This window comes from Phyllobates terribilis, unplaced genomic scaffold (genome assembly GCF_046119375.1).
Source record: "Phyllobates terribilis strain yellow unplaced genomic scaffold, ASM4611937v1 Scaffold_259__1_contigs__length_2703414, whole genome shotgun sequence".
NCBI lineage: Eukaryota > Metazoa > Chordata > Amphibia > Anura > Dendrobatidae > Phyllobates > Phyllobates terribilis.
Window position 1 is genome coordinate 1,320,765 of NW_027363019.1, and position 114,421 is coordinate 1,435,185.

General features: G+C 47.9%; 1 long non-coding RNA gene and 1 pseudogene across 1 annotated transcript; one reads left to right on the top strand and one right to left on the bottom strand.

Moving 5' to 3' along the window:
- The first annotated feature begins 27,284 nt into the window (after nt 1-27,284).
- On the top strand, nt 27,285-101,670 carry LOC141219276 (uncharacterized; annotated as a pseudogene).
- On the bottom strand, nt 66,004-78,665 carry LOC141219277 (uncharacterized). The gene is made up of 3 exons (XR_012287856.1): nt 78,364-78,665; nt 74,081-74,156; nt 66,004-66,356 (listed from the first exon to the last, which is right to left on the bottom strand). It is a non-coding gene; the product is annotated as an uncharacterized lncRNA (long non-coding RNA).
- Nucleotides 101,671-114,421: the final 12,751 nt, after the last annotated feature.

Sequence of the window (114,421 nt, forward strand, 5' to 3'; positions counted from 1 at the left end):
TCTATCCCTTTTATGTGTAGAGCGGATAGGGATTGTAAGTTCCCCTCGGCTAAGTGAAAGATGACCTCTGTCGTCTGCATTAGGGAATGGGACCGTGCACCCCCCTGGTGGTTCAGGTATGCCACTACTACTTGGTTGTCTGAAAAGACCCTCACGTGATGACCCTGTAGCGTATGCATGAATTCCCGGAGTGCCTGCTCTACTGCTAGGAGCTCCTTCATGTTTGAGGACATTAGTTTTAGGCATTCTGTCCAGACCCCCTGAGCTACCAGATTGTTGAGGTGAGCCCCCCAGCCTTGCATCTGTGGTCAAGATTTGCGGTGTTGGGATTGTCCAAGGAATCCCCCGGGCTAGATTGTCTATGTTCCCCCACCACTCTAGGGGAAGTATGGTTTTTGCAGATAGCGTTAAAAGCCCTTCTAAACGCCCTTTTAGGGCTTTTTCTGCCTCTAGGATTTCCCACTGAAGGGTTCTGGTATGTATTTATGCCCATTGGACGGCCGGAAAGCATGCTGTCAGGGAACCTAGTAGGGACATGGCTTTCCAAAGGGACATAGACGGGTGGGACTTTGCCCGAGATATCTGGCTTAGGATTTATTGAATTTTCCCTGAGGGGAGACGACACTCCTGACCTTTTGAATCCAGCACGATGCCTAGATATTCCTGTATTTGGCATGGTTCTGTTTTGGAACTTTCCAGATTCAAAAGCCATCCTAAGCGAGTCAAGAAATCCATGACCTTTTTCAGATGGGATTTGCAGTCTAGGAAGGAGCTGCCTATTATCAGGAAGTCGTCTAGGTATGGGACGAGCAGGGTGTTCTGTTCCCTTAGATGAGCCATCACCTCTGTAACAACTTTGGTGAAGATCCTTGGGGCTATGGCGATGCCGAATGGGAGGGCTGTATATTGGTAGTGTTCGACCACTCCACCTATAGGAACTGCTACCCTGAGGAACTTCCGGTAGTCTTAGTGTATCGGGACGTAATAATAAGCGTCCTTTAAGTCCAGGACGGCCATGAAACAACCGGGAAACAGCATTCTTACTGAAGATTTTATTGTTTCCATTTTGAAGGCTTCCACCTTCAACAGTTTGTTCAGTTTTTTTAGATTCACAATCGTCCTATATGTCCCATCTGTTTTTTTTTCTCAGGAATAATGGAGAATAGAAGCCCATGCCATCCCCCCCCCCCCCCCCTGAAGGACTGCCTTCCTTACCAGTCCCTGGATTTCCTGCTCCAAGGCCAGTTGCTCCTCATTTGAAGACCTTTCGGGGGTTATAACAAAGTTTTGCTGAGGGAATTTGAGGAACTGCAGTTTCAGGCCCGATTGTATTATGCTCAGAATCCATGAGCTGTTGGATATTAGCTCCCAGGCCGGGAGAAAACTTGATAGCCTTCCCCCCACCCGGGGCAAATCTTCATTGGGGGGCCTTTCTGTTATCCCTGGAGGGCTTGTTAAATAGGAATCCCTTGGTCTTCCTTCTCCTGTCTTCCCATCTATCCTGTTCTTTAGGGGGCTTCCTACATATAAACCTTCTACTCCGAAAAGGTTTCCTGTAAGTAGTGTTAGACAGGATAGGAAACCGCTTCTTATTGTCCCCTGCCTTATATCTAAGATATCATGAAGGGCGGACCCAAATAGAAACTCGCCCTCACAGGGGATGGAGCACAACCTAGACTTAGTCTACAGATCCCCGGGCCAACATTTGAGCCAGAGGGCTCGTCTAGCCGCGTTAGCAAGCCCTGCTGCTCTAGCACCTAACCTGACGGAGTCCGCCGAGGCGTCAGCCAGGAAGGCCGCTGCCCATTTCATTATCGGGATAGATTCAAGGATTGTGTCTCTCGATGTTTTTTGCCTCAGTTGTGATTCAAGCTGATCCAGCCAGACCATTAGTGACCTGGCCATACACGTGGCAGCTACCGCAGGTTTTAACCCCCCTCCAGCGGCTTCCCAGGAACCCTTTAGGAAGGTGTCTGCCTTTTTATCCATGGGGTCTTTTAAGACGCCCATGTCCTCAAATGGAAGGGAGTATTTCTTTGAGGCCTTGGATATGGCGACATCTAGTTTTGGTGCTTTCTCCCAAAAGGAACATACTGGGTCCTCAAACGGGTACTTTCATTTGGGGGAAAGGAAGCCCTTCCTCTCCGGTCTTTTCCACTCTTTCTTAATCAGCGAGTGAACATGTTCGTTGAGTGGAAAAGATCTCTTTTTTTGTTCTAGACTACCGAACATCACGTCTTGTATGGATTTTTTAGGCCGGGTATCTGTTAATCCCATGGTAGATCTGACAGCCTTGAGGAGGCTGTTTCCTCGATAGGGAAACAGCTTCGTCCTCCTCTATCTGAAGATGAGGAAGAGGAGGAAGAGATGGAAGTGTCTGAATCTCCGCCATCCTCAGAACTGCTAGACCTGGACTTGGGGGATATGTTTTTAGTTTTCCTTAACCTTTTGCCCCCCTGAAAAGATTTAATGGTGTTTTCGACATGCGATTTAATCAGGTCTCTAAGTTCAGAGGCAAATCTCGGGGTTCCCTCGCATATAGTCTGCTCAATGCAGGAGCTGCAGAGTCTCTTATCCCAAGTAGTGGGCAAGGTTTCAGTGCATAGTGCACAAGTCCTATTTTTTGTTTTCCCTGTACTCTTTTTTCCCTATAGGAGACAAAAAGAGAGAGAGAGCAAGGGCCCCTAGTTACAAAGTGGACTTTCACGAAGCTCACTTACCAACCAGACGGAAGAGCGGGTACCGATTCAGGAGGAGGAGCCATCTTTGCATACGGAGTCCTCCTGGAAGAAGCTGAGGTGGAGTCCTAGCTGCGCTGCGACGATCTGCCAGAGCGCCCGCTTCCACTGTTCCGGTCCTGGTGTCCCGTCTCTTCTTTCATTGGGTTGGCGGTGGTGGTGGCGACTGAGGAGGTAGCTCCTGCTTCATTCAGGGGCGCCCGGGGCACGTGCAGGAGGGAGGGAGGGACACCCGCACCTGTGCAGACTGGCTATCCAGTCATGCATTGCGGCGCCGCGTCATCCAAGGGTGCCCCGCGCGCACACCCAGAAGTTGAAATGCATGCCGCCGCGCCGCACTCTCACCTCCGCAACCAGGGGGGTCCAGCACAGTCCTCGACGGCCCCGACAGGCCCTGCCTCTTCGTCCGGACCCCCCTCCGCACATCCCAAGGGCCCACTGACCGCAGCGGTGGCGCATCAGGACACCGCACCAGCCGAGGCAGGGGATCCCGCTGCCTGGATCTGGCATCCCACGACGTTCATCTTCTGGCACCCCACAGGTATGCCTCCTCCGGACTATAGGGTCCCGTCAAGGACAGGAAACCAACTGATGTGGGAGAGAGGTACCGCCCTTTTATCTGTAGGTTTCCTGTCCTTGAAGGGCAGATCACCTCTCTCCGTAGTGCCATCATGGGGGAAGGAGAAACATTAGTTTGTCAGGGGAAATAATTAAGCTTAAATATCACTGTTCTGGGCAGCAGGTCATCCTGTGTAAACGTGCTGCCGAGAACAGTGCTGTTCTCTGCTCACAGAACGATCATATTAAGGTTCACAGGTGATTAAACGACTGCCGATTGGCTTCATATAACCAGTCGGTGGGCATTTTGGCTGCGTTAGTCCAGTGTAAATGCAGCCTTAGGTCCCGGCACCTTATAGGAGACGTCTTCTCCGGTTGCTCACATCCTTTTTCCCCTTCACGCATGACGGCACACCCGCTTCAGTTGGTTTCCTGTCCTTGATGGGAGACCTCATGAAGTATCAGGCGGCTCACCAGGATAAAGATCCACTTACCCAGGCCTGTCCCGGCGGTGGAAGAGAAGGCTGGTGTTCCGTGGCGCCGGCCTTTAGGGCCTGGTAGCGCCGTCCACAGGTTCCCTGGGGACCTGCTGCATGTGGGGGCAGAGGTCCTGGGCTTCTGTGCACCGCGGCGCCACCCTCCCCCTGCAGCGCACATGACCAGGAGTGAGCGGTCACGTGCCTCTGACGTCGCCGGGCATGGCGTGCCCCGGTGTTGTTGGCGGCGGCGCCGGAAGTAAGATGGCGGCGCCCTGTGAATTGCCGGCCGTATAGCCGTATAGCCCAGTGGCTGACGTTGGCAGGAGGAGACCGCAGGGATTTGGTGGCTGACCCCGCCCTCCTCCCTATATAAAGGTGCACCTACGGTCAGAACACTGCTCAAGGAGTCCGCCATAATGTTAGACATGGAGCAGCAGCAGCTGTCGCCACAGCCACAGTCGTTACCAACCTCATCACCACCTCCATCTGCTCACCGTTCCAGAGGGTCCAGCGGTAAAAGCAGCAGCTGTCCCAGTCAGAGAAGTAAAGCTTCTCAGGACTCCACGGTCTCCAGGAAGGATGCGTCGCGTATCCTGAAACAGTCTTCAATTCCGGTATCCGCAATGGCGGGGTGAGTGATCTTCGTGAATGTCACTATATATATTTGCTACTGGGCCTCCTGTTGTGTGTTTAATCACCAGGAGGAGCCCAGGAAAGTTACCGACGAGAAGCGGAACAAGGAATGTGCAATATGCAAAGGTCAGTCATCAGATCAGAGGTAGAGGGTTCCCTTAAAACAATTTTAAGGAAAAGAAGGAAGGTCATATCTGATTCTTCTTCTGGTTCTGATTCTTCGGTGTTGTCAGGGGGACAGTGTTGCAGTGAAGCTTCATCCTCATCCTCCTCGGACAGTGATGGGGGGGGCATGCTTCCCCATAGAAGACACCGATAAATTGATAAAAGTCATCAGAACCACTATGGGGTTAAAGGAGGATAAATCCGTAAAATCCCTAGAAGACATTATGTTTTGAGGGTTAGAAGAGAAGAAAAAACGCACCTTTCCGGTAAATGCAAAGGTCCAGGCACTTATTAATAGAGAATGGAGGAAGCCGGAGAAAGTAGGGGCCTTGCCTTCATCCTCAAAAAGGAAATATCCCTTTGAGCTTAAGGACTCTGAAAATTGGGACAAGGTGCCAAAAATTGACGGTGCTGGATCTAGGTCATCTAAGAGATCAGCACTCCCCTTTGAGGACTCAGGGGTGCTTAGAGACCCCTTGGATAAGAAGGCAGATACTTTCCTAAAACATACTTGGGAATCAGCAGCAAGTGGCCTAAAACCAGCTATTGCAGGAACATGTACTGCCTGTTCCCTGATGGTCTGGTTGCAGCAGTTGGAAAATCAACTAAAAGACAAAATACCTTAAGAGACAAAATGCCTTCCTGGCAGATACTTCTGCCAATTCTGTTAAGCTCGCCGCTAGGTCAGCCAGTCTGTCAAACGAGGCAAGACGAGCTCTGCTGCTCAAGGGATGTCCTGAGATTTACAATCAAAGTCTAGGCTGTCTTCCATACCTTGTGGCGGTCAATTTCTCTTTGGGAAGAAGTTGGAAGACGTCCTTGAAAAGGCGAGCGACAAAAAATGAAGATTCCCTGGGTTTTCAGCAGACACCAGTAGAACCTATTTTCGGAGGGGGAAATTTAATAGAGGTCGCCCCTCGGGGGAGAAAAGGAAATTGGATTTCAAGAACAGAAGAGGATATAAGTTCGGTGGTCCCTCCTCCACCTCCAAAAAGCCTCCACAATGACGCCAGGCCACATTTTGTCCAGGCCTGGAAAAACATCTCGAGTTCCTGGGTCCTCAACATATTAAAGGGATGGACTGAAGATTCAATTCCTTCAGCAACCACGGCAAATATTTGCGATGACCCCGGTAAGGAAGTTCCCGGACGAACAGCTGGCTCTGGAATCAGAGATCCTTACCCTTTTGGAGAAGCGAATGCTATGCGAAGCTCTGGTCAGTCAGAAAGGAAGGGGATTTTATTCCCCTCTCTTTCTAATAAAAAAACGGACGGTTCTTTCAGGACTATTATAAATTTAAAAGGCCTCAACCGTTTCATAAACAACCATACAATCAAGATGGAATTCAGCAATAAAGCTTCTGTTTCAAAATTGTTTAATGGCAGTGACAGATCTGAAAGACGCGTATAATCACGTCCCCATTCACCCAGATGACCAACAGTATCTAAGGTTGCGCTTTACATCCAAGGAAGGTGCAGGCACTTCCAGTTCTGAGCTCTCCCCTTCAGGTTGTCGATTGCCCCAAGGGTGTTCACCAAACTAATAGCTGAAGTAACGGCCTTTCTTCGCATTCAAAACACGGTCATAATACCGTATCTGGACGACTTCCTTATAGTAGGGAATTCAGAGAGCCATTGTGTTTCGCGGCTGAAAGAAGTCATGATGACCTTGCAGAACCCTGGGCTGGATAGTGAACACACAAAAATCAAGACTAGAACCCACTGGACCCCTAAAGTTAAATTTGACCTGTCCATCCACCACAAGAGGGAGTTTCTGGTATGTAAGGAGAGATGTAACTTTCCTTCTAAATACCCTTTTAAAATTTTTGTGCTGACAAGATTTCCCACTAAAGGACTCTTGTGTAAAATTGAGCCCACTTGACTGCCGGAATGCACAATGTTAGAGTACCTAGCAGGGACAGTGCTTTCCTCAAGGACATATCTGAGGTCCGTATAGCTGCAGAGACCAACTTTGTGACTTTGTCTATCTTGCTGTCAGATAGAATACAAGTCTGACACTCGGAGTTTAGAGAAAACCCTAGAAAGGTCTGGACCCTTGTGGGACACAACAGTGCACAACATCATCATGACCGATGTGAGCAACTCAGGGAGGGGGGTACACCTGGGAAACCACATAACTCAGGGCTCTTGGTCAGTCCTAGAGGAAAAAGGGTAGTCAAACTTAAAATAGCTATAGGCAGTGTGGAACGCTTTAGAGGGCTTCCTCCCTTTACTCCGGGACAGTCATGTTCGGGTTATGTCGGACAACAGAAACACCGTGGCTTACATAAACCACCAGGGGAGAACAAGATCTCATTCCCTTCTGGAAGCAGTAAGCAGACTTTTTCAAGTAGCGGAGCAAAATCTCCTATCTCTTTCAGCACTACACATACGTGGCATAGAAAATACAAGGGCAGACTTCCTAAGCCGCAACAAGTTAAGGCAGGGGGAATGGGCCCTGAACCCCAGAGTATTCCAGCAGATAGTACAGCTAAGGGTCTGCCAGAAACAGATTTGTTCGCCGACAAAAACAACAGAAAGGTAGAGAAGTTCTGCTCACTAGATCCAAGGGGAAACCCATTGGTGATAAGACGCCCTCCAGATTCCCTGGGGTTTCAAGTTGGCCTACGCCTTCCCTCCAATAGCTATGATACCTCTTGTAGTGAGGAAGATCAGAAAGGATCGAGCAAGAGTGATCCTCATTGCCCCCTTTTGGCCGAAGAGACCATGGTTCTCCCTCCTGAGAATGATGTCCCCATCAGACCCATGGATCCTTCTGGAAATCCCAGACCTTCTGGCACAGGGACCAATATTCCACTCTCAAGTAAAGGGTTTCCACCTTGCAGCTTGGAATTTGAGAGGGCAATATTGAGGGGTAGAGGTTTTTCGTCAGGATTAGTTTCTACTCTGTTGAGGAGTAGGAAGCCCATAACCACCAAAATCTATGGTAGAACATGGAGGAAGTTTTTAGATTTCCTAGGGGAGCCGTTAAGCCAAAAACCTCCAATTAATTCCATCCTGGAGTTTTTAAAAAAGGGGTTTGAGTTGGGTCTAGCTACCAGTACGCTCAAAGTCCAGGTTTCAGCCCTAGGAGCGTTGTATAACTGCAAACTCGCAGCCAATAAATGGGTTGCAAGGTTCATTAAATCTTGTGATAGATCTAGGCCGGTCTCAATACCCAAAGTTCCCCCATTGGACCTGAATTTGGTGCTTGAGGCTCTAACTGAGGAACCTTTTGAACCAATCCAGGAGATGTCTGCAAAATACATTACTCTCAAAACAATTCTTTTGGTGGCTTTGACATCTGCCCGTAGAGTAAGCGATTTACAAGCCCGATCCATAAATCCTCCATATACAAAAGTATTTGACGATAGAGTAGTATTGAGGCCTGACCCAGCTTACCTCTGTGAGAGAAAAGAATCCATCTTGTTTGTCTGTGGTATCCATTTTGTCTTCACTCTTATGTAATGGTCATCAGGTAACACTGAGGGGCAGTGAGGTTTCACATTACTGTTCACTCCCCTATGGTTACTATTGGTTCATAGGTCAGAGGGCACTATTCCTTTGTCTCTGACCCTATTTAAAGTGTCACATGTGTTAATAAAGCAGAAGTCTTTTTCTAGTGCACCATTCCTGGCTGTGCTGTACTGATTTCCCGAGCGCTCATAAAACAAATCTTATTAATTTGGAGTTCGGAAGGCATAGAAGAGAGCGTATTTCGCTCACACCTCCCTAAGGTAGTGCTCAAATTTCATAGATCTCAGTAAATTGTTCTGCCCTCCTTTTGTGATAACCCAAAGACCCTAGGGGAACAAAAGTTTCATAACCTTGATGTTAGAAGGGCCCTATTACAATATATACATGTAACTAGCCAGTGGAGGAGAGGCCAATCACTGTTTGTAGCTTTCCAGGGGAGTAGGAAGGGTTATGGGGTGACCAAATGGACTATAGCCAGATGGATTAGGGAGGTCATTTCCTTAGCCTATTCGGCAAGTGACACCCCGATCCTTGACAGCATCATAGCTCACTCCACCAGAGCCATCGCTACCTCTTGGGCGGAAAAGGCAGAGGTATCGATAGATCAAATCTATAAGGCCGCTACCTGATCGTCACCATCTACCTTCTTCAAACACTATCGGTTGGATCTATCCTACCTTACTGACTTAACCTTTGCTAGAAGGGTGCTGCAAGAGGTGGTCCCTCCCTTCATAATAATAATTTTTATAGAGCCAGCATATTCCGCAGCACTTTACAATTTTAGGGGGGGCTTGAATAGACAAAAAGACATTACCAAATAAGCATAACTCAGATATTAAAAGGAGTGAGGGACCTGCTCGCAAGCTTACAGTCTATGAGGAATTAGGGGGGAGGAGGGGGTGGGACACAATGTAAAACATACAAATATTGTATAATACAGCCATAATATGCTAAATAGGGTAAGTACAAAGCACTACATGAACTGGTCGCCTGCCAGTGTGTGTACAGTACAGACAGAGGCTATTCAGTGCATGGATGGGATGAACATGATTTTGAAGATAATTTTGATATGGGCCAAACTGAGACAGTTAGACAAGTGTGTTAAGGCGATAGGCCAGCCTAAAGAAATGGGTTTTTAGGGCATGCTTAAAGCTGTGGGTATTGGGAATTAATCGAATTGTCCTGGGTAGTGCATTCCAAAGAATTGGTGCAGCACGTGAGAAATCTTGGAGACGGGAGTGGGAGGTTCGGATTAAGGAGGATTTTAGTTTGAAGTCATTAGCAGAACGGTGGGCACGTGTAGGGTGGTAGACTGAGATGAGGGAGGAAATGTAGAGTGATGCTGAATCGTGGAGAGCTTTGTGGGTAAGAGTGACAAGTTTATATTGAACTCTGTATTGGATAGGCAACCAGTGCAATGACTGGCACAGGGAAGAGGCATCGGTGTAGCGGCTGGCGAGGAATATGATCCTGGCTGCTGCATTCAGGACAGATTGGAGAGGGGAAAGTTTAGAAAGTGGGAGACCGATTAGTAAAGAGTTGCAATAGTCCAGACGAGAGTGAATAAGAGCTACAGTAAGAGTTTTTGCTGAGTCAAAGGGAAGAAAAGTTCTGATTATAGAGATGTGTTTGAGGTGTAGATGACACGAGAGAGCAAGTGATTTTATGTGAGGAGTGAAGGAAAGATCTGAATAGAGTATGACCCCAAGACAGTGGGCTTGTTGCTGGGGAGTAATTGTGGAGCCACAAATGGGAATGGCATTTTTTTCACCAAAAGTCTCTCAGGTGTGCCATCATGGGTGAAGGGAAAACACCAAGGTTACTTACCGGTAGCCGGCTTTTCCAGAACCCATGACGGCACCCGTATATTCCCCCCCTTCCTTCTTTCTCACCATATGGGTGTGCACGTTTGTTGGGCGTTATATAATGTGGTGTTGGATTTTGTGTATAACTCTTGCTATGAAGGCCCTTCAATGCTCTGTAACCAACTGAAGCGGGGGAGAGGAGCCGTCCCTTTTATTTCAGATGGTTTCCTTTCCTTGGTGGGCGGATCTTCTCTCTCAGGTGTGCTGTCATGGGTTCTGGAAAAACTAACTACCGGTAAGTAACCTTGGTGTTTCTTCTTCAGCTGCCCCTGATTCCAGGGTAAGTTTTCACATCCGCAGCTCGTCTCCACACACGTCCCTTTTCTTCGGTCTTCTGCAGCACATGCCGACACTGCCCGTAAAAATAAGGGTCATTATAATGCCGCCTGAATAAAAATAGCTGCCCCTGCTGTGCCCCTGAATAAATAATGAATCCATACACAAAAGATAATATCCACGCTGTCCCTCTTATGATACATGACCTCCTCTTCTATAAAATATTGCCTCCACACCGTCCCTCCCCCTGAACAATAATTGTCAAACCATCACCCCTTAACAACTATGACCTATACACTGTCCATCCTACACACTACACCTACATTATGTCCTATAGCCTCCACAGTCCCCATCTGCAGTGCCCCTCCCCACAATGCCCCCTCTCCATACTGTACTCCCTCCATACTGTACCTACACAATGTCCCTCCGTATACACTACCTCCCATACTGTGTCCCATCTCCACATTGTACTCCCTCCATACTGTGCCTACACAATGTCCCTCCGTATACACTGCCTCCCATACTGTGCCCCCTGTCCACACTGTACTCCCTCCATACTGTGCCTACACAATGTCCCTCCGTATACACTGCCTCCCATACTGTGCCCCATCTCCACACTGTACTCCCTCCATACTGTGCCTACACAATGTCCCTCCGTATACACTGCCTCCCATACTGTGCCCCATCTCCACACTGTACTCCCTCCATACTGTGCCTACACAATGTCATTTCGTATACACTGCCTCCCATACTGTGCCCCATCTCCACACTGTACTCCCTCCATACTGTGCCTACACAATGTCATTTCGTATACACTGCCTCCCATACTGTGCCCCATCTCCACACTGTACTCCCTCCATACTGTGCCTACACAATGTCCCTCCATATACACTGCCTCAAATACTGTGCCCCATCTCCACACTGTACTCCCTCCATACTGTGCCTATACAATGTCCCTCCACATACACTGCCTCCCATACTGTGCCCCATCTCCACACTGTACCCCCTCCATACTGTACCTACACAATGTCCCTCCGTATACACTGCCTCCCATACTGTGCCCCCTCTCCACACTGTACTCCCTCCATACTGTGCCTACACAATGTCCCTCCGTATACAGTGCTTCCCATACTGTGCCCCCTCTCCACACTGTACTCCCTCCATATTGAGCCTACACAATGTCCCTCCGTATACACTGCCTCCCATACTGTGCCCCCTGTCCACACTGTACTCCCTCCATACTGTGCCTACACAATGTCCCTCCGTATACACTACCTCCCATACTGTGCCCCCTCTCCACACTGTACTCCCTCCATACTGTGCCTACACAATGTCCCTCCGTATACACTGCCTCCCATACTGTGCCCCCTCTCCACACTGTACTCCCTCCATACTGTGCCTACACAATATCCCTCCGTATACACTGCCTCCCATACTGTGCCCCCTCTCCACACTGTACTCCTTCCATACTGTGCCAACACAATGTCCCTCCGTATACATTGCCTCCCATACTGTGCCCCATCTCCACACTGTACTCCTTTCATACTGTGCCTACACAATGTCCCTCCGTATACACTGCCTCCCACACTGTGCCCCATCTCCACACTGTACTCCCTCCATACTGTGCCTACACAATGTCCCTCCGTATACACTGCCTCCCATACTGTGCCCCATCTCCACACTGTACTCCCTCCATACTGTGCCTACACAATGTCACTCTGTATACACTGCCTCCCATACTGTGCCCCATATCCACACTGTACTCCCTCCATACTGTGCCTACACAATGTCCCTCCGTATACACTGCCTCCCATACTGTGCCCCCTCTCCACACTGTACTCCCTCCATACTGTGCCTACACAATGTCCCACCGTATACACTGCCCCATCTCCACACTGTACTCCCTCCATATTGTACCTACACAATGTCCCTCCGTATACACTGCCTCCCATACTGTGCCCCATCTCCACACTGTACCCCCTCCATACTGTGCCTACACAATGTCCCTCCGTATACACTGCCTCCCATACTGTGCCCCATCTCCACACTGTACTCCCTCCATACTGTGCCTACACAATGTCCCTCCGTATACACTGCCTCAAGTACTGTGCCCATCTCCACACTGTACTCCCTCCATACTGTGCCTACACAATGTCCCTCCGTATACACTGCCTCCCATACTGTGCCCCATCTCCACACTGTGCCTACACAATGTCCCTCCGTATACACTGCCTCCCATACTGTGCCCCATCTCCACACTGTACTCCCTCCATACTGTGCCTACACAATGTCCCTCCGTATACACTGCCTCCCATACTGTGCCCCCTCTCCACACTGTACTCCCTCCATACTGTGCCTACACAATGTCCCTCCGTATACACTGCCTCCCATACTGTGCCCCATCTCCACACTGTACTCCTTCCATACTGTGCCTACACAATGTCCCTCCGTATACACTGCCTCCCATACTGTGCCCCATCTCCATAGTGTACTCCCTCCATACTGTGCCTACACAATGTCCCTCCGTATACACTACCTCCCATACTGTGCCCCATCTCCACACTGTACTCCCTCCATACTGTGCCTACACAATGTCCCACCGTATACACTGCCTCCCATACTGTGCCCCATCTCCACACTGTACTCCCTCCATATTGTACCTACACAATGTCCCTCCGCATACACTGCCTCCCATACTGTGCCCCATCTCCACACTGTACCCCCTCCATACTGTGCCTACACAATGTCCCTCCGTATACACTGCCTCCCATACTGTGCCCCATCTCCACACTGTACTCCCTCCATACTGTGCCTACACAATGTCCCTCCGTATACACTGCCTCAAGTACTGTGCCCATCTCCACACTGTACTACCTCCATACTGTGCCTACACAATGTCCCTCCGTATACACTGCCTCCCATACTGTGCCCCATCTCCACACTGTACTCCCTCCATACTGTGCCTACACAATGTCCCTCCGTATACACTGCCTCCCATACTGTGCCCCATCTCCACACTGTACTCCCTCCATACTGTGCCTACACAATGTCCCTCCGTATACACTGCCTCCCATACTGTGCCCCATCTCCACACTGTACTCCCTCCATACTGTGCCTACACAATGTCCCTCCGTATACACTGCCTCCCATACTGTGCCCCCTCTCCACACTGTACTCCCTCCATACTGTGCCTACACAATGTCCCTCCGTATACACTGCCTCCCATACTGTGCCCCCTCTCCACACTGTACTCCCTCCATACTGTGCCTACACAATGTCCCTCCATATACACTGCCTCCCATACTGTGCCCCCTCTCCACACTGTGCTCCCTCCATACTATGCCTACACAATGTCCCTCCATATACACTGCCTCCCATACTGTGCCCCATCTCCACACTGTACTCCCTCCATACTGTGTCTACACAATGTCCCTCAGAATACACTGCCTTCCATACTGTGCCACATCTCCACACTGTACTCCCTCCATACTGTGCCTACACAATGTCCCTCCGTATACACTGCCTCCCATACTGTGCCCCCTCTCCACACTGTACTCCCTCCATACTGTGCCTACACAATGTCCCACCGTATACACTGCCCCATCTCCACACTGTACTCCCTCCATATTGTACCTACACAATGTCCCTCCGTATACACTGCCTCCCATACTGTGCCCCATCTCCACACTGTACCCCCTCCATACTGTGCCTACACAATGTCCCTCCGTATACACTGCCTCCCATACTGTGCCCCATCTCCACACTGTACTCCCTCCATACTGTGCCTACACAATGTCCCTCCGTATACACTGCCTCAAGTACTGTGCCCATCTCCACACTGTACTCCCTCCATACTGTGCCTACACAATGTCCCTCCGTATACACTGCCTCCCATACTGTGCCCCATCTCCACACTGTGCCTACACAATGTCCCTCCGTATACACTGCCTCCCATACTGTGCCCCATCTCCACACTGTACTCCCTCCATACTGTGCCTACACAATGTCCCTCCGTATACACTGCCTCCCATACTGTGCCCCCTCTCCACACTGTACTCCCTCCATACTGTGCCTACACAATGTCCCTCCGTATACACTGCCTCCCATACTGTGCCCCATCTCCACACTGTACTCCTTCCATACTGTGCCTACACAATGTCCCTCCGTATACACTGCCTCCCATACTGTGCCCCATCTCCATAGTGTACTCCCTCCATACTGTGCCTACACAATGTCCCTCCGTATACACTACCTCCCATACTGTGCCCCATCTCCACACTGTACTCCCTCCATACTGTGCCTACACAATGTCCCACCGTATACACTGCCTCCCATACTGTGCCCCATCTCCACACTGTACTCCCTCCATATTGTACCTACACAATGTCCCTCCGCATACACTGCCTCCCATACTGTGCCCCATCTCCACACTGTACCCCCTCCATACTGTGCCTACACAATGTCCCTCCGTATACACTGCCTCCCATACTGTGCCCCATCTCCACACTGTACTCCCTCCATACTGTGCCTACACAATGTCCCTCCGTATACACTGCCTCAAGTACTGTGCCCATCTCCACACTGTACTACCTCCATACTGTGCCTACACAATGTCCCTCCGTATACACTGCCTCCCATACTGTGCCCCATCTCCACACTGTACTCCCTCCATACTGTGCCTACACAATGTCCCTCCGTATACACTGCCTCCCATACTGTGCCCCATCTCCACACTGTACTCCCTCCATACTGTGCCTACACAATGTCCCTCCGTATACACTGCCTCCCATACTGTGCCCCATCTCCACACTGTACTCCCTCCATACTGTGCCTACACAATGTCCCTCCGTATACACTGCCTCCCATACTGTGCCCCCTCTCCACACTGTACTCCCTCCATACTGTGCCTACACAATGTCCCTCCGTATACACTGCCTCCCATACTGTGCCCCCTCTCCACACTGTACTCCCTCCATACTGTGCCTACACAATGTCCCTCCATATACACTGCCTCCCATACTGTGCCCCCTCTCCACACTGTGCTCCCTCCATACTATGCCTACACAATGTCCCTCCATATACACTGCCTCCCATACTGTGCCCCATCTCCACACTGTACTCCCTCCATACTGTGTCTACACAATGTCCCTCAGAATACACTGCCTTCCATACTGTGCCACATCTCCACACTGTACTCCCTCCATACTGTGCCTACACAATGTCCCTCCATATACACTGCCTCCCATACTGTGCCCCATCTCCACACTGTACCTCCATACTGTGTCTACACAATGTCCCTCCATATACACTGCCTCCCATACTGTGCCCCATCTCCACACTGTACTCCCTCCATACTGTGCCTACACAATGTCCCTCCGTATACACTGCCTATCATACTGTGCCCCCTCTCCACACTGTACTCCCTCCATACTGTGCCTACACAATGTCCCTCCGTATACACTGCCTCCCATACTGTGCCCCATCTCCACACTGTACTCCCTCCATACTGTGCCTACACAATGTCCCTCCGTATACACTGCCTCCCATACTGTGCCCCATCTCCACACTGTACCTCCATACTGTGCCTACACAATGTTCCTCCGTATACACTGCCTCCCATACTGTGCCCCATCTCCACACTGTACTCCCTCCATACTGTGCCTACACAATGTCCCTCCGTATACACTGCCTCCCATACTGTGCCCCCTCTCCACACTGTACTCCCTCCATACTGTGCCTACACAATGTCCCTCCGTATACACTGCCTCCCATACTGTGCCCCATCTCCACACTGTACTCCTTCCATACTGTGCCTACACAATGTCCCTCCGTATACACTGCCTCCCATACTGTGCCCCATCTCCACAGTGTACTCCCTCCATACTGTGCCTACACAATGTCCCTCCGTATACACTACCTCCCATACTGTGCCCCATCTCCACACTGTACTCCCTCCATACTGTGCCTACACAATGTCCCACCGTATACACTGCCTCCCATACTGTGCCCCATCTCCACACTGTACTCCCTCCATATTGTACCTACACAATGTCCCTCCGCATACACTGCCTCCCATACTGTGCCCCATCTCCACACTGTACCCCCTCCATACTGTGCCTACACAATGTCCCTCCGTATACACTGCCTCCCATACTGTGCCCCATCTCCACACTGTACTCCCTCCATACTGTGCCTACACAATGTCCCTCCGTATACACTGCCTCCCATACTGTGCCCCATCTCCACACTGTACTCCCTCCATACTGTGCCTACACAATGTCCCTCCGTATACACTGCCTCCCATACTGTGCCCCCTCTCCACACTGTACTCCCTCCATACTGTGCCTACACAATGTCCCTCCGTATACACTGCCTCCCATACTGTGCCCCCTCTCCACACTGTACTCCCTCCATACTGTGCCTACACAATGTCCCTCCATATACACTGCCTCCCATACTGTGCCCCCTCTCCACACTGTGCTCCCTCCATACTATGCCTACACAATGTCCCTCCATATACACTGCCTCCCATACTGTGCCCCATCTCCACACTGTACTCCCTCCATACTGTGTCTACACAATGTCCCTCAGAATACACTGCCTTCCATACTGTGCCACATCTCCACACTGTACTCCCTCCATACTGTGCCTACACAATGTCCCTCCATATACACTGCCTCCCATACTGTGCCCCATCTCCACACTGTACCTCCATACTGTGTCTACACAATGTCCCTCCATATACACTGCCTCCCATACTGTGCCCCATCTCCACACTGTACTCCCTCCATACTGTGCCTACACAATGTCCCTCCGTATACACTGCCTCCCATACTGTGCCCCCTCTCCACACTGTACTCCCTCCATACTGTGCCTACACAATGTCCCTCCGTATACACTGCCTCCCATACTGTGCCCCATCTCCACACTGTACTCCCTCCATACTGTGCCTACACAATGTCCCTCCGTATACACTGCCTCCCATACTGTGCCCCATCTCCACACTGTACCTCCATACTGTGCCTACACAATGTTCCTCCGTATACACTGCCTCCCATACTGTGCCCCATCTCCACACTGTACTCCCTCCATACTGTGCCTACACAATGTCCCTCCGTATACACTGCCTCCCATACTGTGCCCCCTCTCCACACTGTACTCCCTCCATACTGTGCCTACACAATGTCCCTCCGTATACACTGCCTCCCATACTGTGCCCCATCTCCACACTGTACTCCTTCCATACTGTGCCTACACAATGTCCCTCCGTATACACTGCCTCCCATACTGTGCCCCATCTCCACAGTGTACTCCCTCCATACTGTGCCTACACAATGTCCCTCCGTATACACTACCTCCCATACTGTGCCCCATCTCCACACTGTACTCCCTCCATACTGTGCCTACACAATGTCCCACCGTATACACTGCCTCCCATACTGTGCCCCATCTCCACACTGTACTCCCTCCATATTCTACCTACACAATGTCCCTCCGCATACACTGCCTCCCATACTGTGCCCCATCTCCACACTGTACCCCCTCCATACTGTGCCTACACAATGTCCCTCCGTATACACTGCCTCCCATACTGTGCCCCATCTCCACACTGTACTCCCTCCATACTGTGCCTACACAATGTCCCTCCGTATACACTGCCTCAAGTACTGTGCCCATCTCCACACTGTACTACCTCCATACTGTGCCTACACAATGTCCCTCCGTATACACTGCCTCCCATACTGTGCCCCATCTCCACACTGTACTCCCTCCATACTGTGCCTACACAATGTCCCTCCGTATACACTGCCTCCCATACTGTGCCCCATCTCCACACTGTACTCCCTCCATACTGTGCCTACACAATGTCCCTCCGTATACACTGCCTCCCATACTGTGCCCCATCTCCACACTGTACTCCCTCCATACTGTGCCTACACAATGTCCCTCCGTATACACTGCCTCCCATACTGTGCCCCCTCTCCACACTGTACTCCCTCCATACTGTGCCTACACAATGTCCCTCCGTATACACTGCCTCCCATACTGTGCCCCCTCTCCACACTGTACTCCCTCCATACTGTGCCTACACAATGTCCCTCCATATACACTGCCTCCCATACTGTGCCCCCTCTCCACACTGTGCTCCCTCCATACTATGCCTACACAATGTCCCTCCATATACACTGCCTCCCATACTGTGCCCCCTCTCCACACTGTGCTCCCTCCATACTATGCCTACACAATGTCCCTCCATATACACTGCCTCCCATACTGTGCCCCATCTCCACACTGTACTCCCTCCATACTGTGTCTACACAATGTCCCTCAGAATACACTGCCTTCCATACTGTGCCACATCTCCACACTGTACTCCCTCCATACTGTGCCTACACAATGTCCCTCCATATACACTGCCTCCCATACTGTGCCCCATCTCCACACTGTACCTCCATACTGTGTCTACACAATGTCCCTCCATATACACTGCCTCCCATACTGTGCCCCATCACCACACTGTACTCCCTCCATACTGTGCCTACACAATGTCCCTCCGTATACACTGCCTCCCATACTGTGCCCCCTCTCCACACTGTACTCCCTCCATACTGTGCCTACACAATGTCCCTCCGTATACACTGCCTCCCATACTGTGCCCCATCTCCACACTGTACTCCCTCCATACTGTGCCTACACAATGTCCCTCCGTATACACTGCCTCCCATACTGTGCCCCATCTCCACACTGTACCTCCATACTGTGCCTACACAATGTTCCTCCGTATACACTGCCTCCCATACTGTGCCCCATCTCCACACTGTACTCCCTCCATATTGTGCCTACACAATGTCCCTCCGTATACACTGCCTCCCATACTGTGCCCCATCTCCACACTGTACTCCCTCCATACTGTGCCTACACAATGTTCCTCCGTATACACTGCCTCCCATACTGTGCCCCATCTCCACACTGTACTCCCTCCATACTGTGCCTACACAATGTCCCTCCGTATACACTGCCTCCCATACTGTGCCCCCTCTCCACACTGTACTCCCTCCATACTGTGCCTACACAACGTCCCTCCATATACACTGCCTCCCATACTGTGCCCCATCTCCACACTGTACTCCCTCCATACTGTGCCTACACAATGTGCCTCCATATACACTGCCTCCCATACTGTGCCCCCTCTCCATACTGTACTCCCTCCATACTGTGCCTACACAATGTTCCTCCGTATACACTGCCTCCCATACTGTGCCCCCTCTCCACACTGTACTCCCTCCATACTGTGCCTACACAATGTCCCTCCATATACACTGCCTCCCGTACTGTGCCCCATCTCCACACTGTACTCCCTCCATACTGTGCCTACACAATGTCCCTCCGTATACACTGCCTAACATACTGTGCCCCCTCTCCACACTGTACTCCCTCCATACTGTGCCTACACAATGTCCCTCCGTATACACTGCCTCCCATACTGTGCCCCATCTCCACACTGTACTCCCTCCATACTGTGCCTACACAATGTCCCTCCGTATACACTGCCTCCCATACTGTGCCCTTACTAAACCTTCAGCTCCACTAAGGAGCACTTACTTTCCCCTACTTTGTGGCGCTCTATCACACAGCAAGCACCCCATGTACCTCCCAAATACAGCCAGCACCCCATGTACCTCCCAAATACAGCCAGCACCCCGTGTACCTCCCAAATACAGCCAGCACCTCGTGTACCTCCCAAATACAGCCAGCACCCCGTGTACCTCCCAAATACAGCCAGCACCCCGTGCACCTCCCAAATACAGCCAGCACCCCATGTACCTCCCAAATACAGCCAGCACACCGTGTACCTCCCAAATACAGCCAGCACCCAATGTACCTCCCAAATACAGCCAGCACCCAATGTACCTCCCAAATACAGCCAACACCCCGTGTACCTCCCAAATACAGCCAGCACCTCGTGTACCTCCCAAATACAGCCAACACCCCGTGTACCTCCCAAATACAGCCAGCACCCCGTGTACCTCCCAAATACAGCCAGCACCCCGTGTACCTCCCAAATACAGCCAGCACCCCGTGTACCTCCCAAATACAGCCAGCACCCCATGTACCTCCCAAATACAGCCAGCACCCCGTGTACCTCCCAAATACAGCCAGCACCCCGTGTACCTCCCAAATACAGCCAGCACCCCATGTACCCCGCATACAGCCAGCACCCCATGTACCTCCCAAATACAGCCAGCACCCCGTGTACCCCCCAAATACAGCCAGCACCCCATGTACCCCCAAATACAGCCAACACCCCATGTACCTCCCAAATACAGCCAACATCCCATGTACCTCCCAAATACAGCCAACACCCCATGTACCTCCCATATACAGCCAGCACCTCATGTACCTCCCAAATACAGCTAGCACCCCATGTACCTCCCAAATACAGCCAGCACCCCATGTACCTCCCAAATACAGCCAGCACCCCATGTACCACCCAAATACAGCCAGCACCCCATGTACCTCCCAAATACAGCCAGCACCCCATGTACCTCCCAAATACAGCCAGCACCCCATGTACCTCCCAAATACAGCCAACACCCCATATACCCCCCGCATACAGCCAGCACCCCATGTACCTCCCAAATACAGCCAGCACCCCATGTACCTCCCAAATAAAGCCAGCACACCATGTACCTTCCAAATACAGCCAGCGCCCCATGTACCTCCCGCATACAGCCTGCACCCCATATACCCCCCGCATACAGCCAGCACCCCATGTACCCCCCAAATACAGCCAGCACCCCATGTACCCCCAAATACAGCCAGCATCCCATGTACCTCCCAAATACAGCCAACACCCCATGAACTTCCCAAATACAGCCAACACCCCATGTAGATCGCATATACAGCCAGCACCTCATGTACCTCCCAAATACAGCCAGCACCCCATGTACCTCCCAAATACAGCCAGCACCCCATGTACCTCCCAAATACAGCCAGCACCCCATGTACCTCCCAAATACAGCCAGCACCCCATGTACCTCCCAAATACAGCCAGCACCCCATGTACCTCCCAAATACAGTCAGCACCCCATGTATCTCCCAAATACAGCCAGCACCCCATGTACCTCCCAAATACAGTCAGCATCCCTGTACCCCCCGCATACAGCCAGCACCCCATGTACCTCCCAAATACAGCCAGCACCCCATGTACCTCCCATATACAGCCAGCACCCCATGTACCTCCCAAATACAGCCAGCACCCCATGTACCTCCCAAATACAGCCAGCACCCCATGTACCTCCCAAATACAGCCAGCACCCCGTGTACCCCCCAAATACAGCCAGCACCCCATGTACCCCCAAATACAGCCTGCACCCCATGTACCTCCCATATACAGCCAGCACCCCCTGTACCTCCCAAATACAGCCAGCATCCCATGTACCTCCCAAATACAGCCAACACCCCATGTACCTCCCAAATACAGCCAACACCCCATGTACCCCCCATATACAGCCAGCACCCCATGTACCATCCTAATGCATACAGCCAGCACCCCATGTACCTCCCAAATACAGCCAACACCCCATGTACCCATCCTAATGCATACAGCCAGCACCCCATGTACCCCCCATATACATCCAGCACCCCATGTACCCCCAAATACAGCCAGCACCCAATGTACCTCCCAAATACACCCAGCACCCCATGTACCTCCCAAATACAGCCAGCACCCCATGTACCCCCCAAATACAGCCAGCACCCCATGTACCCATCCTAATGCATACAGCCAGCACCCCATGTACCTCCCAAATACAGCCAGCACCCCATGTACCTCCCAAATACAGCCAGCACCCCATGTACCTCCCAAATACAGCCAGCACCCCATGTACCTCCCAAATACAGCCAGCACCCCGTGTACCTCCCAAATACAGCCAGCACCCCGTGTACCTCCCAAATACAGCCAGCACCCCATGTACCTCCCAAATACAGCCAGCACCCCATGTACCTCCCAAATACAGCCAGCACCCCGTGTACCTCCCAAATACAGCCAGCACCCCGTGTACCTCCCAAATACAGCCAGCACCCCGTGTACCTCCCAAATACAGCCAGCACCCCGTGTACCTCCCAAATACAGCCAGCACCCCGTGTACCGCCCACATACAGCCAGCACCCCATGTACCTCCCAAATACAGCCAGCATCCCATGTACCTCCCAAATACAGCCAACACCCCATGTACCTCCCAAATACAGCCAACACCCCATGTACCTCCCAAATACAGCCAGCACCCCATGTACCTCCCAAATACAGCCAGCACCCCATGTACCTCCCAAATACAGCCAGCACCCCATGTACCTCCCAAATACAGCCAGCACCCCATGTACCTCCCAAATACAGCCAGCACCCCATGTACCTCCCAAATACAGCCAGCACCCCATGTACCTCCCAAATACAGCCAGCACCCCATGTACCGCCCAAATACAGCCAGCACCCCATGTACCTCCCAAATACAGCCAGCATCCCATGTACCTCCCAAATACAGCCAGCACCCCATGTACCTCCCAAATACAGCCAGCACCCCATGTACCTCCCAAATACAGCCAGCACCCCATGTACCTCCCAAATACAGCCAGCACCCCATGTACCGCCCAAATACAGCCAGCACCCCATGCACCTCCCAAATACAGCCAGCACCCCATGCACCTCCCAAATACAGCCAGCACCCCATGTACCTCCCAAATACAGCCAGCACCCCATGTACCTCCCAAATACAGCCAGCACCCCATGTACCTCCCAAATACAGCCAGCACCCCATGTACCTCCCAAATACAGCCAGCACCCCATGTACCTCCCAAATACAGCCAACACCCCATGTACCTCCCAAATACAGCCAGCATCCCATGTACCTCCCAAATACAGCCAGCACCCCATGTACCTCCCAAATACAGCCAACACCCCATGTACCTCCCAAATACAGCCAGCATCCCATGTACCTCCCATATACAGCCAGCACCCCATGTACCTCCCATATACAGCCAACACCCCATGTACCTCCCAAATACAGCCAACACCCCATGTACCTCCCAAATACAGCCAGCATCCCATGTACCTCCCAAATACAGCCAACACCCCATGTACCTCCCAAATACAGCCAGCATCCCATGTACCTCCCAAATACAGCCAGCATCCCATGTACCTCCCAAATACAGCCAGCACCCCATGTACCTCCCAAATACAGCCAGCACCCCATGTACCTCCCAAATACAGCCAGCATCCCATGTACCTCCCAAATACAGCCAGCACCCCATGTACCTCCCAAATACAGCCAGCACCCCATGTACCTCCCAAATACAGCCAGCATCCCATGTACCTCCCAAATACAGCCAGCACCCCATGTACCTCCCAAATACAGCCAACACCCCATGTACCTCCCAAATACAGCCAACACCCCATGTACCTCCCAAATACAGCCAGCACCCCATGTACCCCCCAAATACAGCCAGCATCCCATGTACCTCCCAAATACAGCCAGCATCCCATGTACCTCCCAAATACAGCCAGCACCCCATGTACCCCCCAAATACAGCCAGCATCCCATGTACCTCCCAAATACAGCCAGCACCCCATGTACCATGTACGTCCCAATTACAGCCAGCACCCCATGTACCTCCCAAATACAGCCAACACCCCATGTACCTCCCAAATACAGCCTGCACCCCATGTACCTCCCAAATACAGCCAGCACCCCATGTACCTCCCAAATACAGCCTGCACCCCATGTACCTCCCAAATACAGCCAGCACCCCATGTACCTCCCAAATACAGCCAGCACCCCATGTACCTCCCAAATACAGCCAACACCCCATGTACCTCCCAAATACAGCCAGCACCCCATGTACCTCCCAAATACAGCCAACACCCCATGTACCTCCCAAATACAGCCAGCACCCCATGTACCTCCCAAATACAGCCAGCACCCCATGTACCCCCCATATACAGCCAGCACTCCATGTACCTCCCAAATACAGCCAGCACCCCATGTACCTCCCAAATACAGCCAGCACCCCATGTACCTCAAAATACAGCCAGCACCCCATGTACCGCCCAAATACAGCCAGCACCCCATGTACCTCCCAAATACAGCCAGCATCCCATGTACCTCCCAAATACAGCCAGCACCCCATGTACCTCCCAAATACAGCCAGCACCCCATGTACCTCCCAAATACAGCCAGCACCCCATGTACCTCCCAAATACAGCCAGCACCCCATGTACCGCCCAAATACAGCCAGCACCCCATGTACCTCCCAAATACAGCCAGCACCCCATGTACCTCCCAAATACAGCCAGCACCCCATGTACCTCCCAAATACAGCCAGCACCCCATGTACCTCCCAAATACAGCCAGCACCCCATGTACCTCCCAAATACAGCCAGCACCCCATGTACCTCCCAAATACAGCCAACACCCCATGTACCTCCCAAATACAGCCAGCATCCCATGTACCTCCCAAATACAGCCAGCACCCCATGTACCTCCCAAATACAGCCAACACCCCATGTACCTCCCAAATACAGCCAGCATCCCATGTACCTCCCATATACAGCCAGCACCCCATGTACCTCCCATATACAGCCAATACCCCATGTACCTCCCAAATACAGCCAACACCCCATGTACCTCCCAAATACAGCCAGCATCCCATGTACCTCCCAAATACAGCCAGCACCCCATGTACCTCCCAAATACAGCCAGCACCCCATGTACCTCCCAAATACAGCCAACACCCCATGTACCTCCCAAATACAGCCAGCATCCCATGTACCTCCCAAATACAGCCAGCACCCCATGTACCTCCCAAATACAGCCAGCACCCCATGTACCTCCCAAATACAGCCAGCATCCCATGTACCTCCCAAATACAGCCAGCACCCCATGTACCTCCCAAATACAGCCAACACCCCATGTACCTCCCAAATACAGCCAACACCCCATGTACCTCCCAAATACAGCCAACACCCCATGTACCTCCCAAATACAGCCAGCACCCCATGTACCTCCCAAATACAGCCTGCACCCCATGTACCTCCCAAATACAGCCAGCATCCCATGTACCTCCCAAATACAGCCAGCACCCCATGTACCCCCCAAATACAGCCAGCATCCCATGTACCTCCCAAATACAGCCAGCACCCCATGTACCATGTACGTCCCAATTACAGCCAGCACCCCATGTACCTCCCAAATACAGCCAACACCCCATGTACCTCCCAAATACAGCCTGCACCCCATGTACCTCCCAAATACAGCCAGCACCCCATGTACCTCCCAAATACAGCCTGCACCCCATGTACCTCCCAAATACAGCCAGCACCCCATGTACCTCCCAAATACAGCCAGCACCCCATGTACCTCCCAAATACAGCCAACACCCCATGTACCTCCCAAATACAGCCAGCACCCCATGTACCTCCCAAATACAGCCAACACCCCATGTACCTCCCAAATACAGCCAGCACCCCATGTACCTCCCAAATACAGCCAGCACCCCATGTACCCCCCATATACAGCCAGCACTCCATGTACCTCCCAAATACAGCCAGCACCCCATGTACCTCCCAAATACAGCCAGCACCCCATGTACCTCAAAATACAGCCAGCACCCCATGTACCTCCCAAATACAGCCAACACCCCATGTACCTCCCAAATACAGCCTGCACTCCATGTACCTCAAAATACAGCCAGCACCCCATGTACCTCCCAAATACAACCAGCACTCCATGTACCTCCCATATACAGCCAGCACCCCATGTACCTCCAAATACAGCCAGCACCCCATGTACCTCCCAAATACAGCCTGCACCCCATGTACCTCCCAAATACAGCCAGCACCCCATGTACCTCCAAATACAGCCAGCACCCCATGTACCTCCCAATACAGCCAGCACCCCATGTACCTCCCAAATACAGCCAGCACCCCATGTACCTCCCAAATACAGCCAGCACCCCATGTACCTCCCAAATACAGCCAGCACCCCATGTACCTCCCAAATACAGCCTGCACCCCATGTACCTCCCAAATACAGCCAGCACCCCATGTACCCCCCAAATACAGCCTGCACCCCATGTACCTCCAAATACAGCCTGCACCCCATGTACCTCCCAAATACAGCCAGCACCCCATGTACCCCCCAAATACAGCCTGCACCCCATGTACCTCCAAATACAGCCTGCACCCCATGTACCTCCAAATACAGCCTGCACCCCATGTACCTCCAAATACAGCCAGCACCCCATGTACCCCCCAAATACAGCCAGCACCCCATGTACCTCCCAAATACAGCCTGCACCCCATGTACCTCCCAAATACAGCCAGCACCCCATGTACCCCCCAAATACAGCCAGCACCCCATGTACCCCCCAAATACAGCCAGCACCCCATGTACCCCCCAAATACAGCCAGCACCCCATGTACCTCTCACATGCCGCCATTACTGCCCGTGTGCACAGCCCCTTATACAGCCGCACAGTATGTCCTCCAGAGAGATAGATATAGTGAGCAATCGCCTTAGAAGCCCCCTGATTAGTGCCGGCCCCCCTGTGTGACGCCCCCTCAGTATAACCAGTATGGAGCGGCTGTAGGACTCGTCCTTATAGACCGCGCTGTGTGTACAGGAGCCTCAGAGCAGGAACTCCATCTCCTCACCTCTGCAGTGACACCGAGGAGGGGGCGGAGCTCTGAGGAGGTGCGTCTTGTTCGTGGCCCGGGGCCCCACATGCTGAGGGCTCAGTGCTGGAGTCCCCGCCCTGTACACAGACAGCAGCCTCCGCTGTGACTCCATCCATCACCACTGGGGCTGACACCAGAGAGCAACAGAGCGCAACACAGAGCTATACCGAGCGGGAGGAGCTGCGGTGACGTCATCACATCACATGGCCTTCACATCTCTCCTGAGCTCCGCCCCCTGAGCACATGGCGGTGACGTCACCGCAGGTCCTTCACCACCTCTCTCCTGAGCTCCGCTCCCTGATCACATGGCGGTGACGTCACCACAGGTCCTTCAACACTTCTCTCCTGAGCTCCGCCCCCTGATCACAAGGCGGTGACGTCACCACAGGTCCTCGAGCTCTCAGTGCAGCAGCTCCGTCCTGGCTGTGCGCAGCTCTTGCTCTCTGGTATCAGCCAGCAGCAGGTTTCCGCTTCCCGCCATTCCGGTGAGATTACAGGGAGGGTTTGTGGTGAATCTGTGAGAGGAGAGTGTGGGGTGAGATCAGAGCTGTTCCTGTGGAGGCTCCTGCTCCATGTGACTGCGGCTCCTCAGTGTTGTATGGGGGATGTGCAGCGGCTCCTCCTCACCTCACCGCCCCCGCTGGAGGTGGAGTTACCACGGTGACCGTCCCCCGCTGGAGGTGGAGTTACCACGGTGACCGCCCCCGCTGGAGGTGTGGTTACCACGGTGACCGTTCCCCGCTGGAGGTGGAGTTACCACGGTGACCGCCCCCGCTGGAGGTGGAGTTACCACGGTGACCGCCCCCGCTGGAGGTGGAGTTACCACGGTGACCGCCCCCGCTGGAGGTGGAGTTACCACGGTGACCGCCCCCGCTGGAGGTGGAGTTACCACGGTGACCGCCCCCGCTGGAGGTGGAGTTACCACGGTGACCGTCCCCCGCTGGAGGTGGAGTTACCACGGTGACCGTCCCCCGCTGGAGGTGGAGTTACCACGGTGACCGCCCCCGCTGGAGGTGGAGTTACCACGGTGACCGTCCTCCGCTGGAGGTGGAGTTACCACGGTGACCGTCCTCCGCTGGAGGTGGAGTTACCACGGTGACCGTCCCCCGCTGGAGGTGTAGTTACCACGGTGACCGTCCCCCGCTGGAGGTGTAGTTACCACGGTGACCGTCCGCTGGAGGTGTAGTTACCATGGTGACAGTCCTCTGCTGGTGGTGTAGTTTCCACGGTGACCGTCCTCTGCTGGAGGTTTAGTTACAACGGTGACCGTCCTCCCATGGAGGTTTAGATACCACGGTGACCGTCCTCCCCTGGAGGTTTACTTACCACGGTGACCGTCCCCCGCTGGAGGTGTAGTTACCACGGTGACCGTCCCCCGCTGGAGGTGTTACCACGGTGACCGTCCCCCGCTGGAGGTGTAGTTACCACGGTGACCGTCCGCTGGAGGTGTAGTTACCATGGTGACAGTCCTCTGCTGGTGGTGTAGTTTCCACGGTGACCGTCCTCTGCTGGAGGTTTAGTTACAACGGTGACCGTCCTCCCCTGGAGGTTTAGATACCACGGTGACCGTCCTCCCCTGGAGGTTTAGATACCACGGTGACAGTCCTCCCCTGGAGGTTTACTTACCACGGTCACCGTCCCCCGCTGGAGGTGTAGTTACCACGGTGACCATTCTCCGTTGGCGCTGTAGTTACTACGGTGACCGACCTCCTACGAGGCTGATAATGAGCGGTCAGATCGGTGGAGGAGGTCGCGGTGGAGTTTGTGGCTTTTCCTCCTGATTCTTCCTGATAAATGTCGGATATTTGGGGCAGAATTCAGTGATTGTCGTTATATCGTCCCCTGTGATCTCCATCTTCTCCTTTATCATGAAGACGCCGGCAGGACGAGATCCCTCCAGCTGATCCAGTGTTCATCCCTCCTTCTGAATGACCCCGAGGATGGACGAGGACGAGACCACCAGAAGATTATTACACTTCACCCTGGAGATCATCTCCCTGCTGAGCGGAGAGGTAACTCCTCTACATTTCTATCAGCTTTATTGTGTTATGTAACAAGTCCGACATCGGGAAGAGGAAATCCAGAAGAGGAAGAGAAGGATTCTTTACTGTAAGAGCAGTGATTGTGTGCAGCTCTCTGCCAGGAGGAGTTGTCATGGGGATTCCCTATAAGAGCTGTAGAGGGGCCTGGATGTCTGTCCTGAGTGTAATAATATTCCACGTTATGGCCCCAGATTACTGGAGACGGTTATTGATCCCGGGATTTCTACTGATTGTCAGATCTGGAGTCGGGAAGGAATTCTTCTCCCTAAGTGTCTCTCTCCATACACAGGATTACACAATAGTGAGGAAGACACCAGGGGAGGGTGTGACTCCCATCATCTATCTCCAGGAGTCAGGAGGGCGGAGCCCGGACCCCATCACAGAGCCTCCCCCGCACCCCCCGATACATGAGAGGAAGAAGAAGAAGATCCTAGAGCTCAGCAACAAGATGATTGAGCTGCTGAGCGGAGAGGTGACTGCTGGGATATTATACAGGACAGCACTGGAGGATTCTGGGTGATGACCAGAGAGGTGACTGCTGGGATATTATACAGGACAGCACTGGAGGATTCTGGGTGATGACCGGAGAGGTGACTGCTGGGACATTATACATGACGGCACTGGAGGATTCTGGGTGATGACCGAAGAGGTGACTGCTAGGACATTATACAGGACAGCACTGGAGGATTCTGGGTGATGACCGAAGAGGTGACAGCTAGGACATTACACAGGACAGCACTGGAGGATTCTGGGTGATGACCGGAGAGGTGACTGCTGGGATATTATACAGGACAGCACTGGAGGATTCTGGGTGATGACCGGAGAGGTGACTACTGGGACATTATACAGGACAGCACTGGAGGATTCTGGGTGATGTCCGGAGAGGTGACTGCTGGGACATTATACAGGATAGCACTGGAGGATTCTGGGTGATGAGTGGAGAGGTGACTGCTGGGATATTATACAGGACAGCACTGGAGGATTCTGGGTGATGACCGAAGAGGTGACTGCTGGGACATTATTCAGGACAGCACTGGAGGATTCTGGGTGTTGACCGGAGAGGTGACTGCTGGGACATTATTCAGGACAGCACTGGAGGATTCTGGGTGATGACCGGAGAGGTGACTGCTGTGACATTATTCAGGACTGCACTGGAGGATTCTGGGTGATGACCGGAGAGGTGACTGCTGGGACATTATACAGGACAGCACTGGAGGATTCTGGGTGATGACCGAAGAGGTGACAGCTAGGACATTACACAGGGCAGCACTGGAGGATTCTGGGTGATGACCGGAGAGGTGACTGCTGGGATATTATACAGGACAGCACTGGAGGATTCTGGGTGATGACCGGAGAGGTGACTACTGGGACATTATACAGGACAGCACTGGAGGATTCTGGGTGATGTCCGGAGAGGTGACTGCTGGGACATTATACAGGATAGCACTGGAGGATTCTGGGTGATGAGTGGAGAGGTGACTGCTGGGATATTATACAGGACAGCACTGGAGGATTCTGGGTGATGACCGAAGAGGTGACTGCTGGGACATTATTCAGGACAGCACTGGAGGATTCTGGGTGTTGACCGGAGAGGTGACTGCTGGGACATTATTCAGGACAGCACTGGAGGATTCTGGGTGATGACCGGAGAGGTGACTGCTGTGACATTATTCAGGACTGCACTGGAGGATTCTGGGTGATGACCGGAGAGGTGACTGCTGGGACATTATACAGGACGGCACTGGAGGATTCTAGTTGATGAGCGGAGGTGTGACTGCTGGGACATTATACAGGACGGCACTGGAGGATTCTGGGTGATGACTGGAGAGGTGACTGCTGGGACATTATACAGGACAGCACTGGAGGATTCTGGGTGATGACTGGAGAGGTGACTGCTGGGACATTATACAGGTCGGCACTGGAGGATTCTGGGTGATGACTGGAGAGGTGACTGCTGGGACATTATACAGGACAGCACTGAAGGATTCTGGGTGATGAGCGGAGAGGTGACTGCTGGGACATTATACAGGACAGCACTGGAGGATTCTGGGTGATGACCAGAGAGGTGGCTGCTGGGACATTATACAGGACAGCACTGGAGGATTCTGGGTGATGACTGGAGAGGTGACTGCTGGGACATTATACAGGACAGCACTGGAGGATTCTGGGTGATGAGCGGAGAGGTGACTGCTGGGACATTATACAGGACAGCACTGGAGGATTCTGGGTGGTGACAGGAGAGCTGACTGCTGGGACATTATACAGGACGGCACTGGAGGATTCTGGGTGATGACGGTGTCGTTGTTGTCAGGTTCCTATAAGGTGTCAGGACATCGCTGTCTATCTCTCCATGGAGGAGTGGGAGTATCTAGAAGGACACCAGGATCGGTACCAGGAGGTGATGATGGAGGAGCTCCGGCCTCTGACATCACCAGGTGAAAGGAGACTCTTGTTGGCTCCGGTGGATGTGATGACGTCTCTCGGCCTCGTCCTATAATAGATGATTTTTCTCCAGACTTGCTCTGGTTTTCTCTACATTTTCTCACAGCTTTCATTCCCTGATTATTCTCTTCTGATCTGTGAGTCGCGGTTTCTCCGCTGTCGTCTTCATCAGTCTTGAGTCTTCGTCCTCGGCGGCTTCTTTCAGAATCTTTCACCTTCCTTAGAGCATCGGTCACATTTTGTCTGCAGATGTCCCAGCGCTTCTGTCCGTTCTCTCCTGTGAGATCTTTCGGTTCCTGAGTCTGTCGTGGATTGTTACTCAGCAGAGTCGGGGTTAATTTACTGATGATTTTCCCCCTAATCCGCTGTCGCTCGTCCGTCCCTCAGAATTGGTTCAGGCTCAATGTCGTCATCAGTCGTGGTCGGGCGTCCGGCTCCTCCCTCTTGGCTGACACTTGTGTGACCTTCCTTGGTCTCCTCCGTTCATTCTTCTTCTTTGTGACAAATCACTTTCTTCTTACTGAGCACAAAGTCCTGGATAAATATCGGCACCGGACCGTCCCTCAGACCCCGAAACACGAGTCCTGAGATAAAGATGGAGCGTGGTGGAGCCGATCACCCACCAGAGCCGGACATGGAGGCTCCAGCAGTTCTCCGGCCCCCGCGTCTATTCACCACTCGCTCTGCAGGCGGAGACGCACAGAACTTTCCGCACTGGAGGAGAAGGTCTCATCACCGCGCACTCCTCTCTATAGTGGGAATGTGTCTCCTGGAGGAGAGCGGCGATTCTGAGTATGGAGAGTTATAGGCCGTGCAATGCCCCATGGGAAATAAGATATGCAGAGAACGGGGTCTCTAGTGCCACCTACAGGAGGCAGCAATCATAGGAGTCAATAGCAATGTTTCAACCCCATCCTGTTGGGGAAAATTTCCATTTTTTTCATTTTTTTTTCCTCTTCTTCCATAAGCCAGAACATTTCTATTTTCTATCCACAGATGTTTGGGGTTTTGTGGTTTTTTTGCAGCACAAATTGTGCATTTTACCATATAATGTGCTGAAATCAGGAAAAAAATCCAGCTGCGGTGAGACAGTTAGTGAAAAAAAACCAAAACCCAATTCCACATTTATATTTTGTTTTTTGTTTCTCTGCATTTATTGGGCGGTAAGAACGACCTTGTGGCGATTTTCCAGGTCAGAACAGGTACAGCGATTCCAAACTTGTTTTTTTCTTTTTTGAATATATTTTTTGGGTTAAACAGATTCTGTGGCATCGGACCAGACAATCTCTCCTTGGCTCCCCGTGTGCATCAGTAAGCGCCCATGACCCCGGTGCCTGCTCTCTAGTTGTCCTTTCTACACATTGATAGACGCTAACCGCTGCGTACCGGGTGCTCCCCACAACACCGTCCTTCCGGGTTCTGTGACTTCATCCGTCAGCCGTACATGTGCCCTTTTTTCCTCCTTCAGAGACAAATGCAGAACTTTCCGAGCACTTGCTGCCTATTTTAGTGTTTATATCGAGGCGGATGTGGAGATTTATGTCTATTTAAAAAGGACTAAAAACGCATTAACTCGTGTCTTTTTCGCTCTCAAAATACAATCCCTGGTAAATGGTCACCGTCCTTCCCTCAATCTCTATACAGTAAATTAGGAGAGAAGAAACCGATAGATGGAAATGTGGAGCTTTCTCCAGCTCCTCTGTGGTTCCGTCCCTGGTGGAGACGAGACTTGGAGAAGTTGTGTTTCTTAGTACGGCTTCTCCATCTGACTGACGAGGGTCTTCTCTGTCCCTCTCCTCAGGGTCCTCATCCTCCGAGTGCAGAGCAGAGAGCATTAGGCTTTGGCCTCGCTGATTATCACTTCATAGTTGAGGCCACAATGTGCTGGGACCTCTGTACCGGGGGTGAGGAACACAACAATGTAATTTATTCCCTGATACACAAACCTAGAATTACCGGTTCTGAGAGACGGATCTCAAATATAGATAGATACACGGCAGGTCATGTATTCAGTCTCTGTGTCTCCACAGATGGATCCAGGAGGAGAAATCCACCAGAGAGATGTCCCCGTCCTCTGTATCCCCAGGACTGTCCAGGAGAGAATCACAACATCCCGGAGGATCATCAGGTAGATGACACTGAAGTCCCCACAACATCTGACCATGAAGTGATGGGACCTGAGCCCATCTTACATTTTTATTTTTAGGGTGAAGATCTGATTGATAATAAGATTGAGGTTATCGATGAAGAAGAAGAGATGATGGATTCATGGACCAATCAGCAGGGTGAGAAGGGGAGACTGTCATATCTGTTCTCTGGTCACCTACTATTACTCCCGTCATCTCATCACATGACACAATCTATTCCATCACTGAATTCATCATCTTTCCGCCATCCCATTCACCCCCCCCCCCAACTGACCTATCTATCAATGTCAATGGCTGTCCACTCTCCCCAGTCCCTCAAGCTCGCTGCCTTGGAGTAACCCTGGACTCTGATCTCTCCTTCAAACCACATATCCAAGCCCTTTCCACTTCCTGCCGACTCCAACTCAAGAATATCTCCTGGATCCGCACATTCCTCAACCATGAATCTGCAAAAACACTAGTGCTTGCTCTCATCATCTCCCGCCTCGACTACTGCAACCTCTTGCTCTGTGGCCTTCCCTCTAACACTCTCGCACCCCTCCAATCTATCCTAAACTCTGCTGCCCGACTAATTCACCTGTCCCCCCGCTATTCCCCGGCCTCTCCTCTCTGTCAATCTCTTCACTGGCTCCCCATTGCTCAGAGACTCCAGTTCAAAACCCTAACCATGACATACAAAGCCATCCACAACCTGTCTCCTCCATATATCTCTGACCTAGTCTCCCGTTACATACCCGCACGCAACCTCTGATCCTCACAAGATCTCCTTCTCTACTCCCCTCTTATCTCCTCCTCCCACAATCGCATACAAGATTTCTCCCGTGCATCCCCCCCTACTCTGGAACTCTCTACCCCAACACATCAGACTCTCGTCGACCATGGAAACCTTCAAAAGGAGCCTGAAGACCCACCTCTTCCAACAAGCCTACAACCTGCAGTAACCACCACTCCACAAATAGCGCTGCATGACCAGCTCTACCCTCACCTACTGTATCCTCACCCATCCCTTGTAGATTGTGAGCCCTCGCGGGCAGGGTCCTCGCTCCTCCTGTACCAGTCGCTGTCACATTGTGTTCTAGATTATTGTACTTGTTTTTGCTATGTATACCCCATTTCACATGTAAAGCGCCATGGAATAAATGGCGCTATAATAATAATAATAATAATCACTGTGTGTTTCCTACAGATGGATTCAGGAGGAGAAATCCACCAGAGAGATGTCCCCGTCCTCTGTATTCCCAGGACTGTCCAGAGGAGAATCACAACATCCCGGAGAGTCATCAGGTAGACGGTGCTGAGCCCTGTACCGGATCTGTATATGGGGGACATTTCTGGTACTGAGGTCATAGATGTCGTATATTTTGGTAGTTTCTTGTATTGCGCTGATTGTTACATCTGATATATCAGGAGGAAGATCCAACTAAGAATAAAGAGGAGGACGAGACAGAAGAAGAAGCGATGACGAGGAGGGATCAGCTGTGTGTGAGTGACGGGAAGGAGGAGATTCCGGTAGATGTTTCCACAGGTATGTAATAATGACCGGCGTGTGATGATGATGACTGGCGTATGACGATGATGATTGGCATATGACTATGATTAGCGACGCGTGATGATGATGATGTCCGGCGTGTGATGATGATGATGACCGGTGTGTGATATCGTGTGGAGTCTCCGGTGCAGTGAAGCTTTATCCTTTGTGCACATCACAGCAGAAGAGTCCGGTGATGACGCGGCTGCTCCTGTAGAGTCCGGATGCGCACAGATGACTAACGGGGCCGCCTCCACACCTGTTTTTGATGATTTAGGAATCAAATTCTTAATTTTCCTAATTATATGACTTCTAATATTACTTCCATATTTTTATTACACAAGTCCCGTGCTGCCATATAAATGACTGAGCTTGTGATCCAGACAGAACCTTTGGCAGAAGATTCCCTGTAATGAGGCAGATGGAGGCATTGTGGACCCCGTCTGACCTGGATTTGGCATTCTCCCTCTTTTTCAGCGTGCGTAAAAGAGCCGTTAGCACAGTTTTGTGCATCTCTGAAAAGAAGGACACAGCTGAACAGAGGCCTGACGGTGTCCAGAGTAACTCTGCTGCCACATTATAGTGAATGGATCCCTTGGGGGTGTCATCTGAATCACGTATTTTGTAGATTTAGATGGAAACCCTGATGTAAGTGCTCAGCGTAGAGCGCAGGATAAATGTGATCTAAAATGTTTTGTACCCCAGAATGCCACCAATAAAAGCTTCTACTCAACCCACGAAAAACAAGTCCCCGCTCTGGTTCATCATATTAACAAAAACATAGGGTGTCCACATTATGTGACGTGGCTCCCACCTAATGAAATCCAGCAAAATCTGCTCATCTAAATATCCTCTCCTCCTGTTCCCCACAGTATGCTTAAACCACAAGTTAGCGTCCACATGTTTTGCATTATTGTAGCAAGGAGAGCCCACTTAATTTACAGGGTGCGTGTCTCCAGAAGCACAAGCTGAGCATAATGTACTAGGCACTGCAGTATACCGGGCACTACTGTGTACTGGGCACTACATCGTATGGGCACTGTGACGATACAGCTTAAAATTTTAATTACCAGATGATTAGATTTGTTAAGTCACAGTGGCTCAGTGGTTAGCACTGCTGCCTTGCAGCGCTGGGGCCCTGGGGTCAAATTCCACCAAGGACAACATCTGCAAATAGTTTGTATGTTCTCCCCGTGTTTGCTTGGGTTTCCTCCAGGTTCTCTGGTTTCCTCCCACATTCCAAAGACATCCTGATAGGGAATTTATATTATGAGCCCCAATGGGGACAGTGCCCATAATGTCTGTAAAGCGCTGTGGAATTAATGGAACTATATAAGTGAGTAAAATAAATAAATGAATACACTATTATCTTGGTGTTGACTTGTAAATGTTTGTGTATTTATGTGCCTGGTCAATAAGAACAGACCAGTATTTGTATAACCCTGAATATTAACTTCTATTCGTTTGGAAACAAGGATGTTTACTATGCTAAAGACATGTTGCACTAAAAGGCAACTAGATGTTTATTTACAAGACCCCCCTGTGATACCAACTATGTAAATTGATAAAGCTCAAACAATGCCCTCCCTAACACCTTACCTGTGAATGTGTACTTGCACAGACAACTGTAGCTATTGTTAAGGGACATGTACTTCTGTAGTAGTTAGTCTTGAAGCAGAGAATCAGAAATGAGAATGAGAGACATAGAATCATAGAATGGTAGAGTTGGAAGGGACCTCCTGGGTCATCTGGTCCAACCCCCTGCTCAAAGCAGGATTCACTAGATCATCTCAGACAGATGTCTGTCCAGCCTTTGTTTTAAGACGTCCATTGAAGGGGAACTCACCACCTCTCGTGGCAGCCTGTTCCACTCATTAATCACCCTAACTGTCAAAAAGTTTTTTCTAATATCTAATCTGTGTCTCCTCCCATTTAGTTTCATCCCATTGCTTCTAGTCTTTCCTTGTGCAAATGAGAATAAAGATGATCCTTCTACAATGTGACAGCCCTTGACATATTTGTAGACAGCTATTAAGTCTCATCTCAGTCTTCTTTTTTGCAAGCTAAACATTCCCAAATCCTGCAACCGTTCCTCATAGGACATAGTTTGCAGACCAGTCACCATTCTGGTCGCTCTTCTCTGAACTTGCTCCAGTTTGTCGATGTCTTTTTTAAAATGTGGTGCCCAAAACTGTACACAGTATTCCAGATGAGGTCTGACCAAAGAGGAGTAAAGACCGATAATGACTTCACGTGATCTAGACTGTATGCTTCTGTTAATACATCCCAGAATTGTATTTGCCTTTTTTGCTGCTGCATCACACTGTTGACTCATGTTCAGTCTATGATCTATTAATATACCTAAGTCTTTTTCACATGTACTGTTGCTTAGCTCTATTCCTCCCATTCTGTATATGCTTTTTTCATTTTTATTGCCCAGATGTAGTACTTTGCATTTTTCCCTGTTAAAAATCATTCTGTTGTTTGCTGCCAACTGCTCCAGTTTATTTAGGTCTTTTTGAATCCTCTCTCTCTCTTCTCTAGTATTAGCTATCCCTCCTAGCTTTGTGTCATCAGCAAATTTAATCAGTTTACCCTCAATTCCTTCATCTAAATCATTGATAAAGATGTTGAACAATACAGGTCCCAGGACGGAGCCCTGTGGTACCCCACTTGAGACATTCATCCAGCTGGATGTGAAGCCATTTACAACCACCCTTTGAGTCCGATCACTAAGCCAGTTATGAATCCACCTAACAGTTGCCTGGTCCATTGCATACTTGGTCATTTTTTCAATAAGGATGGTGTGAGATACTTTGTCAAATGCTTTGCTGAAGTCAAGATATACTATATCTACAGCATTTCCCTGATCCACCCAGTCAGTGATTCTGTCATAGAAGGAAATTAAGTTAGTCTGACATGACTTATTAGTTACAAACCCATGCTGACTCTGGTTAATCACTTCATTCTTATCCATGTACTTACATACATGTTGTTTAATAATTTGTTCAAAGATCTTTCCTGGTATAGAAGTCAGACTCACCGGCCTATAGTTCCCTGGGTCCACCTTCTTCCCCTTTTTGAAGATAGGAACAACATTTGCTCTTCTCCAGTCTTCTGGGACTTCTCCTGTTCTCCAAGAATTTTCAAAGATTATGGAGAGTGGTTATAAAATTTCTTCTACGATCTCCTTCAGTACTCTGGGGTGTAATTCATCTGGACCTGGAGACTTGAACTCATTTATGTTAGCTAAATATTCCCTCACAATCTTTCTGTTTACAGATAACTTGGATTCTTCTATTCCTTTGAAAGGACAGTGAAGATCAGTTGATGTTACATTTTCTTTCTGAGAGAAAACAGATGCAAAATAGGAATTAAAAAGTTCGGCCTTCTCAACATCCTCTCTTACCATTTCTCCATTTTCATCCTGTAAAAATCCTATAGCATCTTTGACTTTTCTTTTACTTTTGACATACCCCCAAAATTCTTTTTTATTGCTTTTGACATCTCTTGCAAGCCTTAATTCATTGTCAGCTTTAGCTAACCTGATACGTGCCCTGCAGGATCTGCAGACTGCATTATAATCTTCTTTAGATATGCCTCCCTCTTTCCATTTAATAAACATTTCTTTCTTTCTTTTTAGCATGTGTTTAAGTTCTGTGTTCATCCATCCTGGTTTCCTTAAATGCTTCCCATTCTTCCTACTTTTCGGGATTGTTAACGATTGTGCTTTGAGAATCTCATTTTTAAAAATTTCCCATCCTTCCTGGACATTTTTGTCCTTAAGGACATCCAGCCATTGGATCCCTCCTATTCTCTTTCTGAGTCTCTTAAAATCTGCCTTTCTAAAATATAACCTTGAAGTTTGAGTCTTCACATGTCTTCCTCCTCTAGTTATCCAAAATTCTATAATAGCATGATCGCTGCCTCCTAGGGTCCCAGCCACCTTTACCTCCTCAACCATTTCCTCCCTGTTTATAAGGATTAGATCCAAAGTAGCAGATCCCCTTGTTTTCTCCCTTACCTTTTGGAAGATAAAGTTGTCAGCAAGAGAGGATAAGAATTTGCTTGACCTGTTAGTTTTACTTGAGAGAGATTCCCAACAAATGTCTGGATAGTTGAAATCTCCCATGACCACTACGTCATATTTTTTGGAGAACTTGGTCATTTGATACATAAAGAGTTCATCCATATCTTCAGCTTGCCCAGGTGGCCTGTAGTAAATGCCTACAATGGTGTCCTTTCCGTTGTTCTCTCCTTGTATTCTTACCCAAACAGTTTCCACAGAACTCCCAGTCTCTGAAGCTTCAATCTCTGTGCAGATATACGCTTTTCTAACATACAATGCGACACCTCCTCCTCGTTTATCAAGTCTGTTTCTTGCAAATAAGTTGTATCCTTTTAGCCTTTTATTCCAATCATGTGTATCGTCCCACCAAGTTTCAGTGATTCCAATGACATCATATTTCTTTTCCTGCATTAGTAGTTCCAATTCTCCTTGTTTGTTGCCCATGCTTTGTGCATTTGTATAAAAACATTTTAGTTTGTGATTGGTTTCTCTTCCTCCCATATTTTTATTATTTAAATTGTTTTGTCTTTGTTCTTCCTTTCCACTTCCAGTAGCAGAGATCTCAATAGTATTTGTCAGCTGTATGGCTTTTTCGGGCCTTTTGCTTCCCTTCCCACATTGTTCTAGTTTAAAGCTCTTCTGATGAGTGTAGCAAGGCGACTTCCAAATACATGTTTTCCAGTCTTTGTAAGGTGCACCCCATCTCTAGCAAGTAGTCCATCATATAGGTAATTCATTCCGTGATCCAGAAATCCAAATCCTTGTTGACGGCACCATCGACGTAGCCAGTTGTTCACCTGTAGAATCTTATTCCACCTCCTTGTTCCATGGCCATCCACTGGGAGGATGGATGAGAAGACCACCTGTGCTCCCAATTCTTTCACTTTCTTGCCTAAGTCTTCAAAGTCACTGCAGATGGTTTCCAGGTCCTTTCTTGCGGTGTCATTTGTCCCCACATGTATTAGCAGGAATGGGTAGTGATCTGTAGGTCTGAAGAGTCTTGATATCCTGTCAGACACATCTTTAATTTTTGCTCCTGGAAGACAGCACATTTCTCTTGAGGTTATGTCTGGTCTGCAGATAGCGGCCTCTGTTCCTCTTAACAGGGAATCCCCCATGACCACCACTCTCCGTTTTTTCTTCACAACATTCTTCTTTCTCCATCCAGGAGGATTCTGAGGGCTTACAAGGTTATTCATTGCTGGCAAAGTCTTATCTTGCTGTATTTCTTCATGGTTCTCCTGCGTGAGAGCCTGGTACTGGTTCCTGAGCAGTATGGGTGCTGACTGCCTCTCGATCCTCCTGCTTCTGTGGGTCACATGCTTCCATTCCTCTGTTTCCTCAGGTGCAGTTCGAATTTCTTCTCTTTCTGAATCATGAAGAGATAATTCTGCTCTGTCTAAAACTCTTCACCTTCCTTAATGATTTTCAAGGTAGTTAACCTCTCTTCTAGATTTCGCAACTTTTCCTCCAACAGGGACACAAGCTTGCATTTCTGGCATGTGAAGTTTGGCTTTTCCACTGGCAAGTCTGTGAACATGTAGCAGGATATGCAGCTCACCAAATGGCTCCTGGACTCTTCCATGTTCTTACTGTTAATGTTCTGAAAACAGTGAAAAAAGCTTAAAAAAAAAGCTTAAAAATGCTTACCGATGTCCTCTTTTCAGCTCCAACAGCCAAAATCCAGTGTTCTTTGAGCTCGCGGAGACTCTTCGTCTTACCCCAAAATGCAGTGGGAATATGCAAATTATCTCCTCGGGACTCCTCCCCTGGTTTAGCGATGTCCTCTTTTCAGCTCCAACAGCCAAAATCCAGTGTTCTTTGAGCTCGCGGAGACTCTTCGTCTTACCCCAAAATGCAGTGGGAATATGCAAATTATCTCCTCGGGACTCCTCCCCTGGTTTAGCGATGTCCTCTTTTCAGCTCCAACAGCCAAAATCCAGTGTTCTTTGAGCTCGCGGAGACTCTTCGTCTTACCCCAAAATGCAGTGGGAATATGCAAATTATCTCCTCGGAACTCCTCCCCTGGTTTAGCGATGTCCTCTTTTCAGCTCCAGCAGCCAAAATCCAGTGTTCTTTGAGCTCGCGGAGACTCTTCGTCTTACCCCAAAATGCAGTGGGAATATGCAAATTATCTCCTCGGGACTCCTCCCCTGGTTTACCGATGTCCTCTTTTCAGCTCCAACAGCCAAAATACAGTGTTCTTTGAGCTCGCGGAGACTCTTCGTCTTACCCCAAAATGCAGTGGGAATATGCAAATTATCTCCTCGGGACTCCTCCCCTGGTTTAGCGATGTCCTCTTTTCAGCTCCAACAGCCAAAATCCAGTGTTCTTTGAGCTCGCGGAGACTCTTCGTCTTACCCCAAAATGCAGTGGGAATATGCAAATTATCTCCTCGGGACTCCTCCCCTGGTTTAGCGATGTCCTCTTTTCAGCTCCAACAGCCAAAATCCAGTGTTCTTTGAGCTCGCGGAGACTCTTCACTTACCCCAAAATGCAGTGGGAATATGCAAATTATCTCCTCGGGACTCCTCCCCTGGTTTACCGATGTCCTCTTTTCAGCTCCAACAGCCAAAATCCAGTGTTCTTTGAGCTCGCGGAGACTCTTCACTTACCCCAAAATGCAGTGGGAATATGCAAATTATCTCCTCGGGACTCCTCCCCTCGGGACTCCTCCCCTCCTCCTCATCCTTCAGGACAGTAGATGGGTAGCATGGCAGCTCCATTTAAAGCGACACAGATTTGGATTCTACATGACTCCGGCATAAGGGTATCATCCCTGACTGGAAAGATAAGGATCTCTGCTCCATTGACCATCAGAGAACAAGGATACATTTGGGGAGACCAGGTTGGGAAGATGAAGTCACTTGGCCCCATGGATATGTTGTTTGGGGTTACCAGGAGGGACCCACCAGTCGCCTGGAACCCATGGAGCCATTCAAAGAAGCCAGATTGGGACCCACCGCTCATCTGGCCTAATGGAAACTCTCAGAAAAGTCAGGGTGGGACCCTCGGGTCACCTGGCCTTGTACCTTGATGGACTACTAGCTTCCTAAGCTTACCGCTACCTTCTCTCTGTGGAGACCCGCCAGAAACGGGAAGCCACTGGTTGAGGTAGTCGGCCCTGGAAGTTTCCAAAGTCGCAGCTGTTCTATCCCAGGAGGGTGAGTGAAGGGTGAGACTGTGTAATGTTGTCTCAAACAAGGATAGAAGGAAAGGCAGCACTCACCCAGTCTTCTTTAAAACGTTCCTTTATTTTTGTGTGCGGAGCATTTCAGCATGCAGCATTGGACTGAGACCCCGGAGGGTGTGCGGGGGAGAGGAAAAAAGGGGGGACGACGGCCGTTTCGCTGCCTTCCGGCGCTTCACCCGGTCCAAAGTAAGTGACACACCTGTTCACTTCCTTTTAAACCAATACAAACACATATGTGAATAAATTAAAACATAATGATATGCATAAAAACATTTTCCATCATTAAGCTGAAAACACATTATAAGATGAAACAAACAAAAAAATAGCGGTATCATAAGAAAACTGACAGATCTACCTTCTCATTCAATCCTAATGGGCCCTGGGCTTCAGAATTTAGTAGCCATCTAGCCTCATGTTGCAATAGAATTTTTTTGCGGTCTCCCCCTTCCCTTGGCGGTCTAACATGTTCTAACCCTGCAAAACGTAGCACAGTCGGGTCGGCATTATGGCATTCAGAGATATGCTGGATTAATCTAGGGGAACCTTTCTTTGATACTGTAGAATTATAGTGTTCCCTGAACCAAACAAATAAAGGTCTAATGGTTTTGCCAATATAATAAAACTGGCAGGGACATGTGATTATGTAAACTACATAATTCGTTCTACAAGAAATAAAGTCCTTGACTGTGTGTGTAAAGGTCCTATTCTAAAAGATTTATCGATTCTATGAAATTTACAGAAGGAGTAATGCCCACACTTACAGTTCCCCTTTGGAGAAACCACTTTCCAACCATTTAGCAGAATCCTCCTGGAATCTGTTGTGCACCAGGAGGTCTCAGATTGCAGCTCCGTCTATAGGAAACTATTGTTTTTTTTGCTGGCTCTTTCCGTCAGATCTTTATCACTCTCCAGAAGATGCCAATTATTATTAATAGCTTTTTTAATTATATCTGACATTGGACTAAATTTGAAGGTTAGAATGAATTTTTGATCTTTTTTGTCTTTTTAATAATTCTTTTTGAGTTTTTTTATCGGCTTTCGCGCGAGCTGAATTTACTTCTTGCATGGGATAACCTCTATCAAGAAATCTTTTTGATAGGTCATCTGATTGTTCTTCAAATTTTTTATTAGAGTTATTAATTTTTCGAAGTCTTAAAAATTGACTGTTAGGCAGTCCGCGTTTTGCATAGCTGCCTAAAGTCCATAAAAATTGTGGTGTTAATCCTTACCTGAGATATATTAAGGCATGCCATAGATATGTCGATGACATTTTCTTGGTATGGGCTGGGACAAGAGTGCAATTTGAAGAATTCGTGACGCTCCTTAACTCAGAGAATTTAGAAAATATGAGGTTCACCTCTACTTTTGGAGGTCATGAGTTACATTTTTTAGACGTGCATGTATCCATTCAGGAAGGTACTATTGTGACAGAATCGTTTCGGAAAGACACTGCCACTAATATGTTATTACATTTTAATAGTTATCATCCGTATCATGCAAAACGCGGACTGCCTTACAGTCAATTTTTAAGACTTCGAAAAATTAATAACTCTAATAAAAAATTTGAAGAACAATCAGATGACCTATCTAACCTTACAACCTCCCCCCTTCCCCTATCTGACCACCATCTCACTTTCTCATCCCTGTCCTCGTCACCTGTCACCCTTGTCCAGCAACTAGCACACCCCCTCAGAAACCTTGTACATCTAGACACTCACACACTCTCTGACTCTATTCTACCACTGACATCCATATCTTCACTCCATAACACAAACAGCGCCACCGCTTTCTACAATGCCACTCTCGCATCAGCTATTGACTCGGTTGCCCCTCTTATGCATGGCAGAGCATGACAAGTCAATAGGCAACCCTGGCATAAAAACCTCACTAAACAGCTCCAATCAAGCGTGCAGGGTAGCAGAGCAGTGTTGAAAAAAAAAACACATTCTCAAGATGACTTCACTGCATTCAAACAAGCAACACTCGCATTCAAATCAGCACTCACCTCTGCTAAACAGGCCTACTTCACAACCCTCATATTTTCCCTGTTCTACAACCCCAAACAGTTATTCAACACTTTTAACTCTCTCCTCTGCCCTCCACTTCCCCCTCCGACCTCCGTCATCTCTGCTGAGGAGTTTGCCACACACTTCAAAAACAAGATTGACCAAACACGGCAAGTCTTTACTGCCCAACCACCACAATCCATTTGTTTTCCACACCATTGTTCTTCCCCCATAACCTCCCTTTCCAACATCACGGAAAGAGACCTTACTCGTCTCCTCTCCAAATCACACCTCACCACATGTGCACTCAACCCCATCCCTTCCCACCTCCTCCCTAACCCATCTCTTCAACCTATCACTAACTTCTGGTACCTTCCCCGCTGCCTCCAAACATGCCACAATCATGCCCATCCTCAAAAAGCCATCCCTCGACCCAACCGCCTTGTCCAGCTATCGCCCCACATCGCTCCTCTCATTTGCCTCCAAACTTCTTCAGCAACTTGTTCACGCTAAACTTTCCTCCCACTTCTCATCTAACTCTCTCTTCGACAATCCGGCTTCCACCCCACCATTCCACAGAAACTGCTTTTACCAAAATCACCAATGGCTTACAGCCAAAGCTAACAGACAATTCTCTGTACTCCTTCTTCTTAACCTGTCCTCTGCTTTCGATACAGTTGACCACTGCCTCCTACTACAGATCCTCTCTTCCTTTGGCGTCAAAGACCTTGCCCTATCTTGGATCTCCTAATACCTTTCTAACTGCATATTTAGCGTCTCCCACTCACAAACTACCTCCTCATCCCGCCCCCTCTCTTCTCAATCTTTACTCTTGGCCTGGGACAGCTCATAAAATCCCATGGCTTCCAGTACCATCTGTACGCTGATGACACCCAGACGTCACCTCTCTGGCCCAGACGTCACCTCTCTGCTGTCCAGAATCCCAGCGTGTCTATCAGCCATATCCTCCTTCTTCTCCTCTCGCTTCCTCAAGCTCAGTGTGGACAAAACTGAACTCATCATCTTTCCCCCAACTCGCATATCTTTCCCACTTGATCTTTCTATCACAATAAAGGACATCACGCTTCCCCTGTACCGACAATCCGCTGCCTCGGAGTAACCTTTGACTCTGCCCTGTCCTTCAAACCCCACATCCAAGCTCTCGCCACCTCCTGTCGCCTCCAGCTCAAAAATATTTCCAGAATCCGTCCTTTCCTCAACCCTCAATCTACTAAACTGCTTGTGCATGCCCTCATCATCTCCCGCCTCGACTACTGCAACATCCTCTGTGGCCTACCTGCCAACACTCTCGCACCCCTCCAGTCCATCCTTAACTCTGCTGCGCGACTGGTCCATCTCTCGCCTCATCACCCCTCTGCTACCCCCCTTTGCAAATCCCTTCATTGGCTCCCAATTGCCCAACGTATCCAGTTCAAGCTATTAACACTGACCTACAAAGCCATCCATAACCTCTCTCCTCCGTACATCTCTGAACTAATCTCCCGATACATTCCCTTACCCCTAATCTCCCGATACATTCCCTTACGTAATCTCCGGTCCTCGCAAGACCTCCTTCTCTTCTCCACACTTATTCTTTCCTCGCCAAATCGCCTCCAAGATTTCTCCCGAATATCCCCCATCCTATGGAAGTCTGTGCCTCAACACGTCTGATTATCCGCCACATTTGGACCCTTCAGACGGAACCTGAAAACCCATCTCTTCAAACAAGCTTACAGCCTGCCATGACCCGCTGCCTCCTCAACAACACCGAAGCTACTGCAACCCCCCAACCTACTGTCTCCTTCCCCGCTCCTGTAGAATGTAAGCCCACAAGGGCAGGGTCCTCTTCCCTCTGTACCAGTCTATCATTGTTAGTTTGTTTACTGTAAGTGATATCTGTATTTGGTATGTAACCCCTTCTTATGTACAGCACCATGGAATCAATGGCGCTATATAAATAAATAATAATAGCGCTCCTCCCCTCCCGAGTCTCGCCATGTGGCTAAGCAGTACTGTACAGCCACATATAGTTCAGCAGAAATTGTGTAACAAATTATGTGGTCATTTTTACCCATTTCACCTTGTGAAAATGTAAAATGTGGGCCTAAAACAACATTATAGTGGTAAAAATAATTTTTTTGTGTCTTCTCCGTTCAATGGTATAACATTTTGTGAAACACATATGGCGTCAAAACGCTCACTACACCCCTAGATAATGTATTTGTGAAAATGATTAATTTGTGGCCAAAATAAAAATTTTTGGAGAAAAAAATTTTTTTTTAACTTTCACGGTCCAATTTTTTAAAATTCTGTGAAACTCCTGTGGTTTCAAAATGCTCACCATACATTTTAGATAAATTCCTTGAGGGGTCTAGTTTCCAAAATGGGGTCAGTTGTGTGAGGTTCCTTCTGTTTAGGCACATCAAGGACTCTCTAAATGCGATATGGCGTCCGCTATCTACATCAGCCACTCCAAACTTCAAATGGCGCTCCCTCCCTTCTGAGTCCTGCTGTGCACCCAAACAGTAGTTTTCCTCCACATATGGGGCATTGACATACTCAGGGGAAAGTGTACAACAAATGTTATGGTCCATTTTCTCCTGCTACCTTTCTGAAAATTAAAAATTTGGAGCTAAAATAACATTTTTGTGGAAAAAAATTTCCCTTCCACATTGCTTTAATTCCTGTTAAGCCCCTAAAGGGTTAATAAACTTCTTGAATGTGGTTTTGAGGACTGTGAGGGGTGCAGTTTTTAAAATGGTGTCACTTTTGGGTATTTTCTATCACAGGACCCTCAGTCACTTTAAATGTGATGTTTTCCCTAAAAAATATGGTTTTGTAAATTTTGTTGGAAAAAAATGAGAAATGATAAACTTTTAACTCTTCTAACTTCCTAACAAGTTTCATCAATGATGCTGATGTAAAGTAGACATGTGGAAAATGTTATTTATTAACTATTTTGTGTGATATAACTCTCTGGTTTAAGGGCATAAAAATTCACAGGTTGAAAATTACAAAATACTAAAAAAAATTTGCCAGTTTTTTTTTTATATTTTCATAATTAAAGGCAAATAATAACGACCAAAATTTACCACTAACATAAAGTGCAATCTATCACGAAAAAAACAGTCTCAGAATCAGTGGGATACAGTGAATTACCACATAAAGTGATGCTGGTCAGAATTGTAAAATGAGGCCGGGTCTTTAACCCACATAACGAGCAAAGTATCTTGGTCCTTTAGGGGTTAATGTACCTTCAGCACTATTGCAGTCTTCTGAGGTTTCCTATTATGCTCTTATGCATGCTGTGGACATGATTACGGTGGCCGGAGCTCGACTGCTCCTGGATGTACGGCCACCTTTGTGACTAATCAATCTCATTTGCATTCGGTACTGAAATATTAAAACTCCATTGAGTGGACACTTTTCTACACTGAGGGCATGATAGGAAGCTTGCTACGAGAGTGAAATGGCACTGGTGCTACATTAAGGGGTTAATTCCTGATGACAGGTTCTCTTTATGACCTGTCTATTTGCTGTCTAATCTATGGCACCCCTGACTTGTGCCAATGTCACCAGATTATAAGTGTCATTTACTTTACCCGTCATTGTGTTAATGTTATGGCATGTAGTTGTCCTCCTTATTACCGGTACTTTCACTGACGAGGGTCTTCACTGTGAGCTCCAGAAAATACATTTAGAAATCTCTTTGGATATGATTTTTTTCTTTAACACAAATCTATGTTTCATCCTTATAGGAAATCTTTGTGAGAATAACGGTTTATCACTAAATTGTAAAAAAGAAGATATCAGGAAGCACTCTAATGGAGGAAACCTCATCACCCTTCCTGTACCTCCTGGACTTCACAGCACTTCACTTTCTTATAATCCTCCTAATCATGAGGAACCCTCTCCTGAGCAATCTCACATTATTACCACAATTCCTGGTGAGAAAGTGGATATAAGACTTCAGTGTGACAAGCAACTTACTAAAAGCTCAGCTCAGACACAAAGAAAACACAAAGGAGAAAAGCCATACTCCTGTCCAGAATGTGGGAAATGCTTTACATATAAATCACAATTTGTTATACATGAGAGAATTCACACAGGAGGAAAGCCATATTCATGTTCAGAATGTGGGAAGTCCTTCATCGATAAAGGGAGCCTTATTAGACATCATAAAATTCACACAGGAGAGAAGCCATATTCATGTTCAGAATGTGGGAAATGCTTTAGACATAAAGGGAATCTTATTAAACATCAGAAAATTCACACAGGAGAGAAGTCATATTCATGTTCAGAATGTGGGAAATGTTTTATAGACAATTCAGTGTTTGTTCAACATCAAAGAATTCACACAGGAGAAAAGCCTTTTTCATGTTTAGTATGTGGAAGGTGCTTTACAAATAAATCACATCTTGTTAGACATCAGAAAATCCACACAGGAGAGAAGCCATATTCATGTTCAGAATGTGGGAAATGCTTTTCAGATAAAGGGAGTTTTATTATACATCAGAAAATCCACACAGGACAGAAGCCGTATTCATGTTCAGAATGTGGGAAATCTTTTATGCGTAAATCAAATCTTTCTGCTCATAAGAGAATTCATACAGGAGAAAAGCCGTATTCATGTCCAGAATGTGGGAAATGCTTTACAGAGAAATCAAAACTTGTGAGACACGAGAAAATTCACACAGGAGAGAAGACGTATTCATGTTCAGAATGTGGGAAATGCTTTACAGATAAAAAGAGTCTTATTAGACATCAAAAAATTCACACAGGAGAGAAGCCGTATTCATGTTCAGAATGTGGAAAATGCTTTACAGACAAAGGGAATCTTATTAGACATCAAAGAATTCACACAGGAGAGAAGCCATATTCATGTTCAGAATGTGGGAAATGTTCTAGAAATATATCAGATCTTGTTAAACATCAAAGAATTCACACAGAAGAGAAGCCATATTCGTGTTCAGAATGTGGGAAATGTTTTAGAAGTAAATCAGATCTTGTTAGACATCAAAGAATTCACACCGGGGAGAAACCGTTTTCTTGTTTACAATGTGGAAGAAGCTTTAGAGATGAATCAATACTTCTTGTACATCAGAGAATTCACACAGGAGAGAAGCCGTATTCATGTTGACTTTGAGAAATGCTTTACAAAAAAAAATCAAGTCTTTTGAGCCACGAGAGAAGTCACACAGGAGAGAAGCCGTATTCATGTTCAGAATGTGGGAAATCTTTTACACATAAATCATATCTTGTAAAACATGAGTAGTCAAACAGGAAAGAAACTGTAATTATGTTCTCTGTGTTTCATCAATTTTAATAAACATTGCTCAGCATAAATGAGTACACCCCTTTTGATAAATTTTATTTAATATCTCACTGAACACAAGAACAATTTCTAAAATTTTGCCAACACTGAATTTCATAGAAAATTTTGTAGAATCAAAACCTGAAAGTAAGGTTAATTAGTGATGAGTGAGCATGCTCGCCACTATTCGCTACTAGCCAGAGAATCTCAGTACTCGAGATGTTTGGTACTCGGCGAGCATATTTTGAATGCTCAGGCTGGAGCCTGAGTCCTCTCCCTGCATGTTTGGTGTTAGACAGCCAATTAACATGCAGAGATTGCCTGCCAGCCACGGTAATGCCTCAGCCATGTTGGTTGTGGCATTACAGTGATTGGCTGGCCGCATAGTGTCATTGGGTCTATATAAGACCTGGCGCCTCTATGCTCGACACAGTTACTGTGGAATCAGACAGTGTAGGGAGAGGTGCTGCTGAGCGAGGGAGAGAATTGGCGGTTGTTTTAGTGAGGTATTCCACAGCATTACAAATCCACACTAACAGTCCTTCTAAAGACTAATGCTACTGAATATTAATCCTGGTAATAGCAGGAGTTAGGCAGGCAGAGTTTGTGGAGAGCGTGTACAACACAATAGGATCCTTTGCATGTTCTTTCTGCTGCTGTTACTCATATCCATAGTCCTAGATATCAGGGCTAATATTCTTATTGCTCTTAATCCTGATAATTTTGGTGAAAGCAATATAATACACCATTTTTACTGCTCCATTTGCTTGTTAGCAGCATACAGCCAGATTTGGTTGATTTGAATAGCATTGCTGTATTGTGGAAGAACAGAAACTTGTCCATCATCTCAGGTGGTCAGATATTACTGCTGTAATAATCCAGACATTTTTGGGAACGTGACAGATATTATACTCCATTTAAAGTCTGCCAGTTGTGTGTTCAAACCTATTCACACTTGGTCGCTGACCAATAGCTTATCTATTAGGGCAGTGTTCCCCAACTCCAGGCCTCAAGGCCCACCAACAGGCCATGTTTTCAGGATTTCCTTAGTATTGCACAGGTGAGTGAACATGCATGATTATATATAAAAGACCCACCAATATAATTCAAGATTGACATCACATGATTAAACTACCAATACAAAAGACAATCAAGATAACGTCACATAATAAAGTCATCAATAGAAAAACCCCAATATAAAACTACACAAGTAAGTACAATAATATATATATATTTTTGTACTTTCTTATTTGTGTAGTTTTATATTGGGGTTTATCTATTGATGACTTTATTATGTGACGTTATCTTGATTGAAATCACACGATTAAACTACCAATACAAAAGACAATCTTGAATTGTATTGGAGGGCCTTTTATATGTAATCACGCATGTTAATTCCAGGTATAGCTTTGACTAAGAACGCAGGCTTGCGTTTGAAACGCGTTTCTTTGCCTTTTTTCATGATGGAATTTCCATTTTACCATTAAAATCTTTTTGCGCATGACAGAAGCTGGAATATTTTGTATTTTTCCTTCTAACGCAAGTGGTCCCTTGAGGTCCATGCTTCAGGACGCCAGGAAGTGTGGGTAAACTGGTTTCTTTTTTCTCCTGTTTGACAGATATTATACTCCATTTAAAGCCTGCCAGTTGTGTGTTCAAACCTATTCACACTTGGTCGCTGACCATTAGCATATCTATTAGGCCACTACCTAAAACTGTGGTCATTAGACATGATCCTATATTACTGCAGTAATAATACAGACATTTTTTGGAATGTGACAAATATTATACTCCATTTAAAGTTGGCAAGGCGTGTGGCAAGGGACGGGGAAGTGGATTTTCCAGTCCAACTGCTAGGTCTTCCTGAGTCTTGCTCTTTTTTTAAAGACTGTCCAGTTAACCCAAAAAAGGCCATTTGCAACATCTGCAATGCCAGCATCAGCAGGGGCAGCAAAACTACCAGCCTGACTACCACCAGCATGCTCAGGCACATGACAGCAAAGCACCCGACTAGTTGGGCAGAGCGCCAGGGTCCAGCAACAGTGTCTGCGGGTGACACCACTACCTGTTCCACTGTTGTGCGTGCATGACAATCCCCTGTCTATGGACCAGGCGAAGATGTCTCCCGCCCTGCACCTGTCGTTGCACACTTGCAACCACCACCATCAGCAACCACGTTCTTGTCCCAGTGCAGCGTTCAGTTGTCCCTACCCCAGCCCTTGGAACGCAAGCACAAATACGCAGCCAACCACCCTCAGGCCACAATGCTAAACTGCCACATTTCTCGACTGCTTGCACTGGAAATGTTGCCTTTTAGGCTCGTGGAGACGGAAGCTTTCCGCAACCTCATGGCTGTGGCCATCCCTCGGTACTTGGTCCCCACCCGCCACTATTTCTCCCAGTTTGTGGTCCCGGCCTTACACAAGCACGTGTCCCAGAATATTACCCGTGCCCTCACCAACGCAGTTACTGGGAAGGTCCACCTAACCACAGACACATAGACAAGTGCTTGTGGCCAGGGACGGTACATCTCACTGACTGCACTCTAGGTTAATACTGTGGAAGCCAGGACCCAGTCGGACCCTGGGATGGAATGCGTCCTCCCGACGCTGAGGATTGCGAGCCCTGGGGCAATCAGGGTTGCCCACACATTCTACAGCTCCTCCACCTATTCCTTCTCTTCAGCCTGCATATCCGAAATGACCACATCAGTCGTAAGCTGGAAGCACTGCCACGGCCAAGCGGCAACATGCTCTGCTGAAGCTAATATGCTTAGGTGACAAACGGCACACTGCTGCAGAGTTGTTGAAAGCTGTAACAGAGCAGGCAGATCTGTGGGTCTCACCACTGAACCTACAGCCAGGCATGGTCATGTGTTACAATGGCCAGAACCTGATGGCGGATCTGAGGCTTGGCAATCTCACACACGTACCATGCCTGGCCCATGTGCTCAAATTAGTGGTTCAGCGGTTTCTCAAAACCTACCAAGATCTGCCAGAGCTCCTTGTGAAAGTACACTGCGTGTGCCCATTTTAGAAAGTCAGCTACAGCTTGCACTGCCCACGCATTGGAACTCAACGTTGCAGATGTTGGGAAAGATTTGTGAGCAACAGAGGGCAGTTGTTGAGTACCAGCTTCAACACGCCCGTCGGTATTCAGGTCAGCCTCCGCACATAAGAGCTGATGAGTGGGCATGGATGTCTGACATCTGTGGCGTCCTCCAAAACTGAGGACTCAACCAAGATGGTGAGCAGTGATGACTCCATAATTAGCATCACCATCCCGCTTCTCTGCTTACTGAAACACTCGCTCACAATTAAAGAGGAGGCTTTGCAGGCAGAGCACAATGAGATGGAGCAAGGAACTATACAGGGTGATGCTACACAGCCCAGCCTTATCTCATCTCAATGTGGATTGGGTGATAATAAGGAGAAAGAAGAAGATCAGGAGCTGGGTTTCAGTGCTCAGACGGTACTACCCACACCACATTCGTACCGTCTATTCAACTTGGATGGCCCGAGAAGAGGGAGAGTGATGAGGAGAACATGGACAGTCGTCCTCTTGGTGAGGACAGGGAAGTCTTGACTGTTGGCAGTCTGGCACACATGGCTGACTTTATGTTCTGCTGCCTTTCCCGTGACCCTCTCGTTATATGCATTTTGAGCAACAGTAATCACTGGTTGGTCACACTTCTACACTGTGTTCCAAATTATTATGCAAATAATATTTTCTCAGATTTTCCCAAATTACCTATATGAATTGCAGTCATTGTAATTTTCCAGTCAAATAACTATTAGAGTACAATTGAAAGGTTTTTGTACAAACTTCCTATGATAACAGGATATTTTTAAAAAAATAAAACACTCAAACTGCACTCAAAATGCATGTTCCAAATTATTAGGCACAGCAGAGTTTTCAACCTTTTCATTTTAATAAAGAACAAAAAAATGGTCATTTTTGAAATTATAAGCATTAGCAGGTTATTACACACTGAAATCAAACAGTTTTCACCTCCAAACTTTATTCTAGGTGATGTTACATTTGCACATAGGACCGCTTGTTCGAAAGGAGCTTCTGAACTCTCTCGTCCATTGAATTTGTCAGGTTTTGGATGAAATGCTCTCGATGGTCCAGATGGATGGAGTGGAGGATGGCTGGTTGATGGACACCCCATGCAAACACGGCTACGGCGCTAACAAGGAGGAGGTGGAGTAATGTTTTGGGCTGAAATCATGGGGAGAGAGATTGTCGGCCCTTTTAGGATCCCTGAAGGGGTAAAGATGAACTCCATAATGTATGTTGAGTTGCTCAAACAGCACTTCCTGTCATGGTTCAAGAAGAAGAACCGTGCATTCTGCAGCAAGATCATTTTCATGCATGATAATGCCCCGTCTCATGCTGCACATAACACATCTGCATCTCTGGCTGCTATGGGCATAAAAGGGGACAAACTTATGGTGTGGCACCCATGCTCCCCTGACCTCAACCCCATTGAAAACCTCTGGAGCTTCATCAAAAGGAGTGTCTATGATGGCGGGAGGCAGTTCACATCTAAGCAACAGCTCTGGGAGGGTATTCTGTCCTCATGCAAAACAATTGAAGCAGAAACCATCCAAAACCTGACAAATTCAATGGATGAGAGAGTTCAGAAGCTCCTTTCGAACAAGGGGTCCTATGTGCAAATGTAACATCACCTAGAATAAAGTTTTGAGTTGAAAACTGTTTGATTTCAGTGTGTAATAACCTGCTAATGCTTATAATTTCAAAAATGACCATTTTTTTGTTCTTTATTAAAATGAAGGTTGAAAACTCTGCTGTGCATAATAATTTGGAACATGCATTTTGAGTGCAGTTTGAGCGTTTTATTTTTTAAAAAATATCCTGTTATCATAGGCAGTTTGTACAAAAACCTTTCAATTGTACTCTAATAGTTATTTGACTGGAAAATTACAATTACTGCAATTCATATAGGAAATTTGGGAAAATCTGAGAAAATATTATTTGCATAATAATTTGGAACACAGTGTAGACCCGCGCTACAAGGAGAACGTTCTAGTCTGGCAGAGAAGTCTAATAAAATGTTGCAGTACCAGAAGGCCCTTGATGAAGAATTATCTGACAACGCTGGTAGCAGAGGTCACATTTTGTTGGATAACCAAGGAGTACAGGTGAGGGAGACACAAACCAGAGACAGGGAAACACTGTCAAAGGTCTGGAACAGTTTTCTCAGACCCTCCGAGCGCCTAGGCCCTGATTCGTGAGGTACTCTGACAAGAAGGGAAAAGTTTTGGAAGATGCTGAAGGAGTACCTTGCCGACCGTACCAACGTCCTCTGTGATTCCTCTGTGCCTTACAGCTATTGGGTATTGAAGCTACACAAGTGGCATGAACTGGCTCTCTACGCCTTGGAGGTCCAGGCCGCTGGCGTTTTGTCAGAGATGGTTTTTAGTGCCACCGGGGGTATTATAACATATACACAATAAATGTGGAGGAGACCCACTCCTTAATAATGGGAATGATATATGCAGGGAGGAGGAGAATGGAAGATGAGCTCAGCAGTAAGTAGTATCCAGGACACAGCTGCAGGGATCCGCTCAGAAGTCCCGGGACCGGCCTGAACAGCAAATGTAACAATACAAGTTCCAGCAGAGATCCAAAAGTAACAGAAGATGAAGTTTATTCACAAAGTAGTTACAATACACGGCAGCAACACGACCAGCTAGTGTGAACACCAAAGTGTTTCCACCCCCTGAGGGGTCTTACTCAGGGCTCTCTGCTGAAAACACAATGGTGCTATTTACAAGGAACAAATACACAAGTCCCATGTTAATGGCGACCAATGAATGTAACAGGTTAATTATGATAATTACATCACACCTGTACTTAGCTGAGGAGCCAGGAAACTGTTACCATCAGGGTCTGCATACAAATCTCATGAGTCCTATAGGGAAAAAAGAGTCCTGCATGGAAAGAGTTAAATGGAGCCGGAGTATAGTATCTGCGGGAAGGAAGCATACAACATATAATATCCCATATTCATACATAATATAATGCACGACAGCCGCTGCCAATAATGTCATTACATTATCCACGGAGTATAGTCCCAGTTATTATAATGGGGTTAGAATAATGAAGAAATATTTACCGGTACGAGAACAAGATGAAACATTGTCACGTGTCCTAAAAGAGAATCACATGAGATAGACCCCCGGAGACCCCACTACTGACTCTGTATTGGCTCCTAGCACGGATCCATCAATTCAGCTGCAGATCTCAGACACATGGCTGTGCTTAAAAGGATATTTCCAGTGCGGCCGGACTAGATGTATTAAAAGGTAACGAATCCACTTCCTTTTCCACTAATAAAACGAACCATATTCAGCAGTTTATGAATTACACCGGGTGTGGTTCACTTAGGCTGTGTGCTCACGATGCGGTTTTTAAGCGTTTCCGCAGGGGCAAAAACGCTGCAGAAACGCTTAAAAAAACGCTTGGTAGAAGGTCCGCCATGTTCCCCAATGATAATCCGCGTGTGCTGTGCACATGATGCGGAAATTTCCACTGCGGATTATCATTGTGGAAAAATACGCAGCACTAACAATTATTTTGCGGAAGTGTTGCGTTTTCGCCGCCATTGACTTGTATTAGACCGCATGGAATCCGCTTCACTAGATAAGCACATGCGGAATCCATGCGTTCAATGTGCGGATGGTACCCGGGTGTGGAGGACAGGAGACTCTCCTCCGGACCCGGGTATCATAGAACCTGTAAAAAAAGAATAAAATAAAAAATAAATGTTATATTTACCTTCTGACGGCCCCCGCTGCGCTCCTCCTCTCATGCCGGCACATCGCGGTGGACTGGAGGACCTGCGCTGACGTCATAGTCATGTGACGGGTCACGCGACGCTGACGTCGGCAGGTCCTTCAGTGTACCGCGACTTGCCGGCAAGGGAGAACGGAGAGAAGCAAGACTGCGGGGGCCATCAGAGGGAAGTATAGATTTATTTTTCATTTTTAAACATTCTTTTACGGTCACACTATATAAATGGATTTCTATAGTGTGACCAAGTTAACAAGCACTTTCCAAGTGATGCTACAATCGCTTGTCAACCCGCAAGCAGAAATGCATGTGAAGAACGCTTCACATCCGCATGTCCCTGGCAGGAAAAACGCATGTACAATCCGCATGTACAATCCGCACGTACAATCCGCATGTACAATCCGCATGTACAATCCACATGTACAATCCACATGTACAATCCGCATGTATAATCCTCATGTACAATCCGCATGTACAATCCGCATGTACAATCCTCATGTATAATCCGCATGTACAATCCGCATGTACAATCCTCATGTACAATCCGCATGTACAATCCTCATGTACAATCCACATGTACAATCCACATGTACAATCCGCATGTATAATCCTCATGTACAATCCGCATGTATAATCCTCATGTACAATCCTCATGTATAATCCGCATGTACAATCCGCATGTACAATCCTCATGTACAATCCGCATGTACAATCCGCATGCGTTTTTTCTGCCAGGGAGATGCAGAAACGCTCAGGAAAACTCCGGAGCATTTCTGCATGGTGGGCACATAGCCTTAGTTGATTGTGTTCAGGGCCGCGTTCAGTATGTTGGATGCAACCAGCACAACAGCTATTAACATCTCTCTGATCTCTGCAGTATCTCGTCATTTTGTTATTATACTGTACATAAGGGTGATTTGTCAGGACTCAAATTTAGAGCTATTGATAAAGTCCATAAATCTAGCAGAGGTGGCAATTACAGAAGAATGGTATTAAACCGAGAATCCTATTGGATCTTCCAACTCGGCACCAGGGTGCTGCTAGGTCTGAACGTGAGGCAGGATTTAATCTAAAATATTTATCACTGCAGTCAGGTATTATTCCCCATACTGTTAGTTATTGCATGCACATGACGATAAATACATCATTCCCCTTAGGTGGTGGAAACGCGTTGGTATTCACACTAGCTGGTCGTGTTGCTGCCGTTTAACTACTTTGTGAATAAACTTAATCTTCATTTACTGTTGGATCTCCACTGGAACTTCTATTTTTACATTTATGTAAACCAAACAGAAAAAAATACCCAGTAAAATGTAACTTTTAATAATTACCATTAAAAGTGTACTAAATAGTCCAAATGGGACAAAAACATAACTACACCTATCAATATGGGGCCGTTACATTGACGATATCCTCGTCCTCTGGACTGGGGACCAAGCGTCCTTCATTAGGTTTATACAGCGTCTTAATATAAATAATCTTGGCCTAAAATTCACCTATGAGATTGGTGGCAATAAAATTGCCTTTTTGGATGTTATTATTTCAGTTGATGGATCTGGTTCCCTGAGGTCATCTATCTTTAGGAAGCCGACAGCGGCACATAGTCTACTAAGATGGGGGAGTTATCATCCTACCCCCTTAAAACAGGGAATCCCTAAAGGTCAATTTTTAAGACTGAGGAGAAATTGTTCCTCTGAGTCAGACTTTCTCCATAGAGCAAAGGACTTGAAGGAACGATTCATTGATCGAAACTATCCGATTAAGGTGGTTAATGAAGCATATAATCATGCTTTGAAACAGGATAGGTCTAAACTGCTGGTACCCCGAGCCAGGTCTGAACAGACTCCTCTGACTAGATTAATCAGGACGTATGATGATCAACATCCAAGGATTATGACAATTTTGAGAAAACACTTGGCCATTTTAAGGACTGACCCTGATGTATCTAAGTGGATTACGGACTATCCATCAGTGACCTGTAGGAGAGGCAGATCAGTTATAGACCATCTTGTACATGGCCACTTTGTTCCACCTAAAAAAGAGGGCACCTGGCTGGATAGAAGGTCAGTGGGCACTTTTAGGTGTGGCCAATGTAGTTTCTGTAGATACGTCTCGCCTTCAGATACCTTTCAGAGTGCGGTAACCAGACGCACGTATAGGAACAAACATTCTGCCAATTGCAAAACTATGGGCGTTGTCTACATGTGCACATGCACCTGTCCAAAAGACTATGTGGGAAAAACTAAGAGACAATTTAAAGTTCGCGTTGGTGAACATCTGCGGGATATTAGAAATAAGAGACACACCCCGAGCGAAACATGTGAACATTGCTCATGGAGGAGATCTTAAATCTATTACGTTCCGCTCAATCGAAGTTGTTAGCCCCTCAGTTCGCCAGGGCGACTGGAATAGGAGGATTTTACAGCGGGAATCCAGATGGGTTTTCTGGCTTGAATCTTTGAACCCTGGAGGCATTAATGAACAACTGAATTTCTCTAGCTTTGTTTAGCCTCTTTTTCTGACTAGCCCTAACGGATGAAATCATTTTTGGCCTCTTGAATGGATTTCTATTTGTATTCGATCCCAGTAACTGTATCTTTTTTACTGATTGATTGGGACTATTTATTCATACTCCATATGTTATGATTGACATTGGGTTAAAACTGCATTTTCTTACAACACGCTGCCTATTGACAGTGGATGGTCTACTATATAGGTACTCATGTACATGTGCTTTATTGTGATGGACTTGTCAGTACTTATTATGGTATATTTAATACCTCCCTCTTGGGGGTAGGATTGACTCCCCCTTATGATACAAGCGTTTCGAAGATTTTTCTATTGAGAAGTTTTACACTTGCAACTTTGTGCGCTCTGCCATCTTTATGATGGGAATGTCTGCTGTTCTGTTATTGCAGCCAATACTGCCATATCGAGAAAGAGAGAGTCTATTAGACATACACTGACATCATTATGTAGAACGCTGTGTGCGTCCAATTCCCGTGGTTACCGTGGTCTCGTGGTTGAATGAGGCTTGTGGTTCATCTCCATGGTATTACCGGAAGTGACGCGATATACGTCACAATGTGAGCCATGTGGCATTAGCTTTAAGTGCGCCCTACGATGTACTGCGCAACTGTGGAATCATATAAACTATGGCACGCAGCTTGCGTTCCACCTCCAGGGTAACACCGGAAGTGACCACAATTACGCAACCGGAAGTTACGTAATATAGGACTATACAAATTATGGAACGCAGCTTTGCGGTTCACCTCCAGGGTATACCGGAAGAGACTGCAATCAAAGGAGATCTTCTTCTGGGGGAATTTTGAATGAATTGGCGCACATTATCTTGAGAGGAGGTATAAATATATGGTGTTGTTTGTTGTTCCAGGCACGGCTATATTCCGGCATGGAAGCACTTATTATCAGTGCAACAACTATGGTCTTTCTCCTCTAACATTTGGTTTGTCCCCTGATGAGCCCTGGATCGAGGAGGGGGCGAAACGCATTGGGACTACTTTAAAAGGGACATTGTTTGCTGCTGGGTCTATATCACCCTGAGTGACCAAGAAAGTGGATGCCCGGCTCGACTGAAAAATTTGTGTGAAGTCCACAAGTGTGAATTTATCCTGTGATTGGGACTATATAGTCACCTATCAAAGGGCCTAAAGAACTATCTTCTAAGACATCTGTCGGGACCCCCAGATGGACTAGAGACCAGATAAGTCCATTTACTTGTCTTTGACCAGTGTATTTCTGTCTAATTGTGTGGGATCCTGTGAGTGGCTATTGTGGGGCTCACACTTATATATACTAGTGTTGGGAGGCTAGTTCCTGTTCCTTGTTATATTTAGGGGATAACATTTCCTCTGTCTTTGCATTTTTTTTTTCCCTATTTACATACATGTTGTGTGATATTTAGCATGTCAATTATGACATGATTGTATTCGATGCTGGTCAAACTTTGTCATCTGTGTGTTTGTTTAGGGAGATCTAGGGACAGGTTAGGGACAGCCTCCATGGAGCGGGGACACCAACTCTTATCGTTAGGGTGAAAATACTCCGCTGGTAGGTAGGGTATTCCATCCCACAAGGGTTATTTAGGGTAAGTCTGATTGCATACATATTTTTTCTACCCTGACTATCCTTCCCCATATATGTTTTTATTGATAGGTGTAGTTATGTTTTTGTCCCATTTGGACTATTTAGTACACCTTTAATGGTAATTATTAAAAGTTAAATTTTACTGGGTATTTTTTTCTGTTTGGTTTACATAATAATATATATACCCTCTTTTTCTTGCCAACTTTGTTTGGCTTGTTTTGTCTTGTTTTTTTCACTATTTTTACATTTAATAATGGGAAGGCCAATTCAAATTGATTCCATATTCTACAACATTACCTCTCTTATCTGAAATTTGTTTATGGGTGAGCTATCGCAGTATGGAAAGCATATTACACCGATACAGCCAGGTGTTATTACCTTATACTGCGTGCTGCAAAAAATTTGTAAAAATCTATCTTATTCCCTATTGATACCGCTGTTGGCTCCATTTGCAATATGGACAGGTGCAAGGTATCATCATCTGGAGAGGAGTGTTCATTGTCGTTGAATACATCAGTTTGTTGTTGCCACGTTCGAAAAAAAGCTCTCCGGGGCCGGTTGAAATGTATTTTTTACTGTACAATATTACCTCTCTTTTCTGCGATTTGTGTACGGGTCAGCATCCGCGTTGCATTTTCCTGGCCTGTACTTGATGCTGAAATTGAAGTCAGCTAGTTCAGCGACCCATATCTGACCCGTTGCATTCAGTTTGGCTGTAGTAAGGACATAGGTCAAAGGGTTGTTGTCAGTGTATACCTCATACTCTTTGGTATAGTAGAGATAATCTCTAAATTGTTTACAGATAGCCCATTTCAATGCCAGGAACTCCAATTTTCTGGAATTTAGATGGTAATTCTCCTCGGCGTCTGTCAACGTTTTAGAACCGTAACCAATCACTCTCATTTTTCCATCTTGATGCTGATACAGGGCAGCTCCCAGTCCAACTTGAGAAGCGTCACAATGAAGAACAAATGGTAAATTGAAATCAGGATATCCCAAGATGGGTGGTTTTACCAGGTAGTCTACTAGTTATTCCAATACCTGTAGTTCAGTCTGCGGACAGAGATTCCCGCTTTTGGTAATTGGTGCTGCCCCTCCATCCTCCAACTTCAACCTGGTTAGAAACTGTGTTAGCTCCTGGAGGACAGTCCCCATGACGTCTTCAGCTTCTTTCTCCCCCAGCTCATCCATTTTTTAATTAATGGCAGCTAACAGTTGTCTGCGGTTGTGTGCTTTCGAAATCTGTTCTTCTGACATCTTTATATGTTCTGCTACTGTTCTCAATTTTTCACAGGTTAACTGAAGAAGCAGCTCACTAATTCTGTCCATATGTATTTCCACATCCATTGCTGCTAGTGAGTTTTCTTTAGGGCTGGTCCCCTTTAACTGGTGTAGCAGAGTAGAGTTGAGCTGCTGTGCTGCTGTTTTTTTCCAGACAGTTTTCCTCTTCTCCCTCTACACGCTAATTCCTGCTCAGGACTCCCCGTACGGGCCACCAATGTTACACGCACGCCGCTAGGTTCAGATAGGGGCGAGACTGGTTACATGGATTCTTTGGAATCCTGGGGGAAACGTTGCTCAGGGCGACTCTTTAAGGTGCATCTACACCGGCCAATAATCGGATACTGATCGGCCTATCTAAACAGGCTGACAGTCACCCGATATATGAGCAAAACATTAGTTCATCAGGTGAAATCATTAAGCTTAAATATTCCTGTTCTAGGCAGCAGATCATCCTGTGTAAACGTGCTGCCGAGGACAATGCTATTCTCGGCGCACAGAACCATCATATTAAGGTTCACAGGTGATTAAACGACTGCCGATCGGCTCCATATAACCAGTCAGGGGGCATTTAGGTGCCGCGTTTGTCCATTGTAAATGCAGCCTTAGATCCCGGTACCTTATAGGAGACTTCTTCTCTGGTTGCTCACATCCTTTTCTTCTTCATCTGACCCTGATTCCAGGGTAAGTTTTTACATCCGTAGCTCGTCTCAACAGATGTTCTTTTCTTCAGTCTTCGGCAGCACATGTCGACACAGTGCCAAGTGTCATTATAATGCCGCTTGAATAAAAATAGCTGCCCCTGCTGTGCCGTAATTAAGCCTGTGCTGTGCCCCTGAATAAATAATAGCGCCTCCCTGTGCTCCATACACAAAAAATGACATCCACACTGTCCCTCTTATGATACATGGCCTCCTCTCCTATAAAATATTGCCTCCACACCATCCTCCCTTGTATACTACTAGCTATTGAACCTGTTCTACGCCCAGGTGGCGAGCATTTTTATAGGTATATGGTCTCCCATGCAGGTATGTGCTGCCCCCCTCCTGGTATATGTGCTGCCCCCCTCCTGTCCCCTCCATCCTATCCTGGTATGCATGGCACCCCTCATCCTTATCCTGGAATGCATGGCACCCTTCATCCCCAATCCTGGAATGCATGGCACCCCTCACCCCCAATCCTGGTATGCGTGGCACCCCTCACCCCCAATTCTGGTATGCGTGGCACCCCTCACCCCCAATTCTGGTATGTGTGGCACCCCTCACCCCCAATCCTGGTATGCGTGGCACCCCTCACCCCCAATCCTGGTATGCGTGGCACTCCTCATCCCCAATCCTGGTATGTGTGGTACTCCTCATCCCTATCCTGGTATGCATGGTACCCCATCCCTCTTCCCTATCCTGGTATGTATGATATCCCTCATCCTGGTATGCATGGGCCCCTCACCCACATCCTAGTATGCATGGTACCCCTTATCCTGGTATGCATGGCCCCTCATCCGAATCCTGGTATGCATGGCCCCCCCACATCCCTATCCTGGTATGCGTTGCACCCCTCATCCCCAATCCTGGTATGCATGGTACCCCTCATTCCTATCCTGGTATGCATCGCCCCTCATCTGAATCCTGGTATACATGGCACCCCTCATCCCCAATTCTGGTATGCATGGCACCCCTCATTCTTAATCCTGGTATGTATGGCACCCCTCATTCCAAATCTGGTATACATTGCACCCCTCATCCCAATCCTGGTATGCATGGCCCCCTCATCCCAAATTTGGTATACATGGCACCCCTCATCCCTATCCTGGTATGCATGGCACCCCATCCCTTATCCTGGTATGCATGGCACCCCTCATCCCAATTCTGGTATGTATAGCACCCCTCATCCCCCAATCCTGGTATGTATGGTACCCAGTCCTTCATCCTGGTATGCATGGCACCACTCATCCCCCAATCCTGATATGTATGGTACCCCTCATCCTGGTATGCATAGCACCCCATTTCTCATCCTGGTATGCATGGCACCCAATCCCTCATCCTAGTATGCATGGCACCCCTCATCCCTATCCTGGTATGCATGGTACCCTGCATTCCTATCCTGGTATGTATGGTACCCCTCATCCCTATTCTGGTATGCATGGCACCCCTCACCCCCCAATCCTGGTATGCATGGTCCCCTCACCCCCCAGTCCTGGTATGCATGGTCCCCTCACCCCCCAATCCTGGTATGCATGGTCCCCTCACCCCCCAATCCTGGTATTTGTGGTACCCCTCATCCTGGTATGCATGGTCCCCTCACCCGCCAGTCCTGGTATGCATGGAACCCCTCATCCCCCAATCCTGGTTTGCATGGAACCCCTCATCCCCCAATCATGGTTTGCATGGAACCCCTCATCCCCCAATCATGGTTTGCATGGTCCCTTCACCCCCCAATCCTGGTATTTGTGGTACCCCTCATCCTGGTATGCATGGTCCCCTCACCCCCCCAGTCCAGGCATGTGTGGTACCCCTCACCCCCAAATCCTGGTATGGGTGGTACCCCTCACCCCCAAATCCTGGTATGCATTGTCCCCTCACCCCCCAATCCTGGTATGCACGGTCCCCTCACCCCCCAATCCTGGTATGTGTGGTACCCCTCATCCTGGTATGCATGGTCCCCTCACCCCCCGATCCTGGTATGTATGGTCCCCTAACCCCATAATCCTGGTATGCATGGTACCCCACATCCTCCCAATCCTGGTATGTGTGGCCCCCTCACACCCCTATCCTGGTATGTATGGTACCCCTCATCCCTTTCACGCTGCACACATACAAAAAATAAACACTTGTACTCACCTTTCTTCCCTGTGCTCCAGCGCTGAGGTGTCCTGTTCTGCCGGAGGCTGGGGTAGGAGTGTGGCACCAGAGTACGCGCGTGCCCATACCCCGCTGTCTGGCGCCATTTTGTTGAAGACACACTGCAAATGTGTCTTCAGTAAAATGGCGCCGGATAGCACTATGCGCATGCGCCGATTCCGACGCCTCACTCCTGCCCCAGTCTCCGGCAAAGAGAGGCGCCGCGGCAACACTCCTACTGGTCAGGTAAGTATGGCGCCGGAGATCGCGGTATGCATTCAGTGTCTACGCATACCGTGATCTCCGACGCCACACACTCTTCTTACCTGTAACGGCTCCATGCGGTCTTCTGTCTGGAGCCAGATTGCACAGGCGTGTCGCGCTTGCGCAGTCTATAAAGGCTTCAGACAGAGACACGCATCTCCCGTTATATTATAGATATCCACCACACCATCGCCCCTTAACAACTATGACCTATACACTGTCCATCCTACACACTATACCTACGTTATGACCTATAGCCTCCACTCTGTCCCCATCTTCAGTGCCCCTCCCCACAATGCGCCCTCTCCATACTGTGCCCCATCTTCACACTGTACTCCCTCCATATTGTGCCTACATAATGTCCCTCCTATATACTGCCTCCCATACTGTGCCCTTACTGAATATTCAGCTCCACTTAGGAGCACTTAGCTTCCCCTCATTTATGTCGCTATATCACACAGCTAGTACCACATGTACCTCCCAAATACAGCCAGCACCCCATGTACTCCCCATGCAGCCAGCACCCCATGTACCAACCATAACAGCAAACATCCCATGTACCCCCACACAGCAAACACCCTATGTAGTCCCTACCCAGTTAACACCCTATGTAGCCAGCACCCCATGAGAAGCCAACGTGCCATGTACTCACAACACAGCCAGCGCACCATGTACCCCCCACACAGCCAACGTGCCATGTATTCACCACACAGCCAACATCCTCATTTACTCACCACCCCAATGTACTCCCCATACAGGCAGCACCCCATATACAGCCTGCACTCCATGTATCCCCCACATGCAGCGTATAGCCCAACATGCCCTGCCCATATACAGCCTGCACCCCATGTACCCCCAGTGTTTGTTTTCCACCACACATAGCAGTTAGTCCAAAAAATTTTACAGTCTTGTGAAAAGTATTTGCCCCCTTCCTGATTTCTTTTTTTTTGCATGTTTGTCAAACTTAAATGTTTCAGATCACAAAACAATTTTAAATAAAAGACAAAGATAACACAAGTAAACACAAAATTAAGTTTTCAAATGAAGATCTTTATTATTAAGGGTCAAAGAAATCCAAACCTACAGGGCCCTGTGTGAAAAAGCGATTGCCCCCATAAAACATAAGTTAACTGTGGTTTATAACATCTTTGGGAAGCTGAGTACAATTTCTCTAGCCACACACAGGGCTGATTACTGCCACACCTTGCTTCAGTTAAGGTCAGTGTTCACTCCACCATTAGAAAGAGACTGGGCAAAAATGGCATGCATGGCAGAGTTCCAAGACGAAAACCATTGCTAAGAAAAAAGAACAAAGGCTCATTTCAGTTTTGCCAGAAAACATCTTGATGATCGCCAAGACTTTTGGGAGAATACTCTGTGCCCTGACGAGACAAAAATGTAACATTTTAGAAGGTGTATGTCCTATTACATCTGGCGTAGAAGTAACACAGCATTTCAGAAAAGTAACATCATTCCAACAGTAAAATATGGTGGTGGTAGTGTGATGGTCTGGGGCTGTTTTGCTACTTCTGGACCTGGAAGACTTGCTGTGATAAATGGAACCATGAATTCTGCTGTCTACCAAAAATTCCAGAAGGAGAATGTCCGGCCATCTGTTTGTGACCTCAAGCTGAAGCAAACTTGGGTTATGCAGCAGGACAATGATCCAAAACACACCAGCAAGTCTACCTCTTATAGGGGTTTTACTCACTTGGATGCGAAGGGAGGAAAACAGTGAGCATGTTCCTTTAAGAGTCCATGTCGGTTTATTGCTTCATAAACAGACAAGCAAGAAAAAGAAAACAAACAGCCTTTAGTTCAGACAAACAAAGTAAAGTGTCCTTAGCAGGTCTCTGCTTAATCAGTCCTGTGGGCACAAAGGTTGTGTAATGTCCAGTATCCTGGCTCGGTCAGGAGCCAACCACACACAGAAGGCCTTCTCCCTCCAAACACACAGACAATGTGCCAAATAGCCTCCATTTTATAGGCTGTTAACCACACCCAGAGGTGAGGTATGTGGGTTGTTGGACCCGTCCATTCTCTCCTAACAACCCGTAAGCCGGCTCCCAGGTGCACCAATTAGTCCTCTTAGTGCGTGGGTACACTAGAGAAACACTCCGGGCTACATCACAGAGACCAGCCATCTCTGTGACACATACTTCCCATAGATTATGTGACCATTAGCCACCTTACATACCTCCCCCCTCTGCCTAAAGCCGTGGGGCTTGGCACCTTCTACCACTAGACAGGGGATTCTCGAGAGGGCATCAGCATTACCATGTAGCTTCCCTGCTCTATGTTCTACATGATCGTTGAAATACTGTAGGGCTAAAAACCAGCGGGTGACCTTGGCATTTTTCCTTTTTGTTTCCCTCATCCGAGTGAGGCTTGGTCGGATACCAGTCTAAATTTTCGACCTAGCAGATAGTACCACAACGTTTACACCACCCACTTTATGGTCAAGCACTCCTACTCTATGACCGCATAATTTTTCTCGCAGGAGGACAGCTTCCTACTCGGGTAGAGGACAGGGTGCTCCTCCCCGTGTATCTCTTGGGAAAGGACAGCTCCTAAACCCACATCTGAGGCATCTGTCTGGAGTAAAAACTCTCTTGAAGTCAGAGGCAACAATGACCGGTTGCCTACACAGACCCACTTTCATTTCTTTAAAGGTCGTCTCCGCCTTTGCAGTCCATGGCTGATTTTGTCCCCTTAAGAAGGTCATTCAGGGGTATGGCCATCATGGCGAAGTTTGGGATGAACCTTCTGTAGTATCCCACGATCCCCAGGAAGGCTCTAACCTGTTTTATTGACAGGGGTCTCGGCCAGGTTTAGATTGCCTCCACTTTACTAATTTGGGGTTTGATCTCACCTCTACCAACGACATAACCTAGGTATTTGGCTTCTTCTTTCCCCATAGCACATTTCTTCGGGTTTATTCAAAACCCCGCCTTCAAACACCACCTGGACTTTTTCCAGATGACTCTGCCAGTCCAAGCTGACGATAACAATATTGTCCAGGTATGCCGCAGCGTATTGTTTATGGGGTGCAAGAATTCAATCCATAACTCTCTGGAAGGTTGCAGGGGCCCCTTGCAGTCCAAACAACATCTGGATATACTGGAAGCATCCATCCGGCGGGGAAAACACAGTCTTCTCCTTGGCTCCCTGTGCCATGGGGGATCTACAATATCCCTTCATCAAATCCAAGGTGGTTATGTACCTTGCTGTCCCAAGCCTCTCGATCAGCTCGTCGACGCGTGGCATGGGATATTCATCGAATTTGGAGACTTCATTCAACTTCCGATAGTCGTTGCAAAATCTCCACTCACCATCGGGCTTTGGGACCAAGATGATCGGGCTCGACCAACCGCTCTTGGATTCTTCAATGACACCGAGTTTCAGCGTACCAGCCACCTCTTTGGAGATCAACTCTCGTTGGGCCTCAGGAATCAGATAGGGCTTCAAGTTCACCCGCACAGGTGGCTCTGTCAGAACCTTGTGTTCTATGACCCTTGTGCAGCCCGGCAATTCCGATAACAGATCCCGGTTCTTCTGCAATAACTCCCGACACTGCTGTTTGTGGGCCTTCGTTAGCGTTTCTGCTATTGCGACTCCTCCAACGTCACCTTCAGGCTTGCCCAGCAAGCTTAGAGCTTCCACAGCCTCCCTGTCTTGCCACGGCTTGATGAAGTTGAAGTGGTATATCTGGTACTGCTTACGTCGTCCTGGTTGATGAACCTTGTATTTCACATAACCAAGCTTCTCCACCACCTCATACAGCCCTTGCCATTTGGCCAAGAACTTACTCTCTACAGTAGGAATTAACACGAGCACTTGGTCTCTGGTACTGAATTTCCTCACTCTGGCTGACCGGTTGTAGAACCTGGCCTGAGCTTCTTGTGCCTGCAAGAGATGACCTTTTACGATGGGCATCACCTTCTCGGTCCTCTGCTGCATCAGTGTCACATGCTCGATGATGCTTCTGTGGGGCGTGACCTCAGCTTCCCTGGTTTTCTTGGCTATATCCAGGAGATCTCGTGGATGTCGGCCATACAGAAGTTCGAATGGCGAGAACCTCGTAGATGACTGTGGAACATCTCGGATGGAGAACAACAGATACTGTAAGAGACGGTCCCAGTCTCTACCATCCTGTTCTATGGCCTTCCTTAGCATACTCTTCAATGTTTTATTAAATCTTTCCACCAGGCCATCTGTCTGAGAATGGTACACTGAAGTTCTCAGTTGGGAGATTTGTAGGACCTTGCGGAACTCCCTCATCACCTTACTCATAAAAGGTGTTCCCTAGTCGGTCGGGATCTTGTATTTCCAGCAGCAGCTGCCGATCTCATACAGGTCACTCACTGAATATGTCTTGGAGTTGCACAAACATCTGACTGTTACTCACAACCGTGTTTTTTCCTCCATCCCAGACCTCAACTGTATAAATGGCACACACACTGGTACCAGGAGACTGGGTCGTGGTCAAGAGACATATGAGGAGACTAATGAACCCAGATACAGTGAGCCATTTTAAGTACTGACCACTGCTATTTCTGTCAACCTCCAAGGCAAAGATACTTGGATCAATGCCAGCCACTGGAAAATGGTCTTGATCCCCGGCAGCAGCAAAGATGATGACCCTGCCCCTTTGGACCATTCTGATGGCAATTGCATCCCTTGCCCTAACTCTCAATGACGTAAAAAAAGAGGAGAGGACTGGGACAACAAACTCATAAGTATCACCAAGTCCTGCTTTGAGACACAGTTTATAAAGACTGTCCTAAGAACTACTGGATATGCACCCATAGCCCAATATCCTCTGATACACTGTCATATTGTGCGGGTTGTGTGGGGGATGTCTACTCCACTCCCCTGTAGAACTGTACTGTTTTAGTAATTCTATGCGTGTTTTAGTCATCTGAAAAGGTGTTATTTTCAGGTATGGGCATTAGATGGCAGGAGAGGTACGGTTTGATACTACAGTACCCTTATGTCAGTGGGACACAGGGTTAACTAGTTTCGGGGCTGTCCTCAGTGACAAGCTAGAGACTGAGGGATCTCTGGGAGTGAGATTTGGCCATCTTGGTTATTTAAGAAGTAGCAGTGAGTGAGGAAGGACAGAGAAGAAGAGAGAACCGTGTATGTGGGAGAAACCAGGAAGATTAAAAGGAACGGGCACACCACAGTATAATCTATACTCTAAAGGTCAATTTGTGGATCCTGGCCTCTTCCAGGCGATAGGCAGTAACGGACGTGCCTGGACTAGGGAGCCTCAGGAGCAAGGTAGTCCCTGCTAGAGTTAGGTATTGGGAGCCGTGGAGTGAAGCAGGAACTTCTCCACGAGAAAGTCCAGAGGCAGTTTCCCCTAGGTCCGAGTCACACCGTGATTAGCACCGTGTGGGGATTAAGACTGTGTTTTACCATCTGTGAATGCCATCTTTTGCAACAAGTGTTGTACCTGTAATCCCGTTTCTAAGGCCGTGCTGAACAAGTAAACTGGACTGTTTTGTTTTTAAAGAACTGTGTCGTCTTTTATTCAAAGCGCAGAAGATCTGAACCCGTCTGAACCAAGGATGAAAGTGAGTAAAGACTTCCACAGCATACGGCCCAAACTACAGCACCCCACACTCACCCAGGGACAACCATGTCACCATATTTCTAAACAAAAAAAGACCAACATATTGTATAGAAAGTGGAATAAGGAACCGTTAAAACAAGGCCGGGCCCAAATCACAAAGAAGCCAACTCAAACAGCAAGATATCGTAAAGGAGAAACATGAGTAATTATGACATAAAATAGATTTTATTAGAAAATATTCTTATTAAAATGACAATAGTGTAAAGTATATAGTAGAAACAACAAAGCATGGGAAAAATGGATCAAGTCAAGCGACACCATGTCCATATACAGGGGGCCCCAATATATCCAATATGGATAACACAGGTAAATATATATGTGTATGAGTTACTACAGGGTGGGCCATTTATATGGATACACCCAAGTTAAATGGGAATGGTTGGTGATATCAACTTCCTGTTTGTGGCACATTAGTATATGGGAGGGGGAAACTTTTCCAGATGGGTGGTGACCATGGCGGTCATTTTGAATTCGGCCATTTTGGATCCAACTATTTTTTTTTCAATGGGAAGAGGGTCATGTGACACATCAAACTTAATGAGAATTTCATAAGAAAAACAATGGTGTGCTTGGTTGTTTTTTTTTAATACTGTAAATTTTATTGAAAATGTATAAGCTTAACAATAGAACCAAAGAAATAACGCATAAACTGAAATTAATAGAGCATGTTGGAAATCCGCTATGGATCATACACTTATCTGCGTTCTACTTGCAGACTCCTAATAAACAGTGTTTAGTCCATGCACTATTATACGAGGAGCTGAATATTTCCATAGTTGGTGTAACTGTAGGAGCTGCTCCCTTACTCAATCATTTGCTATAATCTATATTGGTTTACAATTTCAGAAACACTACTAACCTTTATGACACAGACAGGAAAACAACAGGGGGAATGGGAAGGGTAATAAGGCAAAATACTGGAAGATTTCAGCAGTAAACTCTGTTCTACTTTCCTTGAACAAATATCAGGTATTAAATTGGGCCCATTAATAGTCCCATGGTCCCCACACCTTATTGAATACATCTAATTTGGCGTTTATTACTGCCGTCAGGTGTTCCATTCTTCGTATATCCACAATTCTACTTAGTAGATCTCTATTAGAGGGGGGGGGGGGGGGGGAGCGTTTTTTTCCAATGAAGAGCTATGAGGCATCTAGCTGCTGTTAGGATGTGTAGAAGCAGCTTTGAGGACTTTTTACCCATCCCTCTTGGAGTAACATTTAATAAATATATAGCCGGGTCTAGAGGGATTTCAGTGAACAATACTTCCCGCAGGAGGGATCTGACATTTCCCCATAATGGGGTCAGGATCGGGCAGGTCCACAAAATGTGGATAAGGGACCCCTTAGCAGCTCCGCAGCGCCAGCATCCATCCGGGACAGAGGGGTTTAATTTGTGTAATAGTTCAGGGGTATGATCCTAAAACATCATTAATTTATAATTGGTTCTCCTTGTACAAAGTGCAAAGAGAGGTTTTGGATGCTTTATCCCAGATGGACTGCCAACACCACGGTGTTAGTTCCTTTCCCAGAAACCTCTCCCACTTAGTCATGTATGAGTGTTTAGGAGGTGGATCCCCCCGGGGAGTTTTAATTAGACCATATATGTCCGATATCAGACGGTGTGCTTGGTTTTAACATAACTTTATTCTTTCATGAGTTTTTTACAAGTTTATGACCACTTATAAAATGTGTTCAAAGTGCTGCCCATTGTCTTGGATTGTCAATGCAACCCTATTCTCCCACTCTTGACACACTGATAGCAACACCACAGAAGAAATGCTAGAACAGGCTTCCAGTATCTGTTGTTTCAGATGCTGCACATCTCGTATCTTCACAGCATAGACAATTGCCTTTAGATGAAAACAAAGATAAAAGTCTAAGGGTGTCAGATCGGGAGACCTTGGTGACCATTCAACTGGCCCACGATGACCAATCCACTTTCCAGGAAACTGGTCATGTAGGAATTCTCGGATCTGACACTCATAATGTGGTGGTGCACCATTTTGTTGGAAAAACTCAGGGAACGTGCCATCTTCAGTGCATAAAGAGGGCAACACATCATCATGGAGCAATTTCAGATATCCAGTGGCATTGAGGATTCCATTGATGAAGAATGGCCCCACTATCTTTGTACCCCATTAACCACACCATACCATCAAGATACCACCCTGTATATTTGGGTAAGATTTAACAGCCTCAGTAGGAAGTATGCACCAACATTAGGGTTACAATAGAAATAATAATACCCATAGCCAGAGCTCTGGCTGGGCCAGTCAAGAATGGTCATAGAGTTGTTCTGAAGCCACTCCTTTGTTATTTTAGCTGTGTGCTTAGGGTCATTGTCTTGTTGGAAGGTGAACCTTCGGCCAAGTCTGAGGTTCAGAGCACTCTAGAAGAGGTTTTCATCCGGGATATCTCTGTACTTGGCTGCATTCATGTTTCCTTCAATTGCAACCAGTTGTCCTGTCCCTGCAGCTGAAACACCCCCCCCATAGCATGATGCTGCCACCACCATGTTTCACTGTTGGGATTGTATTGGGCATGTGATGAGCAGTGCCTGGTTTTCTCCACACATACCGCTTAGAATTATCACCAAAAAGTTCTATCTTCATCTCTTCAGACCACACAATCTTATTTCTCATAGTCTGGGAGTCCTTCATGTGCTTTTGAGCAAACTCTATGCGGGCTTTCATATGTCTTGCACTGAGGAGAGGCTTCCGTTGGGCCACTCCGCCATAAAGGCCCGACTGGTGGAGGGCTGCAGTGATCGTTGACTTTGTGGAGCTTTCTCCAATCTCCCTACTGCATCTCTGGAGCTTAGCCACAGGGATCTTGGGGTTCTTCTTTACCTCTCTCACCAATGCTCCTCTCCCACGATTGCTCAGTTTGGGTGGACGGCCAGATCTAGAAAGACTTCTGGTGGTCCCAAACGTCTTCCATTTAAGGATTATGGAGGCCACTGTGCTCTTAGGAACCTTGTGTAATGCAGAAATTCTTTTGTAACCTTGGCCAGATCTGTGCCTTGCCACAATTCTCTCTCTGAGCTCATTGGGCAGTTCCATTAAGCTCATGATTCTCATTTGGTCTGACATGCACTGTGAGCTGTGAGGTCTTATATAGACAGGTGTGTGCCTTTCCAAATCAAGTCCTATCAGTTTAATGAAACACAGCTGGACTCCAATGAAGGAGTAGAACCATCTCAAGGAGAATCACAAGGGAATGGACAGCATGTGACTTAAATATGAGTGTCTGACCAAAGGGTCTGAATACTTATGATCATGTGATATTTCAGTTTTTCTTTTTTAATAAATTTGCAAAAATTTCTACATTTCAGTTTTTTTTCAGTCAAGATGGGGTGCAGAGTGTACTTTAATGAGAAAAATAAATGAACTTTTTAGAATTTACCAAATGGCTGCAATGAAACAGAGTGAAAAATTTAAAGGGGTCTGAATACTTTCCGTACCCACTGTATCTCAGTGAACGGGATCTGTCCCCTGCAGGATCCCATAGCATGGGGAAGTAGCTGATGGATAAATTATCTGTAAATAATAAAAAGGGAGGAATTGTTGTGGTAAATATTTATACTTTGATTATTATTTTACACAAATCTACCTATATATTTGATAATTTTAATATTAGTTTTATAAGTGTTATTCAAAAAAGCGATAACACAGGGTGTAGCGCTGTGTTTCTGTTACAATTTCCTCTGTTTTTTTAAGTACAGTTAACTGGATAGAGAGAGTTTTAGTTTCAAGGACATCTGCAGATGTTTCCATAATTACAATTTTGTTATTTTCAATTAAAATGCTTTCTTTCCCCAATTAAAATATCTGCAGCATGAGGTAATGTAAAGCCTGTAAAGACCTTCCCCTTCTCTGTTGTTGTAATAAAGATATGTGACTGTGCTTCTGAGACTCAGGTATAATTGTACACTCAGACACTGGCTGTTTGTTATTCTCTTTTCTCTGAAGCATCGTATTGATTCTATTTATCTAATTTGAACCAAAAATGGCAGCCAGATTTAGAGTTAATTATCTCAATCCAAATTAGCTTTTCTTCGAAGGGCTATCACCGACCACGACCGATGGATCCTGTAACTAAGGCTCCGATCACATCTACAAGACGTCACCGACCACGTCCGATGGATCCTGTAACTAAGGCTCTGATCACATCTACAAGAGGTCACCAACCATGACCGATGGATCCTGTAACAAAAGCTCCGATCACATCTACAAGACGTCACCGACCACAACCGATGGATCCTGAAACTAAGGCTCCGATCACATCTACAAGCCGTCACCAACCACGACCAATGGATCCTATAACTAAGGCTCCGATCACATCTACAAGATGTCACCGACCACAAGCGATGGATCCTGTAACTAAGGCTGTGATCACATCTACAAGACGTCACCGACAACGACCAATGGATCCAGTAACTAAGGCTCCGATCACATCTACAAGATGTCACCGACCACAAGAGATGGATCCTGTAACTAAGGTTCCAATCACATCTACAAGACGTCACCGACCACGACCGATGGATCCTGTAACTAAGGCTCCGATCACATCTACAAGAAGACATCAAACACGACCGATGGATCCTGTAACTAAGGCTCCAATCACATCTACAAGACGTCACCAACGACCGATGGAGCCTGTAACTAAGGCTCCGATCACATCTACAAGACGTCACTGATCACAACCGATGGATGCTGTAACTAAGGCTCCGATCACATCTACAAGACGACACCGACCACGACCGATGGATCCTGTAACTAAGGCTCCGATCACATCTACAAGACGTCACCGACCACGACCGACGGATCCTGTAACTAAGGCTCCGATCACATCTACAAGACGTCACCGACCACGACCGACGGATCCTGTAACTAAGGCTCCAATCACATCTATAAGATGTCACCAACAACGACCGACAGATCCTGTAACTAAGGCTTCGATCAAATCTACAAGACGTCAACAACAACGACCGATGGATCCTGTAACTAAGGCTCCGATCACATCTACAAGACGTCACCAACCACGACCGATGGATCCTGTAACTAAGGCTCCGATCACATCTACAAGACGGCACCGACCACGACCGATGGATTTTGTAACTAAGGCTCCGATCACATCTAAAAGACGTCACAGACCACGACCGATGGATCCTGTAACTAAGGCTCCGATCACATCTACAAGACGTCACCAACCACGACCGATGGATCCTGTAACTAAGGCTCCGATCACATCTATAAGACGGCACCGACCACGACCGATGGATTTTGTAACTAAGGCTCCAATCACATCTAAAAGACGTCACAGACCACGACCAATGGATCCTGTAACTAAGGTGCCGATCACATCTATAAGACGGCACCGACCACGACCGATGGATTTTGTAACTAAGGCTCCGATCACATCTAAAAGACGTCACAGACCACGACCAATGGATCCTGTAACTAAGGTGCCGATCACATCTATAAGACGTCACAGACCACGACCGATGGATCCTGTAAGTCACAGCCCATGCCTCCTCACACCAACCACCCAGGCCCTTCGATGCCCCTGTACATCATGCACAACCCATGCCCCCTCACACCAGCCACGCAGGCCCTTGGATGCCCCTCTACATGCACAGACCACGCCTCCTCACACCAACCACGCAGGCCCTTGGATGCCCCTCTACATGCACAGCCCATGCCCCCTCACACCAGCCACGCAGGCCCTTGGATGCCCCTGTACACGCACAGCCCATGCCTCCTCACACCAACCACGCAGCCCCCTGAATGCCCCTCTACTTACCCCCTCACACCACCCACACAGCCCGCTGGATGCCCCTCTACATACCCCCCTCACACCACCCACACAGCCCCCTGGATGCCCCTCTACATACCCCCTCACACCAGCCACACAGCCCCCTGGATGCCCCTCTACATGCCCCCTCACACCAGCCACACAGCCCCCTGGATGCCCCTCTACATGCCCCCTCACACCAGCCACACAGCCCCCTGGATGCCCCTCTACATGCCCCCTCACACCAGCCACACAGCCCCCTGGATGCCCCTCTACATGCCCCCTCACACCAGCCACACAGCCCCCTGGATGCCCCTCTACATGCTCCCTCACACCAGCCACACAGCCCCCTGGATGCCCCTCTACATGCTCCCTCACACCAGCCACACAGCCCCCTGGATGCCCCTCTACATGCTCCCTCACACCAGCCACACAGCCCCCTGGATGCCCCTCACACCAGCCACACAGCCCCCTGGATGCCCCCTCACACCAGCCACACAGCCCCCTGGATGCCCTTCTACATACCCCATGCCCCCTCACACCAGCCATAAAGCCCCCTGGATGCCCCTCTACATACCCCATGCCCCCTCACACCAGCCACACAGCCCCCTGGATGCCCCTCTACATACCCCATGCCCCCTCACACCAGCCATACAGCCCCCTGGATGCCCCTCTACATACTCCATGCCCCCTCACACCAGCCATACAGCCCCCTGGATGCCCCTCTACATACCCCCTCACACCAGCCACACAGCCCCCTGGATGCCTCTCTACATACCCCCTCACACCAGCCACACAGCCCCCTGGATGCCCCTCTACATACCCCCTCACAGCCCCCTTGATGCCCCTCTACATACCCCCTCACAGCCCCCTGGATGCCCCTCTACATACCCCATGCCCCCTCACACCAGCCACACAGCCCCCTGGATGCCCCTCTACATACCCCATCACACCACCCACACAGCCCCCTGGTTGCCCCTCTACATACCCCCCTCACACCACCCACACAGCACCTTGGATGCCCCTCTACATACCCCCTCACACCAGCCACACAGCACCTTGGATGCCCCTCTACATACCCCCTCACACCAGCCACACAGCCCCCTGGATGCCCCTCTACATACCCCCTCACACCAGCCACACAGCCCCCTGGATGCCCCTCTACATACCCCATCACACCACCCACACAGCCCCCTGGTTGCCCCTCTACATACCCCCCTCACACCACCCACACAGCACCTTGGATGCCCCTCTACATACCCCCTCACACCAGCCACACAGCACCTTGGATGCCCCTCTACATACCCCCTCACACCAGCCACACAGCCCCCTGGATGCCCCTCTACATACCCCCTCACACCAGCCACACAGCCCCCTGGATGCCCCTCTACATACCCCCTCACACCAGCCACACAGCCCCCTGGATGCCCCTCTACATACCCCCTCACAGCCCCCTTGATGCCCCTCTACATACCCCATGCCCCCTCACACCAGCCACACAGCCCCCTGGATGCCCCTCTACATACCCCATCACACAGCCCCCTGGTTGCCCCTCTACATACCCCCTCACACCAGCCACACAGCCCCCTGGATGCCCCTCTACGTACCCCCTCACAGCCCCCTTGATGCCCCTCTACATACCCCATGCCCCCTCACACCAGCCACACAGCCCCCTGGATGCCCCTCTACATACCCCATCACACCACCCACACAGCCCCCTGGTTGCCCCTCTACATACCCCCTCACACCACCCACACAGCCCCCTGGTTGCCCCTCTACATACCCCCTCACACCACCCACGCAGCCCCCTGGTTGCCCCTCTACATACCCCCTCACACCACCCACGCAGCCCCCTGGATGCCCCTCTACATACCCCATGCACACTCACACCACCCACGCTGACCCCTTTATGCCTCTACAACATTTATTCACATGGTCAGTTCTCCCCACCTCAGTCCTCACAGCTGACGGCTGAACACGAGCTCCTCATCACCATCCTCCTGTCCCGGCACAATGTCCACTGCTGCAGCTGCACGATGGATAGTGTCCACTGGACTGAGAAGCCCCGCCCCTTCCGGTGACGTCATGATAGAATGAAATCACTCCTCCCCCTCCAGAAATCAACTCCAATCTAGACGCTGCCTATAGATTATAGACTCATTACAGTCTGTGAGGAAACACTGCGGAGCCAATCACCACCCGAAGCCCCGCCCCCTGATCACATGGCGGCGACGTCACCACAGGTCCTTCACCACTTCTCTCCTTAGCTCCGCCCCCTGATCACATGGCGGTGACGTCACCACAGGTCCTTCGCCATCTCTCAACTGAGCTCCGCCCCCTGATCACATGGCGGTGACGTCACCACAGGTCCTTTACCACTTCTCTCCTGAGCTCCGCCCCCTGATCACATGGCGGTGACGTCACCACAGGTCCTCCCGCTCTCAGTGCAGCAGCTCCGTCCTGGTTGTGCGCAGCTGTTGCTCTCTGGTATCAGCCAGCAGCAGGTTTCCGCTTCCCGCCATTCCGGTGAGATTACAGGGAGGGTTTGTGGTGAATCTGTGAGAGGAGAGTGTGGGGTGAGATCAGAGCTGTTCCTGTGGAGGCTCCTGCTCCATGTGACTGAGGCTCCTCAGTGTTGTATGGGGGATGTGCAGCGGCTCCTCCTCACCTCACCGCCCCCGCTGGAGGTGGAGTTACCACGGTGACCGTCCCCCGCTGGAGGTGGAGTTACCACGGTGACCGTCCCCCGCTGGAGGTGGAGTTACCACGGTGACCGTCCCCCGCTGGAGGTGGAGTTACCACGGTGACCGTCCCCCGCTGGAGGTGGAGTTACCACGGTGACCGTCCCCCGCTGGAGGTGGAGTTACCACGGTGACCGTCCCCCGCTGGAGGTGGAGTTACCACGGTGACCGCCCCCGCTGGAGGTGGAGTTACCACGGTGACCGTCCCCCGCTGGAGGTGGAGTTACCACGGTGACCATCCCCCGCTGGAGGTGGAGTTACCACGGTGACCATCCCCCGCTGTAGGTGGAGTTACCACGGTGACCGTCCTCTGCTGGAGGTGGTTACCACGGTGACCATCCCCCGCTGGAGGTGGAGTTACCATGGTGACCGTCCCCCGCTGGAGGTGGAGTTACCACGGTGACCGCCCCCGCTGGAGGTGGAGTTACCACGGTGACCGCCCCCCACTAGAGGTGTAGTTACCACGGTGACCGTCCTCTGCTGGCGCTGTAGTTACCATGGTGACCGACCTCCTACGAGGCTGATAATGAGCGGTCAGATCGGCGGAGGAGGTTGCGGTGGAGCTTTTCCTCCAGATTCTTCCTGATAAATGTCGGATATTTGGGGCAGAATTCAGTGATTGTCGTTATATCGTCCCCTGTGATCTCCATCTTCTCCTTTATCATGAAGACGCCGGCAGGACGAGATCCCTCCAGCTGATCCAGTGTTCATCCCTCCTTCTCCTGAATGACCCCGAGGATGGACGAGGATGAGACCACCAGAAGATTATTACACTTCACCCTGGAGATCATCTCCCTGCTGAGCGGAGAGGTAACTCCTCTACATTTCTATCAGCTTTATTGTGTTATGTGACAAGTCCGACATCGGGAAGAGGAAATCCAGAAGAGGAAGAGAAGGATTCTTTACTGTAAGAGCAGTGATTGTGTGCAGCTCTCTGCCAGGAGGAGTTGTCATGGGGATTCCCTATAAGAGCTGTAGAGGGGCCTGGATGTCTGTCCTGAGTGTAATAATATTCCAGGTTATGGCCCCAGATTACTGGAGACGGTTATTGATCCCGGGATTTCTACTGATTGTCAGATCTGGAGTCAGGAAGGAATTCTTCTCCCTACGTGTCTCTCTCCATACACAGGATTACACAATAGTGAGGAAGACACCGGGGGAGGGTGTGACTCCCATCATCCATCTCCAGGAGTCAGGAGGGCGGAGCCCAGACCCCATCACAGAGCCTCCCCCGCACCCCCCGATACATGAGAGGAAGAGGAAGAAGATCCTAGAGCTCAGCAACAAGATGATTGAGCTGCTGAGCGGAGAGGTGACTGCTGGGACATTATATAGGACAGCACTGGAGGATTCTGGGTGATGAGCGGAGAGGTTACTGCTGGGACATTATACAGGACAGCACTGGAGGATTCTGGGTGATGACTGGAGAGGTGACTGCTGGTACATTATACAGGACAGCACTGGAGGATTCTGGGTGATGACTGGAGAGGTGACTGCTGGGACATCATACAGGACGGCACAGGAGGATTCTGGGTGATGACCGGAGAGGTGACTGCTGGGACATCATACAGGACGGCACAGGAGGATTCTGGGTGATGAGCGGAGAGGTGACTGCTGGGACATTATACAGGATGGCACTGGAGGATTCTGGGTGATGAGCGGAGAGGTGACTGCTGGGACATTATACAGGACGGCACTGGAGGATTCTGGGTGATGAGCGGAGAGGTGACTGCTGGGACATTATACAGGACAGCACTGGAGGATTCTGGGTGATGACCGGAGAGGTGACTGCTGGGACATTATACAGGAGAGCACTGGAGGATTCTGGGTGATGACCGGAGAGGTGACTGCTGGGACATTATACAGGACGGCACTGGAGGATTCTGGGTGATGACTGGAGAGGTGACTGCTGGTACATTATATAGGACAGCACTGGAGGATTCTGGGTGATGACCGGAGAGCTGACTGCTGAGACGTTATACAGAACAGCACTGGAGGATTCTGGGTGATGACGGTGTTGTTGTCCGGATCCTATAAGGTGTCAGGACGTCGCTGTCTATCTCTCCATGGAGGAGTGGGAGTATCTAGAAGGACACCAGGATCGGTACCAGGAGGTGATGATGGAGGAGCTCCGGCCTCTGACATCACCAGGTGAGAGGAGACTCTTGTTGGCTCCGGTGGATGTGATGACGTCTCTCGGCCTCCTCCTATAATAGATGATTTTTCTCCAGACTTGCTCTGGTTTTCTCTACATTTTCTCACAGCTTTCATTCCCTGATTCTTCTCTTCTGATCTGTGAGTCGTGGTTTCTCCGCTGTCGTCTTCATCAGTCTTCGTCCTCGGCGGTTTCTTTCTGAATCTTTCACCTTCCTTAGAGCATCGGTCACATTTTGTCTGCAGATGTCCCAGCGCTTCTGTCCGTTCTCTCCTATGATTTCTTTTGGTACCGGAGTCTGATCGTTACTCAGCAGAGTCGGGGTTAATTTACTGATGATTTTCCCCCTAATCCGCTGTCGCTCGTCCGTCCCTCTGAATCGGTGCCGGCTCAATGTCATCATCAGTCGTGGTCGGGCTTCTGGCTTTTTGGGTTTTGTTTCTCAGCATTTATTGGGCGGTAAGAACGATGTCGCTGCCATTTTCAGAACTGTTCCTGACACCCATCACTTTATCTTCCGTTATCGGAGCTGTGTGAGGGCTTCTCTTCTTGAATGGCCGTTGACCTTTTTATTGGTGACTTTTTTTGATCATTGTTTTTTCATTACAGTTTTGGGGAGGTGTTTCTGATGTGTTTTTTTCTTTTGGCGTTTACCGTGTGCAATAAATCCTGACGTGAAAATGCCAAATAATAATATATATATGTGTGTGTGTGTGTGTGTGTGTGTGTGTATATATGTATGTAGATAGATAGATAGATAGATAGATAGATAGATAGATAGATAGATAGATTTATTTTTATAAAATTAAATAAGTATAAAAAATTCGCGCTGAGCTGTCGGAAAAAAAGGAGGGAAAGAGATTGGATTATCAATAAAATGAATTTATTACAAAATAAGTTAAAAAGGCATAAATAGCAATTCAAAAGGTAATTATGAATGTGTCCCCAGAGGTGGGTAAGTAAAAGTCCAATTGATAGTAGCCAGTCAAGGTATCAGAGGGACCATAGATTAGCAATGATACCTAGAAGGGAAAGAGAGGGGAGGTGTATCAGTAGAGAATGTTTTGGTTCTTATTGTAAAGGCTGATGAAAAGGAATAGTTACCTTCCTTGTACAAGTGTGTTCCTATATTGCGTATTCTCACCGGGAGTGGTATCCAAGTGGCTAGAATATATAGGTGCCTATTTGTGCAAGAGATTTATAAAAAATTGTTAGTTAAAAAGTCTTACAGTAGTACTTATGATTTTTAAAATAGTACTTTTTATGATTTTAAAACCACAGGATACCTGGTATCGCAGTTCTGTGTATAATCCTAGGATATTGCTTATAGATAAGAAAGAATCTTATTGGAGGTGGAGCAGAGCACTTAGTTATCCTAGAAAAGATAGAAAGTGATAACTAAATCAAAATAAATGCGTCACTGTATAGGTCTCCCTAATAAGTGGTAGTAACGGAAGGAGGACCCGATACAAGTGTCCACCATGTAGGTTATATTGTACCCAACGCAAATATGTGTCCAGTAGGTGCACGATTAGGTAGAGTGTATAATTTACTATAGGAAGTAATCAGTACCTCTAGCGGGCATCAATATTAGTCCTATGGCAATGAGAGTCTTACCTCCTCTTCGGTATAGACGATTGCAAGGGTCAGTAGGAATGCAAGCTCAAAGGTGCGTTGCGGGTACTACTGTAGTCCTTTAGTATATGGATGATATCTGGTTTACCTCGTGGGTTGTCGAGTGGAGCGGCAGGAGGAAGCAGAGCCCCGGCCGGTGGCTGTGTGCTTCCGTTGGTATAACCTCGTTGGCGCGCAGATTCCGGTGGAGTCGGTAAGACGAGTAGGACCTTGCGTGACGTCACTGACACGTGATGGTCATGTGATTCCTCAGGCTACGGAGCGCTGAGAGAGCCAATTCCGACGCGTTTCGGAAACGAACGGTTTCCTTCCTCAGGGATGGCTCTCAAAGGTGTACCTGCTGTTTATATACTTTGTAGGCAGCCATTGTGGGAAGTCCTTCAGTCCAGGTAGGAGGTCCTTCAATCATTGAACGCAAATAATTCAATCTCGCTGTTGAGACCCTTTGGTCTCAAAGTATCCATATTAAAAATCCACTGACTCTCAATTCTTGACATGCACTTAATGTAGTCCCCTTGTCGCCAGTGTTTAGGGACAGTTTGAATGCCGGTCACTTGGGTACCAATAATCCTCCCCCCGTGTTTCGTGGTGTAGTGTCTGGAGAGAGGGTGACCTGCAAATTTATTTTTAATGTTTCTAAGGTGCTCGTTGATCCTTACATACAAAGGGCGTTTAGTGCGGCCAATGTATAGCTTATCACATGGGCATTTTAACCCATAAATCACTCCCTTTGTGCAGCATGTAACAAAGTCAGTAATTGGAAGTTCAATGTTTTGATTTTTAATAGTTTTTTGTTTTTTCAGTGATAGGCGTTTGCAAACAGAACATTTATGACATGGATAAAAGCCCGTGTGATTATTTGGGTGGGAGCCTTCCATATTATGGGATTTGATTTTCATTGGATTTTTTACTGTTGGAGCAATTATGTTCCCTAGATTGTTAGCTCTTTTAAAGACAAATTTAGGATGTGGGGGTATTAGATCCCCAATGATTTTATCCTCCTTCAGGATGTTCCAATGTTTTCGGACAATTTTTTTTATAATTTTTGTATTGGCATTGAATTGGGTGATGATGGGGATGTCTGCCAAGAATTCTTGATTTCTATTGTCCTGATTCATTCCTTCATGTCTGGCTTTATCAGTTAGTAGATTTTCACGTTGTGATTCTGAGATAGTTTTATGGGTAGCTTCTAAGAAGTCCTTTTTGTAACCTTTGTCCAAAAATTTTTTGGTAAGTATTTGTGCCTCCACCTCAAAATCAGTTTCCCTTGAACAGTTCCTATAGATTCTCATATATTGGCTTCTTGGGATGTTTAATAGCCAATTCGGTAGATGACAACTGTCTAAGGGTATATAGCCATTAACGTCAGTAGGTTTAGAATAAGTACGTGTAAAAAGATGATTTTGTTCAATATAGATATCAATGTCTAGAAAATTCACTTGCTGTTTATAAAAATAAACATTTGTTCTCATTTTGGGAGACAAAACAAAAATAATGGGGACTTCAATCTGAGATCCTGGCGTGGTAATAAGTGTAAGTCTCCCTTAAAGGGATGTTTGTTCAGAAGAATATGTATTATGGAGCTTTTCTGTGGAGTCTGACCAGACAATCTCTCCTTGGCTCCCCGTGTGCATCAGTAAGCGCCCATGACCCCGGTGCCTGCTCTCTAGTTGTCCTTTCTACACATTGATAGGTACTAACCGCTGCGTACCGGGTGCTCCCCACAACACCGTCCTTCCGGGTTCTGTGACTTCATCCGTCAGCTGTACATGTGCCCTTTTTTCCTCCTTTAGAGACAAACACAGATCTTGCTGCCTATTTTAGTGTTTATACCGAGGCGGCTGTTGAGATTTATCTCTATTTAAAGAAGAAGAAAAACGCGGTAACCCGTCTTTTAATAGAAGGAAGTCAGGTTCTCTCCTCTGAGTGATCCCAGAGGATCCTGTCCAGGAGGGAGGCCGTGTCCTCATGGTGACATCATGAGCTCTCAAAAAAACAATCACTGGTAAATAGTCTTCCCCCAATCTCCATACAGTGAATTAGGAGAGAAGAAACCAATGGATAGAAATGTGGAGCTTTCTCCAGCTCCTCTGTGGTTCCATCCCCGGAGACGAAACTTGGAGAAGTTGTGTTTTTTAGTACGGCTCCTCCATCTGACTGACGAGGGTCTTCTCTGTCCCTCTCCTCAGGGTCCTCATCCTCCGAGTGCAGAGCATTAGGCTTTGGCCTTGCTGATTATCACTTCATAGTTGAGGCCCACAATGTGCTGGGACCTCGGTACCGGTGGTGAGGACCACAACAATGTAATTTATTCCCAGATACATAAACATAGAATTACCGGTTCTGAGAGACGGATCTCATATATAGATGACGCGCCCCCTGGGCCTGTGCTGTGCAGGGGATACCCGGAGCCGGATCGCTGGGAGTTGTAGTCTCAGTGTGGCGGTGACCCGGTCCGTGCCCAGGGCGGTCAAACCAGTGGCAGTCTTAGGTAATAACAAATGTCCGACTACGCCACCCGTGGATTGCGGTCAGTGGGGACCGCCGCTGCGCTGCCGACCGCTGAGGCTGATGTTGTTTGCGCAGCTGAGTATGGGATAACTCCCCACGGGAGAAGTATTGCCTCAGGGCAGCTAGTGTGGATGATGGGAGTGATGGTGTGAGCGTCCCAGTAGTAATGGTGCTGGTGTGGCGATGAAACACAGAGACGTGTGGTGCAGTTCAGGGTCTTTACTGATGGTATAAGGCAGACCCTCCCGGGAGTACTGGTTAGCAGTAGGGGCCTGGTCAGTCTGTGAGCAAGCAGGATCTCCCCTGGCCAGGTGGAGTTGTAGGCCTCCCCGACTATCTGCACTCTTTCCTGACTACCTTGCTCTATGCGGGTAGAAGTAGCCCACGTCCCTGAGTATACCGTGTGGTGCTCACCCGTATGGCCGGTGACTTGGGGCCTTCCGTTAGCCTCCGCTTCACGATGGCGGTGCTGGTCCCTTGCTTGTGACCGTGCCTTCGGGTTTCTAAGGCCAGAGGACATGGAATCCCCTGCCGGTTGGATTCTGCTGCTGGACCTGGATGTCCCCACAGCTTCGGACTCCGTGTCCGGGTTAGTGTCTTCAGCCAAGGCGAGCTTTCTAGCTTCCAGCCTCTGGCACTCGCTCCTGCTCCTACAGAGCTCCTGTTGTAACTTTCCCTGTGTCTGCTGTCCTCCAGACCTGGCTGCGTCTCTGTCTGGGACTTCACTCACTAATCCCGCCCCAGACCCAGTTTATAAGGGCAGATTCCTCCCCTCCCAGGTCTGGGTGGGCCGTGTTGCATGCTTAGGGCTCCTGACCAGAGAAACCTCCCACTTGCTCTCAGACATAATATCTCTATTACTGTGGTAACCAGACCCCTGGGGTGCCACATTCCCCCCTTGTAAATTTTAGTACTCTGGGACTAAACACATTTTTTTTTTAAAGAAACATAAATGCAGGGTATAACAATAATACAATAACATATTTACAGGAAGCTTTAGTTCTTTAAAGGTCACGGCGTGTCTGCAACCGGGTGTCCATATCACCCAAGGTGAAGTTTTAAGCGAAGTAGGGGACCTGTTCAAAGCAAACCCCTTGCGTTGGCCTTGGGCGTGGCTGCCAGGCTGGAGCTAGCTACTTTGGGCCGCAAGTAGGCCACGCCAGACAGGTTTTCTCTTCCGCGGCCGTCTTCGCAAGAGGCACCAAGGTGCAACTATCTACAAAATTGTTCCGGTTATCCAGTGTCCATAACCTGTTAGTCCAAATAAATCTGCAGGGTAACTGAGAAACATAATTAATAACAGGCAACAAACATAAACCATAAATATTTTCAAGAAACAGGTAAATTCACAGTGCATTACTTATATTCTCCAGCGCGCGGGCATTTGACCTCTAGTGACTCTAGTGGACCTACGGAGCTCACTAACTGGTCCTGCACTACAGGGTGTAGGAGGTGTTATGGGCAAGCTGGGCAGCTTTCTGCGCACTCTTTGGCGCACTAGGGGCACGGCAGGCTCACTACTAGCAGAGGGTTGATTCTCCTGGGCTGCTGGTGTGGATTCTTCTGCCTCCTGGGCCGGCTGCTCTTCCAGCTCTACCTGGTCTTCTGTAGGCACTTGAGGGGCTAGCTGGAGAAAGGTGAGGACGGGCACCACGATAGCGTTGTTTACTTGTGTCCAGGACCGGGGAAAGTCTCCGAGTACGGTGCTGATCATTTCCTCCTTTTCCTCTACGGGTTGAGGGTCTTCCTGATCTTCATCCGTGCTTTGTAACTTCTCGGGGCACTTTTTCAGGTGGTCTCTGGAGACAGTGGCTGTGGTCTCTCCTCCATCCTTACTGATGACGTACACCTTTGGATTATTGTGGCTTGAGGGCAGTACGGTGTACGGGTCCTTTTCCCACTGGTCATCCAACTTATGGAGCCGCCTTTTTCTTTTCAAGACCTGCTCTCCAGGTACCAAGGGAACAGCGGGAGCATGTTGGTTGTAAGTCCTCTCCTGCCTTTCTCTTGATTGACAGAGACTTCGCTCGACGCTCTCCTGTACTTTCCGGTACTGCTGCTGCCGTTCTGTATCCCAGTCTGCTTCTGGCGAGGTGTCCTCGGGTGTCAGGACTCCCATATCCAGGTCAACAGGCTGCTTACCAGGTCTTGCTCGCATTAGGTAAGCCGGGGTACAGTTGGTGGAACCTACCGGGATGTGGTTATACAGGTCCACCAGATCGGGCAGTTTCTCAGGCCACAGACTGCGTTCTTCCAGGGGCAATGTTTTTAGCAGATCTATCACCACCTGGTTCATCTTCTCGCAGAGTCCATTGGTTTGGGGGTGATAGGGCGTTGTTCTTATCTTCTTGCAGCCATACAGGTTGCAGAACTCCTGGAAGACCTCCGCTTCGAAGGCTGGTCCTTTGTCCGTCAGCACTTGGTCCGGGTACCCGTGTGGGCGACAGAAGTGCAGCTGGAAGGCTCTGGCTGCTGTCTGAGCCGTCAGGTCTTTGACAGGGACCACCACCAGGAACCGGGAGTAGTGATCCACGATGGTTAGGGCGTAGACATACCCGCTTCTGCTTGGAGCCAGTTTAACATGGTCCAGAGCGACCAGTTCCTGCGGCTGCCTGGTGATGATGGGCTGCAGGGGAGTCCTCTGGCTGGCACGGTCCCTTCTTCTTAGATTGCACGGGCCACAGTCTCTACACCACCTCTCAATGGCTCCTCTCATGCCTATCCAGTAGAACCGTTCACGCAGCAGGAACTCCAGCTTCTTCCAACCGAAGTGCCCTGCCCCATTGTGGTAGGCCTCCAGCACCATAGCTGCGTCCCATCTCGGTACCACCACCTGCCAGATCAGTTCATGTGTCCGGGAATTGACCAATCTGCAGCACAACTTCTCCTTGTAGAGAAACAGTCTGCTCTTCTCCGTCCACAGTTGCTTGGTCTCTTCCGGAGCGTCTGGGTCCAGGCGGGCGTCAGCCTGGGTCAGCATCTCCTTCACCAGACGGACTGCGGGGTCGCTGTCTTGTGTCTCCGCCCAGTTGTAGTGGGGTAAGGGTTTGAACGTAGCGGATCGCTAGCCCCTCACACGGTGGGAATACTAGGTAATCCCATGACTGTGAAACGCAGGGAGTTCGATCTCTTCCAATTCTTCTGGATCCTCCCCTTCGTCCGGTAGGTTTGGCATCCTGGACAGGGCGTCCGAGTTGGTATTGGAGCGTCCTGCCCGGTACTTGATCGTGAACTCAAAATTGGACAGGCGGGCCATCCATTTCTGCTCCAGGGCACCCAGTCTTGCAGTGTCCTGGTGTGTCAACGGGTTGTTGTCCGTGTACACGGTGAACCTGGAAGAGGCAAGGTAATGCTTGAAACGTTCGGTTACTGCCCACACCACTGCCAGGAACTCTAGCTTGAACGAGCTGTAATTCTCAGGGTTTCTTTCCGTGGGTCGCAGTTTTCGGCTGGCGTAAGCAATTACCCGTTCTCTCCCCTGCTGGATCTGGGACAGTACGGCCCCTAGCCCGATGTTGCTTGCGTCCGTGTGGAGGATAAAGGGCTGGTTGTAATCAGGGTACGCCAGGATTTCATCCCCCGTCAGGGCCATCTTCAGCTGGCGGAATGACTCCTCTTCCAGCTTTTCCCATTTGAAGGGTGGCTTCTGGTTTTTGGCCTTCCTGGACTGGCCTATCAGGAGGTCCTGCATAGGAGCTGCCTTCTTGGTAAAACCGGGAATGAATCTTCGGTAGTAGCCTACCAACCCGAGGAACTGCCGCACTTCCTTTATGCTGGATGGTCTTGGCCAGTCCTTAATTACGGTGATCTTGTCAGGGTCGGGGGCTACTCCGTCAACACTCACCACGTGTCCCAGGTACTGTACCTTTGGCTTCAGTAGATGACACTTTGAGGGTTTTACCTTTAGGCCATAGTTTGCCAGGGCTTCAAACACTTCTGCCAGGTGTTCCAGATGGTCCTCATAGGTCTTAGAATAGACGATGACGTCGTCCAGGTATAACAGGACCATCTCGAAGTTCCGGTGTCCCAGACAGCATTCCATCAACCGTTGGAAGATTGCAGAGCCCGAACGGCATACAGTTAAATTCGCTGAGTCCCATCGGGGTGGTGAATGCGGTCTTCTCCCGGTCCGCCTCTGCTACAGGAACCTGCCAGTACCCGCTAGTGAGATCCAAAGTAGAGAAGAAGTTAGCAGATTTTAATGCAGCTAAGGACTCTTCTATCCTTGGTAACGGGTACGCATCTTTGTGTGTGATACGGTTGACCTTCCTGTAGTCTACACACATTCTCATGGTGTTGTCTTTCTTTTTCACTAAGACTAGTGGAGCTGCCCAGGGGCTACAGCTGTCCCTAATTATCCCAGCCTCCTTCATGTCTTTTAGCATCCCCTTGGCATGTTGATAGTGTGCAGGGGGTACGGGTCGGTATCTCTCTTTTATGGGAGGATGGTCTCCCGTTGGGATGTGATGTTCTACCCCCTTTACTCGCCCAAAGTCTAACGGGTGTTTGCTAAACACTCTTTCGTACTCTTGAACCTCCCGATAGACTCCCTGTTTTTGGTGTGAGGGAGTGGAGTCAGTACCCAAATGCAGTTGCTGACACCAGTCCTCCATTGGTTTCTTAGAGCCGTTACCTTCCTCTGGTTGAGATGGAGGCAAGGGTTCCACGGCCTGTACAGAGTTCTGGTTGATGGTGAACAATTTGGCTAGCGTGGCATACCGGGGCAGGTGTACTTCTCTCTCCCCGATATTTATGATGCGGACGGGCACCCTCCCATGGCGTACATCGACCACCCCCCGTGCTGTCAAAATGGTGGGCCTACTGTCTGAGTAGACGGGTTCTACCATTGCTTGGTAGTCTCTACCTCTTAGACCAATAGCTGCCCCGCACCAAATCATCATCTCACTTTTTGGGGGCATGGCAATAGGGAATGGGTCACACATTCTCACGCTACCTATCTCACCACCAGATAGTTCCACTTGTTGCCGCTTCATCAGTGCCCGGATCTCTTTCTGGAGCACACGCTGCTGGCTGGAACTGGCGTTCTTGGCAACCTGTTGCAAAATAAGAATCACCTCTGCAAGACAGTTTTCAATTACGTTAGTACCTAGGGTGATTTTTGGGTGACTCTCGCGACGGTCAATGTCCACAATGATAAGTCCTTGTGCCGGCAGTTCAACTTTACCGACCTTGATGGTCATTTCCTTAAATCCTATCTGTGGCACGGGCTGACCATTGCTGGCGATAATGCTCAGGTCGTCATCTGGGTAGCGGGTTATGTCCGAGTCATTCCAGTACCGCTTGAAGAGCACGTACGGGATGGTGGTGACCTGTGACCCGGTGTCTAGTAGGGCACTCATAGGAATGCCATCCAGTACCACGGGCAAGACCGGACGTCCCCCTACGTATTTGTCACGCCAGTTTGATGGGCCTGATGATCTTATGCCTGGGGATTGGCCCTCTACCCCAGGTTGTGCCCGTTTAAATGACAGTACCTTGCCATATGTCCGGGTTGATCGCAGCGGCGGCAGATGGGTCGTCCGTCCTCGTTGTATCTGTCGCTGGGTCTTCCTCTGGCCGGTGGGGTCCTCCTCAGTCGGCGCCACGGGACGTCCTCCGGTCCGGATGCCAGCTGGATCTTTCCTGGAGAAGAGACCTGTAAAGACTGCACAGTTCTGGTTGGACCTGATGGTGCTGGTCTGTTGCCGGGTTATTGTTCAAAGCCTGTGCATCAGCTCCCACAGGCCCTGCAGACAAGGGCGCCGCATCCTGGTGATAAGTGATAGCAGGGCGCCTGTGGGTCACAGCGCCACCTGGTGCTGGTTCTCGGAGCACCCGGATGGCTCTGTCCTTGAACTGTGCAAAGTCCACGTCAGGTTCCTGTAAAGCCATTGCCCGCAACTGGGTTCGGTGGGCATTGCACAGTAGACCCTCAATAAATTGTTCGGTCAGCAACTTGTCTTCATTTCCCACGCTGTCAGGGTCTGCCTGCTTAATGGCTCTCAGGGCCTCTTGTAGGTTTAGAGCATAGTCTCTTATACTTTCATGTGCCCGTTGTTTGCACCCGTAAAATCTGAGCTTTATTTCGGCTGAGGTGCGGGTATCAAATGTGTCTTTCAGCCGGGCTAGTATCTCTCTGACAGTCCTCTTCTTCCCAGGTGACCAGGACTTTATCTCCCTTTGGGCTGCCCCGATTAACTGGGCCACCAGAATGCTCACTTTTTGCTCTTCTGTGAGGGGGTATACCTGGAAGAGGCTATCAAGTCTTTCCCTAAAGTCACTCAGGGTATGTGACTCCCCTGAGTACTGGGGTAGCCAGGTTGCCCCCAGGATATAAGGCATGGTGAATGGCATGACCGCTGCAGCGGTTGCGCAGGTGGCCGGTGTGGCGGTGGACCTCCCCTCGGTGTCCGACATCCTCCTTCCCCCCTAGTGGACCGTGGCCTACCTTGCGATGCTCTTCTTCCGTAGGCCGCGGCTCCGCAATCAATCGTCGGGGTAGAGGACCTGGCGTCGCGCTCCGATGACGTCAGCGTCGCTCTTCCTCCCTTCCAGGACCTTACGCAGCGTCGGAGCGTGGGGCGGAGCTTCGGATCTCGCGCGCTTTCGGCGTCCACGCCCCTCTTCTTCCCGCGCGGCGTCCCGAAGATGGCGTCCGAAGGCGGGAAGCAGCTGCGGATGGCGGGAAGAAGGCAGAAGACGGCGGGAAACGGTCCAAGATGGCGTCCGATGGCGGGAAACGACTCCGGACGGCGGGAAACTTCGCCACAGGTAAGTTCAAAAGTCTTTTTCAGGCACGCAGTACCCGGTGGTTGCGGGCACGAAATCCTGCCGACTACGCCAAAGTTGACGCGCCCCCTGGGCCTGTGCTGTGCAGGGGATACCCGGAGCCGGATCGCTGGGGGTTGTAGTCTCAGTGTGGTGGTGACCCGGTCCGTCCCCAGGGCGGTCAAACCAGTGGCAGTCTTAGGTAATAACAAATGTCCGACTACGCCACCCGTGGATTGCGGTCAGTGGGGACCGCCGCTGCGCTGCCGACCGCTGAGGCTGATGTTGTTTGCGCAGCTGAGTATGGGATAACTCCCCACGGGAGAAGTATTGCCTCAGGGCAGCTAGTGTGGATGATGGGAGTGATGGTGTGAGCGTCCCAGTAGTAATGGTGCTGGTGCGGCGATGAAACACAGAGACGTGTGGTGCAGTTCAGGGTCTTTACTGATGGTATAAGGCAGACCCTCCCGGGAGTACTGGTTAGCAGTAGGGGCCTGGTCAGTCTGTGAGCAAGCAGGATCTCCCCTGGCCAGGTGGAGTTGTAGGCCTCCCCGACTATCTGCACTCTTTCCTGACTACCTTGCTCTATGCGGGTAGAAGTAGCCCACGTCCCTGAGTATACCGTGTGGTGCTCACCCGTATGGCCGGTGACTTGGGGCCTTCCGTTAGCCTCCGCTTCACGATGGCGGTGCTGGTCCCTTGCTTGTGACCATGCCTTCGGGTTTCTAAGGCCAGAGGACATGGAATCCCCTGCCGGTTGGATTCTGCTGCTGGACCTGGATGTCCCCACAGCTTCGGACTCCGTGTCCGGGTTAGTGTCTTCAGCCAAGGCGAGCTTTCTAGCTTCCAGCCTCTGGCACTCGCTCCTGCTCCTACAGAGCTCCTGTTGTAACTTTCCCTGTGTCTGCTGTCCTCCAGACCTGGCTGCGTCTCTGTCTGGGACTTCACTCACTAATCCCGCCCCAGACCCAGTTTATAAGGGCAAATTCCTCCCCTCCCAGGTCTGGGTGGGCCGTGTTGCATGCTTAGGGCTCCTGACCAGAGAAACCTCCCACTTGCTCTCAGACATAATATCTCTATTACTGTGGTAACCAGACCCCTGGGGTGCCACATAGACAGATACACGGCAGGTCATATATTCAGTCTCTGTGTCTCCACAGATGGATCCAGGAGGAGAAATCCACCAGAGAGATGTCCCCGTCCTCTGTATTCCCATTACTGTCCAGAGGAGAATCACAACATCCCAGAGGATCATCAGGTAGATGACACTGAAGACCCCACAACATCTGACCATGAAGTGATGGGATTTGAGCTCATCTCACATTGTTCTTTTTTAGGGTGAAGATCTGATTGATATTAAGGTTGAGGTTATACATGGAGCAGAAGAGGCGACCGCAATATGGGCCGATCAGCAGGGTGAGGAGGGAAGACTGTCGTGTCGGTTCTATGGTCATCTACTACTACTTCCATCATTGCATGACACAATCTACAGTGGCATGTAAAAGTTTGGGCACCCCTGGCCAAATTCCTGTTATTGTGACCAGTTAAACAAGTTGAAGATGAAATGATCTCTAAAAGACCTAAAGTTAAAGATGACACATTTCCTTTGAGTTACCCTGGGACATTTGTGTGCTCAGATAACTTTGACCAATGATTCAGATCTTACTTAGCCTGTTAGGGTTATGGCTCGTTCACTATCATCGTTAGGAAAGGCCAGGTGATTCAAATTTCCAGCTTTATAAAAACACAGCTTACTCTAACATTGTGCCAAAATAACCGCAGCCATGGCTTCTTCTAAGCAGCTGTCTAGCTCTCTGAAAATGGTGGAGGCCACAAAGCAGGAGAAGGCTATGAGCAAAGCGCTTTCAAGTTGCCCTTTCCTTGGTTCAAAATGTAATAAAGAAATGGCAGTTAACAGAAACAGTGGAGGTCAAGATAAGGTCTGGAAGACCAAGCAGATTTTCAGTAGGATTGCTAGAGAGGCAAATCAGAACCCCCGCCTGACTGCAAAAGACCTTCAGAAAGATTTAGCAGACTCTGGAGTTGTGGAACATTGTTGTACTCTTCAGAGACACCTGCACAAATATGGCCTTCATGGAAGAGTCATCAGAAGAAAACCTCTCCTGCGACCTCACCATAAAATTCAGCGTCAGAAGTATGCAAAAGTACATCTAAGAAGGTCTGATGCATTTTGTAAACAAGTCTTGTAGACCGATGAGGCTAAAATAGAGCAATGATCATAGTTGTGTGGAGAAAAAAGGGCACAGAATTTTAGGAAAAGAACATCTCGCCAACCATTAAGCATGGTGGTGGATCAATCATGCTTTGGGGTTGTGTTGCAGCCAATGGCACAGGGAACGGGTAGAGGGAAGAATGGATTCCTTGAAATTTCAGCAAATTCTTGATACAAACTTAACACCATCTGCAAAAAAGCTGAAGGTAAAAAGAGGATGGCAAATGATAATGATACTAAACACACGTCAAAAGGCGAAAGCTGAAGGTTTTACAATGGCCCTCACAGTCCCCTGATCTGAACATCATTGAAAATCTGTGGCTAGACCTCAAAATAGCAGACGATGCTAGACGACCCAAGAATCTCACAGAACTGGAAGAATTCTCCAAAGAAGAATGAATGAAAATCCCTCAAACAAGAATTGAAAGACTATTGTCTGGCTACAAAAAGCATTTACAAGCTGTGATACTTTCAAAAGGGGGCGCTACTAGGTACAAACCTTGCCGGGTGCCAAAACTTTTGCATTTTCCCTTATTGAATTTTTTTTAAATGTAAAAGATGAAAATATATATAATTTATTATTCATTGTTTTGCCTAAACTACAAAGGAAATGTCATCTTTAACTTTAGGCCGTTTAGAGATTATTTCATCTTCAACTTAACTGTTCGCAATAACAGTAATTTTGACCATTGGTGCCCAAACTTTTACATGTCACTGTATTCTGTCACTATGTGTTTCCTACAGATGGACTCATGGAAAGAAATCCACCAGAGAGATGTCCCCGTCCTCTGTATTCCCAGGACTGTCCAGAGGAGAATCACAACATCCCGGAGAGTCATCAGGTAGACGGTGCTGAGCCCTGTACCCGATCTGTATATGGGGGGACATTTCTGATCGATATCATAGATGTCACAGATTTTGGTGGTTTCTTGTATTGTGCTGATTGTTACATCTGATATATCAGGAGGAAGATCCGACTAAGAATAAAGAGGAAGACGAGACAGAAGAAGAAGCGATGACGAGGAGGGATCAGCCGTGTGTGAGTGACGGGAAGGAGGAGATTCCTGTAGATGTTTCCACAGGTGTGTAATAATGACCAGCGTGTGATGATGATGATGATGACTGGCTTATGACGATGATGACTGGCATGTGACTATGATTAGCGGCGTGTGATGATGATTACTGGCGTATGATGATGATGATTGGCATGTGACTATGATTAGCCGTGTGTGATGATGATGACTGGCATATGACGATGATGATTGGCATGTGACTATGATGACCGGCGTGTGATGATGATGACTGGCGTATGACGATGATGATTGGCATGTGACTATGATTAGCGGCGTGTGATGATGATGACTGGCGTATGACGATGATGATTGGCATGTGACTATGTTGACCGGCGTGTGATGATGATGACTGGCGTGTGACGATGATGATTGGCATGTGACTATGATTAGCGGCTCCTGATGATGATGACTGGCGTATGACGATGATGATTGGCATGTGACTATGATTAGCGGCGTATGACGATGATGATTGGCATGTGACTATGATGACCGGCGTGTGATGATGATGACTGGCGTATGACGATGATGATTGGCATGTGACTATGATTAGCGGCGTGTGATGGTGATGACTGGCGTATGACGATGATGATTGGCATGTGACTATGATTAGTGACGTGTGATGATGATGACTGGCGTATGACGATGATGATTGGCATGTGACTATGATTAGCGGCGTGTGATGATGATGATTGGCATGTGACTATGATTACTGGCGTGTGATGATGATGACTGGCGTATGACGATGATGATTGGCATGTGAGTATGATTAGCGGCGCCTGACGATGACCGGTGTGTGATATTGTATGAAGTCTCCGGTGCAGTGAAGCTTTATCCGCCGTCCACATCACAGCAGAAGCGTCCGGTGATGGCGCGGCTGCTCTTGTACAGAGTCCGGTTGCGCACCGATGAATAACTGGGCCGCATTCACACCTCTTCTTAATGATTTAATAAGCACATTTTTAATTTTCCTAATTGTGTTTTTAATATTACTTCCATCTTTTACTTCCATATTATTCTTACACAAGTCTCATGCTGCCATATAAATGACTGAGCTTGCGATTCGGACAGAACCCCGGGGGAAGATTCCGTATAATGAGGCTCTGTGGACGCCGTCTGGCCTATGATCCAGTGATGTCCATCTTTTTCAGCGTGCATAAAAGCACAGGCGACCAGAGGCTAGACGGAGTCCGGTGTAACTCTGCTGCCTCATTATTCTGAATGGATCCCTCGGGGGTGTCATCTGAATCATGTATTTTGTAGATTTAGATGGAAACCCCGATGTACAGTGGGTGCGGAAAGTATTCTTACTCCTTGAAATTTTTCACTCTTTGTTTCATTGCAGCCATTTTGTAAATTGAAAAAGTTCATTTTTTTCCTCATTAAAGTACACGCTGCACCCCATCTTCACTGAAAAAAAAACAGAAATGTAGAAATTTTTGTAAATTTATAAAAAAAAAAAGCCTGAAATATCACATGGTCATAATTATTCAGACCCTTTGCTCAGTGTTGAGTAGAAGCACCTTTTGAGCTAGTACAGCCATGAGTCTTCTTGGGAATGATGCAACAAGGTTTTCACCCCTGGATTTGGGGATCCTCTGCCATTCTTCCTTGCAGATCCTCTCCAGTTCCATCAGGTTGGTTGGTGAACGTTGGTGGACAGCCATTTTCAGGTTTCTCCAGAGATGCTCAATTGGGTTTAGGTCAGGACTCTGGCTGGGCCAGTCAAGAATGGTCACAGAGTTGTTCTGAAGCCACTCCTTTTGTCATTTTAGCTGTGTGCTTAGGGTCACTGTCTTGTTGGAAGGTGAACCTTGGGCCAAGTCTGAGGACCAGAGCACTCTGGAAGAGGTTTTTATCCAGGATATCTCTGTACTTGGCTGCATTCATGTTTCTTCATTGGCAACCAGTCATCCTGTCCGTGCAGCTGAAAAATACCCCCATAGCATGATGCTGCCACCACCATGTTTCACTGTAGGGATTGTATTGGGCAGGTCATGAGCAGTGCCTGGTTTTCTCCACACATACCGGTTAGAATTATCACCAAAAAGTTCTATCTTCGTCTCATCAGACCAGAGAATCTTATTTCTCATAATCTGTGAGTCCTTCATGTGTTTTTGAGCAAACTCTATGCGGGCTTTCATATGTCTTGCACTGAGTAGATCCTTCCATCTGGCCACTCTGCCATAAAGGCCCGACTGGTGGAGGGCTGCAGTGATCATTGACTTTTGTGAGCTTTCTCCCTTCTCCCTACTGCATCGCTGGAGCTCAGCCACAGTGATCTTGGTGTTTTTCTTTACTTCTCCTACCAAGGCTCTTCTCCCACGATTGCTCAGTTTGCTGGACGGCCAGGTCTAGGAAGACTTCTGGTGCGCACAAACTTCTTCCATTTAAGGATTATGAAGGCCACTGTGCTCTTAGGAACCTTGAGTAATGCAGAAATTCTTTTGTAACCTTGGCCAGATCTGTGCCTTGCCACAATTCTGTGTCTGAACTCCTTGGGCAGTTCCTTTGAGCTCATGATTCTCATTTGGTCTGACATGCACTGTGAGCCGTGAGGTCTTATATAGACAGGTGTGTGTCTTTCCAAATCAAGTCCTATAAGTTTAATTAAACACAGCTGGACTCCAATGAAGGAGTAGAACCATCTCAAGGAGGATCACAAGGAAATGGACAGCATGTGACTTAAATATGAGTGTCTGAGCAAAGGGTCTGAATACTTATGACCATGTGATATTTCAGGTTTTCTTTTTTAATAAATTTGCAAAATTGTCTGCATTTATGCTTTTTTTCAGTCAAGATGGGGTGCAGAGTGTACTTTAGTGAGAAAAATAAATGATCTTTTTCGAATTTACCAAATGGCTGCAATGAAACAAAGAGTGAAAAATGTAAAGGGGTCTGAATACTTCCCATACCCACTGTAAGTGTTCAGTGTACAGCACAGGATAAATATGCTCCAAAATGTTCTGTACCCCAAAATGCCACCAAGAGCTTCTACTCAACCCACAAAAAACAAGTCCCCACTCAGGTTCATCATCTGTAAACAGTAATATAGGGGGTGTCCATATTACTGGAAGTACAAAGGTTCTGGAAAAGTGACTTGGCTCCCACTTAAAGAAATCCAGTGACATCTGCGCTCCCAAATCCAAATGCCCCCTCCTCCTGGGCCCCACAGTGTGCAGTTAGCATCCACATGTTTGGCATTACTGTAGCGGGGAGAGGCAATTTATTTCTCCAGAAAGCACTAGCTGGGAATCATGTACTGGGCGCTACAACGTAAGGGCACTGCAATGTACCGGACACTACAATGTACTGGCCACTATAAGGGAATATTTGCATTTTCACTTCACAACATCCATTACTGCTCGTTTCTGGAAAGCACCCATGGAGTCAAATTCATCACTACACCTGTAGATACATTTCCATAGGGGTGTAATTTCCAAACTGGTGTCACTTGAGGGGGGATTCTGCTCTTCTGCCACTTTGGGGCTCTGTATATGGAGTCTGCAAACTGTTCTACTAAAGTTTGTTCTCCAAGAGTCAAATAGCGCTCCGTCCCTCCCGAGTCTCGCCATGTGGCTAAGCAGTACAGTACAGCCACATATGGGGTATTGCCCCGTTCAGGAGAAATTGTATAAAGTTATGTGGTCATTTTTACCCATTTTCCCTTGTGAAAATGTAAAATCTGGGGCTAAAATAATACTATAGTGGTAAAAATGTAATTTTTTTTTCTTCACCGTTCAATTGTATAACATTTTGTGAATCACAATTACCTTGTATTCATTGGGAAAGTGCGCGGTGGATGCTGGGTGTGACGCGCGGGGAAACCCCACCCACAGCCCGGTGTCCACCGCGGGGATCGCATCACCGAGTCACGCTTCACTTGACGTGACATCAGGGGAAGCAAGAGCCGGCTGAGGCCGGGGATCGCGTGATGCCGGTGAGTGGCCAGCGATAGCGCCGCTCACAGCCAATAAAGACAAAGCTAGGTAATTAGAAAAAACCTTCTCTCAACGGGTTAATTACATTGGCGGCATTTTTAATAGTAGTGGACAACTTCTTTAATTACGTGGACACTTTTCTATACCAAGGGCAAGATACGAAGCTTGAGAGAGTGAAATGGCACTAGAGGTACATTAAGGGAACCTGTCATCAGTAATTACCACTTAAAGAACTATTTCCCGTCTAATCTCTGCCACCCCTGACTTGTGCCAATGTCACCAGTTTATAAGTGTCATTCACTTTACCCGTCATTGTGTTAATGTTATGGCATGTAGTTGTCCTCCTTATTACCGGTACTTTCACTGACGAGGGTCTTCATTGTGAGATCCAGAAAATACATTTAAAAATCCTTTTTGTGTTGTTGAAAAAATCACATGTAATCTATCTTTCCTCCTTACAGGAAATCCTTGTGAGAATAACGGTTCATCACTAAATTGTAAAAGAGAAGATATCAGGAAGCACTCTAATAGAGGAAACCTCATCACCCTTCCTGCACCTCCTGGACTTCACAGCACTTCACTTTCTTATAATCCTCCTAATCATGTGGAATCATCTCCTGAGCAATCTCACATTATTACCAAAAGTCCAGGGGGCAAAGTGGATTCAAGATTTCAGTGTGACAAGCAATTTACAAAAAGCTCAGATTTTTTCACTCACAGAAAACACAAAGGTAAAAAGCCATACTCCTGTTCAGAATGTGGGAAATTCTTTACCTATAAATCACAATTTATTATACATGAGAGAATTCACACAGGAGAGAAGCCATTTTCATGTTCGGAATGTGGGAAATGTTTTGGAAGTAAATCAGACCTTGTTAAACATCAAAGAATTCACACCGGGGAAAAACCTTTTTCATGTTTACAATGTAGAAGGTGCTTTCCAGAAAAATCACAGCTTGTTATACATCAGAGAATTCACACAGGAGAAAAGCCGTATTCATGTTCAAAATGTGGAAAGTCCTTCACAGGTAAAGGAAGTCTTATTAGACATGAGAGAATTCACACAGGAGAGAAGCCATATTCATGTTCAGAATGTGGGAAATGCTTTACAGATAAAAGGACTCTTATTACACATCAGAAAATTCACACAGGAGAGAAGCCATATTCATGTTCAGAATGTGGGAAATCTTTTATGCGTAAATCAAATCTTTCTGCTCATAAGAGAATTCATACAGGAGAAAAGCCGTATTCATGTCCAGAATGTGGGAAATGCTTTACAGAGAAATCAAAACTTGTGAGACACGAGAAAATTCACACAGGAGAGCAGCCGTATTCATGTTCAGAATGCGGGAAATCTTTTATGCTTAAATCAAATCTTTCTGCTCATAAGAGAATTCATACAGGAGGAAAGCCATTTTCTTGTTCAGAATGTGCGAAATGTTTTAAAAGTAAATCACACCTTGTTATACATCAAAGAATTCACACCGGGGAGAAGCCGTATTCATGTTCAGAATGTGGAAAGTCGTTCACGAATAACTGGAGTCTTATTAAACATCAGAGAATTCACACAGGAGAGAAGCCATATTCATGTTCAGAATGTTGGAAGTCCTTTACAGATAAAAGGAGTCTTATTCCACATCAGCGAATTCACACAGGAGAGAAGCCATATTCGTGTTCAGAATGTGGGAAATGCTTTAGAAATAAAGGGAATCTTATTAGACATCAGAGAAATCACACAGGAGAAAAAACATTTTCATGTTCACTATGTGAGAAGTCCTTCACAAATAAAGGGCATCTTAGTAGACATCAGAGCATTCATACTGGAAAGTCGCCATATTCATGCTCAGAATGTGGGAAGTGTTTTAGTTATAAATCAGATCTTGTTAAACATCACAGAATTCACACAGGAGAGAAGCCGTATTCATGTTCAGAATGTGGGAAATCTTTTATGCGTAAATCAATTCTTGCTGCACATAACAGAATTCATACAGGAGAGAAGCCATTTTCTTGTTCAGAATGTGGGAAATCTTTTTTACACCTTGTAAAACATGAGAGAAGTCATACGGAAAAGAAAGTATAATTATGTTCACTGTGTTTTATAAAGTTTAATAAGCATTGTTCAGCATAAATGAGTACACCCCCTTTGATGAGTAAGATTTTGTTTAATAGCTCACTGAACACAAGATCAATTTCTACAATTTTGCCAACACTTAGTTTCATAGAACATTTTTTTTGTAATCAAAACATGAAAGTAAGGGTAATAATTAGTGTTGAGCATTCCGATACTGAAATATCGGGTATCGGCCGATATTCACTGTATCGGAATTCCGATACTTAATTCCGATACTTTTATAATATCGGATACCGGAATCGGAAGTTCCCATAATGCCTGCGCTCTGCAGTGTCTGTGAAGGATGACAAGTTGGATGGCAGCGCTCAGCTGCGATCCAGCTTGTCATCAGAATGCCATCCCAGCGTGGGAGAATTCTCCTGATTGTTTAAAAGCCGGCGCGCGGTAAAAAGCCGCCGGCTTTTAAACAATCACGCAGCCCCATACTGCTTCCCCGCAGCCTCCCACCCCGATCCTCCGCTCCCCTCGCCACCTCCCATCCCGATCGTAAATTAGGACCGGGCGGGGAGCGCAGCACCAAGGAGCGAAGGACCCGGGCGGGGAAGCCGGCAGTGAAAAGACTTCACCGCCGGCTTTCCCGTTCTGTGCTGCGCTTTCCCGCCGGTTATTTCAAATGAACAGCTGAGGTATCAGGTGATGCCGATCAGCTGTTCATTTGAAGTAGCCGCGGTGCCCTCAGAGGGTTCATGTGAGTTCATGCTTGACTGCATGAACTCACATCAACTTTCCCACGGCCGCACAGGTCAGCCTCACCTCCCGGACCCGTCATGATTAGTGTGTGCGGGGTGTGTGTGTGTGCGGGGTGTGTGTGCGGGTGTGTGTGCGGGGTGTGTGTGTGCGGGTGTGTGTGCGGGCAGACATAGGCCGATGTGACACTACTACTCCCATCGGCCTATGTCTGTCCCCCGTCCACTCCTGCCAGCAGGATCAGCTCGATGGGAGCAGTAGTTCCCATCAGCCTGATCCTGCTATTTAAATTGCCCTACTGTGTCCCCAATAAATGTTAAATACATGTCATTGGTGGCCAGTGGTTACCTAAAAGAAATTAGTTCATACATTACCTGTCCCCGCCGATCGCCACCTAAAATAAAGTAAAAAATAAAAAACTACACCTATACTCACCTAGACACCTAATTCCCCGAAGCCATCGATCTCCTGTAATAAAATATAAAATAATAAACCACAACCTTATCCTTACCCCTCCGTAGTAGTCCACGAGTGTCCCACGAAGATCTCCAGTTCAGAGCAGCCACATAGAATGTGACCGCTCTGAACCGCTGCCGCCGCTAGAATGACGGGGCCTTAAGGGTTCACCGGAGTTCAAGCAGCGCTGCTCCGGTTAGCTCCTTTACGGCACTGCTGTATCGTGAGAAATTCCCACGGTACAGCACTGCCGTAAAGGAGGTCTCCGGAGCTGCGCTGCCTGAATGCACTCCGGTGACCTCAGTCAGTGGCTCCCGCTGCCGGGAGCGGACGTGTTCCCGGCAGCGTGAGCTTACAGCAGCCATGCACAGCTGTCACCATCTCCAGATGTGACAGCTGTGCATGGGAGATCAGCGCAGGAACGTGGACAGGTAACTATTTTTTTTTTAGTAAACTAAGAATTAAATAAAATGGTGTTTTATTTCAAATAAATTATTTTTTTCTGGGTGTAGTGTGTTTTTTCTTTTTAACACTTTGTAGGTTAGTAATGGGGGTGTCATATAGACGGCCATCATTACTAACCTGGGCTTCATGGCAGCTGGCGCTGACATGAACCCCACCACTATTACCCCCTGCCACCGCACCAGGGCAGCGTGGAAGAGCGAGGCTAAGTGCCAGAATTGGCGCATCCTATGGATGCGCCATTTCTGGGGCGGCTGACGGCTGGTGTTTCTAGCCTGGGAGGGGGCCAATATTCATGGCACCCTTCCTGAGCTATTAATATCAGCCCCCAGCTGTCTGCCTAGCCTTTGCTAGCTATTAAAATAGAGGGGACCCCACGTCATTTTTTTTTGGGGGGTCCCCCATTTTAATAGCTAGTAAAGGCTAGGTATTCAGCTGGGGGCTGATATTAGTAGCCTGGGAAGCTCCGTGGGTTTTACCCCCTTCCCAGGCTTCAAACATCTGCCCCAGCCGTCTGCTTAACCTCCGCTAGAGACTAAAATTATGGGGGATCCTACGCCATTTTTTTTTTAAATAAATCCTTTATTTTAACACTAAATGACATTTGAGGACTTAATAAAGATGCAGTCCCTAAATTATTATTTATTTTTTAATAAATTTTTCCCAAAACTTTTGACGTGGGCTTCGCCATATTTTTGTATGCCAGCCAGGTACAGCATCCAGCTTCTATGAACGCGCCATTTTCCGGGGCGGCCGCGGACTGCAATTTTCAGCGGGGGGGGGGGAGGGCAAAAAGCTTGGGCCTCCCTGCGCTGCAGATTCCATCCCCCAGCTGCCTAGTTGTACCTGGCTGGACACAAAAATAGGGAGAAGCTCCACGTTTTTTTTTTTTTTATTATTTCATGAAATTCATGGAATAATTAAGAAAAAAAGGGCTTCCCTATATTGTTGTGTCCGGCTAGGTACAAATAGGCAGCTGGTGGTTGGGGGCAGCCCGTTCCTGCCTGCTGTACCTGGCTGGACACAAATATAGTGTGAAGCCCCACGTCAATTTTTTTTTAATTATTTCAGGAAATTCATGAAATAATTAAAAAAAAATTATGTGGGGCTTCGCCCTATAATTGTGTCCAGCCAGGTACAGCAGGCAGGAACGGGCTGCCCCCAACCACCAGCTGCCTATTTGTACCTAGCCGGACACAACAATATAGGGAAGCCCTTTTTTTCTTAATTATTCCATGAATTTCATGAAATAATTAAAAAAAAAAATGTGTGGCGCTTCGCCCTATTTTTGTGTCCAGCCAGGTACAACTAGGCAGCTGGGGGCTGGAATCTGCAGCGCAGGGAGACCCAAGCTTTCTGGGTCCCACCCGCTGCAAATTGCAGTCCGCAGCCGCCCCGGAAAATGGCGCGTTCATAGAAGCGCCATCTTCTGGCGCTGTACCCAACTCATCCAGGGCCCTGGTGCGGTGGCTCACTGGGTAATAAAGGGGTTAAGGCCAGCTTGGCATTATCAGCTGGCCCTAAGCCCGAAATTCATGGGGTCACGCCAATATTAGACATGACCGCCATGAATTTCTAGTAAAGTATTTAAAAAAAACACAAACACCCAGAAAAAAGTCCTTTAATTGAAATAAAGACACAATTCTTTATTGTTCTAAATTAAACCATACTTACCGCCACACCCATTCCAGCTGAAGCCAACGATCTCCTGCAATAAAAGTAAAATAATAAAGCAACCTCATCCTTACCTTTCCATGGTTCCCAGGACAGCTTCAGCTCTGCTACATCGAGATGACAGGCTGGACCGTAGCAGAACGCTGCCATCCAGCCTGTCATCCCGCGGACACTGAGAAGCGCAGGCATGCTTGCGCTCCTCAGTGTCTTTCTGTGACGTCATCCAGATGAGCCGAGGTCATGTCCAATGAACTCAGCTCACCTCATGCACGTCACTGACAGCGTGGGAAAATTCTCCTGCACTCAGCGCTTCAGCGTGAGAATTCTCCCACGCTGTCAGTGACGTGCATGAGGTGCGCCGAGTTCATGGGACATGACCTCACCTCATGCACGTCACTGACAGCGTGGGAAAATTCTCACGCTGAAGCGCTGAGTGCAGGAGAATTCTCCCACGCTGTCAGTGACGTACATGAGGTGAGCCGAGTTCATTGTCGGCTCATCTGGATGCCGTCACAGCCAGACACTGAGGAGTGGAAGTATGCCTGCGCTTCTCAGTGTCTGCGGGATGACAGGCTGGATGGCAGCGTTCTGCTGCGGTCCAGCCTGTCATCTCGATGTAGCAGAGCTGGAGCCGTCGTGGGAGCCATGGAAAGGTAAGGATGAGGTTGCTTTATTATTTTTCTTTTATTGCAGGAGATCGTTGGCTTCAGCTGGAATGGGCGTGATGGTAAGTATGGTTTAATTTAGAACAATAAAGAATTGTGTGTTTATTTCAATTAAAGGACTTTTTTCTGGGTGTTTGTGTTTTTTTTAAATACTTTACTAGAAATTCATGGTGGTCATGTCTAATATTGGCGTGACCCCATGAATTTCGGGCTTAGGGCCAGCTGATAATGCCAAGCTGGCCTTAACCCCTTTATTACCCAGTGAGCCACCGCATCAGGGCCCTGGATGAGTTGGGTACAGCGCCAGAAGATGGCGCTTCTATGAACGCGCCATTTTCCGGGGCGGCTGCGGACTGCAATTTGCAGCGGGTGGGGCCCAGAAAGCTTGGGCCTCCCTGCGCTGCAGATTCCAGCCCCCAGCTGCCTAGTTGTACCTGGCTGGACACAAAAATAGGGCGAAGCTCCACGTTTTTTTTTTTTTAAATTCATGAAATTCATGGAATAATTCAGAAAAAAAGGGCTTCCCTATATTGTTGTGTCCGGCTAGGTACAAATAGGCTGCTGGTGGTTGGGGGCAGCCCGTTCCTGCCTGCTGTACCTGACTGGACACAAATATAGGGCGAAGCCCCACATCAATTTTTTTAAATTATTTCATGAATTTCCTGAAATGATTTAAAAAAAATTGACGTGGGGCTTCGCACTATATTTGTGTCCAGCCAGGTACAGCAGGCAGGATCGGGCTGCCCCCAACCACCAGCTGCCTATTTGTACCTGGTTGGACACAACAATATAGGGAAGCCCTTTTTTTCTTAATTATTTCATGAATTTCATGAAATAATTAAAAAAAAAAAATACGTGAAGCTTCTCCCTATTTTTGTGTCCAGCCAGGTACAACTAGGCAGCTGGGGGCTGGAATCTGCAGCGCAGGGAGGCCCAAGCTTTCTGCCCCCCCCCCCTCCCCCCGCTGAAAATTGCAGTCCGCAGCCACCCCGGAAAATGGCGCGTTCATAGAAGCTGGATGCTGTACCTGGCTGGCATACAAAAATATGGCGAAGCCCACGTCAAAAGTTTTGGGAAAAATTAATTAAAAAATAAATAATAATTTAGGGACTGCATCTTTATTAACTCCTCAAATGTCATTTAGTGTTAAAATAAAGGACTTATTTTAAAAAAAATTGACGTGGGGCTTCGCCCTATATTTGTGTCCAGCCAGGTACAGCAGGCAGGAACAGGCTGCCCCCAACCACCAGCTGCCTATTTGTACCTGGTTGGACACAACAATATAGGGAAGCCCTTTTTTTCTTAATTATTCCATGAATTTCATGAAATAATTTAAAAAAAAAATGCGTGGGGCTTCGCCCTATTTTTGTGCCCAGCCAGATACAACTAGGCAGCTGGGGGCTGGAATCCGCAGCGCAGGGAGACCCAAGCTTTCTGGGCCACCCCCGCTGCAAATTGCAGTCCGCAGCCGCCCCAGAAAATGGCGCGTTCATAGAAGCGCCATCTTCTGGCGCTGTACCCAACTCATCCAGGGCCCTGGTGCGGTGGCTCACTGGGTAATAAAGGGGTTAAGGCCAGCTTGGCATTATCAGCTGGCCCTAAGCCCAAAATTCATGGGGTCACGCCAATATTAGACATGACCACCATGAATTTCTAGTAAAGTATTTAAAAAAACACAACACCCAGAAAAAAGTCCTTTAATTGAAATAAAGACACAATTCTTTATTGTTCTAAATTAAACCATACTTACCACCACGCCCATTCCAGCTGAAGCCAACGATCTCCTGAAATAAAAGAAAAATAATAAAGCAACCTCATCCTTACCTTTCGATGGTTCCCAGGACAGCTCCAGCTCTGCTACATCGAGATGACAGGCTGGACCGCAGCAGAACGCTGCCATCCATCCTGTCATCCCGCAGACACTGAGAAGCGCAGGCATACTTCCACTCCTCAGTGTCTGGCTGTGACGGCATAAAGATGAGCCGAGGTCATGTCCAATGAACTCCGCTCACTTCATGTACGTCACTGACAGCGTGGGAAAATTCTCCTGCACTCAGCACTTCAGCGTGAGAATTTTCCCACGCTGTCAGTGACGTGCATGAGGTGAGCTGAGTTCATTGGACATGACCTCACCTCATGTATGTCACTGACAGCGTGGGAGAATTCTCACGCTGAAGCGCTGAGTGCAGGAGAATTTTCCCACGCTGTCAGTGACGTGCATGAGGTGAGCTGAGTTCATTGGACATGAACTCGGCTCATCTGGATGACGTCACAGAGAGACACTGAGGAGCGCAAGCATGCCTGCGCTTCTCAGTGTCTGCGGGATGACAGGCTGGATGGCAGCTTTCTGCTGCGGTCCAGCCTGTCATCTCGATGTAGCAGAGCTGAAGCTGTCCTGGGAACCATCGAAAGGTAAGGATGAGGTTGCTTTATTATTTTTCTTTTATTGCAGGAGATCGTTGGCTTCAGCTGGAATGGGCGTGATGGTAAGTATGGTTTAATTTAGAACAATAAAGAATTGTGTCTTTATTTCAATTAAAGGACTTTACTCTGGGTGTTTGTGTTTTCTTTTAACTTTGACTATGGGGTTAGTAATGGGGGTGTCTTATAGACGCCTCTCCATTACTAACCTGGGCTTGATGTCAGCTGGCATTATAAGCTGACATCAACCCCAACCCTATTACCCCCTGCCACCGCACCAGGGCAGCGTGGAAGAGCGAGGCTAAGTGCCAGAATTGGCGCATCCTATGGATGCGCCATTTCTGGGGCGGCTGACGGCTGGTGTTTCTAGCCTGGGAGGGGGCCAATATTCATGGCACCCTTCCTGGGCTATTAATATCAGCCCCCAGCTGTCTGCCTAGCCTGTGCTAGCTATTAAATTAGGGGGGACCCCACGTCATTTTTTTGGGGGGGTCCCCCATTTTAATAGCTAGTAAAGGCTAGGTATTCAGCTGGGGGCTGATATTAGTAGCCTGGGAAGCTCCGTGGGTATTACCCCCTTCCCAGGCTTCAAACATTTGCCCCAGCTGTCTGCTTAACCTCCGCTAGAGCCTAAAATTAAGGGGAACCCCACGCCAATTTTTTTTTAAATAAATCCTTTATTTTAACACTAAATGACAAGTACAGTAATCAACACTGTCACTGTACTTCATATATATGTGACTGACATGTTTCTATCTATCTAATCTATGTGTGATTCTCTATTCCTTCTATTCTAAATTGTCGGGTACAGATGCTGAATTGCCGGCCGGCTTTCTTAAAGAGACGGTGCATGAAAACACTATTATTTTTTTAAATAAATCCTTTACACTAAATGACAAGTTCTGTAAGCAACACTGTCACTGTACTTCTTATATATGTGACTGACATGTTTCTATCTATCTAATCTATGTGTGAAGCTCTATTCTGTCTGTTATAAATTGTCGGGTACCGCTGCTGAATTGCCGGCCGGCTTTTTTAAAGAGACGGTGCACGAAAACACTAATATTTTTTTTAATAAATCCTTTACACTAAATGACAAGTACAGTAAGCAACACTGTCACTGTACTTCATATATATGTGACTGACATGTTTCTATCTATCTAATCTATGTGTGAAGCTCTATTCTTTCTGTTGTAAATTGTCGGGTACCGGTGAATGCCGCTGATGAATTGCCGGCTTTTCATGTCATTCTACATTATTCTTAGTTGTTTTACTTCATGTAGAATTAACCTACAAGGAAAGAAAGGGTTTATTTTCATTCCGATATTTGTGTCCCATTGACTTGCATTGGTTTCCGGTATCGGAATCGGCGATATCCGATACTTTTTGGGTATCGGCCCGATCCAATCCGATACGATATTTCCTGATATCGGAAGGTATCGCTCAACACTAGTAATAATATAACTCTCATTACAAAATCTTCAGTTTTACTCAAATTAGTTGATGCAAAAATGAGTACACCCCACATCAAAAGCTACTACATCTATTATTTTGTATGGCCTCCATAATTTTAAAGGACGGCACCAAGTTTTCTAGGCCTGGAATGAACAAGTTAGTGACTATACTATATCTATCTTTTATCTCTCTTTCGATAACGAGCTCTTAGAGCCTGGATGCTGGATGGAGCGATGACAACTTGTCTCTTCAGAATCCCCCATAGGTGTTTGGTTGGGTTCAGATCAGGAGACACTTGGCCACTGAATCACTGTCACCCTGTTCTTCAGAAATGTAACAGTGGCCTACCAAGGGAACAGAGTGATGGCAGCATCTTTTCTGTCACTACAGAGCAGAACATCTGTGAATTCAAGATACCATCAATGACCTGTAGCTCCTCATGCAGCCGCACATAAGGACACGGCCACCACCAGGTCTCTCTGTAGACACCATGCATTCTCATTGTATTCCTCACCTCTTCAATGTTATACAGTTTTGAAGCCATCAGTTCCAAAAAAAACCTTTATCTTGGTCTGATCACTCCAGAGTATAAAGTCCCAGGAGTCTTCATATGTTTCCGCATGTGTCCTGGCAGATTGTAGGGCGGCTTTTTTGTGTATGGGATTTAGGAGAGGCTTTCTATGTGGACAACACCCATGTCTGCCATTCCTCTATAGAAAACATTGTCTGCTTTCAGCTCATCTCTCAGTGCTTGGATGAAAAATCACAGTTGGGAAGGAATGGACGGGACAAAGAAAGTTACTGATAATCCAGCACTTGTTTTCCAGTGTGAATAAAACCAAAAACTTTTATTGAACAAATCAAATTAAAATCATAGAAACATTAAAAAACAGATAGGAGCAAAACATCTCTGCGTTTCTACCTGGTATTTGTGTTCAGTTCTTCTTCATGACATAATAAATAACCAGTAACCGGCTTCTTCTACACATCATAGGGTCTAATGCACAGCGGAGACCCCCAGCCCCAAATGGACATGTGCAAGTATGTCTACATTACCCCTATGGACGATCATATGTCCACAACAAAAAGCATCCGTGCAATAGAAGAATGAAGTGTCTGCATCTATAATGTGTATATTATGTATAATTACTATAAAAGAGGAAAAAACACAATTCAGTAAATGGATACAAGGTCTGAACGAAGCTTCATATCACTGGGGAATCTGGAGGCCAATTCCAGAATCCACAAGGCTTCTCTGGGGTGTACTTTTTATACCAATCTCCCCCTTAGCTGGTCTGGTGACATATTCAATACCCACAACTGTAAAGTGATTAATCCCTATTGTGTTGTATGAGATGTTGTGATGCTGCAGATGTATTACGTGTTGTGGGGCCAAGAACGTCCCTAACGTGTCCCCCAATGCGGTGACGTAAGGGTCTGACCGTGCCCCCCACATATTGCAGCAGACAAGCTTCACATTGTATGGTGTCAATGACGTGTGGAGCTACAACTAATGAGATGTCGGATATTATAGGGTTTATTATGGTTAGTAGATGCAGACATTTTTGCTTTGTGCACAGACTTGCACAAACCACATTTATTTCTCCCACATTCAATGAAACCTTTGGTGTTTGTCCTCCACGTGTCAGTTGTCTTTCTTGTTGCTGGATCCTTGTCAGTGTATAACATAGGTAAATGTTTTCTGGTAATATTCACTATATTATAGGAATCTTCTCTGCAGCCAGTATTGAATGTATCTCTAGACTGATGGATGTTTCCTTCTTTGTGAGTTTTCGGTAATGTATGAAATATTGGACATTGTGGGTGATTTTCCTTTAATCGTTCTATTTGTTTGGCATTAAGTACAGCCGATACCAAACCCTCCTCCAAAACACAATGTAAGGGGGTATTGTATGAATTAGTAGGATCTCCATCTAGAGTGCGGCATATATTAGTGTCGTCATCCATGTTCATAACCTCCGGCTCATACAACCCACTATCCAGAGCTGTGATCGAGCCCCCTTTATCTGCAGCTCTAATGACTTTATTAGGGCTGTGCTCAGGGCCGTATCTGGCATTCATGCTGCCCTAGGCACTTTAAGTGGTCACGCCCCCTACTGGTAACTCTTACTAGAAGTGCTCACACCCTTTAGGCCCCCTTCACACGTACCGGAGACACACACGTACACCCATTATAATCTATAGGCTGCGCACATGGTCACACGGACCGGACATGTCCGTTTTTTGCTGGCAGCTCAGACGTCAGTACGTCCTGCACACAGATGACATAAAGTGTGACATCCGCACACACGTCTGTGTGACACGTGCCGGAAGAGAGTGCAGAATAGAAATGACAGATATTTAGGTGTTAGATGTGCAAAGATCGAGATAGATATCCGTGAGATATATAATTAGTGCCCTGTGTGTGGAGTTTACTGTACTTGTGTTTAGCTAATAAATTAAAAAAGAGATGTGGAATCCTCCCTATTTTTGATAACCAGCAAAGGTAAAGCAGACAGCTGTGAGCGGATATTATCAGGGTGGGAAGGTCCTCGGTTACTGGGCCCTTCCCAGCCTAAAAATACCAGCCCTCAGCCACCTCAGAAATGGCGCACCAATTCAGGTGCTTTGCACGGCTCTTCACGATTGCCCTGGTGCGGTGGCGATCGGGATAATGGTGGTTAGGGTTGATGACAGCTGTGATTTGTCAAAAAACACAGCTGTCTTCAAGCCCTCAGTAATGGAGGGGGAAAGGAAAGAGATCCCGGCACTCACCTGTAGTCAATCATTTATTCCACATCCACAGATCTGCAAAACGTTTCAGCTCCTCCAGAGCTTTTGTCAATTGTGGGCAATCACATAGAAATACAACATTTATATAGAAAAAAAACAAGGAAATGACATCACAATGAAATAAAAAATGAAGAAAACTACAAACATTCATATAATCATATTAGTCTCATTATATAAAATATACACTGCTCAAAAAAATAAAGGGAACACTTAACAGAATATAACTCCAAGTGAATCAAACTTCTGTGAAATCAAACTGTCCACTTAGGAAGCAACACTGATTGACAATAAGTTTCACATGCTGTTGTGCAAATGGAATAGACAATAGATGGAAATTATTGGCAATTATCAAGACACCCTCAATAAAGGAGTGGTTCTGCAGGTGGGGACCACAGACCATATCTCAGTACCAATGCTTTCTGGCTGATGTTTTGGTCAGTTTTGAATATTGGTTGTACTTTCACACTCGTGGTAGCATGAGACGGACTCTACAACCCACAGAAGTTGCTCAGGTAGTGCAGCTCATCCAGGATGGCACATCAATGCGAGCTGTGGCAAGAAGATTTGCTGTGTCTGTCAGCGTAGTGTCCAGAGGCTGGAGGCGGTACCAGGAGACAGGTCAGTACACCAGGAGATGTGGGGGGCCATAGGAGGGCAACAACCCAGCAGCAGGATCGCTACCCCCACCTTTGTGCAAGGAGGAGCACTGCCAGAGCCCTGCAAAATGACCTCCAGCAGGCCACAAATGTGCATGTGGCTGCACAAACGGTTATAAACCGACTCCATGAGGGTGGTATGAGGGCCCGACGTCCACAGATGGGAGTTGTGCTCACAGCCCAACACCGTGCAGGGCGCTTGGCATTTGCCACAGAACACCAGGATTGGCAAAGTCGCCACTGGCGCCCTGTGCTCTTCACAGATGAAAGCAGGTTCACACTGAGCACATGTGACAGACGTGACAGAGTCTGGAAACGCCGTGGAGAGCGATCTGCTGCCTGCAACATCCTTCAGCATGACCAGTTTGGCAGTGGGTCAGTAATGGTGTGGGGTGGCATTTCTTTGGAGGGGCGCACAGCCCTCCATGTGCTCACCAGAGGTAGCCTGACTCCCATTAGGTACCAAGATGAGATCCTCAGACCCCTTGTAAGACCATATGCTGGTGTGGTTGGCCCTGGGTTCCTCCTAATGCAGGACAATGCCAGACCTCATGTGGCTGGAATGTGTCAGCAGTTCCTGCAAGATGAAGGCATTGAAGCTATGGACTGGCCGCCCGTTCCCCCAGACCTGAATCCGATTGAGCACATCATGTCTCGCTCCATCCACCGTTGTCACGTTGCACCACAGACTGTCCAGGAGTTGGCGGATGCTTTAGTCCAGGTCTGGGAGGAGATCCCACAGGAGACCATCCATAACCTCATCAGGAGCATGCCCAGGCGTTGTAGTGAGGTCATACAGGCACGTGGAGGCCACACACAATACTGAGCCTCATCAGGAGCATGCCCAGGCGTTGTAGGGAGGTCATACAGGCACGTGGAGGCCACACACAATACTCAGCCTCATCAGAAGCATGCCCAGGCATTGTAGGGAGGTCATACAGGCACGTGGAGGCCACACACAATACTCAGCCTCATCAGAAGCATGCCCAGGCATTGTAGGGAGGTCATACAGGCACGTGGAGGCCACACACAATACTCAGCCTCATCAGGAGCATGCCCAGGCATTGTAGGGAGGTCATACAGGCACGTGGAGGCCACACACAATACTGAGCCTCATCAGGAGCATGCCCAGGCGTTGTAGGGAGGTCATACAGGCACGTGGAGGCCACACACAATACTGAGACTCATTTTGACTTGTTTTCAGGACATTACATCAAAGTTGGATCAGCCTGTAGTGTGTTTTTCCACTTTGTACAGAACAAAGTATTCAATGAGAATATTTCATTCATTCAGATCTAGGATGGGTTATTTCAGTGTTCCCTTTATTTTTTTGAGCAGTGTATATACACAAAGATGAAAAAACGTCCATAACAAAGTATAATAACTATCAAATAAAATATTTTATTTTACACCAATACACATTGCCACAAATATATATATAGGCGTATATACAGTGCTGGCCAAAAGTACTCAGTTTCTTCCTGAAAATGATTGCAATCACAAATTCTTTGGTCTTATTCTCTTCATTTAATTTGCTTGCAAGGAAAAAACACA